Source organism: Lissotriton vulgaris, unplaced genomic scaffold, assembly GCF_964263255.1.
Source record: "Lissotriton vulgaris unplaced genomic scaffold, aLisVul1.2 SCAFFOLD_2983, whole genome shotgun sequence".
NCBI lineage: Eukaryota > Metazoa > Chordata > Amphibia > Caudata > Salamandridae > Lissotriton > Lissotriton vulgaris.
The window spans coordinates 108,251-252,429 of record NW_028242310.1 but is presented as its reverse complement, the minus strand read 5'-3'; the positions used below and the strand labels follow the sequence as shown (position 1 = coordinate 252,429).

General features: G+C 47.7%; 1 protein-coding gene across 1 annotated transcript; it reads right to left on the bottom strand.

Moving 5' to 3' along the window:
• Positions 1-27,324: 27,324 nt before the first annotated feature.
• LOC147669000 (myeloid leukemia factor 2-like) lies at positions 27,325-91,698 on the bottom strand. Its single transcript, XM_086948295.1, has 9 exons — positions 91,314-91,698; positions 60,625-60,727; positions 44,054-44,213; positions 43,913-43,948; positions 43,523-43,576; positions 43,279-43,401; positions 42,641-42,800; positions 28,609-28,831; positions 27,325-27,841 (listed from the first exon to the last, which is right to left on the bottom strand). The coding sequence occupies exons 2-8, from the start codon at positions 60,678-60,680 to the stop codon at positions 28,665-28,667; spliced, it is 756 nt and encodes a 251-aa protein (XP_086804421.1). The 5' UTR covers positions 60,681-60,727; positions 91,314-91,698; the 3' UTR covers positions 27,325-27,841; positions 28,609-28,664.
• Between the last annotated feature and the right edge of the window lie 52,481 nt (positions 91,699-144,179).

The following is a 144,179-nucleotide window of genomic DNA, read 5'->3' as shown; positions in this document are numbered from 1 at the left end:
GGGTGCTTACCAGACTCAGCCCTTTCAATGGCTAAGGCTATAGGCAACTGTAGGACTGTTCACGGGGCCACGGTGTAGGCGAGGGCTACTGGGTCCCAAATCTTGGTAGTTAAGGTCATCTGCCACAGGTGTCCTGGGTCCTGCCCATTATTGCTCTACAATCCTGGCCAAATGCATCCCTTACTGCACTTAATTCTCAGGATTACAAGAGAGAATCAATCAATCAATCAATCACGGCATTTGTAAAGCGCGCTACTCACCCGGGAGGGTCTCAAGGCGCTGGGGGAGGTGTAAGTTACTGCTCGAACAACCAGGTCTTGAGCTGCTTCCTGAAGGAGAGATAGTCTTGGGTTCGCCGAAGGTGGGTGGGGAGGGAGTTCCAAGTCTTGGCTGCCAGGTAGGAGAAGGATCTTCCTCCGGCAGTGGCTCTGCGGATGCGTCGTACGGTGGCGAGTGCATGGCTGGTCGATCGTAGCGGGCGGGTGGGCGTGTAGAAGGTCGTTGAGGTACTTGGGGCCCAGGTCGTGGAGAGCCTTGTGTGAGAACATTCAAAGGCTTTGGATAAAGGTAGCATGGGAAGGAAGAGTTCATAACGAGAATCAACTAAAAGACAATAAGATCATATCAAGACCAGTGTTTAGCTTAATAATTTTCAGCTCACAGCTAAACTAAATATTGTACAATTCAATGGATAGCAGAATACTGTATTCTATCAGTGTGGTACTAAGACCCCCTTCCATTCCTTGTAATCTTTCTCCATCCCACTAAGACCAAGACTCATGTTACCGTGCACACCCTTAAATGGGTTTAGGCAGGTTAGGTTCAAATGCTCTCACTATTTTAACTAAGCAGCTCAGTTCAACAGTCTCTAGCGGGTGCGTCAGATCGTCTCGTCGTTCTTCGTGCCCCTCACCCCTTGGGATAGGCTGAGCCCACAGTTTACTTGCCAAGGTGCTCTCAACTTTCCTGGATGTGTGGTGGATATGGATACGTCCTGTCGCAAATTGCAGTGTGGACTGTTCATTACGCGCCCGCCTTTCCGGATGTTGACGCAGGACCGATTTGGGAGGTGGGGTTTTTGTGGCAGTGCCAAGCTGAGCATCCGGAGTCTACGCGGATCTCCAGCTCTTGAAGGTAGAAAGGCAGCATCAGGAGATCAAAGACAATGCCAGCTGCAAGGTACACATTTCTGGCACAAACTTGGCACAACTAGCTTCATTAACTGCGCAGACACCAGGGGGACCTCTTCACTGTACTGGTTTCTTGACACTGTTCTTGTGTAAAGTGATGTTTTTAACTGCAGACCACACTAGGAGTTACTCTAAGGATAAGGACCCTTAACATTGACACAATGAAGTCTGAGTTTTCTGCGCCCGGCTGTCATTAGCCTTCATGGAGCATTAATCCGAGACAGAAAAAAGGCACGGCCTAGCAACGTACTCCCCTTGAACAACAGAAACTACAATTGCACCCCATCATCCCTTCCATTTATCAAATGGCAGTGCTTCGAAAAATGAATCACCAGTCCTCGGAAGCTTGTTTCCGGTCCAGGGAAGGCATGGTTTGGCAGTTCGGGCTGGACTGTTCCCATGAGGCACAGGGTCAGACTGATTTGCATATAGCCATGTCTGAACTGGGGTGGCAGAGTGGGCTAAAGAACGGTGATGGATTAAACCCAGATCTTTTGACTGGGTGGGAGTGTTTGATTGGTTCAGATGCTCCGTCCATCTCCACCCCCTTTTGTACCGCTTTTGGCCGCCATAAGTGTGGCAGGGTATGCTCAGACGTGAGTCCCTTGCTCACTTTGCCACTGGATTCAAGCAAGCCAGGCTGAAGACAGCTGGAATGCCAGAAACTGGTCCTCGGAAGCTTGTTTCCGGTCCAGGGAAGGCATGGCTTGGCAGTTCAGGCTGGACTGTTCCCATGAGGCACAGGGTCAGACTGATTGCTTATAGCCATGTCTGAACTGGGGTGGCAGAGTGGGCTAAAGAACGGTGATGGATTAAACCCAGATCTACTGACTGGGTGTGAGTGTTTGATTGGTTCAGATGCTCCGTCCATTACCACCCCCTTTTGTACCGTCGAAAAATGAATCCGCTGCCCTTTGCTATCATGGTCCTTATCGAATTTCTAATGGTAGTCCTGTCTTCATCTTCCATCACTTCAGTGCCTGGGTCTCCACCCTCCAGCCACTGGATTGTAGAAAGTACACTTCCACTGTCTGGGGAAACTATGGTCACCTCAATTTTGCACCTCGCTACAGTCAGGGGCATTCAAAATGCATACCACTGGCCTCAGTACTCAAACTCCCAAAAACACAGAGACCTATTACCATGCATGATGTACGTTTGCGCCTACAGAAAGAAGCAGTTGCTACTTTCCTTTGTTTTTCAAATACTGATCCAAGATGGCGGATGCCACTTGGATTGGTAAATAAATTTTTTTTATTACTTCTTATGTGAAACAAATTTTGACCTCCGTGTCACACTGAAAGTACTGAACAGATCACATGCTTAAAGGAGCTAGTACCTCCAATCCGCTGGTGGTCAAGGTGGCACGCCTTAAGCCACACAGTTGGTCTCCATTTTTACAAAAATGTTTCACGGCTCCTCCAACTATGGAGAAGAATCTTCCTGCTGTAGCTGTCCAAAAAGCAATTGCTTCCTGACCTGGCGGTCAACCGGAGGACAGTTGCGCTCATCGGGGCTAAAAATCTCATAATGCCCAGGTCTAAACGCCCCAACTAGGGTGGAAGAAGCTGTGTAACATGTATAGCCAAAGCATGGAACCTCCCTTCCATTCACATTAAATCTATGGCCACTTGCTATCTTTCAGAAAAGCATTGAAAACTTGGCTTTTCTGTAATTAGTAATTTTCCTTCATCCTGTTTAGCAGAGCTAGCGCCAAGACACCTCTGTGTATTCGTGAGCTTTAAAAGTAGCTGTAACATAACAGTTTTGATATGGCTCAGGGGAAACTTTGAATCTGGCTATAAAAATGGGCTTTCACATCGTTATGTTATAGTGATTTGTTTAGCGCACTAATCACCCAAGAGCGTGTCCAGGCGCTTAGTTCACAGGCAAGTTCGATTTCCAATTAAAGAATTTCTAAAAGAGTGTTGCTGCTATTTCAGATTCATGCTGAAACATAGTACTAAGAATGAAATTGATAAGTTTGCAAGTCACTATCCGCTTTTAACTCAAAGTGTTGAGTCTCTGATGGAATAGGTGGGAATAGTTGAAATTTCTGAAGAACAATACTGCTTTATTTCTGGTAGACACCCTACGCCACTTTCAGGTGTAACGGTCATGGACGACCTGCTAGGCGTCGTAGGCAGAAATCATCTGCCTTTGTGTTTAATGATTCTGCCAGGAAGTGTATAACCAAAGAAACATACTGGCGATTTAGCCAGTTCCCGAGTTATCGAGCCTCCTGGCTAAGGACTCAGCACCCAACCGCACTAGTTGCCATATCACATGGCACGGTCTGTGACAACCTACAGTAACCTCCCAGTGTTGTGGACAAGAGGGCCTTTATATATATATATATATATATATATTTATTTATCGCCAGAAAAGAGAGCATGTAGTCCGATACAAAAAAAGTATACTTGAGGACATAGATACATAGCTTGAAGAATAAATATGTTACATTACCCACAAATTCCATATACCATTTTATACTAATTATTATTAGGCATAAAAGGATCGGCGTTGGTACATACATAAATATCTAATAGCCCAATATTTCATTTATAAGATAAAGCTTATAGGAGTGTGTCTTAACGTGACCCAGAGCAGGCCTGTCTCTACATCCAGGGTCGCCGCCCAACCAGTCCTTAAGGGGGACCAGATCTTTTGTCCCGCTTCCTGGCTTGTCTAACCTTGCAGTTATGTAACGCTCTTTCCTGGTTGTCCATACCCATGAAACATCCTATCCAGGCCTGAAACGAGGGAGGTTCTGAGTCCTTCCCTCTGGTAGCTATTAAAAGCCTAACAACAGCAACTGATACAAAAACAAAATTTATTTGGGTTGTGCCTAAGCAGCTGTTATGATCATATCCAAGCAACATCACAGGGCTGAGGCGAATCCTTCTCTCAAATAATGTGTACCAAAATACCTCTAGGTTATTTTTCAAGGATATTAACTCGTCACAACTATAGAACATATGTACCAGCTCAGCTGGGCCTTCCCCACACCTGAGGCATTTATCATCCACCATTTTTCCCCATCCAAAAAACTTAGCTGGGGTATAGATTGAAAATTGTCTTGTAATGGTGAGCCTTCAAATTAGCTGAGAGGAGAGTCTTTGAGGCTAATCCAAGTGACATAGTTAAGTCAGTGTCCGCCTCCTCTAACTTCCTCGCCCAAGCTGGTTCAGTCTTCTCAAGATCGTCTGGCATATTGTCCATTAAGATATTATAAGCATTTCTTATCTTACTGTCGTTACTATTAATTGCTTCTAGGAGAGGGTTAGTCTCTAAAGAGAGATCTACCACATATTTTTTAATGGATTCGTTAACTTGCAAGAACATAAAAGATGTACTGTCAGATATACTGAAATCGTCTGTTGATCCAAGAATGGGTGCAGTTGTCCCAGAGAAAATATGTCCCCCAATCCTAACAAGGCCGCATTGCTCCCATTGCCGTCCGCTATTTCATAAAAGAGCGGCGGGAAAAGCAAGGATCGCCACAGACGTGTACCCATACTAATATAATAAAGAGAGAGCCCAAACCTTTGAGGCGGGTAATCTCAGGAACCACAGCACCAATCACAACACCCAATACAGCGTTGGAAAGGGCAGTTGCAGCAGAAGGACATAGGCTATGCAGATGCCCACCATATACATTTAAAAGGTAAAAGAACCGTGCCAGCAAAGTAGTCCCTTGTGGCCGTGTCTGCGTTGTGCTGTGGGCGTGACAAATGCTGGGGGCGTGTGGTATGTGCCGCCCTTCATGCCATGTCTCATATTGTGTGCTAATCCCACCCTGCTCCCTTTAAATACCCCTTCACCCCATAATCATAACCCACCCTTACTCCTTAAAATACCCCAACACCCTTAAACACTAACCCATCTTAACCCTATAAATATACACTGTACCCCAAAATCCAAACCTATCCCTAAACCCTAAAAATACCCCTGTACCTCTAAACCCAAACCAAGCCCTGAACCCTATAAATACCCCTGTACCTCAAAACCCACACCTATCCCTGAACCCTAAAAATACCTCTGTAGCCCAAAACCCAAACCTACCCCCTGAACCCTAAAATACTCCTGTACCCCAAAACCCAAACCTAGCTCTGAACCCTTAAAATACCCCTGTACCCCAAAAGCCAAACCTACCCCTGAACCCTAATACCCCTGTACCCCAAAACCTAGCCCTGAACCCTAAAAATAACCCTGTACCCCAAAACCCAAACCTAGCCCTGAACCCTAAAAATACTCCTGTACCCCAAAACCCATACCTATCCCTAAACCCTAAAACTACCCCTGTACCCCATAACCCAAAACTATATCTGAACCCTTAAAATACCCAAACAACCCAAAACATATACCTCAGTTCCCCAAAACATATACCCCTATACCCATACTTACCTTTTCCAAACATTTTAAAAAAACATGCTTTTACCATTCATGCATTTACAACGAATTTCGTTGTAAATGTATGCTTGATAAAAGCATATAAAATGTAATGCCATGTGTTATAATGGCATTGCGGAGTCATGGTACTTTCGTAAGGAAAGTATGCGGAGTGATGGTATGCGGAAAGAAAGTTGCGGAATAATGGGCGTTTATCCTCCCCCGGTAAGTACATTGATGGCACGGCGCGCCACATCTCCAGCAACATACTCATATTTTTTCACCACCCATTTGAAAAATGCGCAGGTCTCTCTCATTAATGGCCAGCACCGACATACACTTTTAGACACACCTCTACACCTTCTACAATTGCGAACTTTAGAGCTGGGGAGCTTCGAATCTCGGCATCAGCTCAACATCCCGTGATTCCAGGCAAATCGCTTTGTCTCCCTGTGCCTACCACAAATGAATGTGTTCTTCTGTAATGTAAATTGTGCTCATGCCATGTTGTCGAGTTCGCGCTATATAATATTGCAAGGAAAAATAAAGTAGGGAAACTCGAGTTCACACACTACTGAACGCGCACTCTTAAGTGCATCAGCAGTGCACTGTGAATCGGAGCGTTTCACAGGCCTGTCACAGATAAGAAATGCTATCAAAACAAAATCCTACAAAACAATATACTACTGGCCAGCAGCAATTCATACCCGGACAACGTCGGGACGGGCTGCTAGTTTATTATAATTTGGTATCTTCATTAGTTTCCTAGATTTACTCCAAACTTTCAGAACACATATCATGCACTTGAACCTAACTTTCTTAAAGTAGCTCAGCTCCAATTGTCCAAGCAACGTACCCGGTACTGCTCTCTCAACTGCCAGTTCATGGATAGTAGGAAGAGCAGTGGGGTACCCCTGATCCTCCCCATCCTTATTTTCTACAAAAAAGAATATGCCCATTTGTGGAATGAGAGCCAACCAATAATAGAGCATTAGGCTGGGGGTTGCCTAACCACCACGTTCCTGTGGGAACATAAGAAATTTGAGAGAGAGCCTGACTTTACCATATTGCCAACTAAAGTTAGTAAACATATTGTCTAGTTTATTAAGTATAGTGCTTTCTATCTCTATAGGGAAAGACCTAAACAGATATAAGGACTTTGGTAGCATTAATATTTTAAGAATATTACTCCGACCAATCATGGTCAGGTGTAACACATTCCTCCGCCTTAAGTCAGCAGATACTTTACTGATGAAAGGGTTGCAATGAATTTGGCTGATTGTATCCACTTTGGGGATAATTCTAACCCCAAAGTAAATAGCAGTATCCACTCTGCATGGATCGGAGTAATCTATATTCTCCGTACAAATTATCTGCGTCTTTTCCTTATTTAATTAATATCGTGAAGTTAAGTCATATTCCCCAGCCGTGAGTTCAACCTCCTTCATTGCGCTCTCTGGGTCTGTGGTAAATATGGCAAGGTCATCTGCATATGCCAGCACCTTTGTTTCATAGCCATTTGTGATTAATGGTTTTATTCCAGGGTTGAGTAGAATTTGTTCAATAAAAGGATTAATGTATAGGGCAAATAAAATTGGGGAGCAAGGGCATCCCTTCTCTTGTCCCTCTAGCCACCTCTATTCTTTTTGATTGCTCACCCATTAAATTAAGTTGGGCATACAGATCAGCATAAATAGCTTGATAGCAGTAAACATTCTAGGGCTGAATCCCTTTACCTCTAGAGCATCCCATAGGTACTTCCAAGCCACTCGGTCAAATGCCTTTTCCGTGTTGAGGATCATAGCAGTCTTATTCCTGGTTACTTCAGCAATGACAAACAGGGAGATGGCACACCTTAGATGGTCAATGGTCCCCCTGCCTGGTATGGCAGGGGGACCACTGACCAGATGAGCTGTGACCCTTCCCAGCCGTGTCGCCAGGATCTTAGAACACAATTTGATGTCAGTGTTCATAAGTGATATAGATCAGTGCAAGGTGGGATTATTAATCGGTTTACCCTTTTTTCGGGAGACGGATGTCTGTACCTTTCCAAAATTCGGAGGAGCCTACCGCCTTGTATCCCTAAAACAAATGTGGTTAGTTCAATTTGCAGTACCATATACAACTCTAGAGGTATTTTATCAGGACCTGCCGCATTTCCGGAGGGCAGTTGGTGCAATGCATTTAGTACTTTGGTGAGCGAAATCTCTTCTTCCAATTCTTGTCTAGTAGCCTGGTCTATTTTTCCACCCAAGTCCAGTACCCGGGCTATCCTGTGCCCACCCCCGAACTCTCATTATAACGGTTTCGATAAAATTCCTCAAATACACATACAATATCACCATCTTCTGTTGCACTTGTCTCGTCCTTTCTCTTAATTGACGAGATATTGTTCTTAATAGTTTTCTGTCTAGTACTTAATGCTATTAGTTTGCTGGTTGATTCACCATATTCATACCCATCTTACCTATATGTCTATATGTTTTAAATTAAAGTTGCAGGTTTCGCATTGCTTGCTGCTGAGGTCCTTTTAGATGTTGAACACTGCTGGGGGAATCAAATGGGTTCGGATTACAAGAAGAGGAATATTTATGTCCACCATACCACTATTCTGCAGATCCCGCACACACATTCTCAGTACTTTCCATATGGGTCTGAGCATCAGTAACCGTAAGCATTCCGGCACAATCCTTTAATAAGGTATTTAAAGGGGAATGAGAAATTGAGTCTGGCATACCTCCATCTTGAGGGGCCGACGTCCAGGTGTTGTCTTTAGTCTCATCCTCTGGAGGTGCAGAAGCGGACTCTGGCAGTTGCTGTACTCCATTGTTGGGAGCTTCCTGCGGTATCCATTCACCAGACTTTCCCAAGCAGCTAGAGTATGGTAAAGCCAGCGAATGCTGGCTAGAAACCCCCCCCCCCACACCTTTTCCCTTCCTCTCAGCAGCATGCGTTTCCCGGTCTGCCACAGTGCCAATGCAAGGGGGGGGAGGGGGCTCAGCTCCAGAATCCACTTGTCCAATCAGAGACACCACAGGAGTAAATCTGGGAGCGGTTTTCAGTCCCATCCATTCAGCAGGCGATTACCACACTCGCAGCAATCAACGTGCTCTGACACAGCCACCACCAAGCGGCTGAAAGCAATCCGCGTTCGAAAATCAAAGCCACCCTGGACCAGCCGTGAACCGGCGGCAAAGCAGCGGAGATACCAGTAAGCATAATGGGGTGGTTGGGGCCATTATCCCATTTCTGGTTTAAGCTGCAGATTGAGCGTTCGTTCAATGCCAAGCGAATCACCAACAACTCCAGAAAACTGATGTGGAGGTGGGTCTCTAACGAAGACTAGACTCCTTTGAATGGTACCTCTCTTAGATGACCTCACCAATCCACTAGTGACGTACGTCATCCATGTCAACTATGGGTGCAGTGGGGTAGGGAGATGGGTCTGCCGCTGGTATATCTGCAGTCGAGCAGTCACCACTGCAGATAATCTGAGTCTCCAGCACCTCGATGGAATCTACCAGGTTCCTCTAGTGCTGGGCCCACTGAGACTTCAATATCGCATGAAGACCTCAGTCCTTCTTCAAAACAAGAAAGGAGGAATAACATCCTTCACCCACTTCTGAGGCCAGTACCCTCTCTATTGCTCCCTTGGCAAAAACAGCCTGCATCTCCCAATATAAAACAGACAGATGGTCCTCCGAAAGCTGGTCTGATGTCAATGGCAGGTGCACTGGGCCGAGCGTCAGGGAGTAATCTAGTTAGACAATTTTATCAAGAACTCATGTTGGATGTAATGTTCTCTCACACCTAAAGGAAGTCACTGATCCTGCCTCCTACTGGATAGCAGTGTTCCTCTAAGGGACCACTAAAGGTTTTTTGCGGTCGTTACTAAAGGGGCGGATGACTGGGATTTGTGCTGCCCTTGATGGCCTCGAACTGTCTGTTGTGCCCACAGCAGACTTTGAAAGGGCTGGGAGGACTATTGTGTGGGTGGTAGGGCTAGATGACAATAATGCATCAAGTACGAGGTTTATCATCGAAAACAGTGAAACAGCTGGGAAGGGTGCGGGAAAATCACCAAACTGATGCCAAAAGACTGTGCCTTAGCTCGGCTCTCTTTAAAACACTCCAGAGCCAATTCAGCCTTTTTTTGTTAAAAAGGCAGGAAGCGTTGATGGGCATATCCATCAGGAAGCCAGGACATCCCCGGACAAGCTTGTGGATCTCATCCATTTCTGGTGCCTGTGCACCACACTTGTCCCCAAAAGCCTATCCTAGACAATCAGTGGTGTCAGTGCCTGAGCGGATGATCAATTTGGCCGCATCCTGGACATCCTGAATGGTTTGGCCCAAGGAAACACACAAATCTTCTAGGGGTGCTGGTAAGTTCTGACCAACTATGTCCCAAGGTCCATGGGTGGTACACCCAGGTAACTTAATTTAGATCTATTGCGGTGTGCGATCTGGCGATGGACCGGACGGCCAGACAAGGTTTAGTTCAAGTGCCCAACAGCCTGTCAGGGAGGGCCTTACTGAAGGACAGGAAAGGTTTGGGCAGGGCCTAGCCAGGCTGGAGAACCTCAGTAAGCACATTTGTGCTTACCTCTGTAGTAGGAAGATAGCGGTCAAGGACTTAAGTAGTCCTCCTAATGACAGCTGCAAAAGACATTCTTTCCTCCGTTGCTTGTCAGAGGGGTTTGGGAGGGTGAACCAACCCACTGGCATCGTGTAAACCTATATATCAATGCTCTTCATGAAAAAAATGGGGCAAACTCTTCTACATCACTTCCATTGTAGTCTCCATATGGCTGGCTCTGGTACTATCTGAATCTGAGGGATTACGTATTGGCTGAGGCTCCTCAGGTTCTAGACGTGGCCTCAGTCGAGGGACAGATTAATTCAGCTCCGCGTCAGATAAATGACTCCTCCTCCAGTGCATCGGTGCCAGCATTGACGTCTAAGGGACCGGTGCAGATTTTGATGTAGGACCTGAAGTCAGCACCCACACTTGTACGCAACCCAAGGCAGGTTCAAGGGGCATGGATCTGCTGGAAGCAACTCAACTGGAGGCCTCTGCGAATACCAGAGGCTCCTGGAAGTGTTGCAAAGAAGCGTGCTGTGCCTCTCATATGGCTTGGACCTGCTGTGACATCGCCGAAGGTCCCAGGAACTAGGGGTGCGTCAGGACCAAAGCTGAAATCAGCTCAGTCAGTCAGAAAATCTTTATCCGGCTGTAGCTAGCCATAAAAGAGTACATCTAAAAAAAAAAATTTTTTTGTAATAGAACACAGAAAAATGAATAAAATACAATTAACGAATAGAAGTTCCATAAAATTGAGGAGCAACTGCGAACCTGGCACATATCAGCAACACATTCCGTGTTTAAATTTCAACATTAATCACTGTGGGGAAAATAAATACATAAAAAGGTAATTTTCCAACAATGTTTCGTAGCCAAACTGCGGAAGAAATATATTTATAAACCATTAGGCAAATAAATTAATCATTTAAAAGCTGGAGATAATGCAAGTTGGCCCGACATTTTCTTATGTTTAGGAATTTTAGGAGTGGTGTTATAAAAGCACGTCTTTCATTAATATACAATTTACAAAAAAAAACAAAGTGCAATGTGCTCATAACAGATTCTGAATCACACAGGCATAAATCCAACTTAGCATCAGAATATACGTTTCGAGGATATGAAACCAAGAGAAGAGAGATTCCAAACCTCAACCTAATAAGATAATACAATTTAGCATGGCTAAGGTAAAAGGACAGATAAAGCTCCGTGCCTAGAGAATAGACTAAAAGAAAGTGGTCATCAACCCTTTTTTTCGTTATTTCCTGTATACCTCTCATGGAATAGGAATGAGTTAAGAACTCCTTTTTCATCTTTGCACTTGATGTTTTGACAATATTTCCAGGGTTGTTAAAACAATCCGACAAACCCAGGGTCTCAAATTGAGCCTTAACGTAAGAGATGCATGGGATTTTACTCACCGGTTCCAGTTTTAAACAGTCTGTAATAACAGCACGATTTAAAGCCACTTCTTCCTTCACCCAGATATTACGCCATAATAACAAAGGGGCTAAATGTATACAAAAGGACGGGGGAATCACACCAAGTTCGCTGTGACAAATGGTAGCAGCAGTGCTTTTTGGAACAGCCCGCAAACGTTTCAGAAAGATTCTCAGCTCTCTGCAAGTATTCAACATTACACGAACCCCAGCGCCGGCCTATCTGGGGAGCGTTCACATTCGCATTTTTAATAGGACTCTCTAGGTCGTTTATATACAGACAAAATAAAAATGGGGCAAGGAAACAGCCCTGACGTACCCCGCATTTCATTTCAATTGGGGCAGTGAGTTTCCCACCTGCTCCATAACGTACCCTCCCTGTGACGTCCCGATGCATTGCTGCGAAAAAATGCACAATGGCCGGTTCGATGCTCATTTGCAACATCTTCTCCCACAGCCTCCCTCTCTGCACCCAGTCAAAGGCAGACGTCAAGTGCCTGAACACTAGAAAAGGGGATGGGATCCAGGCTCGACCAAGGTATATTTACCTATGACTAGGTGCAGATTGAGGCACTGTTCGATGGTACAGAGGCCTCTCCTGAAACCATATTGAATATCCGAGAGCTTACCGGTTTCCAATACCCAATCCTCCATCCTTTCTAGGAGAACTCTACCCATAATTTTACAAGTCCAGTCAATTAAGGATATTGGCCGGTAACATTTGGGATCCGCCCTGTCACCCTTTTTAAAGATGGGAACTATTATCATGGATCTCCAAGAGTCAGGGGGTCCCAGAGCCGCATAGCTACTCAAAATATTTGTAAGCAGCAGGAGCATTAGCTAAAAACAGATCCACGGGGATGCCATCAGGGCCTGAGGCCTTATTCCCTACAGCTTTGTGTTAAAGCCCTATCCACCTCATCTAATGTGGGGGTTCCAGGGATGAGACCTCAATTAAAATTGGTACAAAAATCAAGATCACTACCAGTTTTATAAAGATCTGAAAAATGATCGACCCAAGTCCAAGGCATTATTGTGGCATAATCTTACTACTATTGGTCACATTAAAATAATCCTGGTTAACAGTTTACCAAAAGAGTTTGGAATCTTTACTTTGGCAAGCTACTTGGAGTTGTTCTCAAGCCGCGTGTCTAATTTCTATCTTGCATTTCTCAAACGCCTGCTTGTATTCGAGGCGTGACTGCTTTGCCTCGGATATGTTTCTGGGTTTTATTTTCAATACCTTGATTAAATGGTTATGGAAGAAAGTGCAGTCACTATTACACCACCTCTTATTGCTCTGTTTGCTGGACTTGATTCTTTTTGACAATGCAACATTTATGGTCTCTATTATTGACTCAATGATGCTACCATGACTGAATGACTTCTGGTATCTTCCAGACAATCTAGAACTTGGGCCAAATTAGTTGTTCAAATTTGAAATAAGACCAAATCAGGGTTTATAGTAGACCACTTCAGAAGAAACCCCTTGTTCTTAACATAAGTTAATTGACCTGATCTAACTGTAGCAGTTTGTTCATAAGATTGGGTCATAAGCTCTAAGGATAGAGGGTAGTGATCACTATAACACATTTTGTGTATGTTAAAAATCAAGGAGTGAGGTTTAAAATACTCTGAAAGAGCTATAAAATTAATTAGGGTGCCTTGTCCTCATCTCTGTGCATGTAACTAAATCAGTGCCTACAGAATGTATAAGGTCCACATTAAGTAATAGGGAAAGTTTTGACAAAAGTGAATTAAAGCACAAGTTACTTACCTTCGGTAACAATATATCTGTAAGAAACAGTAGTTAGTATTAGATTCCTTACCTTAGAATATCCCCAGGCGTCAGACTGGATCCGGAAAATTTTGCGTAGCAGTACCCCTGCGCATCGGTAGGCGTAGTCTGCGGCTCCGCATCCGTCGTCATTAGCGCCGGGATGATGTTGTCAGAATACTTAAGACGACGCCCTCGTGCGCTGACGTTAGTTCTTATACATAGCTTTTCCGCGCCAGAAACGCAGAGCCATGATAACAACCAACACGGGTGCCATGAAACTAGAGCCCTGAAAGGGGATGACCTTAACCCTAGATAACAGTTCGCAGACAGGGCGGATGGGTGGGGCGGTAAGGACTCTAATACTAACTTCTGTTTCTTACAGATATATCGTTACCGAAGGTAAGTAACTTGTGCATCTGAAAGAAACAGGTTAGTACTAGATTCCTTACCTTAGAATTGATACCCCAGCAATACCAACCCCGGTGGTGGGTCTGCAAACCAATGATCACACCAGAAAGTCCTGGAGAACGGAACAGCCAAAGAAGCCATCTCTCCGGACTTGGCTGTCCAGGCAGTAGTGTCTTGCGAACATGTGCAGTGAGGCCCACGTAGCTGCCTGACAGACGTCCTGCAAGGGGACTCCCCGACCCAGGGCAGTAGTAGCCGCCGTGGCCGAAGTGGAATGGGCCCTCAGCCCAACAGGAGGCTCCTTTTTAGCCAAAGAGTAGCATACCTTGATGCACAACACGACCCACCTAGAGATGGTCCTCTTGTGCACCGCCCGACCTTTCTTAGCGCCCATGTAACCAACAAAGAGTCGGTCATCCATCCGGGACTGGCGTGTGCGATCCAGATAGAATTAGAGCGCACGTTTTGGGTCCAGACGGTAGAGCCTCTCTTCCTCTTTCAAGGGATGCGGAGGCGGAAAGAAGGTGGGCAAGGTGATGGACTGCCCAAAGTGGAAGGCTGTGACTACCTTGGGCAGAAAAGAGGGTCGCGTCTGCAACACAACTTTGTCCGGATGGACAGAAAGTAAAGGAGGTTTAGAGGAAAGAGCCTGGAGCTCACTCACCCTCCTGGCAGAGGTGATGGCAACCAGGAATGCAGTCTTGAGAGTAAGGAGACGAAGAGGACAGTTATGAAGTGGCTCGAAAGGAGCGCACATCAGATAAGTCAGAACAAGGTTCTAGTCCCACTGAGGCATCACGAAAGGAACAGGAGAAAACATTAGTGATGCCCTTAAAAAACCTATTTACAACTGGGGACTTGAACAAAGAGGGCTGATCAGGGAGCCTTAAGAAGGCGGAAATGGCAGAGAGGTAGCCCTTGATAGTGCCTAGAGCAGAGCCCTGCTGGGTAAGAGAAAGAAAGAGGAGAACCTCCAAAAGAGGGGCACAAAGAGGATCCACAGTCTTTGCTGTGCACCATGCCACAAATTTGTTCCACCTGCAGGCGTATACCTATTTTGTGGAGGGACGCCTGGCTACCAGAATCACATTACAGACTTCAGGAGGCAAGTCAAATGGCCTCAACTGCCGCCGCTCAAATTCCACGCAAGGCGCTGGAATGGATCATCTCCTTCCTCGACGGAAGGACACAGAGAGTCCGCCTACCACCGTACAAGTCAGAGGCCTCCGAAGTCATCTGCGGCGTCCCTCAAGGATCATCTCTGAGCCCCACTCTCTTCAACGTCTACATGAGCCCCCTCGCAGCCATCGTACGCAAACACAACCTCAGCATAATCTCCTACGCCGACGACACCCAGCTGATCCTCTCCCTGACCAACGACCCCGCCTCCGCCAGAGCCAACCTGCACGAAGGGATGAGAGAGGTAGCCGAGTGGATGACGACCAGCCGCCTAAAACTGAACTCGGACAAGACGGAGGTCCTCATCCTGGGCTCTTCCCCCTCCGCCTGGGACGACTCCTGGTGGCCCCCCGCCCTGGGCACCGCACCCAAACCGACAGACCATGCACGCAACCTGGGCTTCATCCTGGACTCCTCCCTCTCCATGACCAGACAAGTCAACAACGTCTCCTCGGCGTGCTTCAACATCCTACGCATGCTACGGAAGATTTTCCGGTGGATCCCCACCGAGACCAGGAAGACCGTCACCCAGGCCCTCGTCACCAGCCGACTGGACTACGGCAACGCCCTCTACGCCGGTACCACCGCCAAGCTCCAGAAGAGACTCCAGCGGATCCAGAACGCCTCAGCCAGACTCATCCTCGACATCCCACGAACCAGCCACATCACCGGACATCTGAGAGACCTTCACTGGCTCCCCGTCAACAAAAGAATCACCTTCCGCCTCCTCACCCACGCACACAAAGCCCTACACGACCAAGGCCCGAGCTACCTCAACAGCCGGATCAACTTCTACGCACCCAAACGCCACCTCCGATCAGCCAACCACGCCCTCGCCGCCGTCCCCCGCATCCGAAGAGCGACTACAGGAGGAAGGTCCTTCTCCTACCTGGCCGCCAAGACCTGGAACTCCCTCCCGACCGACCTGCGCCTGACCCAAGACCACCTCTCCTTCAGGAAGAAGCTGAAGACCTGGCTGTTCGAGCAGTAGCGGCACTCCCCCCCCCCTCCCCCCCCCCCCCCCCGGCACCCCCCCCCCAAGCACCTTGAGACCCTACGGGTATGTAGCACGCTCTACAAGTGTCACTGATTGATTGATAAGTGGAGACTGGACAGGTTCGGGTGGAGGACCGTCCCCTGCTGCTGCAACAGAAGGTCCTCCTGAAGAGGCAGACGAATCAGGGGATCGACAGACATGCTGAGTAGCTCGGGATACCAGTATCTTCGTGCCCAGTCCGGAGCCACAAGGATAACTTGGGCCCGATCCATCATGCATCGACGGCTGAGTTTGTCCGCTCCGGCGTTCAGGGAACCTGCCAGGTGTTGAACCAGCAGGGTCACGCCCTGTTCCAGCCACTGCCAGAGGCGTAGAGCCTCCTGGCATAGGGTCCACGACCCCACCCCACCCGGTTTGTTGCAGTACCACATGGCGGTGGTGTTGTCCGTGAACAACTGCACTACACTCTCCTGGACAGAGGGGAGGAATGCCTTCAGTGCAAGCTGGATCGCCCGCAGCTCCAGAAGGTTGATGTGGAGCCGGGATTCCACCAGAGGCCTCTGATCTCCGCCTCTCCCATGTGGCCCCCCCCAGCCCTGGAGGGACGAGTCCGTCACAACTACGTGCTCCGGTTGGAAAGGGGGGGAGGGGGTACGGGGGGGGGGGGGTTCTGCTGCTGACCCAATCGCGGTCCGTGAGCCACCACTGCAACTGTCTTGCAGTGCCCTCCGAGATCAAGACATGGTCGGACAAGTTGCCCTGATACTGGGCCCACTGAAACTTCAGGTCCCACTGCAGAGCCCACATCCGCCACCTGGCGTGATGCACCAGAAGGATGCAGGAGGCCATCAGCCCCAGAAGCCGCAGCGTCAACCTGACCGAGACTCGGGATAACGGCTGAAAGATCGGAATCGGAGCCTGAATATCCTGAACCCGCTGTTCGGGAGGATAAACCCGAAACTGCGCCGAGTCTAGAACCGCTCCGATGAAGAGGAGCTTCTGAGACGGAAATAGGTGTGACTTCGGAACATTGATGGAGAACCCCAGCAGGTGCAGGAGGTCGGCCGTAGTCTGGAGGTGGCTGACGACTGTCTGGGGCAAGCCCGCCTTCAACAACCAGTCAAGGTACGGGGAAGACTGAAACCCCTAACCTGCGCAGATGAGCTGCGACCACCGCCATCACTTTCGTGAACACCCGTGTGGCACTGGTAAGGCCGAAGGGGAGCATGGTAAACTGAAAGTGCTCATGGCCTACCGTGAACCGCAGGTAGTGCCTGTGGGCCGGCAGGACGGGGATGTGAAAATAAGTGTCCTGCAAGTCCAACGCTACCATCCAGTCTCCCGGGTCCAGGGCAGCTAAGACCTGAGCCAAAGTCAGCATCTTGAACTTCTCCTTCCGGAGGAAGCCGTTGACATTCCGCAGGTTCAAGATAGGGCGTAGGCCCCCTTTGCCCTTCTTGGGAACCAGAAAGTAGTGGGAGTAACAACCACACCCTACTTCTGGGCCAGGAATGCGCTCGATGGCCCTCTTGGCCAAGAGGGCCGTAACTTCCTCTCGCAGAAGATTCAAGTGATCCCCCGACACACGGTGGTACTGCAGTGGTATGGCTGGAGGGGTCGCCTTGAAGGGGAGGGAGTAGCCCCTTCAGACGATTTGCAGCACCCACCTGTCCGTAGTGATGTTCCGCCAGTGAAGGAGGTGATGGCGAACCCTGCCCCCCACTGGCGTCGTGGGCCTGAAAGCTCGGACTAGGAAGGCTTTGAGGCGGATGCTGCGGGGGTGGATGTGGACTGGCCTCACCGTTGTCCCGGGGCACCCCCACGGCGGTTACCACGTCCGCCACCGCGCTGGATGTAAGTCTGCTGCCCGTGGCTGGCAGGACGTGTGGGGGCGCCCCTTCCTTGGCCACAAAAGGAGCGAAAGGCAGCAGGTTGCTGGCGCGGGCCCGACAGGCTCAAGGACTTGGACGTAGCCCCGGAGTCCTTAAAGCGCTCAAGCGCATTGTCTGCCTTGTCGCCAAAGAGGCGACGGCCATAAAACGGCATGTCCATAAGGGTGTTTTGGACATCAGCTGAAAAGTTAGCGGACCTCAGCCAGGCATGGCGATGAATCGCCACCGTCGTTGCCATCGCTCTACCTAGAGAGTCCATTGTATCCAGTCCACACCGGATGGAATACCATGCCGCATCTCGACCCTCCACAAGGGCTTGGGTGAGTTTAGTCCGGACCTCCTCCGGACATTTTGCCAGCACGGCCGCGACCGTGTCCCACAGAGAGTGGGTATAACGGCCCAGGAGGCACGCAGTGTTAACGGTCCGCAACCCTAAACTCAGTGAGGAGAACATCTTCTTGCCATACTGTTTGTACCTCTTGGATTCCAGAATCGGGGGGAGCAGTTAGGAATGCGGTCTGGGAGTTAGAGGCCTGTATGTCCAGGCTCTCGGGGGTGGGGTGGGTAGACAAGAAGCAAGGGTCGCCCGGAGCCGGCCGGTGGAGTCTGGCCACGTTCCTATTTACAGGGGGACCTGTAGCGGGCCTGCACCAGGTGCCCAGAATAATGTCAGATAAGGCCTCATTAAACAGCAGCAGAGGCTCAGAAGAGCCAGCCTGCAGTTTAAGGACCTAAGTGAGGACGTTAGTCCTCACGGCTGCGACTGGGAGTTCAAGGGAAAAGGCCTTGGCCACCCGCGTCAACACCACACTATAGGCAGCCCCCTCCTCCATAGCCAAGGTAGGAGGGGAGACAAAACCAGTGTCTGGCGAAGTGTCCAGACCACTGACATCCCCTAGCTCACCTGCCCAGTCCTGATAAGGCTGAAACTCACGTGCCAGAGGGTCCTCAGACCCCTCCCAATCCTCCTCGTCACCCATCTCCTGATACTTCGGGTCAAAGAATGGGGCCGGGTCATAGAAGTAAAAATCTCCCATCGGGGTCGAGAGTGGCGTCGAGCAGCGCAGCTCCGGCGCCGGACCCGAATCGAGGGTAGGACCAGGGACGGCGTCATACGGGGGCGACACCCTGGGGGCCGGCGCCGGCGAGGTCGTAAGGTCGACCAGCAACGACCCGGATCCAGCAGAACCGTGCGGCGTCGGGACTGAAGTCGCCGACGGCGCCGGGGCCGAAGCACCCGGCCCGTTTCGGGACCCAGTCGGGCCGCTTGGCCCGAAGGCGCCGCGGAACCTGACGGAGGAGTGAGCGACCTCATGGCCATGGAAGGCCTCGATCTCCTCCGGCGTCGCGTTCTGCCCAGGGACCAGGGGGTATGGAGCAGGCCACGATGCCTGCAGCTCCGGCGGAGCCGCGTTGGCGGTGTCACCCGAACCCCCGGCCGCATTGCGCGAGCGTCAGGGGGAGTCAGAAGAGTGGTGACGCCTCTTCGACTTATTGTGCCTCTTACCTGAGGACTTGGAGCCCGATGAGTGGTGTCGACTCCCGGAGCTATGATGACTCAGGCCCCGTGACCCGTCCCTCGACCTCCTTCCGGACCGGGACTTTAAGCGGCACGGGCCGACTGCCGGAGCTCGAGGCGCTTGCGGGACCGCTCCAGCCTAGCCTTCGACGTCAATGATCGGCAGTCCGGCCACGACTTGTCATCGTGGTCGGGCCCCAGGTAATGCAGACACCGGCGATGGGGGTCAGTAACCGACAGTCGGATGCAGTCGACGCAGGGTTTGAACCCGGGCCTCCCTACCAGCACCGTCGACTCGAAAAACAGATCAAAAAGATCCAAAAAGTTGTCAAAAATTGACTAAAGGGTACCACTTTCTCTGCACCTGCGCTTGCTGGCGCGGAAAAAAGAAGAACAGACGTCAGCGTGGGAGGGCGGCGTCTAAGTACTCCGACAACGTCATCCCGGCGCCAACGACGCAGACGACGGACACGGAGCCGCAGACGACGCCTACCGATGCGCAGGGGTACTGCTACGCAAAAATTTCCGGATCCAGTCTTATATGTACAATATCTCGCATCCATGTTTCTTGTAGGCATATTATACTATATCATTTGATAAAGACGGCCCACTCATTAATTTTTAACTTGTGCAATAAGCCTGCAATATTCCAAAATAGTCCTCCATAGGCAGTCATATTATTGTGACAAGTAGTCCCCTCAGATAGCAAAGATGGAACCTGCCGTCCAAAGGCGCAATGTTAATAGATGCCACAGGTAATTCCAATTCACCCTGCAACATAACGTTAAGTGACAGCGAATTGCTCGCTGGTAATACATAGGTAGTAAGACCGACTGGGTTAGACATAGCAGGGGAGACCGGATTATGCTGACCACATGCATAAACATTTGACAACTCACCTTCTAAAGAATTCCCTACAACCTCAGGAAAATTAGCAACATCCGTCTTGGTCATAAAAGAGGATCGCGAGTTGTCCATCTCCAATATCCTGTATGCTAGACAATGGATAGGATGCACCATTTTTAACTCCATAAAGATTACAGCCCAAGAAATAAAGTCAATCCACATGATCTAGGGGGGAAAAGCGATGGAATGGCAATGGCAGATGGCATATTAACGACTGCAGGTTAAGACCAGGGACCGCTATTTATTACTGGCCTAAAAAGTAACTCAATGGTACTGCCTCAATGGGGCCCCTTACATTGTTACTCCTAAGGAGCCTATCCATGAGCCAGTATACCAGGGACTGGTCCCTAAAATTTAAAATATTACAATTGCCACTTTCCTTCTTTGGCTGTGAGCCCACCCATGAAACATGTTCAACGTTATTTATCTTACAATACAAGTCGTCGCTACATATCCAATCCGCAGCCTTTGCCAACCAGTATACAGTTTTATTCTTAAGCTGCTTCCGATCCTCTTCCTTGTGAATTGGCAGGGGTGGAACATTTCTAAGAATGATGACATAAGGGGTAGCGTCAGGTGGGAGGTAGTCTTTTCGATAATCACCTAGGCTTGCATTGCACTGACTGACTACAGCATTAGGCCTTCCAGGATCCCCGCACCAAGCTGTTGTGTTTGTCCGACCATCACCCAGTGTATAGGGCTCTTCTATTTGTGGTTTTGCTTGTTGTGATGCATTCGAAGAAGTATTTGTAATACAATTGTTGGTTGCTGATGCCAAATGAGATGACATTGCATTGGGTATGTCCTGATTTAATTTGATGGCAGGATCAGGAACAGAGCCTGAGCCAGGTGTTAACTTCGAAACACTGGCACCAATCAATACTTTTAAAGATGTGTCAAGGCTATTTAGTGGTTCAAGTAATGAATTAATGGTAACCTCCAAAACGTTAGTAAGCTGTGTTAACTAAAAGTCCCCTACATGCTCAATGTTTCTAATGCCCAGGGCAGTGTTTGAGACTAAGCCTTTGCTGCTTTCCTTGTAGAGGGCATCATGGTTTTCTTGAGTGTTGCCGGGGGAGATACATCTTTATTGTCCTTACCACATGCCTTTGTTTTTTTTCGATGGAGGAGAGCACAGTGTATCAACAAAATCTCCTTGTGTAGTGCTAGTATGGACTACAGACCCGGAGATATTAGGCGCTAGGGTCCCGACAACTTGATTAGAGCTCCCTGGTCCATTAACCCCAACATTGCGCTCCAGCTCATCTTTCTGCTCCGACTCGGACACAGTCGCTGTACCACTATGCAAAGCTCTTTGTGTGGCCCCCAGTCTCTCCTCCACGGATTCTATTTTGCTAGTTATCGCCCCCATTGCATTTGTCAAGAAATATGTAACTGATGGACGATCCTTGGCGGAGGGCTTGACTTTTTTTGCGCTTCTCCATCTCCTTACTTTTTAGACAAGTAGAGTGGGTCCAATGCAGGGTCTCTGTGCCTTTCCCGTGGAGCCAAGGGGCCTGACCCAGCCCAGCCTTGTCCTGACGCGGACAGGCGCAGATGAGCCCGCCCTTGGCCCGGGTTTTACCTGGGCACGGCTCAGGTTTTACCTTGGCGTGTCTCGCTCCGCGGGAGCCCGCAAGGTCTTTTAAGCGCGCCTCCAGGCGCGAAAAAGCAACATCAGCGGCAGGGTCTGCAAAGGCTCCTTGGACAGATAGTCCTTGTCCCGTCTCCCTCTGGCAGCAACAACGGTAGTGACAGGCGTCCCGCGCTGCGGGAGCCGGCAAGGTCCTTTAACGGCACCTCCTGGAGCGAAAAAGCAACGTCAGCTGCACGGTCCGCAAAGGCTCCTGGGACAGATAGTCCTGGTTCAGTCAGCTCTTTATTGGAATTGGAGAGAGAGAGACCTGGAAGCATGGTTTTATTCTCTGGTGAATGAGTGATGGGAAGACGCGGAGTCCCACAAAATAATCTTATGCTTGTTCTTGTTTTGTTACAGTGTCATGTCCTTTAGGATAGTCCCATCTTGTACCTACAGATTACATACACTTTCGTCCCATCCACATGACATAACGGTCTTACACAGGTTACCTTTTACCTAGTAGCTTACTTCTATCTCTTCGACAATAGGCTCTCGGTACCCTATCTTAATCCCTGAACCAGACGTACATGAATTTGTCCCCAAGCACGGCAGATTTATTCTGTATAGGGGTCACCACTTTTTTCATCCATGGCCAACAGCCAGCTGTGCATGATCAAGTTTGTTTAGAAAAGGATTAGCAGAGGATTGGCGAATGTTTTAAAAACATAGATTCTAGAAGAAACTCTGGAGTGACCACTTTACTATAAAAGACCCTAACTCCCCCTTACAGAAAGAGAGAATTCCTTCCAGGCTGGACCGAGACTGCAGGCTGATCCTTCAACAGGAAGACCTGACATCCCTTGGGGGGTGTCATCCTCAATGCAGAGACAGGGCCCTCTATTCAGAACCATCAGGGGAGGTGTTAGCACGTCCCGGGGGATTCTTGGCTTCATTAGGATAGATCTTAACACTTACATACACATGCTTCACCTACATATCTAGGCTAGGTACATTTAAGTAGACTACACATCGTAGGAGTACGCCATGGCTATGGTTTTATATAATCTGCTTATATTAATCTTATTAGCACTTTGGTAGAAATGTATCCGTTATTTACACAATATTGGTGCTAGCGATCACATTTGTCTGCTCCTGTCTTTTGATTGTCGCAGTGAATAAGTTTCATACTAGACCGACTATTGATGAATACATAATTTTTTTAAACCGTTCCAATTGTCATCCTGTGTGTATTCTGAGAAAAGTAAGCACGAGTGACTGAGCGAAATACTGTATTGTTTTTCACAATACCAGAGGAATCAGGGTCGTTATGTTCAGTGGTTGCCAGAAACTACATAAACCACTGTAGAATACAGGGTGGTGGCAGTGGGACTGTAGAGCTAGCTGGTCTAGTGGCAGACTCATCTTATGGTGGTGTCCAAAGTCTGTATGCACACCAAGTTAAGGCATCCAAAACGCGCAGGTCCTGGGGGGCCATAGGAACAACAAAATAGAGCTTCATGTTCTCAGATGGCTTTTGGATTCATCTGGGCATAGTAAGTGTAGGCCTTGGATTGTGTGCTGAACTTAAATATAAGAGGCACACTCAAGGGGATCCATCACGGAGATCTGTTTGCGGCAGTTCTTACAATCTTTAACCCCACTAATGTTAAGAGGTGACCTGGTCCCTTGCACACTGGAAGAATGTAGAGAAAAAAATCTCTTTACATAGTGAAGGGGATTGGAGGTCCAGGTCTGCACAGAAAGGAAGGAACTGTAATTACCGAGCATGGGTAGAACTTACATGCAGCCCCGCTCATCACCCCAAGAGCGGAGTGGAGCAAACGCAGAATAATACAACACCACCAATCAATGCGCAGGAGCACTGCTTTTTGAGTTTCTTGATCCAGTCTGGTGTCTGGGGATATTCACAAGGTGTGGAATCTGCAGTTAGAAGTATCTACCAGAAAGTCATGTTTGTAGGTAATAAACGTTTGTGAAATGTAAAATATGTGATTGCTCAATACAACAATGCCAGTGCAACACCAATTACTCTGAAAGCTAAATATGTTTCAGCTAGATACAAGCAATAAGTTTAGCAAAAAAAACAAAAAAAAAAAAATCAGATGTGCAGAAATACCTAGATTCCAGAGTGCCCAGGTTTTAATCACCCCCGATTCATACGTCCTGAAAAAAGTAGTTAATCCCTACTGGAAAAGAATGCAGACACTATGCAGTGGTATCACTATTAAATGGTTTTTGAGACTGTTATAGGTTCATTTGCCCCTTGCAGTTAGACTACTCTACCATCGAGAGGCCACCGTTATGTGGTGGTTGAGCTCTTGTAGAAGAGGGCCAGTTCTGACACCACAATGGAATCTCCAACTAGTAAATACCCAGTCAACTACGTAAACAGCAGAGTTGATTCAACAGTATTTAATGACAGAGCTAGCAGCAATCCCCTGAAAATAATAAAACGTGCTGATTTGACAGTGGTTATTCTTTCTATATCAGCTATGGCATCACAAATTTTTGAAATACAACACATTTAATCCAAAAGGAAATGTTATTTTGAGGAACACTGGTGTGAAATATGTGTTCCGTTAATGGGGACACCTACTAGATTGCTGTCAGATTTTCGTCTTGTAGCATTACTAGTCTGACTGCAGAGCCAGTCAATAATTCTGGTCATCAGCTCTCACCAAGCCTACGGCCTGAGTCGCATGTTGGAGGGAATATAGAGAATACTGCATTATCTGGATAGCTTTGTATTAAAAGTGTCTAATTAGGACCACAAATACTGTTGGCAAACATTTGTTACATTTCTACATCTGGGCCCTTATCGTTGAAAAAAAAAATGAGTGGGTCAACTGAATCTTATGACTAAAGCTCTTCCAGGAGTGACTGAGCCAGCACATTATTACAAAACTGAACTGCCATCCCCGGACAGTGTGCTGCAATAGAGTCTAAACCACTCAAAAAAGTGTCCCAAGTAGTGGAGGGCAAATAGTGTGCACCATGAAGCCTCCTTCCTGACTAACATTACACACTAAAGTCCTCAAAGGTCAAGACTGTACAATTCACTAGGCAGAACCAATCTAAAAAGCACAGGAGCCTGTGTGTCTTAAATGACGGTAAAAGCACTTGGCTTTCAGGACCTCTTCTGGAGGAAAAGTTAGGTAGGTACAATTAGCAGTCAATTTGTAGCGCTTGTTGCACTCTTTAAGGCACCAAGATGCATAAAAACCTACAGAGCAAGCACTTAGCAAAAATGTAGGTTTCCTTATTTACAACTGAAAGAAGCCTAGAAGCGTTGATGGCTCACCTTTTCACATATAATCCAAATCAATAGTATGGACCTGAGAGGCACAAACAGTTTTTTACAACGAAATCAAAAGTAAACAAAAACAAGCATTGGCATAGCCAATAGGTCTTGCTTTTGGGACCTTTAAGTATTTAGTTATGCAGCACAATATCCTTGGTGCAACAATATCAAAAGTTGCATGGCTAAACATTTATAAGGTCCCAAAGGCAAAACCTATTGGCTATGCCAATGCTTGTTTACTTATACATTCCAAGTCCTTTCACTTTTTTGCCCTATCCATTCCAAGTAGATTTAAGTTATATATTATTTCTCACTATCTCAGGACGTACACAGAACGAAACATATTTTAGAGGGCCATACAGCTGTGCTGTCACTCAAGTTCCAGTGATATAGGTTCAAGCAGCAGACAGGTTATATGGCCTTCCAGGCTAGCGTCTCAGACAATAGTTATAAATCGCTCAAATAACTGCATTTAATATATACTTCAAAATGCATTTACGCTGTTCACTAGGATGAGCTTGTCCGTTTGTAAAAAACACCCAAATTTGCTATCAAATGCAAATATTATCAATTCCTCTGAGCAAAAAAAATATAACTTTCTTGAAAAAAACATTTTGCATTTTAAATAAATGCATATTTGATGCTCTAAGATTAGGTTGTCATCTTCATCATGTACGCCCAGTTCTACTGCTGCAGACTCATATAGGATGCCTTAACTTGTAATTATTAACCTAGAAATGCCTATCTTATTCCAAAAATTGCAAATCTTATCACAGGGATACAGGATTATACCAGGGGTAGGTGCCATTGTTATGGACGCCTCCATACTGGGCGTGGACATCATCATTATAGAGATGTCCACACTATTTCAAGCATTACCACCATTACGACAGTAGCAGTAGCATTCCAGTGTTGTGCACCATCACACTACTGATGTCCAAAGTATGAAACATATGCCACTGACATGCCATGAAATCACTCAATATTTCAAAAATTAGCACCACTATACCCCAGTCAGCCTCATGCACCAAGGGTGAAAACCCTCTGCTCTGTTATGAATCGCTTAGGTCAAGAGCACAGCTCATAGCGCTTTGGTCTATGGGGAGATGTGATTTGTACCTAAAAAATTAGGAAAGTCGCACCAGCGTACGGGAATCCTTGTAAATCTGGTAGCAAAAGAGCAGTTATACTCAACAAATCTGGCTATGAGAGCGCTATTTGCAACCTTAAGAGAACAGACCAATCGGTCTCCCAAATTAAATGAGATGACTGCTATGCCATTTACCTCGGCAGAGCAGCCTCTGCTCTGCCTTCAAAAGCAAGGGGACAAAATACTTAATCTCCCAAATTAAGCAAGCAGGCGAAACCTCTTACATTAAGCGAGCAGCCGGATGGAGGTAAGCTTTATATGAGAGGGCGTCTCTCACTGTATCGATTGATTGGTCCCGTCTTCTCTGCCGTCCCTCTAACCCTCGCAGACACCCTGAAGTCATGTGTGATGTAGCGGGCGGCCCCGGTCCCCCTGTTAAGCGAGCACACAGAGTGGCTCGGGGAGAAAATTGGAGTTTGGTTAAGCAGGTGGCGCGGTAGCATGGAAGAGAGATGTGGAAGGCCGTTCCAAGTACCTTCAATGACAAGCGCTGAAACACAAGCGCGGGCCCCGCAGCCGCGAAAGTTAACTGAGTGAAAACTCATCACACACAGCGTTTACCTTGCAGGAGCGAGCAGGGGCACCATCTGTTTGCAAGATAATTACAAACCAATGTCGCCAAAGCTCGCTCCCGCAGGGGAAACGCCAAACGTGCACACGCTGCAATTGATAGCAATGCAAAGCATGCACGTTTTTGGGCAAAAAAAGCTGATCAATTCCAAGAGGCCCCCCCCATGCAGCGCATGCGAGGCCTAAAAAGCACTACCACGTTGTACCCTTCTTTGGGGTCAAAAGCCATCAGAAGAAAAATTAATGCATCTGGGGACTAACCATTAAGCTCAGGTCATACTTCTAGCAGGATGCATTTCACAGCAGTTGCATCAGGATAAACAACCTCAAAATATCCAATTGTGATGAACAGTAAGGATGACACGTTTCTAACGAAGGAAGATATCCAGAATCAGTTGAACAAAGCAACACTACAAGTATTTGTCTCCTCGCATATCTTTTATTCTTTCAACGTTGAACTTTTTTTTGCATTTTCTTTTTGTATTAAATGAACCCTAGATAACTAGATACAAGTTTCACGATGCAAAAGGGCATGAAGCCCAACTTCCCCCTTTATCCTGCCTCCCACATCGGTTCTCCTTGCGTTCCTTGGCTGGGGTCAAGAGTTGGTAGTAACCCAAAAGCATACTCAATTTCATTAAATTATTTGGTATCCAACTTCCCGCAGCACAAACGAGAACTCCCACCCTCCACCCACGCCCCAAGATTGCTAAACAGGGACACTGCCATGCTGGCATAAGGAACTAAAAGCTGCTTTATGGAGAAAAAGAAAACCATATATTTTTAAATAAAGTGAACAGAAGCCAGAGCAATGAGGAAGAGTAATGAAAAAAGATATCAGGCCTTCCTGCAAAAAATAACCTTCCCCTTCCCCACATTGTTTCTTCTGTTGGGCTCTGAACTTCAATAGAGGGTTCTTCATGTTGCAGTCTGTACCTGTGGGGAAAAAAAGAAAAACAGACCACGAAAAGAGATAGTGAGGAAGGGAGAATAGGTGGGACTACAGTCAAAGAAGGCAGTTAGGAGGGGCATAATGATTTCGGTCACTCCACTGGCCGGATTAACTTAGAGGATAGGGCTAAGAATTGAAAGACAGTCACCTCCAGGACTGTAGGGCTGGGGAGGAGTGACACTGGAACACAGAGCTGTTATGTGCTAAGAGGATGGACTCCAGAACTTGTACTAAGATGAGCCTGTGACTTCTAGAAGTCCCTTGTTCTATACAGTTCTAGGACTGTATAGTCTAGGGACTTGCACAGATAGAGAAAGTCAACCGATCACCTATAGAACTGGATAAGCACTAGGGACTAGCACAGGGATAAAGAGCCAGCCAAATCTACGTGTTAACTGCATGAGGTTGGCACAGGTACACAGAACATGCCATCTCCATTTCCTGCAACAAACTTCTGAAAAATCTTTAAGAACAAATAAATGATAAAAATGGAATAAGATAAGAAATGGTAAGTAGAGATTAACCAGGCAATACCTTAAGAGAATAATTTTCAGAAAGAGACGAAAAGCCTCTTCAAAAGGATTATCTATTGGCTGGTTTATGTTTCGATTCTTAATTAATCCAAAGCACAAACCCTAACCATTACCATGAGAGAAAGACTCTCAGATGATGGCCATATTGTATTTTATCTATGGAAGGAGGAATCCAAAATATCCCTAAAATTTCTCTTTGTAACCCACACCTAACTTACAAGAGGTCCAGTTGTATCTTCAGGGGGTGACACTAGCGTCCCCCATCTCTTGGTCTTCACCAGTCATATCGCCGTGTCAGTCTGGAGGGCGAGGCCTCAGGTCCCTGGATGGCCAAGGGGGCCCCCTCCAATGCAGCACGTCGACGGGATGCACCTCCCCGATGCTGGGGCCGGTAACGCGATGTTTCCCTCTGGAACTCTTCATCGAAGGCTTGTGCCTCACCTAGTGAGAGAAAGAGACACAGGGGGTAAATGAGGAAATTATATTTACTTAACAAGCATACACAACTAACAGAATAGTTTCTTGGTGTCTGAATAACAGAATTCTTAGGAGTACTAATGTAACAAGCTTGTAAAAACAGGAAGAGTAAGCCAATCCTGTGATCGTATAGACCATGTAGTACTTGGCAGCAGTTCTATTATCCCCGACCATCTTACTGGGATCTGACTTGGATCTAAATGGTGACATGAAGCAAACAAACAAATCTTTGCAACAAGCACTTTTACACTGTACATCACATATCTAAGACTGGAGCTTTTAGCAAACACTATGTACAGGCACGTCAGTAGCTGGCCCTCAAATCAGAGTTATTTCATGGGCAGAAAGAGCCAACAAGTACAGAAAGAGCTAAATAAGTGTTGAACCTGAGGGTATGGGCTGAAGAGAAAATTGAATCCTATTTAGATACAGGTGGAATGACTAGATGGGCAAATATGGGATGCTCTGCTGGGTTGAGTGCTCCTCTGATCTTTTTAGGTCTCGCGTGCTGTACTGCGCACATGCACAGTCGAGCTCGCAAGATTTTATGTTTTGAGGAGAACTTCACTAGCGAGAGTTCAGCCTCGCCCCTCTGCTCCATTGGCTGGCCTCCTAAACGGTGGCCAGCCATTGGAGAAGAGGTCCTGGAGACGTTTTCCTTTCTCTTTTAGCCCCGCCCTTTTCAGATTGGGTTCCTTGACTTACTGCTGAAGTGAAAGTTTTCTTATCTTCTTTATGGGTCCAGATGGCCCCATAAAGAAGATAAGGAACCTTTTACCCCAGCAGGAAGTCGGGTGCCCAGTTTCAAAGGGACGGGGGTAAAAGATTAAAGGCAGCGCTTTCCCTCTCTCCGCCACCCTCTTCCCTCTCCCCCTCCCGTCTTCTCGCCGTTTCTGCAGTCTTCCCCTTTGCATCAAACACATCCGGTGTGTTTCCTTTGGGCCTGTTTCTGCGCAGTTTTACACACTTCTTTCTCATTGAAGTGAACAACGCCAGTGGCGCTCCCCGTCTGGGGGGGCGGGGGGGGGGGGGGGGGGGGGGGACCATCAGGGCGCCAGGCGGACATGGACCCCCAGGGCAGCCGGGACTCTCCGGATGTCTGCCGCTGCCGCCAGGGCAGACGGAGGCTCCCCCATAAGCACTGCCTGACTCCTGTCGGGGCTAGCCCCGTCACAATCACCGCCCACCTAGAAGAGAGTCTGCGATGCACGCAGGCCACGGAGAACGACTGTTGTCTCCCGCCCCTGATCCAAGCGTGGCTATCAGCTGAGACCTACTATGAGCTGGCTACAGCCCTATACACCGCAACTCGGAGCCTCTGGAACCAGAAACCTACTCACCCACAGCAAAGCCGAGAAGCAGGAAGAGAAGCCCCAGGGCGGGGAGCCCACAGCCTCCCCCCGCAGCCATCAGCGCGCCCTCCACAACGGGCTCCCGTGTTCCGCTGGTATTAAAGACACAATATGAAGAGGTGTGTGATGTACGGCCGCGGGCGTCTCGTGCCGCTGCCCTAGCTCGGCTGCTGCCTGCTTGCTCCATCTTACAGACCTGCAATCATCTCCCTCCCCCCCTTTCCCCTCACTCATTCCCTCCACCTCCCTCCCTCGCTTCACTCACCCCTCCCCCACGCTATTCTCCCATCCCCACTTCCCGATACCTCACCTTATTTTTTCTTTTACCGTTCTTCACCCTTTCCATGGGTATGTCCTCCCATCACCCCTCCGCTATGTCTTTTTACTCCTTGCTTCGATCACCTGCTTCCTAACACCCTGTTAGACTTCCCTCTCCACGTTTTCTCTTTTCCTCACCCTCTTTTCCCCTCTGTTCCCTTCCACCTCTCCCTGCCTGCCCTCCACCTCCCTCCCTCCCAACTCTCTCCGCAGACCTGAAGAGGCCCTTCGGGGAAACGAAAGAGCAGCCCTTTTCATAACTGGACATTTGGAGCAAAGCATGAGGTGCCCCCTTCACTTTGAACTGGAGGAGGGGGGTCCATTTCAAGGGGATTTAATGTTAGCCTTTGATCCCCCCTCCCCCGCCCCATTCCAGGGAGGAGCGCGCGCTGCTCTCGGCCCCATGCCTTGACTTTATGCCTCCAATAAAACACTCAAAGAATCGGCAATAATCCAGAAATAGAGCAGTTTTTGTAGGGTGACAATGTTTTATACCCCACCCGTAATTTACTTACTTACAGATGACAGTATCGTGTGGCTTATGGGATTCTCAGCGTTGTCCCCTCTAGTCACCCCCCCCCGCCCCACCCCACCCCACCCCATCCCACATGTGTTTTGATGGGTGAACCGGAGCATGCTCTTCAACACAAAATACCAATTTTCAAGACCTATGTTGAACATACAGAATGCAACACACAAATCTCCACACGTGTTGGAGTTATGATCCTTCTATTGTTAAGAAGATATAGTCATTTGAGTCTTATAGTGCCAAATATTGTCTTATGAATATAGTGGGCGCTGTATGCAATGTTTATGTTATCCCTGATATTTTCCAGGGATGGTGAGTTAGGCTTCTAAATTGTACTCTTTATGTCTCATGTTGCTGTTGATAGACCACTGTGTGCGATATTTTTTGTGGGAAAGTGCCAGTTGTATTTTTTGTTGTTTCTGGAGAGCATTTGTTGAGTGTAGGGTGCACGGTGTGTACTAGGGCTCCCGCGGCCTTATGTAGCGCGGACCTGGTTGTTGTGGTGGCGCTGTCGTCGTCGGAAGCGCCGGAGGGACTCGGCACTAGGGGCTTGCGATACTCGGAGCCTGAGGTGAACACGTGATCAGTTGACATGGAGTCCGATACATGATTGCCGGTACGTGAAGACGTGGCAATCATAAGGTCCAGTTATTAATAAGGTGTGAAGGCTGAGAATAGAGAACCCCATCTTTGCCCTGATGAAGTTGCTGAAATAGGAGCAACGAAACATGTCGGTTCTAAATAAATAATGATGGTATACAAGTAACCATTTTTTAATTGGGAGGCTTTGCAGCACCGGAATAAAAGATTGATAGCCAGCAAAACCTCACCAGGCTTTTACCTTTCTCTTATGGGGGTCGCAGGTGTATTTATACACACTTTCCACAATAAGTGTTTGTATTTGTTCACTGTCTGTCACTAGTCTCACCTGTGCACATTTGAATGTTAGTGTGTACTTCTTTGGTCTTCACACAGAGAGAGTGACTGAGGATGAGAAGTGGGTATACCAGCAATTGCTAGCCGAGAACCCACTCAGGTGTTGCAACCGTGAGGCACTCTCTCTGCTCACACATTTTTTGTTTGCAGTGAGTGGTTACCTGTGTACATATTTTTGTTTCTAAATTATACATCTTGACCTGTTGAATAGTGTTATTTCACACATTCAGGGGATAGTTACTGATAATGGTATATCAGACTCCGGCCACTGGTCTAGTACACTGATGTTTTATGGATTAGGTAAGGCTCTTGTTGATGGACAGTGGCGCTGTCGCGAACCTGCATCGGCTTTCAGCCCTGCTACGATAAAGGTGAGTGGTTAATCTACAGAGGAGAAGTTCCACCATTCTGTGGTGTTGGGCTTGTACTCGTCCCCCTCCCCTGACCAGTTTTCAATCTTCTCTCAGTGGAGAACTGCCACGATTTACTACTGGGTTCGGGCTTAAGCTGCCTGGTACTCCCTACCCTACGGGGGTCTGCCAGCAGCCAATCACATTGGCATTAAAGGGGCTTTTTCGCCATCATTTTGAAAATTGAGTTGTCATTTAAACGTTTGCTCTCCTTCCAATTCTCGCTCAAACTTCAGCCTTGGAAACCCTAATTAACCGAGCTGCTGTGCACAACTTGATTGTCGCGCTATTTGTGCCCCAGCAATATTATTAGGCATTGTCCCTTACTTCAAACTAAAATGCCCGCCATGGAAAAGTCTAGATGCGGAAGTAATTGTCCACGTAAATCATAGCCGCCGCGGTTCCTTAAGATGAACTTGTAGCTCTGCATTTAGAATTTGACCAATTGGTTAACTGGTATCAAGCCAGCCTCAAACGGCATTCCTTCAGTGCATGCTAGTATTGAACCAGATTATAGACTGTGTCGAAGTGGTATGCATGTCTTACAAGAGCTATTTTATCTCAAAGTGCAGTTATGCGACCTGAAAGGACTCTTCCACTGTGCAATAGAGTGGTATTTCTTCTCCTTAGATGTATGTACATTGGCAGACATTGCCCAACGCAACGCCCAATATCTTATTTTGCTCAAACTGGAGTCTTGTTTTGCTGAAAAAGATCAACATATCATTAACACAGTACATTTAAAATGGCCAGTGTTGGAGTGTAAATTGCTCGAGATTATAAAGGCTTGTGTCTCTTGCCCTTCCCCATAAGTCATTGAACTAGAAAAGAGGAACTGCCTGCACCGCAGCCAATTTTAGTTACATACTTCACCATATCCATTTTACACCCCCTCCCCGACCCATGTTTATCAGGAATAGTACAGGTTTTTGTAGGACGTTTTGGCCATCGTCAGAAAACACCTTCATCTTTACCGCCATCCAATGCGATTTTCAGTCCCAGCCTTTTCAGTTTAGTTACTTGGATTTCTATAGGTGTTCGATACATTAAAATAGTAGTCACGAACAATATAGGTAGTCACAATGTGCGTGTGGCTCTGTGTGTGTGGCTCTCTGTGTGTGTGTGTGTGTGTGTGTGTGTTTGTGCGTGTGTGTAAATGCAATAGGTCTCGCATTTGCAAGAGATTAAGCTATAAAAAGGGCAAAATTGAGAGTAGCTTTGTGTACAGGTCTACTCGATACTGCGGAGGGTCCCATCGCCAATCGTGAGATTAATACCACGAACTTGGCTTTTTTGCGGCTATCATTAAACTTCTGTAATACTGAGTGTTCAGCATTACACTTTCAGATCTCCTGGATTGAAGAAAATAATCGTTCATTGGAGAAACCAGTGGCAATTTGTGCTCAGTTACTTCAAGGGGCTTTCTTTTTTGGAAAAACACTAGTCCTGATGGTCTCATAGACGACAAGGAAGACCGAAACGTCGACCAATAACATTATCTCCACAGCATTTATGCATTGGAAGAAACCTTTTTCATTTATGAACTGGATTTTCCTTACTAATTTACGGAGTTGATGCTATGTTGTGAATTGATCTGTGAAGTTATATGTACAGCCTTTCATGACTTTTGTTCTTTGATTGATTTCGCTATATCCCCATGATTGAGTCAAATATAAGTTTTTTTCCTATATATAAAATCAGTTTGCTGTGTGCTTTTTAATTTCTCCTCTTTTTGCTCTTCATTGAATGTACCTGTCTGAACAACATTGGAATATACTAGTTATCCTATGGATACAGTCAGGTTCAATTGATTTACGAATCCTGAAAGGGATATTTTTCTTAAATTATATGTACTTAGTTTATAAACAAAATCCCTTGTAGACACCTCTTACCTCAATCATTTACCTTGCCCAAGCCTACAAGGGTTATTGGGTTTCCCCATATATACTAAGACTACTCTACATTTCAGCCCAGAATATGGCGTCTGTTAGACAGGAAGCCATAGTCGGGGGCGAACTGGCTTCCAGCGCATTGCAACGCATCGTTTAGCTAGCAGATCTGTAAACCTCGTAGAAACTTTATGCTAGAGAATCTTGGAAATATGCCTATCATGCAGGCCTCAACCGATGTTAACTTTAATCAGCTAATGCCCGTATAGATTGTATTCCCAGTAGTTTCTCAGCGACTGGCATTCACAAAGGACATGTTTGAAGTCTGCGGGAGAGTGGTAGCAACGAAAGCAGTCTGTGCACGCCCCCGGAAACATGTGGCCAATTTTCTGTGGTGTTAAATAAGCCTTATGCATGATATTTAATGGAATGAAGCGGAATCTTGTGCTTCTAGAGAACTTTCAGGGTGATGCCAAGGCCTTCTGCAATTCCTTGTTGTGCAATACTCTCGCTGATAGTTCCTCCCATGCTTCTCTGAGGGGGTTGTAGGGAGATTTTGGTGTGATCTCCGATTGCTCTGTACAACCAGGTTACCAATCTACGGCCATTTCCCGTAGTATGTAGATCCTACAATAAGGCATTGATGGGGCTATTCTTAGTCTCCATTATCGGAGCCTTCTAAAGTATCCTCTAATCTGCCTTTCTCGCAGAAGCTGGCCTTTCAGGAGGTTGAACTGGACGTAAAGATCTCCCAGAGTGTAGAGACCAGCTTCCTCCCACGTCTCCAGTTCTGAGGCCATAGGAGGGCCTGATTCCGATGGGAATCCATACAGTGCAGGGGTTCTGGCTCAAAAGCAACAAATAACTGAAATTTACCAGTCGTGGTTACTACAGCGGCAAACCCATGCCGTAACTCGTGGCATGTTCTGAGCGTACTTTGAAAGGTACACTCAGAACCACCGCTATAAAATGGCAGAAAACAGAATCCCGATAATAAGATGGCTGACAAGTTTAAAATACTTAGCAGCTTGTTTAGGTACCCTGTTTGGGCCTGGTCAACTGAGCATCTAATTTCTTGCAGATGGGTTCCTACAAACCATCTAGTTGGCCACTGAAATTGAGCTGCCAGTTAATACCCATAAAAGTCTGGGGCTCCCCACACTCCCTCATCCTGTGGGAGTCTCCGCTTCACCAGTTGTATTCTAAGCCACCACGATCCCCTAATGAGGGTTATCAGTAGGACGTCTAGCTGCCTGGATTCCTTCTTGGTACCGCAAGGGGAAGATTTCATTAATAATGTTGTAGTCTTGGGACCATCAACATCTGGGCAATTGCTATACGTCCCAGAGTGGAGAGTAACAAAGAGGACCAGACGATCACCTGGGCCCGCTAGGCTCTTGTGGCCCTCCCCAGGTTATCGTTCAATAGGTCAGTATGGGTTGTGCATATTGAAGCAGAGGTAACAAAACATAGTTGTGACTCAGTGTAAGCTGTGGGCTCCTAGTAGAATCGATTTCTCGACCACTTTCGCGTGAAAGGGAAGAAATGCAATTTCTCAGGATGGACTCTTAAACCCAAGACCAGGGCAAAGGCTAAGATATCTTGTGATAGCGGAGTGAGATCGGTCTCAACATCTCGGATGTACACAAGCATATCATCTGCATAGAATAAAACACCATGTATGGTATTAGCCAGGGGGATACTCCAGGTTAGACCAATCCTCTATTGCCACATAACGAAGGGCTCGATGGCCAACGTAAACAGCAAAGGTGACAGGGGGCAACCCTGTCTTGTGCTCCTTGCTATCGAAAACGCTGCAGATATGTGTTGGCCAGTTTTCCCTTGCTGTGTGTACACTGTAAAGGAGCCTACTTTAATAATATAGCGCTTAGCCTCACTTATACATTGCTCGTTTTTTGCATTCCTATCGGTATAGCTCATCTGTGCATTGCTCGCTTGTGAAGCTTAGACCATTATTTATTATTTGTATTGCTTGTTAGTGCAGTTGTAATTGTAGCGCTCACATCACCGATTTAAATACAATTGTTAATACCCGATTGTGCCGGTGACACTGCCCACAGCGTATTCCTACTTTGGGCCCCATCCTGTTTCGGTTTTGCTTTTGCTGCTATCTTGTTGTTGTGCCTCGGAGCCCGTCCTCTCCACCCCGCTCCCGCCTCCCAGCTGCTCCTCCCTCGCTCCGCCCCCTCCACTTATGTCAGATGCATTTGCGCGCAGTGTCCACGCGCAGCGGTCACCCCTATGCGCGCCAAAGGTAAGCCCGTCTACGCCCGTCCGTGCCTGGACCGCGCCCAGCGCCAGAACCCCTGGTCCTCGCAAAACCCACTCCTCCCGCATAACGTACGACGCCGCAACCCTCTCAGCACTTAACCCCGGCCGACTCCCAAACTACAACCAAGCCGCCCCAGGACAAACCCATGGATCCTTCACCTGCCACTCCTGCAAGTTCGACTGCATCAGGATCCACACCAAATCCACAGACTCCAAACAGAACTCCGACACTAACCACCTGAAATGCATCCTGCTCAACACCCGCTCGGTCCACAGACACGCCATTGAAATTTGGAACCTACTCGACACCACTTCGCCGGACGTCGCCTTTCTAACAGAAACCTGGATGAACGCCTCCTCAGCCCCCGACATCGCCATAGCCATCCCGGACGGCTACAAGATCATCCGAAAGGACCGCATGAACTAGACAGGAGGAGGAATCGCCATCGTTCATAAAAACACCATCCGCATCACGACCAGTTCCGATGACAACCTCACAACCGCCGAATACCTTCACTTCCAGATCCACACCGACCCTAAGACCACACTCAAGGGCACCCTCATCTATAGACCACCCGGATCCCGCGCACAATTCAGCGAAGACATCACTGACTTAATCAGCCCCCACGCCCTCCCCTCTGAGGACCACATCCTACTGGGAAACCTCAACTTCCACCTGGAAAAAAAAAAAAAAAAAAAAAAAAAAAACACGACAGCACCACCACCACCACCACCACCCTTTTGGACAACCTCGCCAATCTTGGACTCAAGCAACTTGTTGACACCCCCACCCACTTTGCCGGGCACACGTTCGACCCAATCTTCACCTCCAGCAAGCATATCTCCTTTAATCACACCACAGCTCTCCATTGGACGGACCATAGCTGCGTTCACTTAAACTACAAGAAGACTACGACCTACAACCACCCACAACCAATTCCCTGGAGAAACTAGAATAAAATTACCACCGACCAGCTCTTTACATCGCTCCACCAAAACCCTCCTGCAAAATCATCGGACCCAAACCAAGCAGCCACCAACCTCACACAATGGATCACCCACAGCGTGGACGAATTAGCACCCTTGAAAAACCATCAAATCAAGCAAAGCAGCAAAAAAGCCCCCTGGTTTAATGATGACCTTAAGAAATCCAAGAAGATCTGTCGCACCCTCGAGAAAGCCTGGCGAAATAACCCAACCGCTGACAACATGACTACCTTCAAGAACGCCACCCGCAAACACCACCAACTGATCCGATCCACCAAGAAATCAGCGTTCAAGGATCGACTCGACAACAACGCCCACAGCAGCAAAGAACTATTCAACATCGTCAAAGACTTTACCAACCCCACCGCCGGCACCAACGACATCATTCCATCCCAAAACCTCTGCGACTCTAGCCTCATTCTTCCGCAACAAAATCGCTGACATACATAACAGCTTTGGAGACCAGCCCACCCCACCTACCTCCGAACTAAAACCCCCCTCCAACAACCTTTACGCCTGGAACCCATTCACCACTGAAGACACCATCCGCCTGATGAACTCCATCCACTCAGGCTCGCCAACCGACCCATGTCCCCACCACATTTTCAACAAAGCAGACTCCATTATCGCACCCCATCTCCGAGACGTCATCAACTGCTCCCTCAACTCCGCCACCTTCCCGGAAAACTGGAAACACGCCGAACTCAGCGCCCTCCTGAAGAAACCTACAGCAGACCCCACTGAACTTAAGAACTACCGCCCCATTTCGCTCCTCCCATTCCCTGCCAAAGTAATTGAGAAAGCCGTCAACAGTCAACTCGCCGCCTTCCTCGAATCCAACAAATCCCTCGACCCTTCACAATCCCGCTTCCGAGCCAAACACAGCACCGAAACTGACCTCATCGCAGCAACAGACGACATTCGAACTCTACTGGACAACGGAGAAACTGCTGCCCTCATCCTACTCGACCTCTCCGCAGCCTTCGACACAGTCTGTCATAACACCCTTATACAACGCCTCAGCAACGTCGGAATACAAGGAAAAGCATTGGACTGGATAATCTCGTTCCTCGCCGGAAGAACCCAGAGAGTCCGCCTCCCCCCTTTTAGATCAGAGGCCACCGAAGTCATCTGCGGCGTACCCCAAGGATCTTCACTCAGCCCCACCCTCTTCAACATATACATGAGTCCCCTCGTATCCATTGCGCGCCAACACAACCTCAACATAATCTCCTACGCAGACGACACTCAGCTGATCCTATCCCTCACCAAAGACCCAAACACCGCCAAAACCAACCTACACGAGGGGATGAAAGAAGTAGCCGAGTGGATGAAGAACAGCCGTCTAAAACTAAACTCGGACAAAACGGAAGTCCTCATCTTAGTATCTTCCCCCTCCGCCTGGGACGACTCATGGTGGCCACCGGCCCTGGGAACCGCACCCATACCAACGGACCACGCACGTAACCTGGGCTTCATCCTGGACTCCTCCCTCTCGATGACCAGACAAATCAACGCCGTCTCATCCTCATGCTTCAACATCCTACGTATGCTCAACAAAATCTTCCGTTGGATCCCCACCGAAACAAGAAAGACGGTCACCCATGCACTGGTCAAAAGCCGACTAGACTACGGAAACACCCTTTACGCCGGTACCACTGCCAAACTACAGAAAAAACTCCAACGCATCCAAAACGCCTCAGCCAGACTCATCCTAGACATCCCCCGACAAGCTCACATTTCAGGTCACCTGAAAGACCTCCACTGGCTCCCCGTCAACAAGAGAATAACGTTCCGCCTCCTCACCCACGCACACAAAGCCCTCTACGACCTAGGACCGAATACCTCAACACGCGCCTGTCCTTCTACACCCCCACCCGCCAACTTCGATCATCCAATCAAGCTGTCGCCGCAATTCCACGCATCCAAAGTTTCACCATGGGAGGAAAATCCTTCTCCTACTTAGCGGCCAAGACCTGGAATTCCCTCCCCTCCCACCTCCGCCTCACACAGAACCACCTCTCCTTCAGAAAACAACTAAAAACTTGGATATTTGATAAGTAAAGCTCCCCCCCCCCCCGCCCCCCCCCCTCCCTCAAGGGCCTTGAGACCCTCTGGGTGAGTAGTGCGCTATACAAATTTAAACTTGACTTGACTTAATCCATCTGAGCAGTTGATGAGGTTGTCAAAATCGGTCTGGTGTTTTAAATAAGCATGGCAGTGTTAGTTATCCATATGTTCCTCTAGCAAAGGTGGAGTATGTGGTGTAGTACAATTGACAGTGCCATTTGCATCTCAGTTTGCTGCCCTCTTCGTTTATGAAGTGGGGCTCCAAATAATTTGGGCGCTTTCTCTTCTTAGCTGTGCCTGCACTCCATAGAGCATCCGCAGGGTGCGCAACGCCCTAACATTTCACACGAGAGCTATGTATTTACCCAGGTTCATCATCACGATTTGGGGAAAAATGAACGGTGCGCCATGACTTGAGAGCTTCCTGAGAGTTTTGCATCTTAGGTGTGTGTGGTCTAGGGGCCCAAATAGAAAACTGTCCTGTGCCGGACCAGAATAGTAAACAGAGAAACTGTAAACTCTGCTGAGAGCAGGCTTTTAGTAAGCAATATGGATCAAGTGCGTAATCATGGCTGATTGGGGCGTGAGGCTGAGGCAACGGCTCTGCTGGTGGACGGTCGTCCCTTTGTAGTCTGAAGGTTTCTAGTCAGTGCTTGGGGTTTATATAAGGGGCTCACACAATTTCATCTGCTGTTTTTGAAGTCACATCTGAAAGGATATTGGGTGTTGCTCAGGTCAGAGCCGGAGAGGTCTCCACTGGACCCCGTGGTTTCAGGTGGAAATCGCCTGATCCGGATCACTGCCGCTGGTATCTGGGCATCCCGGATCTGCTAAGGGGGTCTCAGTATGGGTTCCAACTCTCCCGATTCTGGCGTGTCTGGGCCGTGCTCATCGTTGCTCGCACCGGGTACTGTTTTGGGAATTTCTCCAGGTCCCTGGAGCAGCGGGCAGTTGATCAATCTATGACCAGGTTTCTTTCGATGACATGAAAAAGTGGTCTTTTTGGTTCAGAATTACTTTTAACTCTGCCAGGTAGAGTACGGCATATGTTAGGGCCAATTCCCGCAGATGCTTCTTGACTGATAGGAATGAAGTGCTGTACCGTCAATGTAAAGTATGGCAAAATCAGAACTGTAGTATGACCCACTAATTGTGAGCCTTTTTTTGGGCAGCATTAAGGAGATCATCTCGCTTTCTGAAGTGCAGGATTTTTGCTACAATTGATTTTGGGGGATGATCCCGGCAGGAGAGGGTCGGTTCCTCTTTACTGTAAACATGGGATAGAGGCCATGAGGGCACACTTTTTTGGAGCCATTATTCACTAAATAGGGTGGCATTGGGGCCTTCAAAGTTTTAATGTAGGCCCACTTTAGGGAGATTTGTATGCCTCACCCTTCCCTCAGCATCCTCCGTTCGGTTTTCTAGTATCTGCACTCGTTCCGTCAGGGGTTGGAGCTCATTGGTGGGGGCTTTTGACTGTGGTTCTAGTTCCTTAAGAGTCGTTTCTGCTTTGGATCATTTCGTTTTTTATGATCATCCCTCAATATGTTGAGGTTGATAGTCAATGTAGCCACTTTGGCCTCCAGAGGCACTCGAAACTCACAAATTGCTGCTAGGAATAGTGCTGTATCACCGGAGTGTGCTGGTATATCGGAGGGCTGCAGTGCAGGTGTGATTTCATGTAGATCTGCTGCTGCTGAAGTTATTGATGTAGCATCTGAGCCCGCTTGACCCCCCCCCCCCGGGTTCGGCGTGTTGAAACTAGCACCCACCCTATGATGGCATGAGCGACCTTTCTTGCAGAGTGGATGCAGCAGCTCGATCGACAGAAAGAGCCCAAGGGTGGAGTGGGGTACTCTGTTGTGTGAGATTATGGCCCACCTCTCCCCCAGGGCTCAGGGGTGGCACAAGAAGCCAGGGTGAGGCCACCCATCACGCAGCGGGACCTGCGACCATGTCTTGGGCCAGGGTCTGTCGCTCCAGACTCTCTGGGGCAGTCCAGTGCCAGCCCCCTCAGACCTGCACAGCAGCCCCAGGGCTTCTCCTGGGGAGGAGAGGCCTGTCCCCTGCCAGTCTCAGTCCTAATCTTCTTCTGTGGTCGTCTGGGGGGGTCACTGATTCAGGCACCACTGGGGGGGGTCATGGTGTGGGTCGTCCTGGTGTCAGAGCCCTCACCACATGCCAGCGAGGTCTTAACCGGGCCCTGCACTCTTCATGGCGGCTATGCTGCCTAGTGCCTCCTGGTTCATGGGACTCCATGTCCCCAGCGTTCACCCAGCACAAGGCTTTAACACTGCAACTACGTTGGGTGGGAGCTGTGGCAATTACGCAGTTCAGGAACAGTTTAGCAGTGATCGATGGATATTATGACAGAATTAGCGGGCGGACTGTGTACCTTAATCACCTTGCGTCCCCCCCATGTTAGGCGTTTAACCAAGCCTACCCCAATCTATTGAATCAAGATTATCACTCTGTGCACATAATGTAAACCAGTACAATAAGCTTCCCTAAGCAGTGGATGGCTTAAAGTGGAGTGGCTTGAAGTAGAAGCACAGAAAGTAAAGTAAACAATTCCTGCAATACTGTAGGTCGAATTACTGGTTTGCTTCCAGTTTGTCTATCAACAAAGTAGGTCTTAATTAGGTGTAGTGATGCCACATAGCTACTTGGCAAAAGTCAGCATATGGCATTTTCCCTGCATCCAGATTGCATATAAAATGTTGGCAAGCAATTTGGCCATGCCTAATTATGGAACACGAAAGAATAGCCTCCTCCCAACTTATTGAATTCAGCAAGAAGCTGAAGGCATGACATTTCAAGTAGTCCCACAGCTTCTCAGCACCAGGATACCCTCACAGGTAATAGTGAGTTCTACAAATCGGTATAACCTAGCAATTGGAAAATCCCCTCCCTTGATGTGGTTTTGCAAAGGCCACAAATAACTTTTATTGAGCGAAGAGATCTTCCCTCTTCCCCTTCACGTCACTCACTCTCTTCCAGGTTGATGTAGTCCTGCTGTTCCTCCCGGTCTCCAGTACGATGGTTTCGAGATCGCTGAATCACATGCCCTCGTTCACGGATATGATGTCCAACAGACATCTGTTCCAAGCCGCTGCTGGAGTCCCGCACCGTCCGTCGTGTCTCTCGCACCTGCAGATGAATAAAGCACACACCCACATTTAGAAACCATCTAGAATCTACTGTAGAAGTTTCAATCTCCTACTCAGAAACACCTGGCGCCCCACTCAAGACAATAAACAAAGTTATGCTTCGTGCCCCTGCCAACTTGCTCAGAAATCCTCCTGTCCCCGCTATAGAACCTTCTGGTGCTACAACCTAGAACACCACAAAGCATCTCAAGCTCAATATAGTTCCCACAAAATGGGAGGGGCACAGTATCAGAGAACTGAAGTGGGGTAGTGAAAACCAATGAGTGATGGACTGGTAGAGTAAAGAATGAGTGAGAGATAAAAGAAAAGTCATAAATGGCAACAGGAAAAATCGAAATAACCAAGGGGAAAAAAAGAAAAATGAGGCAAAAGCAAAGAGGAAAAAAACATTGGCTATGAGAAAGCCACATCCCTCAATCCATCAAAACATAGATTCCATCCTTAAACATAGAACTCACCCCACCCGGAGTTGCACGCATCTGGGAGGTCTCCTGGTACACCTTGGGGGCGCCATCTGGAGTCATGTTGGAGTAGGAGACAAACGTGGAAGACGAATACGTCTGGCAGGCTGGCATCCCGCTCTGAAAAGAGGGTGAGCGTTTTAAAAAAATATATAAAAACGGTCTAACAAATGTTGTATGAGGAAACATAAGGCTAAGTGGAGGGCAGAGATAATTTTAAGAAACTCAGAGTAGAACTTACCATATTGCCCATCATGTTATTCATCATTCCAAACATATCAGCAATCCCTCCGCCCTAACAAAAATAAGAAAAGGAGTTACTAAGAAGGAAAGTTCCAGTCCATCGTCAGTCAATCTGTACATGGTGAGCGCCTATGGCGCCAAACCCTCAAATAGTTTATAATACCAAGGTATACCTCCTCTTAGAGCCAGACTCCTTGTAGACTTGTACAAGCTGATCAGATGGTGCTTGGTCTAGGTTATCCATTATTTTTGCTTAGGGAGTTTGGACTCCCTCCACCCTTAATGCAAACCCCATATAAGTCCCACATTTGGCAAATTTTCTTCTAACCCAACCCTCCAATCGACTTGAACTCTTGATCGACAGTGTCTTTTCACATCCTTCACTCACCATTGGAAAAGCTCCAAATGGTGCCATGGCTCCAGGCTGGAAGAGAAAAGAGGCAGGAAGAATGAGATTGGTGAAGCTTACAAAACAGGAGCTCCAAATTTCTGCTTGCCACTATCAGCAGCTGGAGCAGCAGAGCCTCACCTGCACTCGTCTCACAGGGGCTGGGGCTGGAGCTGGTCGAGCTGCCCCTGGTGAGAATACACCACCATCAGTGAGAGGAAGGAAAGGACTGAAGCCAAAACCACCCATGCCTCCTGATAACATTCGGTTCATTTGTTGCTGGTGCATGGCAAAGGGGTCCCTGCAGATAAGGAGACAAAAGAGGAAGATGTTAAATGCACGAATGACAAGAGGGGTTAACTCAGAGAAAGAGGTGGAGGTCGTGATGCACAAGTTACTACTTGTGTAACGATATATCTGTAAGAGACATTAGTTAGTGATAGATTCCTTACCTTAGAATATCCCCAGGCATCAGACTGGATCCGGAAATTTTTGCGTAGCAGTACCCTTGCGCGTCAGTAGGCGTCGTCTGCGGCTCCGCGTCCGTCGCCGGCGCCGTGATGACGTCGGAGTACTTAGACACCACCTCCGCGTGCCGACTTCAGTTCCTAGCCACAGCTTTTCCGCCCCAGAAGCGCTGAGCCGTGTTAAAAACCAACACTGGTGCCATTGAAACTAGGGCCCTGAAAGGGGATGACCTTAACCCTAGATATCGGTTCCCAGAACGGGGAGGATGGGTGGATCGGTAAGGAATCTATCACTAACTAATGTCTCTTACAGATATATCGTTACACAAGTAGTAACTTGTGCATCTGAAAGAGACACGTTAGTGATAGATTCCTTACCTTAGAATAGATACCCCAGCAATACCAACCCCAGTGATGGGTCTGCGAACCAATAATCACACCAGAAAGTCCTGGAGGACGGAACGGCCAAAGAAACCATCCCTTCGGACTGGACTGTCCAGGCAATAGTGTCTTACAAACGTGTGCAGCGAGGCCCACGTAGCTGCCTGACAAATGTCCCGCAAGGGCACTCCCCGGCCCAGGGCAGTTGTCGCCATGGCTCGGGTGGAGTGAGCCCTCAATCCAACAGGGGGCTCCTTTCTAGCCAAGGAGTAGCATGCCTGGATACACAAGATGATCCATCGGGAGATGGTACTCTTATGTACCGCCTTCCCCTTCTTAGCGCCCACATAGCCAACTAAGAGTTGGTCATCCACCCCGAACTGGCGTGTGCGATCCAAGTAGAATGAGAGCGCACGTTTTGGGTCCAGACAGTGGAGCCGCTCTTCCTCTTTAGAGGGGTGCGGAGGCATAAAGAAGGTTGGCAAAGTGATGGACTGCCCGATGTGGAAGGCTGTGACAACCTTGGGCAGGAACAATGGCTTAGAACGCAACACAACCTTGTCCGGATGGACAGAAAGGAAAGGAGGAGTATAAGAGCGGGCCTGGAGCTCACTCACTCTCCTGGCAGAGGTGATGGCAACCAGGAAAGCAGTCAGCAGTCTTCAGTGTAAGAAGGCGGAGAGGACAGTTGTGAAGTGGCTCAAAGGGAGCACACATCAGAACAAGGTTCAAGTCCCACTGAGGCATCACAAACTGAACAGGTGGAAATGTGTGTATGATGCCTTTTAGGAATAGTTTTACAATAGGGGACTAAAACAAAGATGGTTGATCAGGCAGCCTTAAGAAGGCTGAAAGGGCAGAAAGATAGCCCTTGATAGTGCCCAGAGCAGAGCCCTGCTGGGCAAGAGAGAAGGAAGAGAAGAACCTCAGAAAGAGTGGCAGAGAGAGGATCCACAGCCTTTGCTGTGCACCATGCCACAAATCTGTTCCACCTGCAGATGTATACCGACTTTGTGGAGGGACGCCTGGCTGCCAGAATGATGTTACAGACTTCAGGAGGCAAGTCAAATGGCCTCAACTGTCGCCGCTCAATCTCCAAGCATGGAGATGGAGACTGGACAGGTTCGGGTGGAGGACCGTCCACTGCTCCTGCGACAGAAGGACCTCCCGAAGAGGCAGACGAACCGGGGGATCAACTGACATACTAAGTAGCTCGGGATACCAGTACCTTCATGCCCAGTCCGGAGCCACAAGGATGACTTGGGCCCGGTCGCGCTTCATCTTCTTCAGCACTCTGGGCAGAAGTGGTATAGGCGGAAAGGCGTACAACAGACCGCAACTCCACTCGCGACGAAAAGCGTCTCAGAGGGAGTGCCGCCTTGGAAATTCCATCGCGCAGAACTGATGACATTGCGCCTTCTCTTCGGTGGCGAATAGATCTAACCAAGGCTCTCCCCACTGCAGAAAGAGACCTTGCGCCACGTCCGAGTTCAGACGCCATTCGTGATCCATCATGCACTGGCGGCTGAGTTCGTCCGCCCTGGCGTTCAGAGAACCTGCCAGGTGTTGAACCACCAGGGTCATGCCCTGATGTTCCAGCCATTGCCAGAGGCGCAGAGGGGCCACGACCCCACCCCGCCCTGTTTGTTGTACTACCACCTTCGTGCTCCGGTTGAGGGAAGGGAGAGGGATCTACCGCTGACCCAATCGCGGTCCGTGAGCCACCACTGCAGCTGTCTTGCAGTGCCCTCCGAGATCAGGACGTGGTCGGACAGGTTTCCCTGATGCTGGGCCCACTGAAACTTCAGGTCCCACTGCAGAGCCCGCATCCGCCACCTGGCGTGACGCACCAGTAGGATGCAGGAGGCCATCAGCCCCAGAAGCCTCAGCGTGAACCTGACCGAGATCCGGGATAACGGCTGAAAGATGGGAATCAGAGCCTGAATATCCCGGACCCGCTGTTTGGGCGGATAAACCCGAAACCGCGCCGAGTCTAGAACCGCTCCGACGAAGAGGAGCTTCTGAGAGGGGCACAGGTGTGACTTCGGCACATTGATGGAGAACCCCAGCTGGTGCAGGAGGTCTGTCATCGTCTGGAGGTGGTTGACGACTGTCTGGGGCGAGCCCGCCTTCAACAACCAGTCGTCGAGGTAGGGGAAGACTGAAACCCCTAACCTACGCAGATGAGGCGCGACCACCGCCATCACCTTTGTGAACACCTGTGGGGCGCTGGTAAGGCCGAAGGGGAGCATGGTGTACTGAAAGTGCTCGTGGCCAACCGTGAACCGCAGGTAGTGCCGGTGGGCCGGCAGGACGGGAATGTGGAAATAAGCGTCCTGCAAGTCCAACGCTACCATCCAGTCTCCTGGGTCCAGGGCAGCTAAAACATGAGCCAGTGTCAGCATCTTGAACTTCTCCTTCCGGAGGAAGCCGTTGACGTTCCATAGGTCCAAGATAGGGCGTAGGCCCCCTTTGCCCTTCTTGGGTACCAGAAAGTAGTGGGAGTAGCAACCACGCCCTACTTCTGGCCCAGGAATGCGCTCGATGGCCCCCTTGGCCAAGAGGGCCGTAACTGCCTCCTGCAGAAGTCGCAAATGATCCCCCGATACACGGTGGTTCTGCGGTGGAATGGCTGGAGGAGTCGCCTCGAAGGGGAGGGAGTAGCCCCTTCGGATGATCTGCAGCACCCACCTGTCCGACGTGACAGTGTGCCAGTGGAGGAGGTGATGGCGAACCCTGCCACCCACTGGCGTCACATGGGCCTGAAAGCACGGACTTTGAGGCGGATACTGCGGGGGAAGGTGTGGACTGACCCCGCCATTGTCCCCTACCGCCGCTACGGCGGTTTCCACGGCCGCCACCGCGTTGGGTATTACCCTGCAGAGCGTGGCTGGCAGCACGCGTGGGTACACCCCTTTCGTGGCCACGAAAGGAGTGAACGGCAGCAGATTGCTGGCGTGGGGCGGAGAGGCCCAAGGACTTTGCCGTAGCCCTGGAGTCCTTAAAACACTCAAGCGCATGGTCTGCCTTGTCGCCAAAAAGGCGACGGCCATCGGACGGCATGTCCATCAGTGTGTTCTGGACATCGGCCGAGAAATTGGCTGACCTCAACCAGGCGTGGCGTCTGACTGCCACCGTCGCTGCCATCGCTCTGCCCAGTGAGTCGGTGGTATCCAGTCCACACCGGATAGAATATCTGGCTGCGTCCCGACCTTCCACAAGGGCTTGGCCGGGTTTGGCCCGTACCTCCAACGGACAGTCTGGCAGCACTTCCGCGACCGTATCCCACAGAGAGTGGGTGTAGCGGCCCAAGAGGCATACGGTGTTGGAAGACCGCAGTCCCAGACTAAGGGAGGAGAAGATCTTTTTGCCATACTGCTCATACCTCTTGGATTCCCTGTCCGGCGGAGCAGACGGGAATGCGGTCTGGGAATTGGAGGCCTGGATGACCAGGCTCTCAGGGGAGGGGTGGGTGGACAGGAAACATGGGTCACCCGGGGCCGGGCAGTGGCGTCTGGCCACGTTCTTATCTACGGGCGAACCCGTAGCGTCCGATAAGGCCTCGATAAACGGCAGCAGAGGCTCGGCTGAGCATGACTGCGGCTTAAGGACCTCGGTGAGGTGGTTAGTCCTCACGGCCACGACGGGGAGCTCAAGGCCCAAGGCCTTGGCTGGCCTCATCAACACCACACTATAGGTTGCCCCCTCCTCCGTAGCCACGCTAGGAGGGGAGACAAAGCCAGTGTCAGGCAAAGTGTCTAAACCACTGGCTTCCCCAAGTTCACCTGGGAGTCGGAAGAGCGATGACGTCTCTTCGACTTCTTGCGCTTACCGGACGACTTCGACCCAGAGGAGTTATGTCGACTCCCGGAGCTAGGACGGCTCCGCTCCCGCGACCGGTCCCTCGACCTCCGTCCGGACCAGGGACCTCTCTTGGCGCGGGGCCGACTGCCGGAGTTCGAGTCGCTTACGGGACCGCTCCCGTCTAGCTTTCAAAGTAAGGGCCCGGCAGTCGAGGCAGGTCTTGTCGTCGTGGTCGACGCCGAGACAGTGGAGACACCGACGGTGAGGATCCGTGACCGACATCAGCCTGTCGCAATCTTCACAGGGCTTGAAACCAGGCATCCCAAAACAAGCGAACAGGTGAATGGGGATAAATTGCGCTGGGAGGAAATATTAGTAATGTGATGCAGTATCTAGTTAGCTCAAAGGATAAGGTCCTGGTCACCCAACCAGAATCAAACAATGTGACAAATGTCACAGCTGTAATGTTATAAAACACACAATTTATCCTGAGCTAAGAGTTCATAAGGATCAAGAAACAAATATCAAATCCAGGGATTCAAAGTGTCTTCATTTCATCTTCATTTATTTTCATTCTCCATTGAGTCCAATCTTCACCAGAAAAGAATTTTACAAACACTGCCAACACGTGTTTCGTCTTGGTCGTGATGACCGATAGACTTAGTCAGGGCTGTGAATATTATAATAAATATAATCATACTACTGTTCCACTTTCGTAGTCCATATAAAAAGCATACAGACAACAGTCCTTATTAATACAAAGTGGCTTCAGAACGATCAAAATTTCACAACTATACTGTATTTTAAGAAAGAGAAAAGTGAAAATTAAAGGACATTCAAAGCAACTAATACATATATTGTGTCCTAGAAGAAGAAAAGACATGAACAATTTTACAGCAATATTACATACTATTGTCCTTCAAACCTATAGGTTATATTCCAGCTTTATATGTTCTGTCATCAGAATAGAAGAAATACAAGGAAAAAGAGAGACAGACACAATGTATAAGAAGACAAGAAGTTGTGAAATTTTGATCGTTCTGAAGCCACTTTGTATTAATAGGGACTGTTGTCTGTATGCTTTTTATATGGACTACGGAAGTGGAACAGTAGTATGATTATATTTATTATAATATTCACAGCCCTGACGAGGTCTATCGGTCATCACGACCAAGACGAAACTCGTGTTGGCAGTGGTTGTAAAAAATTCTTTTCTGGTGAAGATTGGACTCAATGGAGAATGAAAATAAATGATGAAATGAAGACACTTTGAATCCCTGTATTTGATATTTGTTTCTTGATACTTATGAACTCTTAGCTCAGGATACATTGTGTGTTTTATAACCAGGCATCCCTATCGGCACCGATCGGAATCGAAGACTCGAAAAAGGATGATCAAAAGATTATCAAAAAGTGACTAAGGTACCACTTTTTCCGGATCTGCGAGCTGGCGCAGAAAAAAGAAGAACTGACGTCAGCACGCGGAGGCGGCGTCTAAGTACTCAGACGACGTAATCACGGCGCCCACGACGGACGCGGAGCCGCAGACGACGCCTACCGACGCGCAAGGGTACTGCTACGCAAAAATTTCCGGATCCAGTCTGACGCCTGGGGATATTCTAAGGTAAGGAATCTATCACTTACGTGTCTCTTTCAGATACACATTTTTTACCCTTTCTAGCCAACTGAAGCCAAGGCATCTAAAGTGAACAGTGGAACCATTGACAGAAACAGGGCATTGCAAGTAGAAGAAATAAACTACGTACCCAGAAAAAGTTGTGAGAACCCTGATTTTATCAGCATTTACATAAACTTTGGGGCATATGTACAGGGTACATAAGGTAGGGTAAAAAAAAAATATTTACATCTACTCCCCAAAAATATTTTGAGAAGTCGCCCACTCCTTCACTCTAGAAGCATCCACACAGAGACATTCTTATGAATATGTCGGGGTGGTGGAAGCCTACCTTCAAGCCTATCATTTTTCCTTCGTTAACCACTGTCTTTTTTGACCTCCCATCGTACTTTCATTTACACTCTATTCATTTTACTCATTGGCTCTGCCAAGGTTCTCTTCAGTATCCCCCATCTATGTCTCTGGAATCATAGGGTGTCACCCTAAAATTGGTCACCAACAAAACACTTGTTAGTGTAGACTTTTCCAGCACACATCCTATTTTTTTTTTTTGATCGCTTAGAGCAGACCTTTCTTTTGAAACTTTTCTGGATTCTTTCGCAAGGCACATGAAAACTCAAGTTTACACAAGCCCCAAGTAGAAATCTACAGGCCAAAACGCTCAGAGCACAGCTGTGTTATGTATTAAAGTCACTGGGAACATTTGGTGCTCCAAATGGGAACATTTGGTGCTCCAAAAACTAAGATTACAAACAGCACGTGAGACTGTATTCCAAGGAGACGAATACACAATACATGACAAACACTATGCACTAAGAAGTGTGGACTGGCACCTAGTGATGGAGACTCTACTCCAAAATAGAAGACTCCAGTGGTATGGAATTTTATACAATATCTACTTGTCTCTGTCGGTGCCAGATTATGGAAGTGTTTTTACTGTATCGGAGCTCTCAAAAGACTCTATGACTGTTAGGGCTCACATTAATTCATGGTTTTGATTCTAGTAGGACTCTGATTTTGACATCCAAAGATCAACTTCTTGGGGTTGAAAGTAGGCGGGAATAGTTGAAATGCCCTGTTAATCTGTGCAACGGTACAAACGAGTTTAATGGTATTCATAAGCTCTTCTTCAATTTTGTACTTCTGACAATGACGGGAGCCAATATTTTTCCAGAGTTGAAAAAAAATGTAGGGAAAGTGAATTTGCAATTGCTTAGCAGATTTTTTTCCCCACAACTAATTTTTAATAATTTTTGTTTTGACCTTACATGATGGCCTATCTACATTGGTAGTGCAATAACAACCAGCCGTCCACCCCCAATGGTACCCGCATATGTTACCAAGATCAAATCCACCATTTCTCTCATGAAAACCATTCTTAAAGACTCGGTATAGGGGATATGTGAATGTAATAGGGGGACCAGGAGCCTCATAGACCACCGTCAAATTGCCGTATCTCTGTGATTGAGTGCACCCATTCCATAGCAACCAAAGTAAACCAAAGCAAAACATATTATCCTTCATCTAGTGAGAAAAGAGGTCTTATAGGATGGTAACTGCTTTTTCAGTACCTCTCGTGGACTGAAACCTGAAACACGATCCTAGAGTAAATGGTTATTTTCTACATAGTCCTGAAGTTGCTTCAATCCTTCTCTCAAATTTTTGTTTGGGAGTTTTGCTATCGATAACATTTTGGGGTCAGATATTAGTTTCCCTGAAAAATCTGGTCCTAATCACCTGCCATATGAAGACAGGAACTCTTCCCTTAAGACGGATGCATATTAGATACCTCCCATTTGAGTATACAGTAGGCGTAGAGGTTTTTGATGGAAAAAGTTGTGCAGTGCTCTGCGGGTAAAGTTTCAAGCTTTAGCCTGGATGCTAGATTTATCAGGTCTTTTAACTGCACAAACTTTATACTGTTACATATGGCCGTACGGTGGGCTGCCTGAAGTTGGGTACATCCTCACAGATTTTTATTTTAGACTAAAATAATGTGGATTAATCGATACAAGCAACATCTTCTCTTTCTGGGTCTAACACTGGCCAAGAGAGAGATCGCCTGGGCCTGGAAGGATGAATCTTCGCCTGGGTTGTGGAAAAGGGGTCTAGATTTTTGTATGGGCCTGGAGCTCCCAGTCTTTGAGGCAAGGGGATGCCCCCGTAAACATTACTAAATTTGGAAGCGGTGGGCGGACTATTGGGGAATATACCTGGAGCCTCCTCCCCCCCATATTATAGTGAACATATCTAATGACTTTGGATGGGTGTAGTACTCTTAAATCGATTTGGTTGTGGATGGCAGCACCTTTCTCGCTATTCAGGACTTATATATTTATTAAAGAAAAGAAATGTGGCACAGTTGATTATTTCCTCTTTCTTTTGGCCTTTTGTGTTTTCAGTTTATATTGCAATGCACTTTTTGTGGAATCAATCCTTTATTGTTGCTGAAAATGTTGACCCATATTTTTGTTTTCATGTACATTTCTCTTAGGTGCTCACTGAGGCACCTATATTGTCCTGGCTGTGAACAATAAAATTGTTTTTTTGGAGAAAAAAAATGCGGGTTATTCTTTGTAACTTTTTTGAGATTGTGCTAGTTCTTTAAAACTTCCTGGTGAAAGCAATGTGCAGTAGTTTACATGTACATGGGCAACATAACATGAACCGGTTGTCAAATGTGATAAAGGACTGATTCGATCACTGCAACATTGGTGTAATCTAATTCATTACGATATTGTGTGAGAAGACTAATTCAAACGTATGCCTATCTACAGATGTTGAACCTTTCACCAGTTGGTCAACCCTTAGTGCTATATGTGCGATGGTGGCTACAGTCCATTTACTCTATGTGGTGCCCAATTACACGCAGACATCCCTACAAGACGGATTTTCGGGACTAGTGAATGCAGATGAAATGACAACTCTAGAACCTCTGCCAGGACATAGCCATGGCAGTGAAGCAGTCAATATGTTAATGTTACTTTTCAGGCTCCCAGTTTTCCATCTTTACTAGTAAATTCAGGCAGAAATGTTTCCCTGTCTGCATTTATAGTTAATTAGAAAAAGATAAACAAAAAGGTATGTGATCTTGGTTTGTGTGTCTCTCCATGCTGTGAATCCTGACTGGAAGGCCAACAGCAGTGCATATTGACAGCAGAATGGGTCTTAAAAGGACTTCTCACTGAAGCTTTCATATCTGCAGAGGTACTAATAGTATTAATTTATTTGTGTTGCCTTACCAACCACTGTCTGAGCACTAGGTGGTGATGGCAATAGTCAAAAATAACAAAATAGAATAACCCAGTACATCTATGAGGCAGATTTGCCATAATGTTAATGCTTTCAGGCTAGTGTCTTTTTTATTAATTACATGGCTACTTACTGCACTAAATGTTTATTTAAGTAAATGTGAAAATTAGATAACTGTAGCTTAATTACTTTACTGGACAAAAATAAAAGCCGATAGCTACAAATAAAATGAACAAAAAAAATAAACAACGGTAAATGCAAAAGGAAAAGTCAAAAATAACCATTAAATATAATGAAGCTGAGAGACATGGGTTATTTATCAAGTGCATGTACAACCTAATGGGTTTGAATGTGCTAGGGGGCAGGGGGTATTGAAGTCTTTCAAATTTGTCAAATGGAGAAAAAGGAATCACATTTTTTGTGACTTGAAAAAGCGGCTTAAATGAATAATTAGCTGGATATGAACATGCAAGGAATTTCAAAGAGGATGACTAAGGACAGGGAAGCCTTTTCTCCCCAGCAAATAAAATAAAAAATGGGGGACAGTCAAAAAGCAGATAATTGATGAATACAAGGTACCAGCAGGTAAACAATTAAGAAAATGATGGCTAAGAAAACTTGCAAACTATACATGCAAACCGAACATGGAATTTTGAAGTCAAATTTTGCTAGTATAGAGAACCAGCAGTCTCCCGAAGAGTGATTTAGTGCGGCTCAAGATTTTGAATCCTGACCACAATTATGGCTGTATTATTTTACGTAAGCTAGAGACGAGACAGCAAAAGTTTATGATGCCCTAGTTAAGGGAGAATTTCCATGGTCAAAGAGCAATACACTGGCAGCGGAGAGAGCTAACTTTCTTCTCTACCGAGTAAGGAACAGAATTATTTTCAGAGGCCTGCGCCGATAGAATGGCCTGGAAAACAGCAATCCTGAAACTTGTTCAGTCAGATCTTTGGTTGAATGTGAAGTAAAAGTTTCATATTACCCCAACAAAGGCAAGATTCACACTTGTGCATGAGGCCAGTATAACAGACAAGAAGTTCATGGTCCCTCCAACCAACTCCTCCCCACAATCATTACCCGTTTTGCCAGACTTCACTCTGAGCCCTATAATGGTGACCTGATGCCTGACCTCCATTCATTAGAAATCTTCTGCTCACAACCCACACACTGCTATACCTAAAAGGAGGTGTTTGGTGAAAATGTAGAATTTGAAGCCATGGATCAAACTCTTCGGTGGCTCAATATAGATTAGATGCTAAGACAGGAGAAGAGAATAGGCCTGTGAATGGATGGCAAAGTGCATGGTATTTGGTGGTGAAAGCGACACACACACACTACAATTTGACAAGAAACGAGTCAATAACTGAAGGGTCAGTCAGTTTAGCATGGAACATTTTATGGCCAAATGAATCAAATGCTGCAGCTGCAATCAATATCAGGAAACTGACCAGTGACAACTTTGGCCAGATAAACATTATGGGATGCAATCACTGCTATACGTCATTGCTGATACAAAGATACACACTTCAGATGACCACATATCACATCAAATGACTGAGAGTTAAAAGTATCTTGGCCCACAGCATGTCGTCCGCATACCCAACCACAAGCCTTCCTCCACTGAATCCCAACTTTTGTGAATGGCCTTGAAAAACATGTGGAACATCTCTTCAAGTAAAGACATGGATTTGTAAATGATGTTTCTACCTGGCCATTTTTTTCAGCAGCTAGACGGTTGTCCAGTGAATATTGGTATGGTGAAGAAGGGTCTGTATGAACTATCTTAAAGGCGAAGTCTAGGTCATAAGTTTGCATGCTCTCTTTCAACCTGGTTTTATATACCAGTGTTGCTATCACTCCCTCGCCAAGAAACTCAATATATGAGTTAAGCTAGTGTGGGGTGTGATTGTGTATTTTAGTAGAGTTTGTGGATTCTTTCAGATGTGTTTCCTTACTGTGTTGAAATGTGCCCTGTATGGGGTGAAGAAAAAAAAAAAAAAAAGAGAATTGTTTGAAAGTTTTAGATTTCTGACTGCAAAAAAGGTTTTCAATTTCCGTGGATATGGTCAAGTCAAGTCAAAAGATTTATATAGCGCGCTACATACCCAGAGGGTCTCAAGGCGCTTGTAGAAGGGTGGGGAGTTACTTGTCGAATATCCATGTTTTGAGTTGCTTTCTGAATGCTAGGTGGTTCTGAGTAAGGCGAAGGTGAGTGGGAAGTGAGTTCCAAGTTTTAGCTGCTAGGTAGGAGAAGGATCTACCTCCCATGGTGGTTTTGTTGATGCGAGGTACAGTGGCAAGGGCTTGGTTGGAGGATCGTAGTTGGCGGGAGGGGGTGTAGAAGGATAGTCGTGTGTTGAGGCATTCGGGTCCGATTTCGTAGAGTGCTTTGTGTGCGTGGGTTAGGAGCCGGAAAGTGATCCTCTTATTGACGGGGAGCCAGTGGAGGTTTTTCAGGTGATCAGAGATGTGTTCTTTATGCGGGATGTCTAATATGAGCCTGGCTGAGGCGTTCTGGATGCGTTGTAGTTTTTTCTGGAGTTTTGCGGTGGTGCCGGCGTAGAGGGTGTTTCCGTAGTCCAGTCGGCTCGTGACCAGAGCGTGGGTGACTGTTTTTCTAGTTTCGGTAGGGATCCAGCGAAATTTTTTTTGAGCATGCGAAGAATGTTGAAGCAAGATGAAGAAACGGCGTGGACTTGTCTGTTCGAGAGTGAGGAATCCAGGATGACGCCCAGGTTCCGTGCGTGGTCCGTCGGGATGGGTGCTTTTCCAAGGGCCTCTGGCCACCAAGAGTCGTCCCAGGCGGAGGGGGAGGTACCTAAGATGAGGACTTCTGTTTTGTCTGAGTTCAGTTTCAGACGGCTGTGCTTCATCCATTCGGCTACTTCTTTCATTCCTTCGTGTAGGTTGGTTTTGGCCGTGTTAGGGTCTCTGGTGAGTGATAGGATTAGTTGAGTGTCGTCGGCGTAGGAGATGATGTTGAGGTTATGTTGGCGTGCGATGGCCGCGAGGGGGCTCATGTAAACGTTGGAGGGTGGGACTGAGTGAGGACCCTTGAGGTACGCCGCAGATGACTTCAGTGGCCTCTGACTTGAATGGTGGAAGGCGGACTCTCTGCGTTCTTCCGGAGAGGAACGAGGTGATCCATTCCAGTGTGGGGTTTCTCTTGCTCTAATGACTCCTTTTCCTAATCTGTCCGTTAGCCATGTGCAGAGCTTTGCCTATAATCCATGAAAATAGAACCAGGACATGAATTTTAATTCAAAGAAAAGGTGTTTTAATGCTTATAGGTCAGATGAGCAGGAATTCAGTTTTAGAGGTGTCGAGTAGTAAATGATTCTCCGTTATACCAGTTGCGAGTAAACATTAAGGTAGTGTTAAGTGAGATGATGTTTTCAGAGTATGAGATTTTCAAATATAACCGTGTAGTCTGCATACATGTGGAAGAGAATATTCATGGAATTTAGGGAGTGAGCAAGAGGCTCCAAGAAAAGGCTGAAGAGGATAGGAGATAGAGCGGATCCTTGGGGGACTCCCAGGAGTACGGGAGAGGGCTGGAAGAGAGAGTGGTTTGCCTTGACTCTTTGAGTTCTGTGCTGAAGGAAGGATGAGAACCATAGTAACACCTGATCAGAAAAACCCATTCTATTTTGCAGAATGCATAGCAGGTTGTCAGGAATAACGGTGTCAAATACGGAGGAAAGGTCGAGGAGGATCAGGAGGCAGGATTCATTTTGGTCGAGCATAATTAAGATGTCATCAAAAACGTGAGTGAGAGCAGATTCAGTGCTGTGCCACTTCCTAAAGCCTCATTGGTGCTAGTCTAGGAGTTGGTAGTTCTCCGTGTGGGCACAGAGTTGAGATAGCGAAACTACTAGAAAATGTGTGCAAAGGTGGGGATGTTGGAAATGGGGCGGAAGTTATTGAGATCAGATTTGTCAGCGTTAGTTTTTTTTTAGTGTGGGTGTTACCTGAGCTGCTTTTAGGCATTCTGGAATCATGCCTTGTGCTAGGGAAGCATTAACAATCCTAGTCCATGTGGGGAATCAGAGCATTCTTGATTTCTTTGAAAATAGAAGGGGGCAACGGGTTGCTGAAGTGGTTGGAAGGGTTGATATTCTGAAGAATCTTGAAGATATCATATTCGCTAAAGGTGGTAAAGGAGAACCATGATGCATTGTTCTTGGGATTTGTGGAGGTCTACTTAAACCTCACAGGGGTGTCAATGGTTCAGGTAGTAATGGGAGGAGAAAGTAAAGCCTTCTTAGCAGCGAGGTCAATGGCGATGGTTCGAGATTTCTCTGTGAAGAAAGCGGCAAGATCGCAAGAAGGTGGGTTGCCACCAGGATCAGATTGGTTAGACCCAAAGGCTGATTGTTGTTTGACCAATTCGAAGAGTTTCTTGGGGCGGTTTGCCGCTTGATCCAATTGGTGTCTGAAGTAAGTCGCCTTAGCACTCATTTGTTTGTTATATCGGCTCCTGGCATCTCTAAGGACATTTAGTTGGTCCGATGAGGGATTGACTCGCCATGACCGATCAAAGACCCTAAGGTTGCGGCATTCTGAGTTTAGGTTTTCATTATACCAAGGTTTGGATATTTTTGTTGAGGCATTTTTTTGTTGGAGTGGAGCAATATTCTCCATGATGTTGGAGATGGTTGACTTGTAGGCGTCTGTGAGTGATTGTACCTCAAATATATCAGCTTGAGAGGAGAGGGCAGATTTACAGTGGGCAGATAGTTTATAGCTCTTATGTCCCTTTTCCAGATCTTAGATTTTAGAGGTTGAACCTTTCTCATCAATAATTCCCTATTGATATAAGAGAGGATGCAGTGGTGGTCGGACCAGTCACAAGGGGTGATGGACTCAATGTAGATAGACTGCTCTTTAGAAATAATGAGTCTAACGTTTCTCCTTTGTTATGAGTTCGTTGGATACAGTGCTGAGTAAGATCTTGATCAGTTAAGAAAGATTTAATGCAAGATACAGCGGGGTCATTGGTGTTAGACCAATGAAGGTTGAAATCACCAAGGACGATTTGTGATACCACTGAGTCGACATTACCAGAGATAATTTCCATGAGTTCCAAAAAACAAACTGTGTGGCTGACCACGGTTAAGCACCTCAGTTTCAATGTACATCTGTTAACATGTAGTTTGTGCGCAATGCATCCAGAGCTTGCCACACAAATGCTCCACTGTAGAAACAGATACAAACTTTTAGTAACAAGGATGGTGCACCAAAGATAAAAGTCTGGAATGCTTCCAATTTTGTGAAAATTAAATCCTTAATTTTTCAATTTATAAAAAGCCTCAGCCAACGCGTTTCGTTCCTTTCGGAACTTCCTCAGGGCTCAATAATCGGTTAAGGTTCCAACACAGCGATCAGAGGGATAGAATAATCCAAGTGTTTTTCTCAAGGAGAACACACATTCTCCGTGTTTTAGTAGGCACTTAAAAATATTAGAAAGTTCACCTCACAATTCAAACAATTCTCCTCTCAGAAACGTAATAAGCCCAATAATCTATTTGTTCAAAATATTGCGGCATACGTTACCCACTATCAGATAGAGGATGAGTCACAAGTTGGAAGGACGGTCGTTCAGCTCAATAGTTAACCGGGCATATATAACCCCCATACTACGTTTGCCCGCCTACATTCGTCCTCCCTTGTATGTCGGGAACGGCACCAGAATGTCAGCGAGCTCGGAACCATTCCGATTTCCATTAGTTGCTCAGTGAAATTGAGATTGTCGCCCGGGGGGTGATAAAAAGTGTGAAGTTTGCAGACAGGTAGGTTCATACTTAATATAGTGAGACGGAGGTATTCACAAGAGGTAGGCATCAAGGAGTCCGATTGAGAAACCGAAAGTGTGTTTCTGTGAATACATGCTAGTCCCCCACCCAGTTTCAGATCTCTGTCAAGCCTAATTATATCATGAGTGGGGGGTACTAGGAGGTCTAAGATGGGAGTGGAAGCTGGATTTAGCCAAGAATCGGTAAGGATGATAATGTCTAAATCGTTGTGTTGGATGAAGTCGAAGATATCGGTGGCATGTTTACTGCCTGACCTGCAGTTAAGTAGTACACATTTAAGACAGGGTGGATTTGGGGAGGAAGACAACTGGGAGATCTTCTCCCAGGTGAGGTTGTTAGTGTTACTGCAACTAAGATTGTGACAGGGTTCTATACACAGGTTCGACGGAATGTAAGGAATTTGTCTCGGAGGGTCTAGGTTAGGTTCTGACAAAGTTGTGCTGGAGTTGTGAGAGACATCTTGATCAACGGTCGAAAGGTGGGCCTCAAATCCACTGTGACAGACGTTAGCGTTAGGTCGTGGGGTAAGTTTGGAAAAGGACATGTTAGTGTTGTCCGAGTCACGTGTCCTAAGACCAGCAGGATCTAAAATTCAAACATATTTTCCAGTCTTCTATGTGACATGGTGCTCAAGTCAAGTCACACCTAAGGGAATATTCACCTGGCACACTGACTAGGGAGATGCCGAGTAGGCTTCCTGGTAGTGCAGTTCCAATGTAGGTAAATGATGGTGCAAATGACAGAAGCAAAGTTATGCTCATTGAAGCTCCTCAAGGAAAAATCAAGAAGAAAAAAAAAATCAGACCAAGAGAGGGCAAGAATGGCAAAGGAGCTGGTAAATTTCAGAAACAAACACACCCTGTCCTTTGCTTTAGACAGATCTTAAAAGGTGCATAGAAGACAAAAGGCAATGCCATGGAGAGAAAAATAAATAAACTATGATTTGAGATAAACTATGGTTGTACTACAAAAAAGAGGCGCTATAAGAGAGGCCATGAAGAAGTCGCATGGTAGAGAAAAGAGGTATAGGAGAGCAGGAGTAGAAAAGCTTTCATGGACGAGATAAAGAGGTTACCAGACAAATGGAGATTACCTACTAGAAAGAAGGCACAAGTTCACTAAAGAAAAAGTGGTGGTAGGAGGAGGAGGGAGAACATGGGATGTCATATGGGTAAGTCAGAAATGTGTGCGTTTTGTAGTAAATAAGGGGAAAGGGCCATTGATACTTCTTGCCCATTCACTCCCTGGCGGTAAAAATTTAAACCTGCCTAGTGGTTAATGTGCATGAAAGTACAATAAAGTTGTTCTCACATTCTTAAAAATAAAATGTTAATAGAAAGTTGTGCTCACATCATGAACATGGCTGCCGGGTCTTCAGGATCTCCATCCCTCATGAGACGGAACATGCTGGTCCAGCCGAGGCGCACGTCCTAGTCACAGGTCCCCCTTTCGACTGGAAAAAAATAAAAATAATCAGAGGGGGGCTATAGAGTTCCTGTAAATGGATTTGTTACTATATGAGGGAGACATTTTGTGTGGAAATCGGGCAACAACTAAAATCCATGTCAGGGTGAAACACAAAAGTCATTAAATAAACCTGCGCTTAACACTGTAGTAGCTTGGCACAAAGCAGTCAGGTTTAACTTAGAGGCAATGTGTAAAGAATGTATGCAGCACTCCAAAAATAAACAAGTGAAAACAGAACCTAAGAAAAACCCCAAACTGATTTAGAAAGAGTAATTTTTAATAAATAAAATGATACCAGAAAGACAAACAAGCATTTGCAATGCAATAGGTCTCGCATTAGTAAAAGTTTGACTTTTTGTTGTTGCAAATATTACTGCAACATTACTAGCTCGAATTTTGTTAAGGAACACCTATAGAGTGTAGTGTGGTACAGTGAAGTGGTGTAGTATAGAGTAGAGGAAATTATTATAGAGTGTAGTGTAGTGGAGTAGTTTAGCGTGGAGTGGTTTTGAGTAAAGTGTAGGAAAGTGTATAGAGTGGGATTGTGTGTGCTTGTATTACGATAAAATATAGTATTATGTAGGAATGAACGTATGGGAAATATAGGTTGGTGGTACTACCAATTTATTTATAATGCGTTTTGTTGTGCAAGGTGACTTTACTTGTTACTGTGTTAAGCAGTGCATATAAACAAATAGCATGCTAAGGAATTTTCCGTAAGTAGAAATAATAGGGAAACATTTTGTACAGCATGCAAAAAGCTGGTAATTTAGTTGGAAAGATGGCTGTTTATAACATTCGAAGTGTATAAAGGCGCAAAAAGTTAGTAAGCAATGTTGCGCAGGCAAAAACTGTGGTGTAATTATGTGTACAGTTTAAGGTTATTGCCAGCCCCCTGGTAATACGGAGTGTTTGTAGGGTGATGGGGTGCCTTGGGGCAGCCTAGTTAACATATAGTAGAGCTGAAAATATATGGGGAACAATAAAAAAGTTTGAGCTATTGGTATTGTAAATGGCTATGCCTTTTTAGGTCGAGAACTGTGAGGCTGCGCTTGCGCAGTCTCGGTCCGAGATTTAATGTTTCTTAGTATGGGGGCTTAAACCCGACCCTCTTCTCCATTGGCTGGCTTCCTAAACGGAGGCCAGCCATTGGAGGAGAGGGGCATCACTCCGTTTAAGCCCTGGCTTTTACCGATTCGGGGCGTCTTTTTTTCGCTTCTTTCTTGTTTTTTTTCTTTCCTCTTCCCATTGGCTGGAATTTTACCTTCCAGCCAATGGGAAGAGGATAGAAAGAAAACCCCGCCCCCGAATCCGAAAAAGACTGCTTTCTCTGAGGCATTTCTTCTTCGCCTCGGAGAAAGATGGTGGTGTGGATGGCATCCCTCCCGAGTCGGTAAGTTTTCTTGCCTCTGCCTCCTGGCGTGTTCGTCTTTTTCTTGCCTTTTTCCCTAGCTGTGCTCGTCTTTTTCTTGCCTTTTTCCCTAGCTGCGCTCGTCTTTTTCTTGCCTTTTTCCCTAGCTGTGCTCGTCTTTTTCTTGTTTGATTTTTCAGTCTATGTCTATAAATAGTCTTTATCTTGCTCCAAGCAAAAGCAACACAAACGTTTGTGTTTCCTTACCTGCGCAATTCTGTTCATCAAAAGCGCCAGTCAAACCGTATTTGGGGTTGCGTTTTAGGGCATGGGGCGAAAAGGTCACGGAATTCCGTATCCAGCTTTACGGGTGCGCTGTGCTAATATTCCCACAACTCTGCCACGCGATCCATGCACAGCCTCGTCTTTCCACAGTGGTACAAGGCCATGTCAATGGAGGGTTTGAGCTACACAAGAATCGCTTAAGTTATAGCCCAACTACTCGCTTCAAGGTGTGTCTAATGCGACGGAAGGTTCACTTCACTCAAACAGATGCTGAAGTCTAAAACATTCCCCAAGCTCGCCTTTTATTTATAACATTTTCTGTTTCCTTTGTACGCGCTCCAGAGCAGTGTGCGGCCCAGAGTTAGGCGCTTGAACGCCTAGTCAGTGGTAGTAAGCGCTATACCTATCTGTTTTTCATTCCGTTAAGTTATCATTTCTGGTAGTCAAAACTTACCATAATTTAATTTGAATGTTTTTGACAAATCAAAACATTGCTGTATTTTTCGGAACCTACACACTATTTTTTATAAAACAGAATCAGTTATTCGAAATGGCATCTAACCTGTATTCCCTTCTCCTAAAAATTGTTTATCTACCACCACATTAGAGAACATTACATTCTAACATGGCCGCTGCGTTGCAGCAAAGGCTGGGAAAACGCGCCTGCGTCCTGCATGTTAGTGGTGCGCGGCGTCTGTGAATGTTGCTGGTGGGTGACAGAAGTAACTGACGTTGGACTAAAGACGTGGGTTGTTAGAGCTTTCTTTTTGGATGTCTCTGGCTGTACTGTAGCACTCTTCCTGCAGCTTGTTCTATACCTTCTCCCACTGCTTCACAGTTGTCTTCCGTCAGGGCTTAGCTGTTTCCACTGTTCCTATTGTCACACATCGCCTGCTGCTTCTGTGGCTCCTCTATAGGGCTTCTGGTGTACCTCCTTCGTCTATAGGTGCTCCACTTTATCACCTGCTTTTCAGTACAGCGCAATTGTCTGTATAATTTCAAGAACCACTGCAAAGCTTTCCTGCTGTCACTATTGTCTCCCCTTAATACCCACTGTTTCTATCATACACCTTACAGCGCAGTTGTGATTCAGTTGCACCACTGTTTCGAGTGCCACTGTTTCTTGCGTCTTTCAGTTACGTTTCCGGTTTCTATTGTTTGCATATTTATAGCACAGTGTCCCTTCCAACTGTACCTGTATATATCGGTCTCCTTTGTGCCTTACTCCAACTCTCAGCTTTAGCACGTTCTGTAGTCTCGTGCCTCAGTGTAGAACAACTCTCTCCAATGTGAAAAAAAGTGATTTTCTTTCACTGCTTCTCTTCTCCATCCTATGCTTCTCTATATTACTCAACATTGTTTCACATACTCGTTGGAAAGCCCAATGTTTACTTGGTCTCCCCACAGCAAAACTTTCTCTTTCACGGGCCTCTCTAGAACATCTGGTCTCCTTCACGTGAATTGCTGACTCTTGTCCCTTCTGTAGTGTCCTCTGACTCTTCTGTATAACGCCTTACTTTCTCCTTGGTTAGCACCTATGTACTGCTTTACTACCCAATGGCACTGAGCAGCTCAGATATCAGTCTGGTCTCTACGGACAGCAGTACAGCAGGGGATGTTCTAATCCGCTCCACCAGCATTGAACGCAGTTTGGTTGCCAAGAAGCAATGGACCCTCCGTGAGAGGCAGCAAGAGACACCCAGAACATCATACATCCCTCCTGCACTATCAGCCAACAAACCCCGGGAGCGCAGGCTAAATCCTAGGACACTACGAGTAGGTACCAGTAGAGAGGATTCAAAGAAACTGCTTGCTTTTTCTTGCCTCCGTTTCCTGGGGTGTTACTGGGCAGAGATGGGCGTGTGGCTGACCTACACTGTGTGGCTGTCTGCGTGGCGCTGTCTGCGTGGCGCTGTCTGCGTGGCGCTGTCTGCGTGGCGCTGTCTGCGTGGGTAGCTTTTTCTGTAGGTGGCTCTATGTGTGTGTGGCTCTGTGTATTTGTGTGTGGCTCTGTGTGTGTGAGGTTGGCTGTGTGAGTGTGGCTGTGTGTGTGGGTGGGTGGCTCTGTGCGTGGGTGGGTGGCTCTGTGCGTGGGTGGGTGGCTCTGTGCGTGGGTGGGTGGCTCTGTGCGTGGGTGGGTGGGTGGGTGGCTCTGTGTGTGGGTGTGTGGGTGGCTCTGTGTGTGGGTGGGTGGATCTGTGGGTGGGTGGCTCTGTGTGTGTGTGGGTGGCTCTGTATGTGTGTGGGTGGGTGGCTCTGTATGTGTGTGGGTGGGTGGCTCTGTATGTGTGTGGGTGGGTGGCTCTGTATGTGTGTGTGCAAATGCAATAGGTCTCGCATTTGCGAGCGATTAAGTTATTGGCATTGTAAATGACAATGCCATTTATTTATATGTTTTAAAAACAAAAACATAAATAAAAATAATGTCATGAGCAATGCCAATAGCTCTAACTTTACCAATGCCGAGACCATAGCATTGTAAATGCTTGTTCATTTTGGTATTGGTTTTTGAAAAATAAATAAGAGACATTGTCATTTACAATGGCAATAGCTTAAACTCACGTAAATGCGAGACCTATTGCATTGCAAATGCTTGTTCCTTGTTGATTCGCCATTTCTCAGGGCCACCACAATTAGGCCAACCTTGTTGCTCCTTCTGCACCAGGTTCCTTCATCGCACGCAACTGACCTTAGGAAGGGACATTCTCTATTTTGCATCCTCTATACCGCCAATCATGCTTGTGGTGGACGAGAGGAAATCTACAAGCTTTAATATCAGGAAATTACAGATGCTACGGGTGTTTAGTCTCCTGTCTACAGCCATGTTGGGATCTGCATGGAGGGAGCATCAATATTTCAGTATTTGGGAGCAGAATGCTTTAGAGTTCTGTGAAGGATAGGGCTTCAGGCTGCCAGAGTAAGAGGCTGGATGGTGGCTGTAGCTGGAGGCTGTCGAGTTGTACAGATGATGGGGCGTGCTGCTGTGGGAGCAAGATGGGGCCTGGCTACAGGAGAGGGAAAGGCTGCTAGGTTGCAGGAGTGAGCAGCTGTCAGGCTGGCGGATCAAAAAGCTGTGGGTTCCTAAGAGTGATAGGCCGTCAGGTTGCAAGAGTCTGCAAAAGCACAAGAATATCAGGATGAGGATGTCCGCCTGAGGCTATCGACCTGGCAGCAGAGGAAACTGTTGGCCTGGGGGAGCAGGAGACTGTCCCTTTTAGGTTGTCAGGCTGAGGGAATAGAAGGCAGACAGGCTGAGGGAGTCGAAGGCTGTTCAGCCGTAAATCTATGGGAACTGACGACTATTGAGCTGACAGAGCAGAAGCCTGACTGCTTTGAAGAGTAGGAACTTTGAGTTAGTGGGAGACTGTTGATCAAGGGAGCAGTTAGCTGTTGCGCTGAGTGAGCAGGGGACTGTCGGACTGAGGGAACAGAAGGCTATTGAGCTTAGTTTGTGAGTGAGCCAGTGGCTGGTGGGCTGGGGGTTGGGACAGAGGCGCGCCAGGGGGTGGGGTGGGGGGGGGGGGGGGGGAGGGGCAGTAAATTGGACAGCTGGGGAGAAGGTAGCGAGGGGTCTGACTGCAGGACGGATTGGGGGGGGTGGGCGGGGGGCGAGGCCGTAGCCAGAGCGGTCCGTTGCAGCTGTGGCGGGGAGGGAACTGAACGTGGTTAGAAAGCGGCGGCGGTCAGGAGCAAAAGGGGGGGGGGGGGGACAGGAGGGGGCTTGCAGGAGGGGACGTACCCATGAGTTGGGTAGAGGTCATGCCAGTGTCTCCTCCTTCAGAGGCCGGTTGGGTTGGTTACAGTTTCTGCGGGCGCTCGGGAAACATGGCAGGCGCTGTCGGGGAAGGCGGTGAAGGGGGTATTGCAATGGAGGTTGCGGGGAGGAACGAGGGTAAGGAGTGCAGGTGGTACCGAGCAGATTGTCACCTTCAGAGGTGGCATGGAGGGAGTGCAGCCAGGGTGACCTGGGTTAGCCGGGCTGAAGGGTGCGGTTCCACAGGGTGGAGGGTGCGGCAGCACCCAAGGCTGGGCCCATGGCCACCTGACTGACCTTGCAGCGGTGTGCATGGAGGATGGGGTACTGTGTGGTCGCCATGCAGTGTTGGCGGTTTTGCCGGGCTCGATCGGCTAGCGGGGTCTGGTCGTGGAGAGTAGGGAGGGATTGGGGCTCAAATTTGGATGAGTGAGGGAGGCGGGGAGAACGCCTGTAAGGGGGATGGTGTCACAGATGGCAGGAGGTTTAATGGCGGGGAAGGAATGCTGGGGGGGGGGGGTGTTGGGAGCACATATGGGTGGTAGCAGGTAACGGTGGGCTGGGTCTCAGGGGAGAGGACAAGCTAGGCAATCAAAATAAACACATACACGCTGATTAGGGTTGAAGGCGACAAAAGCGCTCCAGGGGCACCAATTTACGCAGCTGAGGTAGAGGTAGCAAAGGGTCTGATTACAGGGTAAAGGAGGTTGGAGACTGGGTTGGGGGCATGAGGTCGTCCAGGAGAAGGAATGTCTGAGATAAGGATATCGGGGCAGGCGGGGATGACAAGTTGGGAGGTCCGGCAACGCTGGGCTGTGTGGAGGCAGGGCAACCAGGACTACAGGGGGCGCCACCCAGAACGAAGGGTTTGGCGCTATTGGAAATAGCCTGATTCCTTGAATATTGAAAGATGGAACACAAGTGTGATAAGGTTCCCCACTCCGCCATCAGAACTTGACGGGTGCGCTGCACACCTCATGGGAGGTGGCGAAGGTTGGCCGCTAGGGTAACCAAACCGAGGTTTTCATGCGATAGGGGATTTTTACTGTCTTGCATTTTACAACTGTGGAGGAACGTGGTGGCTGTTAAAACTTGTAATTTTCGGTATGTTCTCAATGCTACCTTTCATTTCATACGACTGTACGGCTTCAGTAGGAATACATGCAGTTAGGTTTGGGGAGGCACAGTTGTGGGCCCAGAGCAATGCAAGTGGGATGGCCATGTAGGAGAGTTAGGAAGCCGCACCCATCTGCGTCTGGGAAGGTTGGATGCAGCTCGTGAATGGGAACAGAATTGCAATCTCAGTTTAGGAGTAGTAAAGTTCGGACTCCTAAACTGAGAAAAATCCTAGCTTTAAGACTTTCGGTATTCACAGAAGGCATTTAGGAGTCCTAAAGTTAGGACTCCTAACTGCTATGGATAACAAAATGAGTAAGTGCCTTCTGTGAATACCAAAATGGTGGTAAGTTTAGAATTTTGTCTTAAGTTAGTTCTGTGAATCGGGCCCTGGGTTTTTCCAAGATAAGGAGAATTGGGTGGGTGCGGGCATAGTCCAGGGGCAGTCCTGGACGGCGGGTCGGTACAGATAGGGTTGGAGCCGGTGATGTTTAAACTATTTCCTTGCATTATAATTGGGTGAATTTGCAGTGGTCCTTCCTACTTTTCCAGTGTTCTCTTGGTGAAGTGATGTGGAGCAATGGTGGTTGCTGTAATGCAGCAAAGAATCTGTGCCACGAGCCGAGGTAGGAGCAGCTCTGGAGCAGTAGGTCTTTTCCACTAGTGGGGGAGCGTTTCAGTGAAAGCAATATAGTGAGTCCCAATTTGAAAATTAACCAGAGTGGTAGACACTCCTTGAGGTGGTATGAGGTTCCCAGGTTCGGCGGAAGATCAGGGGAGGAGGCAGGGCCCAGCATTAGTAGGAGCAGCATGTCTTATGCTTTCCTGTTCAAGAACAACATCATTGGAGATACCGGTAAGCGATCCTTCCCCTTACTTAGCGGTACACCTAAATCCGCCTGCCGTGTACCTCAATGCGGAAGGGCCACGGCATGCGTGACTGCTTCATCTTCGCTTGTCTCGCTGGCCTATGTTGCTTTGCATGCTGGAGTGGGGCCGGCTCTGCTGCGATTGGATCACATTGCCGGTGCAGCACAGACTGATTTTCCAGTGCTTCCAGCATTGGAAGGTAGGGTTAGCCCATCTCTGTCGGGGCTGGCTTCTTCGGGTACCCAATAGCAAGATCTCGCAGAAGTTCAGCGGCTAAACGTCCACTGGGTCCGCCCCTGCCTTAAAGCCCGCTTTCTGAATTTACTCCTGGGGTCCGAAAAACAAATTGAATTCAGATAAGGTCTTTGGTATAGTTGGGTTGGCATATAGACCTGTTACGGGAAATAATTGGTTTAAATGCGGTTGTAATCTCCTGCGAAACAGGAAAGGGCGTGAAAAGGCTGGTTTGGGGCGCATGCAAACGGTCCTCTACAAGCAGCAGGCTGGTAACCACGGAAACGTATGGATAAAAAGCCCACGAGAGGTGCACGCGCGCCACAGTGAGACATGGGGTTTCAATAATCGCACCAGTGTCACAATAATTGAAATCACATGGCGGCCGGTGCACGTAATAGACACCAACAGGCCATGGGCGGAGCAATGGGCCAGTCTTTGGCCAATTGCGTGCTGTCTTTTATAAAAAGACGCACGCAAAGGCAAATAGCCGGTCCCAAAAGGAAAAGCACACGCACGAGCGTGTGCGATTCCTAGGGCCGTTTTCAAACCCCCTCCAAGAGGTCTCTCGCTGCGCAAGCAATGTTGCGCACTGCAACGCTAGGCGCAAAACCTAAAAAATCCAATCAGTAGAAACAGAGATATTGGACTTTAAAGTGTTTAGTAAAAAATAGTGCCACTGAACTGAGACAAAGCCATAAATTCAGGCTGACTACAATGGAGCGAGGGCTGGATACTAGGACCAGGTTAGTCCCTCTGAGAGTTGTACCTAAGATCGTTGATGCGAGTTTTGTGTCACTCAGCATTGGTTCGAGCCAGGAGCTGTACAGTGATGAAATGCAAAGTCCTGCAATGAGTTGCGTCACACTTTCCCAGTTCTAATGAGGAGCGGTGAGGACTGCGCTGCAAGGTGGTGCGTCGAGTTGTGAAGCACTGCGTCTGTTCTTCTGAGGCCAGCTGCGAGGTTGCTGCAATGAGAGTTCTTGCATCGAGTTGCTCATGCTGCATTAGATTTGATGAAGTTCACAGTTAAGCATGGAGGAGTACACTCGAATACCAGCCAAATATCCAGGACCTGGTGAGGCACCTCTTGGGGATCAGGGAATCATTCCAGCAGAGGGCAGGAGCAGGGCTCAGGCAGGTCCGCTAAGCAGTTGCAGGGAGGCTTCTGAAGATTTGTGTGTCCCTCTAGCTTACACAGGCCAGCCACCTAACCCTTGGAGGGACTCTGGTTAGCCTGGGATGAAGGGAAGCAGATCTAGTCTTCCTTCTCAGACAGTAAGACAGTCATTCAAGCAGCAGGGCAGTCCTCTGGCAGCAGGGCAGTCCTTCTACTGTAGCTTTCCAGGAGTGTTCTGAAAAGTGACCTTGGAGGTCCAATAGTTATACGTGGTGCCACCATCAGTAGCGAGGGGATTCCCATTCCTTCCCCCACATCTGGTTCCAGAAAGTTCCCCCCTATCCCTGTCGAGACTCCAAACTCTCTGGAGTGACAGAAGACAGTGTAGGCCTGGTGTTGAATTCCTTTGTGTGTGCATGAGGCAAACGACTTTGAAATGTAAATGGGGCTGGGTATGGGAGAGAAAGGCATTACAATAGTGAAAAATGACAATTTATGTTTTTCACTGCCAGGACATGTCAAACTATATCCTACTTTTTAAATATAAAGCACCCCGCCCTATAAGCCTTTAGGGAATACTTTAGCTAAAATATATTAAAAGAGAAGGTTTACTTTACCATGTCAAAATGGCAGTTTAACACAGCACTACAAGCTATAGCGGCAGGGCTAGGACAAGTTTTAAAAGGCTACATTAGCGAGTGGCACAGTAAGTGCCAGAGACTCACTAGTACCATTAATTTACAAGCCCTGGGTGCATGTAGTATCATTTACTAAAGACTTGCATGTAAATTAAATGTATCAATTACACCATGTTTGAAGGAGAGAGCACAAGCACGACAGCATTGGTTAGCAGTAGTAAAGTGCCCAAAGCCCTAAAGCCAGCAAAAAGCAAAACAGGAGAAAGGAAGGTAAAACATTTGGGGGAATTATACGCCAAGGATGTCAGGCCTAACATGTGAATTTTCACTTATGATACACCGCTATCATTCAAAGATGGCAGACGCATTGAGTAGCATCTCGATTGAGCTTACAAGTTAATCTATTTTCTATTTTTGGACACTAAGTTATTTGGGCATTCCCATAGTCGACATTACGAGAGAATGCCACTTTTCCATTGGACTGAAAGAAATAGGTTGGTACCACAACTTCCTATATTCAGATCCTGTTTTTAGCCATTTTCGTCACAGGTTATTTTCCCGAGAAATATAATTTTCTTATTCTGTTTAACATTAGAGCTTTGACTTCCCACGACAATCATATGCTATTAATACATTGGGTAACTATACCCTTTTCCATACAATGATCCAGGAGAGGGCTCTAGCAGGGATGAGAGTGGAGAAATCCCCTTAGTTTTTAGGTCTCGGCCTGCGTAAGACTGCGCACATGCCCAGTCGAGCTGGCGAGATGAGGTAGGGTATTTTCTACTAGCGAGGTTAAGCCCTGCCCCTCTACTCCATTGGCTGGCGTCCTAAACGGTGGCCAGCCATTGGAGAAGAGGTCCTAGTGACGTTCTTCTTTCTCGCTAAGCCCCGTCCTTTTCAGACTGGGTTCCTTGACTTCCTGCTGAAGTAAAAGGTTTCTTATCTTCTTTATGGGTCCAGATGGCCCCATAAAGAAGATAAGAAACCTTTTAAGTCAGCAGGAAGTCCGGGAGCCCAGTCTGAAAAGGACAGGGCTAAAAAAAAATTATTTAATGTTAGTATAATCGCGGCACCCGAGCTTTACCTTTAAAATAATACAAGTAAAGCGGGGGTGCCGCGATTATACCAACATGAAAGAAATAGAAAACACATCTATTTCTATAATTTTTGTATAATCGCGGCACCCGCGCTTTACTTGTAACAGTTTAAAAAGTAATGCGCGGGTTCCGCGATTATTCCAACATGAAAAAAATAGATGAGTTTTCCATTTCTTTCATTTTGGTATAATCGCGGCACCCGCGCATTACTTTTAAAACGTTACAAGTAAAGTGTGGGTGCCGCGATTATACCAAAATGAAAGAAATAGAAAACACATCTATCTCTTTGATTTTAGTAATACCGGCAGCGCCTGCGCTTTACTAAATAAAATTTTAAAAGTAATGCGCGGGTGCCGAAATGAAAGAAATAGATGTTTTTCCCGACAGCAGCCCTTCACACGCACGTTTGTAGCACCAAGAGGCCAGTGGCGGAGAGAGCAAGATCACTTCATGTTTGAATTCCCCACATCCTACTCGTCTAAGACAGAAGCGCCTTGAAGCAATTAAATTTACCTTGTGGGACTGCGCTGTGCAAGGTTATGCATCCATCCATCCATTGGTTCATGCGTAGACACATGCAAACACCAATTGAATCCACTGACTATAAGGTGTTGTAATAGCAAGGCCCTGCCTCGTGCTTTTGTTCGTGAAGGACAGAAGTATATTTAATGAAGTGCACAGGGCGCATGGGCTCTTAAAGTGCTGACTGCCTCTTGGCGCCTGCGGAGACCTGCTGCTGCTCCAGCTTCTTTCCAGAAGTTGCTTCTGTTCTGTCCTCGCTGGAAACGGAGGCGGGAGTGGTGGGAAGGGGGGGCTGGTAGTTGTATCAGAGTGGGGTAATTAGGAGGGCGCAGGAGCGGCAGCTGGCAGCGCCTTTAAAGCAGAAGGTGAGAGCAGCGCAAATCAGGGGCAACGGTGCGCCAGCAGGGGAGGTGAGCACGACCCCCGGGACTGAGGGAGTGGCGCGAGCAGTGCAGGCTCGACTCCTTCTAGGAACGGAGGGCGGGAGCGGGCCCCACCAGAACTCTCATACACAGCCAGGACGTACCTTATAAGTCCTGTCTGGAAACACCGATTCTTCCAGGGAGAGTAAGAAGACAAGAGGCGCAGTCTGAGGCTGCCTTGAAGCGCTATCAGGGCAAAAACGTGGAGGACATTTCATCTGCTGCTTGAACTGTCAGTTGCCGACGCTTAATCCGGTCTATCTAACTTCACCGACATAGTGTGACCCTCGACAAATCCCTTCATCTCCAAGCTCTTTGGCTCCTATGTCGATCCAAATTGGAAGGCTACTATTGAGGTCACGTGAAGAACGGTATATTTTTCTCTGTCATGGGTCTTTTTTTCTCTGAGAAAAGTGGGGTAGCTTCTGCAATCTGAGGGTTTCCAAAGGCCCCCATCCGGATCTTATGAATCTCACGATGACACAGTAGAGATTTCCTGGAAGTCCAACAGCTGGACATGTACTTTTTGTGCTGTGTTTGGGGTAGTTTCTGGGAACGAGGGCTTTGGGAAAGAACGCCCTTCATCACTCCTTGTTATTGCTACTTGGTGGCTCTGGGGCTGTCATCGTCTGAGGAGGACCCTTGTGCACAGACCCCGCACCGCGAGGAGCTTGGAAGTGCATGGGCTGAACCAGGCCAGCTGTTGGACTTGTGGCCGGGAGGAGGATGGTCTGCCAGAGGAGGCGAGTGCAGAACTGGGGGGCCGGTTATGCGCCAGGATGATGCAATGAATGTTAATACATGTGATAATAACACGTGCTTGACGTAGCGATATCAAAGCCTCTAAGCGCAGTCAACAATCGGTGTACATAGAGCCCAAGTGAGTGGTGAAGTGGGTACAGTGTGGGAGCGCGCTCGGTTATGCATAGGCATGTCGCATAGAGCCCCCAAGAAAGCGTGGTGCTCCGCCCTGCTGCTTGCACAGGCCATGTGGGGTTGTTGAGCTCTGCCAAGGTACAGTCAATGGAGGAATGTGTCTTCTTGTGTACACACTTTGAGCTATCACAGATTCAGGCACGTATAGCGCGTGGCAGATTGGGAGTCGAGGCACAGGCAGCCCGGTGCCCAGATGAGGTGACATGCGCATGGGACGGTTTGCCTCACACTTCAGAGTTCAGTTAAGTTGTGGGTCTGTGTTTTGCACCCAATACTTATGGTCCGGCAGTCTCCAGTTTAACCACTAGCGATTCTCTTCATAAAGCGCTACACCCAAGTTAAGAGGGTGTTGAGTTATACTTTGCTATGTGATGATACGCTTTATTTATTATATTCTGCCATGTGTATGTTATGTGTGGTCACGCGCTGCGCTGTATGCCATGGTGCACATCGTGCTGGGCTCTGGTATGTTCTATGTTTTGCTTTGATATTGGATGCTATATGCGATCATATGTTTGTTATATATTAGTGTGTGCTATGCTCCGCTGCCCTGTGTTATGTGTTGTTCTGCGCTACACTGTATGTTATAGTGTATATCATGCGGTCATCTGGTATAGTCTATGCCATGATTTGCTATGTTAATCTATATGTTATGAAATGTTTTGGTATAGTGGGAGGATCTTATAGGAGATTTGTCTATAAAGGGACAAAATCATAAGCCAATTGCGTTTACGGGGTATGAGGTCATGAAGAGGGGTCGGGCTTTGGGCTGAGATCTGACCCCCAACATCCCTCCCCCCAAAACAAAAGCTTCTGAAGCTACCACTAATGCCCTGGGTAGTATGTAAAAAAGAAATACCCATGTAACGCAGCAGCGCCCGCCCTCCAGATATGAGCTGGAAACCCACATCCCACAACCCACACCTGCAGTGTGAGAGACAGCAGTGTGTGTGAGAGACAGCATTGTGTGTAAGAAAGACAGCAGTGTGTGAGACACAGCAGTGTGTGTGAGAGAGACAACAGTGTGAGAAACAGCATATGTGTATTCTAGGGAGAGACAGTGCGAGAGACAGCATATGTGTGTTCTAGGGAGAGACAGCAGTGTGAGAGAGTCAGCAGTGTGAGAGAGTCAGCAGTGTGAGAGAGTCAGCAGTGTGAGAGACATGTTATTTATGATTTGAAACAAATAAAAGGTGTTATTTGCAATGTCAAAGTCAAACTCGCGTAATTACGTGACCTATTGCATTGCAAATGCAATAGGTCTCGCATTTGCGAGAGATTAAGCTATTGGCATTGTAAATGACAATGCCATTTATTTATCTGTTTTCAAAACCAACACTTAAATAAAAAGTCTGTCATTTACAATGCCAATAGCTCTAACTTTTGCAAAGGCGAGACTGTTGCATTGTAAATGCTTGTTTAAATAGGAGGTAGAGAGATGCCACCTGGGGAACAGAAAGAAAATACAAAATGATAAGAGGGGGAAGAACCAGGAGGGGAGTCTTGAAACAAAGCCAGGAGTGCAAACAAGGGTACAGGGCATAACCACTCAGGCCAAGAAATAACCCTGGAGTTAACTGCGGTGCCCACGACACAGCAAATTATGGCACAAGTAATGTCAGTTTTCTATTTTCTATCAGCAATTGTATTCCCTAGATCCAGCACAAGACTTAACTGATATGCAGTGCTACTTACAAGGGAGCAATTTGCTGACTGACAAAAGAAGATTCTCTGCTATTAGAGCAGGAGATTGCAGTGGAGGTAGTTTTGGAGGCGATAGGGGGGCTAACATCAGGGAAGGCCACAGAGGATGACTCCCTCCCGGCAGAGCTCTATAAGTGTTGCAAAAGCCTCCTTGCCCCGGTGCTGCAGGTGTAATTTCTCAAGTAGGGATCACAGGACGAGTTCCAGATTCATGGAATATGGCGAATAATCTTTTTTTTTTTTTTTTTTTTCTTTTTTTTAAAGATAAGGGTCCAGAGGAACGGGCTTTGTACCGCCCAATTTCTTTAATCAATGCAGATGCAAATCTCCCCAGCAGCACAGGTTTATTCATGGGAGAGATACTACTGCTCATGTTAACACGGCAATAGCAGCTTTTGATGCAGCGGGGGGGGGGGGGGGGGGGGGAGAGGGAGGAGAGTTCAAAACTGAACTAGGTATGGTCTAATTGGATGCAGAAAAGGCATTCGATAGAATGGCCTGGGAGTATCTCTGGGCAACACTCACTGCATTTGGGGTTAAGGAAAACTTCCGGAAACTGGTTGAGGCTATGTATTATAATCTGATGGCTAGGCTACAGTATTCAAAATGTTCAAACTACCCCCTTTTCTATTCGGTGCAGTACGCAGCAGGGTTGTCCCCATCTGCCCTCTTTTATTTGCACTTTATATAGAGCCATTCATTTGAGTACTGTTGGCTAACAATCTGATTTGCCCGTTGAATATCGACCAGCGCCTCCTCAAACTTACGGCATATGCCGATGATATAGCTATTTTTACGGAGAAGCCTAAGGAAACTATAGAAAATATCAACAAAGGCTAAGATTTTTTTATATCGAATTAATGACCCCAATTATTTTAAACGTGTACGGTTTAAGACTATTAGAGACTGTGTACAGATATGGCAGGGCATTAAAATTAGATTTTCTCCATCTGTCGTACATAGCAGACTCCCTCTTTGGGGCAATCCAATGCTCACTAGGCCACTGGAGCCAAGCTATCCTGGCTGAAGACGGCTGATAGCCAGAAACCGGTCCTAGGATGCTTGATTCCGGTCCAGGAAAGACATGGCTTGGCAGTTCAGGCTGGACTGTTCCCATGAGGCACAGGGTCAAGACTGATTTGCATATGGCTATGTCTGAACTGGCATTGCTTGTTGAGCAAAATAACAATGGATTAAACCCAGATCTGTGACTTAGGGTGAATGTTTTGCCATTGTGCAACATTCTGTCCATCATCTTGTGTGTTTTGCAATCCAATGTTGCCCAGAATTTTTCAGGATGGTACGGCTTGCCAGTGGGCTAGGTATGGGGGTGCATTCCTTGAGACAACCATATGACTGTAATGACTAAGATATTTGAGGATCTGCAGCTGATTTGATATCCCTCAACGTCTGGGGCATTCTAAATGTAGCAGAAACTAACGTACAACTTCCTTTGTTCTCCTTCAAGAGAGCACCCAGTTTATGTGACAGCCTGGTCCATAGGAGACCGAGAGTACACACAATGGACAGCACCACCACACTTTGGAATCTTCCACCAGTCCAGGGTCACTACCCTTATGGTTCTTGTAGTGTTGCTTCACAGAGCTACAAAACAGACAGAGTGGACTTGGGAACGGGAAAACCTTGGCTTCTCAAAAAACATACAAATTGCAACTCAGAGAGTTATTTATATGATAAAATGCCCTTACCCACTTAGATACTTTGGTCACACAACTCGCAAAATCAAACTCAGGATTAGTGAACACAAAAGTACTATCCGATGCCACAAACAATCCACGCGCTTGACCAATCACTTCTTGTCCTTCAAACATACAGATGAATACATGAGGTGGGTGATCCTTGAACACCCTTTCATTCCACCACATATAAGTGATGATTCCAGATTCCTATTTTTGAAGGAGCAGAAATGGATTTTCAAATTGTGGAGCGACAGTAAAGGCTTGAACGACGACATTCCATGGATACCATTATAGCTACATTCATCCATAGGTTGTCCTCAATGTTTCACTCACTTTCATCAGAGGTCATATGCTTGAGGGCTATGTGTAGAGAACTCTCCCTTAAGTATAATTGCATCTACCTGTACTCTATAGGCCTTCACATATAGACTTTTACAGTATCACACTAGCATACAATTAATGCTCACATAATAACCTTCTTTTGAGCTACAATCAGATGAGTGGGTTTAGTTAGTGGTCTCTTTTAATGGTCTTCTGGTGCATGGACATACATCCAGACCATCATCACAACCGTGAGAAGTATTAGTGAATAACTTTGAATGAATTGATTTGCCAGCACTAAATTAAACACCAAGTTGTTTCACCATTTATTTCGCTGCGTGGCAGCAACCAATTCTAGGAATCACTAGCGAGCCACTATACATAAAACATAAATTTTCCCTGGCCTATGATTTGTGCCAGCGCTTGTGCCTTATGTCGTACATTGGTTCCGCAACGGCATAGAAATACACATATCGTGTTTGTTGTGGTTTTGTAGTTTCGAAGAACTGAATGCTGAAACCAGCGCCTTCTGAGCATACACGCGCCGCCTATTAACACTATACGATGATAGCGCGCATGCGCGTATGACCAGTGGCCCATCAAGTGCGCTCCTCACTCTGACGCGCATGCGGTAAGGGTTATTGCGCATGCGCGGCAAGACTAGCGGTTCCATCGTTACGCGGTCGCAACAAGAATCATTTTGCGATCATTGGTCACTAATTAAGAACTAAATTGGGGCTATTATTCAATCCAACACAGTATAAATAGCGTGACTACGTGCCCTACGTCACCTCCACTCCCTCTCGGACGCCAGAGAGGGGTACCGACGGATAGGTAGGTCCGGGGAATTTTCAATGGCAGTTGCTCATGCGAAGAGAACTCAGTCTTTCACCAACTTTTGGAGTAGATCTCTTCTTAGTTTATGATCATAGAGGAGTTGGGGACTTCAATCCTTTTGAGCTTAACTCCTTGCTATCCTATACTCTTACTGTGAACAAGGTTCTAGATAGCAACTTAGGGGTCTTTTGCCAAATTAAATTTTTCATCATCTATGGTGCAGATCATTCTGCGCCATCCGCGACCTCTTTGTAGACATTCAGCCACCATGATCACAGAGGGGGTGTCTTCATTTAACAACCAGGTTTCATTTATAGTAAAGATGATATAGCAACTAGGCTGGACACAACAAATAAGGTATTGACTGTGCCTTTATTTCATTTTTAAATAATAGAGCGGTGCCTCATATTCCCGAGCGGTTGCCGGGCGAGGTGAGGTTATCTCCCACATAATGCTGGGTGAGTAAGACATTAACAATTTAATTAAATCGAAAAGATTTTAAAAAAACAGAAGTATAACATACTTTTGTTTAGCAAAGGGGCGTTCCTCTTAGTTTTATGTGTGTTTTTGTACTGTTTCTTTATGATTTTGGGGATCCATGTATGCAACCTTACTATGTACTTGTGCACGGTCTCTTTTTTTCCCCTTTTAGGAAAGGACAACTAATTCATTTCCACCAGATTACATTGGGGATCCAAGTTCCTGGTAGGATGAAATGAACTTTACTATATGCACAGTAACACCTTTCTCACTTTCACTTTTGCAGTAGCTTTTCATCTTTGGTCCTGAAGAAAGCCGGACAGTATTTTCCGCTCGGCTGAAACATGTTGACCTTCCTGCACAGCGCCATAGCATAGTTATATTTTCAGACTATTGGGCGTTATTTTAATCTTGACACTAGGACAATCCTTATTAAACTTGATTTTTTGCCCTAGTAGCCATTTTTAGACTTTCACTCACATCTTTTCACAGCACTGCACTTCATCAGCACCATTTGAACAACACCGTGGCAAGAGTCTACCTCAGATATCCATCTCCGCACCATCGATTGATGGATTGGGCGAGGTTTGGATCCACTATCTGAATCCCACATGATGATGCTCCGCCATAAGGGTGTGCTGATGGGAGTTTCTCAGCCTTGTGTTACTTCTTGTGGTTGTTGCCCGATCCCACATTCTCTTTAGTTTTCAGTATATTACACACATCCCTTTGACCGGACATCTCTTCTTCTTTTGTTGCTATCAACAGAGGGGCACCATAGGTGCCCCCAGGCAACCATTTGGCGGCCTTGCACCCATGGGGGCCCTGCTGGGGGCCCCCAGAGCCAGTTTCCGACTGCATTCTCGTGCCGGAAACGCCGGCACGAAAAAGCAGTGAAAAAGTGCCATCGTACTCCCTCGTCGTAAAGAGGCGACCGGGGGAGTACTGAAGGATTTCCGGATGGCAGACGGGCTCTCCGAGCCAGTTGTAAGCCATCCGGAAATCCAAGTCGGATTCCATTCCGACCGAGCCCATCAGAATGGCTCGGTCGGAAAGGAATACGGCCAGCACATTCAGATGCGGCCGGAAAGGGAGCCCTTCCGATAGTGTTTAAATACGACAGACTCCTTGAGACAACATAATTTTAGGTATTTACCAGGTCTGTACTGCATCCTGGTTATTGTGCTTTTCTGAAAAATATGCACAGATCTGAAGTACTCATTTTAAAACAATTGTGTCCAAATTTTACACTTTATTCTTTGGGTTCACAGTCTTGCTATCATCTTTTCATTAACTTTTGCACTTTGAGTAAATGTTACACTTTTTTCAATTAACTACGATTGCACCCAATTATTTCTGCACAACTTGGTGTGCAGGCTTTTTATACTTTTTAGTTACTGTGATTTATCACCAATTACAGTATATACGCTTCTTATATTAACACTGTATCCCTTATCTTGTTAGCTGGAATCCCTTTCTAATGCCTACTTATTAGCACTTCCAACTTATCAGTTTCCCTATAAATGGTTTATTAACATCATACAATGCTTTCGGCCCTCCAGCTATACTGGACTGTCCTTCTAGTTAAAATATATGGCAAATGCACTTGAAGTTTTTATTTATTTATAACTTTTGAAACATTTTTAGAAAAAAATCTGTATTGGACTAAACAAGTGTCAGCTGCCTAATCTGTTTATAGTCTTACAATCAAGAGCCATCTGAACTTTAGAGGAACAAACAATAAAATCATGAGGAACACAAATTATTTCGGTCATAAGCAATTGTGATGTATTTCATGGACTGTTTGATGTGTGCTTCGGTTTGACTTTATGTTTAATGGTACGCAACCCTGTTTGACACCTATTCTGCATTGCATTCTTTTTTGAGAGATAATATATTTGATAGACTAAGAGCCTGATTTATATATAGACTGACAGCCGACCGTTCTGCCATGGAGAAGGAGTAAATTACTTAATTTATAAATGACCGCCAAGCTGGCGGCCATTTATAAAACCATTGTCAAGAACTGCTGTCATGTAGGTTCCTGTCAATCCATTTTACACTGTGCTATGGGGCTGAGTCAGCAGGATGCAGCCCTGTAGCACAGATATTCTTTTAGGTTTACACAAAGAAAATCCCACGACAGCATTTTCTTTTGTAATGAAAAAAAGGTAATGTTCCCCTCACCACGGAAGTCTTCTCCCATGACCAGGGAAGCATTAATACTATTTTACTGTCCCTCACCACCAGGTTTTGCCTGGTCGTGAAAGACAATAGAACAAGCATTTACAATGCAATGGTTTCGCCTTTGGAAAAGTTAGAGCTATTGGCATTGCTCATGACATTTCTTTTTTTTTTTTTACTTCTAAATAAATGGCATTGTTGTTTACATTGCAATAGGTCTCACATTTGTTGGAGTTGGAGCTACTGGCATTGTAAATGGCAATGTTTTTTATTCATGCTTTGTTAGCAGTGGAGTGATATTTTTTTTTAAGTGCCCACTATACCATATTATAAGCTTTTATAGCAACTATACAGTAAAGCTATAGCTATTTTAACGTAAAAGGATTAATACAAATACCAAAAAGAATCTTAAACTGTATGGTGGAATGTATAGCAGGTGACAGACTACCGATCACAACATACGTACTTTAAGTAATTGTGGAAACCATATGTAATTAAAAAAAAAAGAAATAAAAAAAAAGAAATCGGTAGTATGGGGTGTCAATGACGCTTATGCAAATGATGCTCAGCTGGTGAAGTGGTCAGCTCTGTTTGCAGATGCAAAGTGGTGAAAGGTGAAGTATTCAGCTCTGTCTGCAGGCACAAAGGGATGAATGGTGAAGTGGTCACTCTTCAGCTGTGAACATGCTCTTTACTGTTGCTCATGGGCATCAAGAGAATCTGCCAGGTCTGAGTCATTTCAGACACCTTATGTGAGGGCTGGGGTTTGTAAATGCACCTACATTAAACACCACTAAGAGATGAAGCGATTTCTGTGACATCACGTGATTTTTCTCCAAAATGTTTTTTTCACTTTCACTTTTTGGGTTTTCCGGGATGCTCTGGCATAAGATTCCCGGTTCCACCATGATTCGTTTTGTACGATAAGAAAACACAATAACTAAAAATACTCTCAAACTACGGTTTAACAGAGACACCTTTTTCTGTGTAAAAAGCACCTCACCATGGACCAAGCAGGGGCACGTGCCCCTAATCCACAGCAGGATTGAGACACTTCTCTGACAGGAGTTGTGCCAACCCACCTGCAGCCAACGCCATGGGTCACAGGAACATGAGATAGAGAGAAGGGGGGATGAGAGAGAGCGAGAGAGAAGGGGGGATGAGAGAGAGCGAGAGAGAAGGGGGGATGAGAGAGAGCGAGAGAGAAGGGGGGATGAGAGAGAGCGAGAGAGAAGGGGGGATGAGAGAGAGCGAGAGAGAAATGGGGGACAGAGAGAGAAATGGGGGACAGAGAGAGAAATGGGGGACAGAGAGAGAAATGGGGGACAGAGAGAGAAATGGGGGACAGAGAGAGAAATGGGGGACAGAGAGAGAAATGGGGGACAGAGAGAGAAATGGGGGACAGAGAGAGAAATGGGGGACAGAGAGAGAAATGGGGGACAGAGAGAGAAATGGGGGACAGAGAGAGAAATGGGGGACAGAGAGAAATGGGGGACAGAGAGAAATGGGGGACAGAGAGAAATGGGGGACAGAGAGAAATGGGGGGCAGAGAGAGAAATGGGGGGCAGAGAGAGAAATGGGGGACAGAGAGAGAAATGGGGGACAGAGAGAGAAATGGGGGACAGAGAGAGAAATGGGGGACAGAGAGAGAAATGGGGGACAGAGAGAGAAATGGGGGACAGAGAGAGAAATGGGGAAGAGTCTGGAAGGGTGAAACGAAAGGGAGAGAAGGCGATAGTTCGGGGGGTACAGGAAAGGGGCAGGAGGTGGACAGGCAATATACATTTTAAAAACAAGCGGTAGATTTGGAAGAGGAAAGCAAAAGAAAGATAGGGCGAGTACAATGTATCAATGGAGGATGTGAGGGAGAAAGGAAAGGAGGGGGCATACTAAGTGGAGAGGGGTGTGTGAGGACAACGGTGAGCGGGCAGGAGGGACGGCGAATGGAGGAGGTTGAGCTGGTCAGGGTGCGAGGAGAAGAACGAGAGGGAAAGGCAGAGCGAGGAACCAACGAGGAAATAGAGGGGAAACGCGAGAGGGGACGGCTGGGGCATAGGGGAGAGTGAGGGCAGAAGAGAGCCCCCCCCACACACACACACACACACACACCCAGAGCAGTCACACACACACACACACTCTGGAGCAGTCACACACACACACACACACTCTGGAGCAGTCACACACACACACACTCTGGAGCAGTCACACACACACTCTGGAGCAGTCACACACACACTCTGGGGCAGTCACATACACACACACCACACACACACCCTGGAGCAGTCTCACACACACACACTGGAGCAGTGACATACACATACTGGAGAAGTCACACACACACACACACACACACACACACACACTGGAGCAGTCACATACACACACACTGGAGCAGTCACATACACACACACACTGGAGCAGTCACATACACACACACACACACTGGAGCAGTCACACACACACACACTGGAGCAGTCACACACACACACACTGGAGCAGTCACACACACACACACACACTCTGGGGCAGTCACATACACACACACTCTGAGGCAGTCACATACACACACACCCTGGGGCAGTCACATACACACACACCCTGGGGCAGTCACACACACACACACACCCTGGAGCAGTCACACACGCACACACCCTGGAGCAGTCACACACACACTGGAGCAGTGACATACACATACTGGAGCAGTCACACACACACACACACACACACACACACTGGAGCAGTCACATACACACACACACACTGGAGCAGTCACATACACACACACCCTGGAGCCCCGGTGTGTCTAAGACGACAACGTACGTTTATCAAGCATCTCAACAAAGCATCAAGGGAACCCTGTTTTGCAAGACTATTTCACCTCAGTTATCATACCACAAATGAGCGGTTTTAAAAAAGAGACCATATTCCATATTTTTAATTGTACACCATGCACCCATAATGACACTTATCCCATATTCAGGTTTAACCATGCTCATTTTTGCGCCTCAAGTTCCTGCTGAATGACTTGTGCAGAGGTGGTCATGGTGCAGTCAATGAGGAGAAAGGTCACAGTTCAAACCCTCTAATCAATACCACTGTCGAGAAGGCTGCACAGATTTACCAGCCCTGGATTTAAAGGTATCCTGGCAACAGCATCACCCCACGCCTGGGCGCTGACAGCAGTGACGGATTCACAGGGAGAGGACCCCCGAGCGGTCACGAACTATCCCCGCGCGTGCCAAGCAAGAGGGCGGCGCACATGTTGACAAAGACAAAAGCCAGAATGTTTGGTTTGCATTTTGAGTGCCGGCTAAAACATTAAGAGCGCCTGATGCACAGGAAAAAACGAACTAACCGATTTTTATATACGATGCATCTACGGAATATGTACTTTAATGTGCCATGATTTCAGAGTTCTTTTGAGATATAAAATATTCCTTCATGCGCTACAATGCAATCATTCCATAGCAGGCTGAATACTATACCACCACACGTCAGTGCTGAACGCTTACATCCCTCAGTCTTCTTGCCTATTAACCGACCTCATCTTAGCTATCCGTTTGTTTTTTGCCACATGTAGCTCCGCATTTATCAAGCGAAAACCAAAACAAAAGGGCAACAACAAACATACACTGGAGATCTTTTAATAGAATATCCCATTTTCGGAGTTTTGGTACAACAGCGCACAGCGCATGTTCTGGACACAGGGGAAGCTATTTTAATCTAAAACTATAAACTACACTCTGCAATTTCCCAAACGTCATATTCATGCTATTAGCGTAGATGGGATGAAAAGTATGACATTAGGACCCCACCAGGATGGAACATAGCAAAAAATAAATGGTCATGTTCCTTTTAAAATAAAATAAAAATCTGATTGAAAAACGACGTGTCTATAGCAGTCCAAGTGTGCACGTGTTCACACAAATAAAGTGAGGTGCCTCCTGGCACGTGGCAAGGACAAAAGGTAATTTCGGTGAAATGCCATCTGCCACTCAGCCGCCCTGTACCTCAGGCAGCCTCCCTAACGTCTAAAGTCAAATCATTTCTTCTTTTTCGGACATCAAAGGGCTGTAATACAAAGTTTCTCTTTTTCTGCCCAGAAACAGTGTTCATTTTCCAAATCCTTCGTGTACATGTTTCACTTATCCCTTGTGCAGCCTCTGATGTGCCTGTCACCTTGCACACTTTATCTGAAAAGAAAAAAGCAGCTGCTACTTCCAAGACAAAACGCCTCGTGGAACACGTACGAAGTGGGAAGTTGCAGCATAGCGCTGGCAGTACACGGACGGATGGGGGGGGGGGGCGCAAACGGACAGCGGGAACGGCGCAAGAAAAATAAAACAGCACTCACTGTGGTGTTTCCCCAAATAAAGTAGACACTCACCTGGAGAGGGAGGCGGGGATCTGCTGTAGGAGGGGAGGGGGAGAGCGGAGGCCGTGTTACAACGGCATCGGGACCGGCTCGGGAGGCGGGGATCTGCTGTGGGAGGGGAGAGGGAGGCAGGGATCTGCAGTGGGAGGGGAGAGCGGATCGGGATCAGCTGCGGCTCGGGAGGCGGGGATCTGCAGTGGGAGGGGAGAGGGAGGCTGGGAGAGCGGATCGACATGGAACGTGTTGTGAGGCAGACGCCGACCAGCAAACATGCGCGAGAGACCAGGAAATGCCGACGTGGGCCCAGAATACAGCGTGAGTGAAAGATCGCTCATTGCAACGGTGACTGTAGCGCCGAAAACAGTAATTTTATTAAATGCACCTCGGCTCACCCTTACAGCAGGAAGGCGGGTGCCGGCAATGCCGGCTGTTCATCATGCAACGGTGACTGTAGCGCCGAAAACAGTAATTTTATTAAATGCACCTCGGCTCACCCTTACAGCAGGAAGGCGGGTGCCGGCAATGCCGGCTGTTCATCAAGAGGGACGGGGGGGGAGGGGGCGGGAGAGGACACGGACAGCGGGAGACACCGGAGCAGGAAGGCGGGTGCCGGCAATGCCAGAACAGATTCGGGGGCGTTCCCGGCTTTTGGCTGACGTCGCATGACGTCGGCAAAAGCCAAAGAATCTCGGGAACGCCCCCGAATCTGGTCCGGCATTGACGGACAGGCCCCTCGTCCAATGGCTAGGCTCCATTTATGGAGCCAGCCAATGAATGACGAGGGCCGACCCAAACCCACACTACAGTTCTCATTAGGTTTTCGCCTGCGCGAAAAAGCTGCGCAGAGCGCAGCTTTCGCCAGGCAAAACCTAAAAATGGCTACATGTCCTCCCATCTAAATTGGAGAGGTGTACATGACCCCACTGATTTCCCTGGCCGAAGAACTGGGTGCCAAGATTATGGCCTACGCCGACGACACCCAGCTTTTGTTTACCTGGGGCGACTCGGAGGTATGCACTGATTCGGCGCAAAGATGCCTAGCCGCCGTGTTTACATGGCTCGCTCAGACAAAATTAAAATGTAACGAGGGGAAATCAGAAATCATACTATATGGCCAATTTCCCCCTAGTTTTACAGAAGCTTTGTGGCCCTCTGATTTCCAAAACCTCTATCTGAGGGTGGCCCGGCCAAGAATCTAGGTATTTGGTTTGGAGCAGACCTTAGGTTCGCTGAGCACAGCAAGAGACTGACGGGCGTCTGCTTCGGGACTCTCAAGTCCTTAGGCAGATTCTTTCCCTTGCTCCCTCAGCCGGCCAAGGATATGGTCACGCGGGCACTCCTTTCCTGCCTGGATTATGCCAATGCGCTCTTTCTTGGCATCCCGGCATATCTGGTAAATAAAATACAACTTATCCAGAATGCTGCAGCCAGACTTCTTCTTGGCATTTCTTAGAGAACCAGTATCAGATCACAAATGTGCACTCTCCATTGGCTGCCGGTGATCCAGAGGGTTCAGTTTAAGGCTCTTGTCCTAGCGCATAGAGCCTTACATGACTCTGGCCCCTCCTATATCAGGAAGAGAGTGGCCTTCTACACTCCTTGTCGATCTCTAAGGTCTGCTGCCCATCGACTGATGGCGATCCCTCATTTCTGTCGGGCTAGGATGGGTGGCCAGTCTCTTTCAGTTAAAGTAGCCATTTTCTAGAATGCCCTCCCTATAGCACTGCGCCATACTCAGGACTTAAGATGCTTTAAGAAGCTCCTCAAAACTCACCTTTAAGCAGGCCTACTAATCCCTTTTTCCTCGCCATCTGTTTGATACCGCATCGCGCCAGGATACTCAAGAGTAGTTGTGCGCGCTACAAATTCCCATATAACATAACATGTAGCCATGTCTCAGGTGGCTCTTAATCCCCAGTGCCATCAGAGACATTTGGCCACCACGGAGACAGAGTAGTCTCTGCGTTGCGAAACTGAAGGTCTGCCAGCATATATATGGGGCGGTCAGAGCACTATGTTGGCAGGGTGGGAACTCTGATGCAGCCGCAACAGAATTCCCTTTCCTTCAACATATAAATAAGGCCCTTAGTTGTCACCAAGTTTAAGTGTACAACTCGGCAATTGTACAAACTCAAGTAAATAGAACACAAAATTATAGCACTTTCAACAACAGGAAAACGATTTATCCTACACAAGCTCTTGTAAAGTTGACCAATGCACAGTGCAGTAACTCTTCACCAATACAAACTGCCTTTCTAGAAGTAAAGTTCTGATGCCATTTATTGACATTCTACTTTGGAATCTGGATACCGTTACATCTGCTCTACCAAAGCTGAGGGTTCAACATGGTGAATAAACAATTCTTTTTTAGACTTTCCCTGCCAGTACAACTGCTTCCAAATTAAAGTAGTAAAGTGGACCATTACTGACTAACTTCTTAAACAGTATTATTTGACCAACAATCCAGACTAAGCATATTAAATCATTTTGATTAAAAGTTTCAATTCCAAATGGCAATAAATCTGAGGGCAGATTATTGCTATACTTCAAAAATTAAGTCCAAGTTTTGACATAAATAACGGTGATGGATCAAGCCCTGATCTTTGGACTGGGTAAGAGTGGTCTGCTTAATTCAGACACTCTGTTCATCACCACCCCCTTTTCTGAATCGTTTTTGGCCACTATAGGTGTGGAAGGGTATACTCAGACATGAGTCCCTTTCTCACTGCACCATCAGGATTCAAGCAAGCCGGGCCGAAGAAGGCTGAAATGCCAGAAACCGGTCCCCAGTAGCTTGTCTCCTTTCTGGTGAAGAATTGGCTTGGTAGTTTAGTCTGCCCTGTTCCCATGATGCACTGGGCCAGGGACGGACTGATTTGCATATAGCCAGGTTCTGAGTTGGGATGGTGCAGTGAGATAAATAACGGTGATGGATCAAGCCCTGATCTTTGGACTGGGTAAGAGTGGTCTGCTTAATTCAGACACTCTGTTCATCACCACCCCCTTTTCTGAATCAAGTTTTGACATAGGCCCAAAAACGACAGTTGTTCCTACTTTAAATAATTTTAAATGTGTTTAACCACAACCAATCGGAAATGGTCTTTCATTTTTTTAATAATCAAGTTCTTTAACCTTTGAAACTCGAATTCCAAATAGGAGATTTTACTTTTTCTGGGTAGGTTCGCATGAGCATTTCATTAAGCCTCCAATATGCTTTCTCACTGGGAGCTTTTATTGTAAGTTTGTCTACTAGGGCCCTGAACTGAGAGCACAATTTAATAGAAAATGGTCCATTTCATGCCTTAATAGAAAATCTAGACAGTGCCTAAAATGTTTGGCAAGAATAAAAGGTGAAATCAATTATGTTGTATTAGATGGTATCCCACCAATATATTGAGCTGAACTGTCCAAAGGGGATTGGAATTCATATGGTCTCAAGTCGAATAACAAAGCACTTCCTATAAATCGTTTTATGTAAAAAGACTGTATTTGGTTTGTCCCATCTATCATTTTTTTCCAGAAAATATTTCATTTTGGATACCGTAATTATGACAATAAATTTGCCAGAATATATAAATGTAGACTTCTTGCAGGGTACAAACATTTCTCTGTGCAGCAACGTGAGTTTTGGATTAACATAGGTATTCTGAAGGCTTCGGGGGGGGGGGGGGGCGGGATAACCGTTTTTATGGGTTACAAACAGAATAATGCACGTCTGATATTGCTGGGTGCACCTTCCAAGCCACAGCTTCAACTGAAGAATACATCATATTTACATTGTGGTGGACACCTGGTTATCAATCTCTATTTATCTCTTTTTGACCGCTGCAATTATTCTTATGGGAGGTCTAATAATTAGTTTATTGCCAGATATGTCACATTTGGAAACAAGCTACCTTTCCGGCAAGGCTTTATCATATGCCATTAGTACAGCACAAAAATCTGATCAATTACTAGGTCTCCCAACCTCTGCAACATTCCAGGAAAAGCATTTGCATACTACATTGTTGTCACTAGAAGTCTACTTCATGTAATGTTATTTTTTGCTAACAACTTTCATCAAAGCAGGTAGTATTGTTCTTTTTTACAATAATACAAAACGTTCTCCTGTTCCCATAGTATTTGAGGAGTAATGCAACCTCAATACCGATGTATTCTCTGAAATGGGGGATTGTTGCACCCATTTTTGGAAAGAGGTTCCTATTTTGCTTACGTTTATGTCCTAGTTGCACCCATTTTTGGAAAGAGACTCCTTGCGGGAATTTTGCATACGTTTATGTCCTAGTTGATATAAATCAAATCCTAAAACCAAAATATTGTTAATACAAGACTAGACGAAGTTATTTGTGTAATATATTTTGGGAAATTGGTCTTATGCAAATGCACAATTAAAGTCAGATAAAATCAACTCTATATACGTTGATGAACTCACTGAATGAGTTATGATGTTCAATGGAAAACTTGAAAACTATGGCTAAATCTGATGGAAATTCAGACCCAGGAGCTTATTTACAAGAGGCCTGCGCTACCAAAGTGTAATCTTTATTTATGCTTCGGTGGCACAGGCTTCTCAATCATATCTATGAGGCGACGCAGAGCCATCCTGCATGGCTTTGAATGACCTCATAGATATGAAGCAAGGCAGCGCAAAGGACTGCCTGCGTTGTCTTACTCGGAGTCAAGGAGGCGTTCATCAATGAGCGTTGCGTGTTCACAAGCAATACCCATGGACTTCAATGCTGGCCCAGATTAATAAAAATCACATAAACCTTTCGGCGGTGCCAAAACCTTGTACCTCCCCAGATCAGGCGCACACATAAATGTTTTCATTTCTCCTCGTTTTTTCCTCTTTCCAGCACACACAGAATGAGGAAAATATCGCTCAGGATTGTTTTTGAGCAGGATAGCACCCCTTCCTCCGCAAAAACAAAATCCTGCCACAATGCAGACACCTATCTACTGTTGTGGACGGGTGCCTGTGTGGGCACTAGGCACCAAGTTGTGCACCTGTGCTAGCTGAAAGGACAAGAAAGCACTGTATCTCGTAAATACGGTCCATTCCTGCCCTTTCAGATTGGCGTAGGACAGCGCATACAAAAGATTTGTGGCGCTGCCCTGTGCCAATTTTTTGTAAATGAGGCCCACAGTTTAGAAGTCCGGGAGCCTCAACCATGAAGGTAACATCTCCAACACCAATGGCAAGCCCTTATCAATTTAAATGACCAGTTACTGCGGGTCCAAAATTAACAGCAATATTCATTGGTTGCACTGTCATTTTAATGAATGGAAATCAAAGAAAGGAAACACTATAGGGGACTATCCTTTTAAAAGACCAAGCTTAATCAACCTACAGAAATAAATAGGTGCTTCCTATTAAACCGGAGGAAGACAAATCCTCATTATCATAGATCTCTGTATAAAGGCAATAAAAGACCCTGGGGCACACAAACTACTCAGAGGAACCATTAAATAGGTACCAAACCTAAAACGTTGGCGCCAAACCTAGCAGCAGGAAGATCAAAGAGCTAGAACTAGAGGGCTGTGCATGAGTAACGGTGAGCAGCACGACAAATGGCCATCAATGAAAAGTGTGCAACAAGGCACATGGCACCAACAGGCCAAATGAGGAACGGGCACCAATGGGTCAATCAAAAAGCTCTCAGCAGTTACCAACATGACGAGTGTGCAGGGCATTTAACTAAATGAGTAGGGCACATTGAGGAATTAAAAAGCTTGGCAGCAGAAAATACAGATGCCACATGGGCAAGTAAAGAGCTGCCGCCCTTGAGCCAACAAAGAAGCAAACACCTGTGTGTCAGGTGAAGCATACTCGCCTTTGGGCACCACAGGGAGACTCAATAAGCGGGCACCATGTGTCCTATGAATAAAATAGACATTAATGGTAGCACGGGTGAGATGTCCATGAGTAGCCATCAACTGTGGGCTCTTGTGAGAAGAAGAGCTCAACATCAGGGGCTAGTGTTTTTTTAGAGCATTATAAGAGCAGGTGGAGAAGCACAATGCAGGCCCCACTGGGCAAAGTAAGGGGCGGGCACTATTTGGCAGTTTTGTTACTAGTGGACAACTTGTGCATCAATAGAAATAATGAGGTGTTCTCAATGTTGGGGACTTGTGGTGAAACAAGCAGCGGGCTCTAGTGAGGCCAAACAGTAGACATGACACTGACAGGCACCGATAGAAAGCATTGGATCCAGTGCTCTGTTAAAGCTCCAGTGAGTGGCAGCATGTATAGTAAAGACCAGTAATAAGCAATGGTGGCCAGCACAAAGGGCAGGCAGTAGAGAGTAGTACAAAGAGCAAACACTATTGGGTCACAGGGAGCAGTACTGCCAGCGAGCCGAATTAGGATCTCTCTAACTTAGGCAGCAGCACAAATGGGCATGGCGAGAGACATTCCCCGAGGTGGTCGTTTCGAAAAAGGGAATTAAGAAGGGCTGATATGTGCAGGTTTGGGGTACCTTCTGAATGGAGAAGGGAAAGGAGAGAGAATGTCGCAGGAGGCGGTGGACGTGAACGGGCAAAGAAGGCTGGGGAGAAAATTAGGGAGGGCGGGGATTTCTGGGGTTTGGGTGGTTATATGGCGGATGTCATTGCCTCCTTACCAGTTATCCTCAGATGGCTCTCTCTCCCTCCCTGCACAGCTCCTCCTTCTCTTTCTCGCTCCGCGGTGTCTGCTTCTTAGGTTTCCCCGGCCTCTCGGTCCGAGGCCTCGGCTGCGTGTCCTGCAGCCTCCGCTTTGCCCTGAAACCGAAAGAAAAGCCCGAAGGCGGTCAGACGACCATAACACAACAACCGGCTCCCGGACCACTAAAGATCCAGTGTCAGGCCTTCCCGTCACCCTGCGGGGCTGGAAGTGACGACGCCAAGGCAGGAAGTGATGTCACGGTGCACCAGACAGGAAGAGATGCGCGACACGGCTGTTGACAGAGAGCGCGTAGCTACATCACTGTGTGGGTTGGTGTCGTAGACGCCTCGGATTTATGCGGTGTCCGCTCGGCGCAAGAAATGACGTTACGGCAGCCATGTGCGCGTCAGGGTCAAAACGTGCTTATGTCACAGTCAAGATTGTCTGCCCTGCAGCAGGTGAACTAATGGGAACTCAAAGGAAGGTTCGAATAGGGGAAAATAGCTGCTTTTTGTAATCTCGAATAACATTTTTATTGCCCTTTCATCATAAACTATAACAATTCAAAATGTGAAAACTTAGTGTTACCTTAAAGCCGAAAAGGCAGAGTGACAAATTGAAAATGTTCCTTTACGTTTAGCCAAGTCCTCCACAATGAAGAGATTCCCTTTTGCCTCTTGTCCAGCCTCAGTGGAGTTACCCTAACTTCGTATCCAATTGCAAAAGGAGCAAGCGCCTATGTTCTGTAGAAAGGGCACAATTCACATTGTCCAGAATGCAAATGGCTCCCTAAGCCCAGGGACATCTTAAGTATTTTGGGGGCCCAGGGCTAAACGTATTTTGGGGGCCCCTGTTCAGGACAGCTTTGAATTTTTGATCCAATTTCAGCTCTTTCATGCCCTCTTTTTCCAGGTCACCGACAGTGCACAGGCACACTCATCCACATTCTAAAAGAGGTTTACAACTAATATTTAAGGATAGTGACGTTTGTTTTCAATGCTGTAACACAGCAGCAGCCAACTAAAATTACTGCAATAATCTCTGTGACATCTATATCTAAGGACCTGTTTTGATCTAAAAGTTAACAAAATTATGGATGCTACATGCAACATAAACACAGCATTTTTCTGTAAAAGGCATGTAAAAGACAACATAAACTAAAGGAAAACGGTTTTCAAAACAATCTGTTTAAGAATTATTCAAGACCATCAGGGCAAGTCTCTGCAGAACAGAGTTGACTCTAACTGGGGGCCCCCTGAAAGGCTAGGGCCCGGGGCCACAGCCCACTTTGTCCATGCCTTAAAACGTGTCTGCCTGGGCCCACCCCAAGAGGATCTCTGGGTCAATTGCAGTGCCAGTCGTTTGCCATCCTCCGCTATCCATAATTTTGGTCAAAGGATCTGTGAGGTCTAACAGTTTGTCTTGACAGGATCACCTAGTTCGATCAGTGCTCCCTTATGTTCCTTAATAAGTTTGCCTAATAAGGTCACCTTCATGGTGTCCAGCTCTGGAGTAGCTGTGACCTTATCCTCAAAGGAGGGCCACGGACATTCCGCCTATAGCATGTTTCTTACCTCCTTGTCTAGTATCTGACATAACCTTAGTTTAATATGGCATGCCACCTTTTCCCAAGGCGCCCACTCTGATGAACGGGAAAGCTTGATGTTGTCGGTATTGAATAGGTCTTTGCACAGATCATAGTGATTCGCTTCTTTGGAGGTTTCCTACTTTAGCTTTTTCTTGGTCCCATCAGATGGGTGCCATTTTCATCGATATTTTAGATTCTCTATCTGAATTATCTAAATAAGGAAAAACATGTTTTTCTTCATCTTGATCAGACCACTGGTTGGGATTCGGGCTAATATCCGGTTGCAAAAGTCCACTACGATCTGCAACGTCCTGAATGAGTTCCATCTTTGAGTTCAGAATGAGTTGGCACAGTTTTCAGCCTCATCATTGGGGTTTTTAATGCCCAGTATCCCAATGAGGGCCCCACCTGCATCAAAGTGATGCATCAGTGACAAATTTCCTGTAGATCTCTTGGGGGTCTTGGCCGATGAATTTTGCCCCTTTTGCAACGCCATTGATATTGCGATCTCAGACGATTTTGAAATAGCAGAATCAATCATAGAGGCCAATTCAGGATCCAAGTTATATGTCTCTGCCACCCCTTCCTGCCTCAGATATCCGTGGTCTTCAGCCGTCACACTGAACTATGTATCAGCTATGTTCTATCAGTTAATGAGCAATGACTGTCTAACTATTCCCCGACTTGTGTATGGGATTAATTATTCTAGTTAAATAAAAAGGAAATCATTTGAGAATGGGGGGAAAAAACAGGCTTTCACCAAAGCAATTAAGCTTGCAGCACCGCCAGGGATTTGAGGAGCACACTGGGTGGGATTCAAAATGGAGGATGCGACTTCTCAGACTTAGTTAACAAGTATCAAACAGTAGTGCTCCGGCCCTCTTGACTTACCCCGCATCTGTTCCCAGGGTCGGATTGGTATCACAATTTGGCCCGGGCACAGTAAAAAAAAAGCGGCCCACAATCACGGGGCGTGTCCTTTCATGAAACACCATTTGGTTACTCTCAGAGGTCTAATTTGTAGAGAAATGTTTGGTAAATTAAGTATTTAAAGCTTATAGAGCCAGTAACATTGGTAAAGACTAGGAGTACTGCAGTTCTGAAAACTGAATACTTACTTGCAGTCTTAATGCTCTTCACAATGCAGTTATAAACTCTACCCAACCAGCGATGTCCTTGACTCTGATCTTCACATAAATCAGAAATCTAGTATAAAGCCAAGGGGAAAGGGTTAGACTTGAATCTTTGGGAATGGAACATGTAATAAAAGTAAGAGAAAGAGCAGCTCCACACCTATGCATAGGAGAAAATTAGGAAAAACACTCAAAAGAAATGAAATCTACCTCAATCAGGAGGATCTTGTTTTTCTTTTGATCCTGTTGGGAAGTGTTTCCTTGCCATGCATGATGGTCACTGAGGTGCGGTTATTGTGTTATGGGACGGAGCACTTTGAAATGTGATTGATGAAGAAGTGTGAGAAACATGCACACAGCTTATGGTTTTTAGTAAGCTGGTAGCTTTTAGCTGCTCTACGGGTTTCTTATTGTATTTCTCTTTACATAGTTCATGCCTCTTTTAGGGGGTGTCTTCAGAAGCTTTTTGTTTATTTTTAGTTTGTCATCTCCCTTGCCACACACTAGCTGTTGCTTCCTCCTTCCTACTCCACTCATCCACCTCTGCTGTAATCCCATGATCTTTTATTCATTTATTAACCAGCGCGTGGTAGCAATTGCCAACAGCTGCTCAAACTTATAAAAAAGTGCTTTTCACTACGTGGAATTTAATTTCTTTTTATTTACTGTTTTATTTATTTACTTTTTTTATTCCATCGGTTCACCTCTCCCGCCTTCTCACTTCGTACGATTGCTCAGTGGGTTAAATGTGCTTTGATTAAGTTTGAACCTTGAGTCTACTAACATTTTCATCCTTACCATGTGGATGAAATGGCACCAGTTCAAAACACTGAGAAACAAAACGGGTGTGTGGAGGGTCAAGGGGAATGTTTAATGACCTGTCTGCTCACTCCCCTACAACAAGTTACAGAACACACAAAAGAGCAGACCAGGTCTAGGGAGGTGTGTACTAGCAGCGGTGACCGTGTGGCACTGTAGTGGATGCGTGAAAACATGCTGTTGAAGACAAAGAGCTGTTGCAACTGAAAGCTGAAAGTGTTTTTAATCTTGACACCCGACTTCTTTATGAAATGTTTTCTGAGGTCAGGGTAGTTCATTTTATCCATTTGTTTATTATTTGGGCACTGCACATTTTTCACATCACTTTAGGATGCACATCGTGATTATACTTTTGATATCCATTCCCACATCGGCACTACATGGTCGGACGTGGGAAGGTAAGACTAGCAAGTCCCACATGACGTAAACTCCACCATATGGGTGGTGTGATGGGAATTGTCTTAGCTTTCAGTTGCAACAGCTCTTTGTCTTCAACAGCATGTTTTCACGCATCCACTACAGTGCCACACGGTCACCGCTGCTAGTACACACCTCCCTAGACCTGGTCTGCTCTTTTGTGTGTTCTGTAACCAGTTCAAAACACTACTGCTTTCCTAGTACATATGCCTTCATGGTATCCGTTTAGACAACACTGCAGCCCAGAATAGTGCCCTTATTGTGAGCACTTGTAAGACGTCCCTGCACACCCACAATACTTGGAGTGTATTGTAGCTCCCAGAAAGAGATTTTGCAGTATGGTACGGCAATGTCTGTGGTCATGGTGTGCATATCTTTGATGTCGCTGGTACAGGTCTGGACGAGAAGACACCAGCGTTGTACAGTACAACAGCAAAGATGTGCAACTAATTATTAATCTACTATTAACCTCTTATCTTGGGTTCCGGGGTAGCTTGCTACTCAAAACAAATCGCTTCAACTCCTCGTCAGGGGTAGTAAAAGCTATATAAATACAATTTACAATATGTTAATTATGCATGGATTTCTGTAGGATGAAAGGCAGCCCTCAGTCTTATTTACATTTTCTAATTTTTACAACTGATTTACTTGTCTCTGAAAGGCAATGTGGCTTTTGAGTTAATTTGATGGTACATCGCAAGAATACACATATATATACTCCACATCATACCACATAATTCTAATCAGCATAATTTCTTTCAGCGAAACACAATTCCACTCCACACAGTATCATTTAAAAAAATTCAGCAGCACACCACATAATTTAACTCAACAACACATTTACACAATACATCGCATACATCCAATCCGCACCACACAATATCACATCATGCCACAAAAATTCAACAACACACCACATAATTTAAACTGCACAACATTCCACTACACAACTCAAAATACCATTCCACATAATTGCACTCCATGACACACAATCCAACTCTACATAATTCCAGTACACTCAAAACCACATAACTACTATCCACATAATTCCACTGTACACAATGCCACATAATTCTGCATCACACAATTCCATAACTAACCATTCCAATCCAAGCAACATAATTCCTCTCCACACCACATACCTCTACTCCATTCCATAACACATGGGTAAAACACATTGGGCCATATGTAGGTAAATGGCATTTACCGAATCGTAAATACAGAATTTTACCGATTCGGTATTTACAATTCGGTAAATGCCATGTAGGTAATTATTCTTTAAATATTACCGAATCGGTAATATTCGGTAATTACCGAATCAGTATTTACCGATTCGGTAATTGCCATTGATTCCTATGGGCCTTGAGGCCCATAGGAATCAATGGCAATTACCGAATCGGTAAATACCGATTCGGTAATTTTACCGATTTGTCAAGGGGGACAGGGTGTCACTTTGACACCCTGTTGCACCCATGATTCTTGCTTGTGTGCAATGTGACACACATACATGCCCTTAGGGCATGTATGTGTGCCACATGACACAAGTGTACATGCACAGATGTACATGTACACAGAAATTCGTTATTTACCATGCCATTGTATTTCATGGTAAATAACGAATTTCTAAGGGCCTGTGGCACTGTTTCCTGTGCCACCTACATCCCAAATTTCCAATTCTGTACATTTACCGATTCGGTAATTTACCGATTCGGTAAAATTACCGATTCGGTAAATATACAGAATCAGTCATTTTCAGGCCCCCTACATCTGGAATTACAAATACCGGTCGGTGACGGCCGAAATAGTCTGTTACCGACCGGTATTTTGCCACCTACATATGGCCCATTGTCATTTACAACATCAACAACTCCAACTCTGGCAAATGCGAGACCTAGTGGCATTGCCAATGCTTGTTTTTTATTGTTTTTCATTTTCACAACTTTTTTATGGTGTGAGCGGCTAATTGAGCGCTATTCATGAGCACCAATTATGAGTGCTATTCATGAGCACCAATTACAGTACACAAGATAAGATTTATTTCATTTAGGGACTAAGAGATGACGTGTGTAGGAAAGTAGGATCTGCTTCTATGGTTACCACCACTTTTTGCCTGGTGATAAGCTGTATTTTACTAATCTTACTGGGACCCTGCTAATCAGGACCCCAGTCTGATTAGCTTCTATTGTTACCGCCACTTTTTGTCTGGTGCCAAGCTGTATTTGACTAGTCTGACTGGGTTGCTGCTAATCAGGACCACAGTCTATCTGCTTTCTCCCTAAATTGTTATGTTCAGTACTTAGGTACCCCCCAGATTGGATACTGGGGTACACTTATAAGTCTCTAGTATATGGCACCCAGGTACCCAGTTCATAGGTACCACAGTGGTCTCCCCATGGGCTGAAGCATGTATTATGCCACCCATGAGAGACCATTCAAAATGGAACTACAGGCCTGCCATTGCAGCCTGTGTAAGTTGGTGCTTGCACCACTTACTAAAGATATAGGTTTCCTATATCTAGAGTAACTGCACTTAAAACCCATAAGTTACCACTCTAGCAGGCCTTTACAATCCTGGAGGCAGGGTGCTTGGTTCTAAGTTAGAGGGTGCCCCTGCATGAGCAGGACATCCCTGCAGCCTACAGAGTCCATTCTCCCGGGTTGTCAGTGAAGCAGCCATATACTATTTAGAGGGGCACCGTGTAGTTACGCGATGACCATCTCAAAACTGGCTGCAACAAATCCTATCATGTTTGGTATCAAACATGTTGGAATCATACCCTCATACCGTAAACAGTGTGGGAGGTATGATTCTAAGCACTGGAAGAGCCCTCCGTTAGGCTCTCAGTGCTCCTGGTACCAGCCTTCTTGACCCGGACAGCACAAAATGGTTGCTGCCGACCAGAGACACAATTCTGCCCTCCTGCTGCTTAACCAAGCTCGAGCAGGGGAAGGCAGAACAATAGGCATCCTGTCACAGCGAGGTGTGCCCACCTTCCAGACAGTATTTAGGGTATTGGGGTGTGGTGGGTGCGCTTGCCAGCACCACTGAGTCTGCTTGAGGGGCACATTTGGTGTCCCTGTACATAGTTCAGCTCAAACCATTCCTGGGAACCGTTGGCTCCCGCTCTGGCGCGTAACTGGACAAACCTCACCTGTCCAGACTCTTGAATCTTCCTAACCTTTTCCCTTGGGTACTTAAGGGCTTACCTGGGTGTAGGTCCCTAGATTCGCTGTGGGATAAGATTCAGATCAGACACCGCTGCTCTTCTACCGTCTGGGCACTCTGGACTTCGTTTGGGCCTGACTTCGTCTCCCTTCCAGTCTACTGCATCATCTGTGCCTCATACAGGAACCTTTCAAGGCCTGTGAAGCATCAAATACACTTGAAGAAATCTCCCTTGGAGTGAAGGAGTCACTCCCCTGCATTTGCAGGTACTGCAACTATGTTAACCGGTCTGCTGATCCTGAGCTCCTCTGGACTCTGAAAGGTTCTGCAACACAGGTGGTGGTTTTCCACCGCTCCAGCTGCCTGCCCTGCCCTCTAACCAAGGTTAAGTCCAGTATCCCTCGTGGGATTTGTAACAACCGAACCACGGTGCACTGCGTCAACTTGCAGTTGCAAAGGCTTGTTAACTTCTTTCCAAGAAGATCTAGGGGCTCCAAGTAGCCCCAACCTCGGGCACCTCCAGTGACCAGAATCTTCAGCCACACCACATCGTGTGCATCGTGGCCTGCATCTTTTGGTGAGCTGCTTCATGTCCTCTCGCGACTCCAGTGCCTCCGGCCTGTGGGTCCATTTGAGGGTCGCATTTGCTTCTCTTGGGCTCCCCCTCTTTTCTCAGGGCCTGCTCTGACTCCCCTGCTTTTGGTGAGTCCCCTGGACCTTGCTGGTCCCTGCGTTGCTCCTGCTTTGATTCCTGCATTGGGTGCATTTGCCAAGGCTTGTTGGTGCTCTCGCCAGACTCTGACACCTCAGCACTCAACATCCTTCGTGGGACAGCTTGTGCACGGATCCTGGTCTTCCTCACCGTCGCCTGGTCCTCACAGGTGCAGAGTTAAGGGTATCATCATCCATCCTGCAACACCCTACATCGGAGAGCATTCGTCTTCCAAGTCTCCTGGTCACTCCTGAGTGACATAGACTCTGCTTGCAGGTACCTCTCATCTTGAATCCAGCTTTGGATTCCACCGGACACTTTTTACTCTTCGAGCAGCGGCACTTTCCTGAAATCCTCCATTGGGCTCGATGGCGATTTCTGACACCACTTCGCACGCATGCACCCGGCTTCCCTGATATAGGTAACGTGGGTACTAGGATATCCACGGGTGGGGTGGCTCTCCAACCTTCTGTCTTCCACATGGTTTCTTCAGGGTCCACTGGAAAGGGTCCTAATCTTTAAAAATACAAACAAGACATACACTTATAGTTGTATGGAGCGTGCAACCGTGTTCCCACACTGCACACGCTCTCCGTGGGGTCACTATCTACTCACCTTGGATGGTTCCTTGGGTCCCCAGCACTTCTACGTCCTCTCGACCTGGTCTTGACCTGAGTCGTGGTTCTTATACCACTTTCTTAGTGTATAGTTTGATCCCCCCCCCCCCCCCTTGGGTCCACTGTGTATTTTGTGTTATTTACTGTGTTTCTTTGCTAAAGTATTGTGTGCATTGTGCGTATATCCAGTTAGGAGATATTTCCATGTGTTAGAGAGTATTATATAATAAATACAGCTTTTTTAATAAATACTTTGTATGGTTCTTTTTCACTTAATCTATACTATAAGATTGCGGTCTGGTAAAATAAGCTGCTTTACACTTCTGGACTAAGCCTGAAGGCTTCTCCCCACAGCTACTACTTAGAGAGTTTCTAAGGTTGTCTAAGACCATTTAAATCACTATAAGAGTTGTCTGGACTGGTGCAAGGTGCCCCCTTACATTAGTGGACATCATATACCAGGCCAGCCTCTCACAAAGTGATATGCCCAGAATCACAGGATGTTGAGAGCAGACGCCAGGACTCACACCTGATCCCCAATCTCTGCAACTCTGACCTTTAGATCACATATGCCTATGCACATGCATGAAAGTGGGTAGATATTGTTCTTGAGAAGGACACTGGGTACACGGTGACAATAGCATACAGCATGAGCAATAGAACAATTGCCAGGCCCCTTCTATTACTAAATTACTCCCCAGCCCAACATTACTGGAGCAACCGAACAACAGCAAAGCCCCTTTTATTACTAAATTACACAGCCACCCTAACCCTTCACTGCCTCAGGGCATAGGAGGGGATTAAGTATTAGACACAACTGCTGGGGACTGAGGTGAAGATGACCCAAGTCCACAACATCCCCAGTTCCCCTCAGCGAGGCCCAGCATAAACCCACCCTCCCCTGCCCATTATACCCTGAGTGAGAAGGAATGTGGGTGAGGTGTCAGATGAAAATACAATTTCTGGGCTGCATTGGCCCCAGGGGGCCGAGGTGAGAATGACTGAATGGCCTGAATAACACCTGGTGGCCAGGGGGGCCGATTACCCCAGTCATCTGATCCCCAGCCCACCATCAGGAATTGTTTGGCAGGGCAGGGGATCAAGGAGAGGCCACCGCTGATCATCGCCCAAGGACCATGTCACACGGGCCCCCAGTGAGGCTGCTTTAATCTCCCGGTCCAGTGTTGGCTGTGATTGGGAAACAAATAACCCACAGAGGGCACTGAGGCACCAGCCCTTCGGCCAATACCTGACTGCCTGTATTGCCAATCCGTCCCTGTCTGTTCCTGAGGCACAGGGAGTGGGCAGGGCACGTGAGGAACAGGGTGCCCCAAGTGGCACTGTTTGCAGTACCCGCTTAACAAAGATCACAGCGGGAGCGGTAGTGTAAAAAGGAAGGGGCTACTGCCGCAATACCTCCACACACACACACCAACTCAGTTGTGCCAGTCAACACAAAGCACAAATGAGATTGTCGACAACTCCGTACTCCATGACTCCAGTAAGGAACCACTATGAGTCCCCAGGGTAATACTGTTCTAAGTACCACAGTCTGCACAGGAAATATAGTCATATGAGAAGAAAAGTTAAGGAGCAGTTATCTCAGGCTGCCTTGAGGCATGGATGTCATGCCTTTTTGTACTGTTTTGGATACTATGATTGGTTAGAAGGGTCATGTGATTGATTACAAGTATTCATGGGAGTTGTTGTGTTATTTTTTGCTGCTGTGAGTTTTTAGTAAAGAAAGACTAGCATAACCAGAGCCTTCAGTCTTGCACTGAACCAAGATTTATTTGTGTGAATAAATTATAACCAATACACACAAAACCTCATCATGAGAGGCCGTTGACGGGGGGCGACGGCCCGCAGGGGCAACATGGTGGATGCGATTTGAGTTCGTGCCGCCATTTATCCCCTTTAGCCGTTAAATTCCTCTGCTTTATTGCAGCATCCATAGTGAGGTGCCATGGTGGATTGCTGGGCGAGCCCCCAGGCATTTGTTGGAGTGAAGACTGCAACATGGCTAATATTGCCCGAGCACCAGGAGCCAGGAGTTGGACCCGACTGGAACTGAGCAGTCTGGGTGGAGCCTGCTGACTCGTCTGTGAAGCGGATACGGTTGCTGTGCGAGTAGGGATCGGCAGCAGAGGGGGGCAAACGTCGCGCCACTTAAAAAAGAAACACAGAGTTGACGAAGGCGCCACAAGCAGTGCCACCTGGTAAGAGGATGGACAAGTGGTGCTGCAACCCCGGGAATTGACTTCTGCCCTTGGAGTGGCCCGAGCCCGCTCCGGCTTACAGTGGAGGCGGCGCAAGCAGGGTCCGCCTACTGCAGGAGTGAAGACTAGAGAGAGCTAGGACCAGTGCTGCCCGGTGAGAGTAGAAACGAGCGGGCTGCGACTCCAGAATCGACCGCAACCTTAAGAGCGGCTCCGGTCTGGGCCTGCCCGGACAGTTGGAGGAGGTGACATGTTCAGAGGAGTGTGCTGGCTGGAGTGCCAGGAAAGACTGCAGCAGCCGCCGGTGGGCCCCATGTCGCGTTCCTTCACTAAGGAGCGAGAAGAGGAAGTAGTCGCCGCATACAGCACTGCCTGATAAGAGGAAGAACGGGTGGAACTGCGACCTGGGTAGTGGACGGCGGCCTTAGGAGCGTCCTGGACCCACTCAAACCAATAGAAGAGGCGGCGCACGCAGGGCCGCCTAATGCAGGAACAAGCAGTGGAAGAAGCCGCACACAGTGGTCAGCGCAGCATAGCGCTAACTGTTCGAGACCTCGGCAGTGCCCGGGGCCAGTCCGATTTGGTTATAGCAAGAGTCTGAGCAGACACGTAAGCTAGCTGGTGAGCCTAGAGAGGAGGCAGAGGCCACCATTGGGTACCATGGAAAAGAGTAGCACTGTTGCAGGGGCCTGGCCTGGAGGAGCAACAAGAGTCTGACCCCCTGTGGGTGCAGGCGCTGAAGATGGGCTTTGGGTGGCACTGAAGTAAGAAGTGGTGTGCGCAGGATAGAGTGATTGGGTGAATTAAAAGGAGAATTAAAAGGAGCGATGATAACGTGATGTCCAGCTGAGAGAAGGTCTGGGGTTGTATTGATACAACGTTCACAATTGTTGGAACGGCCTGGGCCATGAGACAGAGCAGCCTATTGGCTACAACAACACATACAAACACAGACAACTATAAGGGAAAGAGGGCCTTTGCCTGTGGACATCCTTGAACAGAGGACTATTGCAAAATGTGTTTGACCAAGAGGAGGGATTGATAGCCAGGATCACGATGTGCTGGAGGAGGGTGCGACCTGTGACACTCCGATACAGAGGCTGGGCCCTGGGCTCAATACACTGGGCGATAGATGGGTGATATATGGAAGCTACTCGATCAGATCAGAGCACGGCAACTGGCCACACTAGTGGAGGGATTCGGGGGGTGGCCCATCCTGCCGCTTCTGCCTGAAAGTGCAGCACAACGTATTAGGAGGGTTCTCCAATTATACCGTTCTGTTCTGCCGGGAGCACTGCGACTACTGGTGTGCACTGGAGAACCTGGCTAGAAAGATGGGCTGTACTAAAGGAGCCGGGTCGAGGACCTCCTCGCAAGTTGCAGGCCCAGTAGACATAGATCAAACTCAATCACCAACACAGCAGGATCGCCCGAATGCTTGATTAGAGACCATCTTGAATGCCATAGCATTATCCAGGGAGTTGATAGAATCCAAAATAGATAAAGTTGCGCTGGATCGTACGGATCACAGGAAATTGGGAGAATGAGTCACTGCAGTGGAGCAGGATGTTACAGAACTGAAGCCTGCCACTGACTTCCTGGAGAAGCAGCAAAATGTGCATGAGGTCAGAATACAATACCTTGTAGACAGGGTGGAAGATGCGGAGGATCGATCCAGGAGGAACAATGTCCACTTGATTGGGCTGCCGGAGGTAGGGGGGCAGCGGAGGGTCAAGATGCTGTAGCCTTTCTGGAACAATAGCTTAAGGATATACTACCCTCCTCCTTTTTTTCTTCCTTCTTTACCATAGATCGAGCACACTGCCTCCTGGGCAGAAGGCCGGCACCTGGTACTGGGGTGCCCCCACTTATATTATAACTGCTACACTTCAGGGATAGAAACACGATCCTGCAGGAAACAAAGAAGCTATCGGAAGTCAGGTTTGACTGTGTAAAGGTCCTATTCTTCCTGAACTTCACAATCAAGGTCCAGCGCCAACGGGGATCTTTCCAGCAAGTTAAAAAGAAGCTTTGACAATTCAATGTTGCATATTGGTTGCTCTATCCAGCAAGACTTTGAGTGGTCTCTTATGGGGGAACAAGATTCTGTGACACACCACAGGGCACTTGGGAATGGCTCGAAACCACAGCCAGTTTTCGGTTTCCATACCAACAGTCATGCTAGTCACCTGGAGGGGCGAGGCGAGCGGAATGAGGAATCGTCGCTGACGGTCCAAGAAACCAAACCCCAGCGTGTCAACGGCACCTGGCCAGGATCAAATTCGACAGGAGCTAAAGGCGGCTGTTCGAGAAGCCGAGCGGATAGTGGAAGCTGCAGAGGCGATCAGCAAGGAGGGAACTTCGACCGCAGCTAGACTATTGGACGTGCTATAGCTGCGAATGCCTGATATCACATCACAGACTTCTGATAGTATTGTATAAATGCTGGGGTCACGGTGATGGCATCAGGAACTATCTAAAGAACTACACCCCAAGGACATTTGGTATTGTCACTCTTGTATTGTTGATTATGCTTGGGGGATTGCACAACTGATACTGCATCTATGCTTACACACGGAGCTCACAGGCTATTTCAGCTGTCTACATTATTATACGTAAAGACATGAGACACCTGGGGATTTCACAGTGGCATGCCCTGCACAGACTTACACCCCTTCACGTTTTCCCTTATACAGGGAACCAGTTGGTTATACAGACAGTTTCCTTTCCTTCAGGGTTTGGGTAGCGCCTCTTGTTTATGGGGGTCATCCTAGTAATGTTCCCCTACTGCCATGTTGGCTCATTCATTTTCCCTTTAGTTATAATGGCTTCCTTGGGGGGGAAATGGGCAAAGCTACAGCGCTCTGCCAATTCACACACACGGCTGCATGCACAGGTCGGGTTACATTCTACTTTCACATATCGAGGTGTTGTGACAAGCCATACGATACTTACCTGGAATGTGCGGGTCTCCGCACACCATCTCGCATATATGCGGTCTACTCTTACCTCAAGAGACATAATGAGCGCATGCCCTCTTACTAATTTTAAAACAGAATGTACATCGAAGTTTGGATCGTTGGTGCCTAAAAGAAATAAAGGGACGTGAACCCATTCAAAGATGGCGCGACCCGGAAGTGGTGTATATACGCTCCGTAAACCCAGATCTAGCCGCAGGAAGTACCCGCAAGTAAACAGACCCCCAGGGGCCGGAGCGCAGACGAGTCAGGTCCAGAATCACTGTAAATACATTGACTTGAACTTTATTAGTGCGAGTAGACTCTTTCAACGCTATCTCGTAAGGGAAACGAAATGACATGGACACATTGTTTTGTTATTTCAGGACATCACGAAGCAACAAATTCCGTCTCCCCGCAATGACTCCTTTTCTTAAAGGTAATGAGACAACGAACATACAAAGTTCTGACACTAGCAATTATACGGAGCAGTTTATAGTAACAACACTCTTTATTATTTTAGGAGAGAAAACTAAATAATCATTATAACCCCCGCCAACATAAAGAATAATCTAGGTAAGAGTGACTCTAAGCATACAAACGTTCTTGTGATTCTATTACACTAGACAATACTTTTACCCAATATAATATCGTATTGTCCATTTTCAGAGAGGTGGTGTATAAAACAACACACTGGTGAGTAAGAGACTGTGAGTGTGAATCATTACATTAGACATAGAGCACCCATAAACAGCTCGGCTGAGCGTTATGTGTTACTGTTGTTTTAAGTTGTCCCACGCCGTGTGCTAAGATGACTCCGACTAATTGAATTGATTTGGTTGAATTGATACAGAGGTAAGAGGTAGAGAGGCGGCTGTTGAGCCACATAATGACTTCGACATTTGGTCCAGAACTATAATCTAATCAAGGTCTCCCCTCCTTTTCGTTTTTACAGTGTGTGGTCCTGATGAGAACTCGAAAAATATGAAGAGTTCGAAACGCGTAGACCCTGTATTGCATTATGCCATAAGAATGTAAAAGAAATTATAAATCTTTTGTGAAAATTTACCAATAGGCTTAAAGGAATATCTATGACATTATAGATATATGATTTACATTGAATTCTGAATAACTGTTATTATGTACCCTGTATTGTAGAGTGTGCCTGAGAGTGTGTGATTGTGATTCACAACTGAGTGTATGTGTGAGTGTTGGTAGGGGAGTGTTTTAAGTGTATATAATGTGTTTCATATTTTGTATGTTATATGTTTTTTCAAACTGAAAAATGATCTAGAGAAAATCAAAAAAACATAAATGAAGCAATAAATCAATAAAATTGAAGATTGATTCTAGAGACATAGATCCCCTCACTTTTTGTTTAAATCGATTGTGAGTTGTTGATATCTTGAGAAACAATTAATGGCAGCATTGGCGCTTTTTTTGTTGATACTCTTACAAGAGACACATTTAATTAGTGATGAATCTGTCAGGCTGCAGAGAAAGTGGAGGGGTAAGGTGTATGCCACTGATTACTCCGTATTTGCACAAGGGGCCTTAATTTGGATCCGCTCAGGCACACCCTTTAGAGTGGAGGAGGTCCTTGCCGATTAAGACAGCAGTGTTTTTAAAAGTCATGTTGGATGAGCGCTACATTTTGCTCGGCAATGAGTATGCCCCTAATACAGACCAAGGTCAATTTCGTAGATCGCTCTCCCAAATATTATCAAACTGGTGCGACATACCGTGGCTGATCGGAGGGGATTGCAATAGTATCATGGACACTGGGTTAGATAGATCCTTTCCTTCCCTTGGATGTATGGCCGCCGTGCATGGGTGGGACCTGATTGACGTTTGGAGGCATTGTAACCCTGGAGAAAGGATATATTCATTCTACTCCTTGCCCCACAACCTACATATACGATTGATAGATTTCTCAGTTAACCCTCCTTACTCCCATACGTAATGGCTCAGATTACCGGGGTAGTACACATTCGGACCACAACCCGTAATATATTACATTGGCATTGGAATGCGGGACTCCTGACATCCCTATGTGGCAGTTACAGCCGATGATCCTGGAGGACCCACTCTTTAGAGACACAACAGGGGAGGCCATCAGTGAGTACTTCATGCACAGTACTGGGACGTCTTCCTCCAATATGGTGGAGTGGGCTGCCATGAAGGTTAAATACGTGGGAAGTATCTGGGGCTGGGCTGTGGCTTGAAGAGGCAAATAGATTTGGAACTGCTTGCAGTGGAAAAGGACTTACTGGCTTTAGAATCTCAAGCAATAGAAGATGCTCCAGACTCCAATCCTCTATCAGAAAAAACACACAGAACTCCTAGGGCGCCAGAGGTGTTTGAATTTCGCGGCACACTCAACGACGGCACACACTTTTCCTCGTAATGCGGAGCGCTACTGCTGCTTGGCCAGCACCGGGCTGTCTAGTCTTGGATCTAGAGAAAGCCTTTGATACGGTGGTGTGGCCTTTTATGTTTGCGGTGTTGCAACGCTTTGGGTTTGGTCCATATTTCTTAAGCCTGGTCAAACTACTGTTTGGAGCACCTGCCATACGAGTCAGTTGAGGAACTTTATTCTCAAAGTCCGTACCGATTGGGAGAGGAACTAGACAAGGGGGCCCCCTTCCCCACTAATTGTTTTCCTAGCCATAGAACCGTTGGCTGTAGCTCTGCGTCAATCAGCAGATCATTGGGGTGTATATCTAGGAGCAGAAACACATGCCATTTCGCTCTATGCGGATGATATCTTGATTTATATCAGGGACCTACAGGCGATACCCCCGATAATCTCCAACACAAAAACTATTTGCTACAATATCAGGACTGGGTGTGAACTGGGGAAAATCATGCTTATTTCCCTTCACTCCTAACACAGATACCCCTCAACTGATGGCGGATGGTGCATTAGTGGCCTGGCAGCCGGTTGTGTTTCTGTATTTGGGTGTAAGAATTTATCACACGGATCGGGATCTCCTGGATGGTAACCTATCCAGGGCAATTACAGCTTTAATATCTCAAATAGAATTCGGGAAAATTCTCAACCCCTCTGTTGCAGGTAAGGTAGCGCTTATTAAAATGGTGATGCTACCTGACTGCTATATTATTTTGCTAACCTTCCGATATACTTACAAGCGTCATTTTTTCGACCGCTGGAGGGGATAATGAGAGCCCTCATATGGAACAAGATGTGCTGCAGGGTGACGCTTGCTAAATTGTACTTAACCCAGAAACAGGGCGGGTTGGCTCTGCCCAACATGGAACACTATTACTTGGCGTCCCAAATAAAATGGGTGGCGAAGTGGATGGCGGAACTCCACCTCACTGATACGGTGTTATGTCGACCCCCGTACATGTTGTACAGACTCCTTTTTATCTTTCATCCATGTACTAGGACACATATCACTTCCCCCCCCTGGTCCAGATAGCCCAAAAATGCTTCCGTAGAGCTCTACATTTTACCAGACATGTTACAACATATACGCCCACAATACCAATACTAGGAATGCCGAAGGGGAGGGGGGGTAGAGTTAGAACCGCAGAACTTGTAGACTGGCAAGACGTTGATATGCACACACTAGGAGACCTGTACGTGGAGGGCATGCTGCAGCTTACCTTCCTTTGACTGAAGAAGAGGGCGTCCCTCCTGGACTATACCTAAACCATGCCTCCTGAATGGTCCTGCTGAGACTTCATTGGGGCGGTATCTCGCAGGAACCCCCGTCATATCTCCTGATGCAGAATATACACGTGATGGGTACGGGACGACACCTCATAAAATGCTTTGCGGACTCTATCCTCAAACATACTATGACTGACTTGACACCATTGCGTAATAGATGGGAGGCAGATCTGACACGACCCTGTACATCTAAAGAATGGGTTATGTTGCTGGAGAGCCCTAGATAAATTCCCAGAAATGCAAGGTGTAGGCTGATTCAATTCCATACAGCCCACAGAGCCTATCTATCCCTAGATAAAATCAATAGGTATTTTAACGGGGTGGATGATTGTTGCCCACGCTGTAAAATGTTAGATGCCGACCTCCTACACATGTTGTGGTCATAACCCAGATTGCAAGGCTATTGGCACTGAGTGATCCAATTATTGAACACAAGCACAGACAGGGCTTTGCCAAGTACATGGGTGGCCTGCATTACAGGGATATTTCCCAGAAATAAGAAACACAAGGTCTCTTCCAGATTTTTAGACTTGGGTTTAGTGGTGGCCAAAAGATTTGTCACACGTCGATGAAAGGCAGACGGCCCCCCATCACTTAACTCCTTGGACGCTCATGACGAGCTCAGCTCGTCATGATGTACACCTCCATACACTCATGACGAGCTGAGCTCGTCATGAACAATGGGATTTTAAAAAATTCAGCATTGACGATGAATTTCCTAAGCATTGATGTGGTTAAAGCAACTGTATTAGCTTTATAACAACAGAGAAAATTCATTGGTTGCAGTTCACAAATCATTGGAAGGAACATGACAGGATTGATTGATGAAAAAGAGAGGGCCGGTCCATCAGGGTCTAACACAGCATTCCATACAGTAATTATAGTGTTACTTGGATTAAGAGGACGACAGATCATCATGGTGGTAACATATTAAACCATTTACCCCACATTTTGCTGAATAGGTCAGGACATCCCCGGGCTTCAAATAAGGCCTCTTCCTGGATCCCACACCAGTCCACTCCCTTCTTCCATCCCTGCACAGTAGGTGCCTTGGACTGAGACCAGTGCGCTGCTATGTCTCTCTTGGCCACCGCCACAGCCGTCCCCAAAAGGCGCTTGTCCATCCTTGAGCCATCTAGGCCATCGAAGACCCCCAGCAGCATACACATTGGATCATGTGGAATCTCCCACCCCAGGGCCTGCGTAAGCTCAAGCTCCACCCCCCTCCAAAAACGTCGACAGCACCATACCATGTGATAAAAATCGGCAGGGGCAAAGGCACACCGTGCGCATGCTGGAGAGGTCCTCAACCGGGCCCGAAATAGACGTGCCGGGGTGAGGTATGCCGCATGGAGGTAGTACAGTTGGACCAGACGCAACGACTGCCATCAGCCGCTCCTGATGGCGGGCTGTAGGCGGCCAAAAATAACAAACTAGTGGAGGCTGTGATCTGCGTGTCAGCTATGGACCTACCTGCGAGACAAAGCTAGTAAGAAGAACTACAACCAGCGGCCCATAGGCGGCGAAACTAAACAAACTGTTGAGGAATAACGATCCCCTGGCCCTCCCATCCCTCCCAACTCCCCCCACCCTACACTTCTGAAGTGGAAGCATCTGTCACCCCAAAACCCACAACAACTAACTACCCCACAAAGAGGTGATAAGCTATTCTGAAACGATTAGCAACAGTCAACCCGGAGCATGGCTGTGAAGGACCCCCCTCCATGTATACGGATGCATGCACAAAACATGGAATGGATAGCGAAAAGTCACTGAGTAGTACAGATTCAGGATGACATTGTGAAGGTAATCGCTGGCCGGGTCATCCAGAGGAGCAAGGGAGGGGCCCCGTCCGCGGGGCCGAGACAGCCCGTTACCACAGGCCTCAAAGGGGGAAAGGAGGCAGATAACCCGCAAATGAGTCACACCCCCTCCTCCCCGCCAGAGCCACGGATCACAGGGCTTCCAGACAGGTCCGAGTCCGACATGGCCCTCCACCGAGTGCCGTCCGGTGGCGGGGCGCTACCCATGTCGATAAGGGAAGACACCAGGGTCGGGAAGAAGCCCCCCGGCCAGAGGCCCAAGACGGGGCGTGTCGGGGCCGCTCCCCCGGCGACCGGGAGCCCCCCCCCCCACCCAGCGGTTGCCTTGTCTTCTGGATCCAGTTTGGCGTCGCTGCGCCTTGGGTGCCTCTTGGCCTGGTTGGATCGCCATTTTCCGGACAGGAGAGGAGGCTGTACGAGGTAGGAGGGGCCGCTCCTCCGTAAGCCAGGTCCATTCCGCCTGCGGGGTGTCAAAGAAGAAGGTCTTATCCTGGAGAAACACCTTAAGGCGGGCCGGGAAAAGGAGTCCGTAGCGGAGGCCCAAGGCCCCGAGCTTTTGCTTGACCTCATCGTAAGACCGGCGTGGAGTCTGCACCTCTCTGGTTTAATCCAGGAAGATCATAATTTTGAGGTTTTGGAAGTGCAGAGGGACTTGTGCCCTGGCGGCCTCCAGGATTGGGTCCCGATCGCGGAAGTTAAGGATACGGAGGATAATGGGGCGAGCGGGAGCGCCAGGAGGGGGTTTGGGAGCGGTGAGCACGCTCAACTGCAAACCAGGGGGAAAGTTTCTCTTTGGGGATCCAAGACCGGACCCACTCCTCGATAAAGACATCAGTGCGACCCTTCTCCACTCCCTCCGGAAAACCCAGGAGGCACAGGTTGTTTCTCCGGGCCCTATTGTCTGCATCCTCGGCCCTTCGGTGGACCTCCGCGGTTTGCGTCTGCAGGCGGGCCACTTGAGACTTGAGAGTGCCCACGTAGTCCTCCACCGTGGAAAGACGAGATTCCGCCTCTGTAATGCGGGCCGTAGCGTTACGAAGGTCTTGCCGAATCAGCGCCACATCAAGCCGCACCTCCCCGATCTTGGTTTCAACCGAGGCCTGCGAGGCGCTGATCGCCTGCAGAATAGTGGAGAGGTCGCCCCCAGCCGCCCCAGGCGCGGCCCCTGACCCGACCGCCGGGTCGCGATCAGGCCTGGTGTATTGGTCCATTGTTCTTTGGGTGGGGGCCTGTGTAGCATAGTTTCTTCCCATGATCACAAAGGGCAGGTGGGGGGATTCAACGGGGGGGAGGGGGGCCTGTCCAATATATGGCTATAGGTTAAGCTAGGCAATGGCTCCCACCTTTCGAGATGCATATTAACAACTAAAGGTCTTAACAGGGCTGTGTGCTTGCACCAACTCTTTTTAACCTTTATACAGCAGATATGACATCAGCCCTAAGTGCCTGCAACGCACATGCCCCTCAACTAGGGGGAGAAGCCATCTCCAGTATGTCATACGCAGACGACGTGTTAGTAAGCAATACTCAAGTTGGACTGCAACGGCTACTTAGCACACTGCTTGAATATGCAGCTGCCAATTGCCTGGAAGTTAATATTGACAAAACTAAAACCCTGACAATAAATGGGAAAAACCGGTCTCATGCTTGGTCCCTGGGCAAAACTCAAATTGTGAATACCACAAAGTACAAATACATAGGTGTTAAAATCGACAAGAGTGGCCAATTTGTGAAACAGCTTGAGGCCATAAAAAAGTGATGATGATTGCGAGAATGTAAAGGCAACTTAAATCAAAACTGACAGGACCAACCTTCTCACCATTGCTACGTGTTGCGCAAGCAAAAATTCCGCCGTCAATCACCTATGGCAGCATAGCACTGAGAGGCAGGGACGCCTTACTGCTGGACACCACCTTTGCAAAGTTATACAGAGTCATGTTGAATCTCCCGTCATATACCTCTCCAGCACAGATCCGACTCGAGTTTGGACTAACGAAGCAACTTCTAGCAAGGCGAGGCTCGTATATTAAGCGATGGCATAAAATTAAGAATTCGCCCAGGAACATACTGAACCACCGGCTCTGGCAGGAACTGTGTAATATATCCATCTCACCGGCCAGATTATACTTGGAGGAATCATTGGCCACTACAGGACTTGCAGACTTATGAGAGATTCCAACAATGCACTCGCACTTTAAGGCTATTGTAAATAAAGGTATTAATAGACTTTCCTTAATAGAAGACAAGGCCACCTTATCACACAGGAGCCAAGCATGGATGACTCTGAGTAGCTACAAACAATTTGGGCCACAGGCATATTTATAATTGGGGTACTCCAGTAAGTCAAAAGAATCCTTTTTAAAATATAGGTTAGGAATCTTTTCAGCCATACCACATCCTTCACAGTGGCTGAGAGAGGTTTGCTTGAAACTATGCAGGCTATGCGGAGTTGGAAATGAAGACATCGAACATTTAATCTGCTCCTGCCCTAAGTTAAAAGAGGACAGGGCAGTTTTCCTAAAAAGGCACTTTAAAGAATGAGGCATACGTACCGGGAGACAAGCAGTGCTTGCCTGCTTTAACCCAAGCGTCCCGCAACTAAATGGGAAGTTAGACAAGTTCTTGAAATTAGTAGCATCCAAGCAAGGCCCGGTGGCACCCAGTGCGAGCACAAAAACAACATAAAACTTAAACCTTGTCGAACTGTAATCTGTGCACAGACTTGAGAGGCTCGGAGAAAAATTGATTAACTGGGAACTCTGCTCCACTCGAACTTTTTTGCATTTTTATAATATATTAGAATCTTAAAATAGTTATGAGTAAAAAGGCTAAACTAACCAAAAATGTTTTATTAGAGTGTATTTTTGTAATGGTTTTAATTAATCAAAGACAATACATTTATTACTTACTACTTAATTACCTTTATAGAGTGAGAACATTATTGTAATTATAAACATCTAGAAGTGAATCATTGGAAAAACAAATATACACTTCTTTGGCTGACGGCAACCAGGGAATACTAAATGGCTATTAAACAATGATCAAATAGTACTGGCTGGTTCATATAAATGGGGGTTTGGTTCCAAATTACAAGACATTTTATAAAACAGCAGGCGGAGCTATAGGAAAGGAACCCTTTTTGCATGGTTGCCACCAGCTTTTTGCCTGACGTTGATGCTCTTTGAATAAGTGTGCCCTGGGTTCCTGCCAAGCAGGTGCCCAGGGCCTATTTTCTTTCCCTAAAACTGTACTGTTGCAAACCCAATTGGCATCGACTAGGGAGCGGTCCTATCCCAGACCAATGATGATGGCCAAGACCAGCCTGTTGCTTTTATAAGCAGGAGGTTACCCCCCAGGGAGCAGCATTGGGGTGCCATTGAGAGAGAGGCCTTTGCTGTGGTTTGGTGCCTGAAAAGGTGGAGGCCTTAATTGTTTGGTACTCACTTCACATTTCACGCTGACCATAGACCTTTCAAATGGCTAAAGCAAATGAAAGGTGAAAATCCCAAACTTTTGAGGTGACCTATCTCCCTACAGGGAATGGACGTTACAGTGGAACATAGACTTGGGACTGCCATGCCAATGCAGATGGACTTTCCAGGTTCTTCCACTTAGACAATGAAGACTCTCTAGGAAAAGGATAGTCCCATCCTCTTGGGGAGGGGGGGGGGGGTTGTGTAGGAAAGTGCCCCTTTTTGCATAGTTGCCCCCTTCTTTTAGCTTGATGTTGATGCTCTTTTGACTAAGTGTGCTCTGTGTTCCTGCTAACGAGTTACCCAGGACCTATGTTCTTTCCCTAAAACGGTACTGTTGAAAACCCAATTGGCAACTCTCTGGCCACATGTAAGTCCCTTGTAAAAGGTACCATGGGTACCAAGGGCTCTGTGACAAGGGAAGGACTGCAGCACATATTGTGCTACCCTTAGAGGCCATGTACCTCAACACACATACACTGCCATTGCAGGCTGTGTGTTTTGGTACGGAGCAAAGTGAAGAGTCGACATGGCACACATCCCTGTGTGCCATGCCTACAATCCACTGCCGTGACATAAGTAAGCCATCCCTCTAGCTGGGTGCACTATGCCACTTGTGAGGGTACAGGTGCATGAGCCCTGTACTCCTACAGGGCCTAAGTCTATTCTCAAAGAATCAAAAGAGGGCCTTGACTCATTACTCAGTAAGGCTGAGTCCAACTAATACTAATGACCAACAAAAGAGCCAAAACTGGGGTTTCAATAATTAAATGAGCTGGTTTCAATGAAGGTTGTTTTGATTGAATCAAACCACAACCGGTTGACTTGTTAAACCGAGCAATTTTATTTAATTTTTGCAAGCGGTCTTTTTTTCTTTTTTCAACACATTATTCGTTGTGCGTGGAAAATACAAGATGAACAATGAAATACGTTTTATGTACAATATATACAAACATATACATACACATTTCATACATACTTGGCCATACATTCATACACAGATCATACAAAGCAAATAATAATACAAAGAAAACTGTGTCCAGGCATCTGTAAAACAATCAGTGGAAAATGATTCTTTTCATATTTTACAATGTCGTTGTAATTATCATGAGATCCCTCATGAACCCAAATTAATGAAATCACTATTCCGACATAATAATGGTAGCCAGATGCGGGACTGAAAAGCTGGTCGACGCGTTTCAAACCCCTAAGGATTGGTGGGGTTCTCCTCAGGACCGGGGTTGGTTCTGAAATAATAAAGATAACTAGCTTGAGCAAGGTGTCATGGAGCGACTATCAAGTGGGTTTAACAAGGGATCGACTACCGGAGTCCAGCTGACGCTCCCTACCTCAATCCAAAAGTTAGACCGACAATTTGAGAGTTTCCGATCACAATCGTATTTCCCAACAGGTTTGGTTACAGCAGCTGTGCAAGAAAACAAAATACACGCGACAACATTTCAGTGTGGTGCAATGCTATCAGACATCATTCATACCGCTTGCAGAGGGGCGCGTAAACTTACCTGCGAGCGGGCGGTTTCAGTCTCGCTGCTCTGCTACTTTCTTTGGCGGCTGCTCCTATTCTGTAGAACGGGGGCAAAAGCGTTTGTTAGTGATGTGGCGGTTACCCGTGTGCGAGTCAATTCCGTATCAATCGAGTTCACATACCGAAGCGGGAGCAAGGCGATGGTCCTTCTCCCTAGCTGGTGTACATGGTTCAACCGGCTGGAGTCCTCGAATGGGGGTGTAGCCTCAGTACTTCCTGGTTGGTAATGGGAAGGAAGGAGGGCCCGGGAATTCTGGGACTTGTAGTCTACGGACAATGTGCTGACGAAAGGGAGTCAAAAGGGTCAGTTGGCTTAAGCATTCGGCTTGTAAATTTCAGATATTTCATTAAGTCCTCGTGTGGCAGTATTGAACTTCATAATGAGCATTGCTTCACGTTGGGATAATTTTGCATCAATGTCCCCTCCCCTAGGGTCGTTTTCAATTTTAGACAAGACGGTCCAACGTAAATCCGTGATCACATGTTTACACCTAGTCCAATGATTCACTAAGGGGGCATTCTCTACCCCTCTGCGGATGCGCGATTTGTGTTGCGTGATCCTGGTCCTGATTTCCTGTGTTGTTTTGCCAATGTAGACTGAAGGGCAAGGGCAAATGATTGCATATACCACGTTTTTTGTTTTACAATTCGTAAAGGTCTCATGTTTCCAATGGGTATTCTCGAATGTATAAACTGTGTCTTCAATGGTCTCGATGCAACAGGTGCAAGTCCCGCACTTATGATGTCCTTTTGGTGGAGGTAATCCAAAGATACTTTGTATTGTGGGGGCCCTTGTCATTGGTAACGCTGCCCTAACCACGTAGTTGGCAACACTTTTGTCCTTTTTATACGCAAAAAGTGGTGGGGTTGAGAAATCCTCATGCAGATTTTTTAGTAAATGCCAGTTAGACATAATGAGCTTTCTGTGTGCGTTAGCTGCCGAACAGAAAGTGGTAACGCACACCATCCTTTTGACTTCAGGTCTCATTCTTTTTTCTAACAATGTCTCTCGTGGGGTCCACCACGCTCGTTTGAGTGAGTTTTTTAGTAGTTTTTTTGGATAACCTCTCTGAATCAAACGATTCTTTAAACATTCAGCATGAATGAAGTACTCTTCCTTGCTCGAGCAATTTCGATGTATTCTCAAAAACTGCCCATAAGGCAGATTTTGTTTCAAGCTGCGGGGGTGGTTGCTATTAAAATGCAACGCTTTGTTCCTGTCCGAAGGTTTCCGGAAAAGTGTTGTGCTTAGGCCTCCCTCAAAAGGTGCCACTTTCACATCCAAAAAGTTGATGGATTCATTAGATGCTGAGACAGAGAACTGGATGTCTATTGTTCTCGAATTCAGCCAGCTTACAAATTGACCAAGGTCTTCATGTCCGCCAGTCCAGATCATGAATATATCGTCAATATATCGCATATAATGCGAAATGCTCTTGTCAAAAGGATTGGTTTGATAGATGAATTTCTCCTCAAATAACCCCATAAACATTATGGCTAGCTCCGGGGCAAAGGGGCAACCCATCGCCACCCCTTTGATTTGATAAAAAAATTCCGAATCAAATGTAAAAAAGTTCTTCTGTAGCGCAAATCGTGCAAGGTCAAGAATAAACTTGGTGGGGACTCTTACTGGTCTTTCCCTTTTGTCCAAGAACACTGTCAGAGTTTCCAGTGCTTGTTCTTGAGGGATCTGGGTGTATAGGGACACCACATCGAGTGTCACTAGGAGTTGGCTGCTTTGGTCGAATTTAATGGTGGAAATACGACGCATAGGGAAGAATCCTACATCTGAATTACAGAATCAATTATTCGACATTATCCAAAGAGGCTTTGCAGAAGGGTTTATAGGACCCAAGGAGTTCGCATTCCTACAAAACAAAAACCCAAGGACGCCTGTATTTTATGTACTCCCTAAATTACATAAGGACGAGAAAAATCCCCCAGGGCGACCTATCATTTCAGGATGCGAATCGCTGTTTGAACCTGTGGCTAAATATATTGACCATTTTTTGAAACCCTTTATCGAAACCATCCCTGCCCATCTCCAAGACACCACTGCTTTCCTTAATCGTATTTCCACCATTAATACATTTGATTCGGAATTTTTTTATCAAATCAAAGGGGTGGCGATGGGTTGCCCCTTTGCCCCGGAGCTAGCCATAATGTTTATGGGGTTATTTGAGGAGAAATTCATCTATCAAACCAATCCTTTTGACAAGAGCATTTCGCATTATATGCGATATATTGACGATATATTCATGATCTGGACTGGCGGACATGAAGACCTTGGTCAATTTGTAAGCTGGCTGAATTCGAGAACAATAGACATCCAGTTCTCTGTCTCAGCATCTAATGAATCCATCAACTTTTTGGATGTGAAAGTGGCACCTTTTGAGGGAGGCCTAAGCACAACACTTTTCCGGAAACCTTCGGACAGGAACAAAGCGTTGCATTTTAATAGCAACCACCCCCGCAGCTTGAAACAAAATCTGCCTTATGGGCAGTTTTTGAGAATACATCGAAATTGCTCGAGCAAGGAAGAGTACTTCATTCATGCTGAATGTTTAAAGAATCGTTTGATTCAGAGAGGTTATCCAAAAAAACTACTAAAAAACTCACTCAAACGAGCGTGGTGGACCCCACGAGAGACATTGTTAGAAAAAAGAATGAGACCTGAAGTCAAAAGGATGGTGTGCGTTACCACTTTCTGTTCGGCAGCTAACGCACACAGAAAGCTCATTATGTCTAACTGGCATTTACTAAAAAATCTGCATGAGGATTTCTCAACCCCACCACTTTTTGCGTATAAAAAGGACAAAAGTGTTGCCAACTACGTGGTTAGGGCAGCGTTACCAATGACAAGGGCCCCCACAATACAAAGTATCTTTGGATTACCTCCACCAAAAGGACATCATAAGTGCGGGACTTGCACCTGTTGCATCGAGACCATTGAAGACACAGTTTTTACATTCGAGAATACCCATTGGAAACATGAGACCTTTACGAATTGTAAAACAAAAAACGTGGTATATGCAATCATTTGCCCTTGCCCTTCAGTCTACATTGGCAAAACAACACAGGAAATCAGGACCAGGATCACGCAACACAAATCGCGCATCCGCAGAGGGGTAGAGAATGCCCCCTTAGTGAATCATTGGACTAGGTGTAAACATGTGATCACGGATTTACGTTGGACCGTCTTGTCTAAAATTGAAAACGACCCTAGGGGAGGGGACATTGATGCAAAATTATCCCAACGTGAAGCAATGCTCATTATGAAGTTCAATACTGCCACACGAGGACTTAATGAAATATCTGAAATTTACAAGCCGAATGCTTAAGCCAACTGACCCTTTTGACTCCCTTTCGTCAGCACATTGTCCGTAGACTACAAGTCCCAGAATTCCCGGGCCCTCCTTCCTTCCCATTACCAACCAGGAAGTACTGAGGCTACACCCCCATTCGAGGACTCCAGCCGGTTGAACCATGTACACCAGCTAGGGAGAAGGACCATCGCCTTGCTCCCGCTTCGGTATGTGAACTCGATTGATACGGAATTGACTCGCACACGGGTAACCGCCACATCACTAACAAACGCTTTTGCCCCCGTTCTACAGAATAGGAGCAGCCGCCAAAGAAAGTAGCAGAGCAGCGAGACTGAAACCGCCCGCTCGCAGGTAAGTTTACGCGCCCCTCTGCAAGCGGTATGAATGATGTCTGATAGCATTGCACCACACTGAAATGTTGTCGCGTGTATTTTGTTTTCTTGCACAGCTGCTGTAACCAAACCTGTTGGGAAATACGATTGTGATCGGAAACTCTCAAATTGTCGGTCTAACTTTTGGATTGAGGTAGGGAGCGTCAGCTGGACTCCGGTAGTCGATCCCTTGTTAAACCCACTTGATAGTCGCTCCATGACACCTTGCTCAAGCTAGTTATCTTTATTATTTCAGAACCAACCCCGGTCCTGAGGAGAACCCCACCAATCCTTAGGGGTTTGAAACGCGTCGACCAGCTTTTCAGTCCCGCATCTGGCTACCATTATTATGTCGGAATAGTGATTTCATTAATTTGGGTTCATGAGGGATCTCATGATAATTACAACGACATTGTAAAATATGAAAAGAATCATTTTCCACTGATTGTTTTACAGATGCCTGGACACAGTTTTCTTTGTATTATTATTTGCTTTGTATGATCTGTGTATGAATGTATGGCCAAGTATGTATGAAATGTGTATGTATATGTTTGTATATATTGTACATAAAACGTATTTCATTGTTCATCTTGTATTTTCCACGCACAACGAATAATGTGTTGAAAAAAGAAAAAAAGACCGCTTGCAAAAATTAAATAAAATTGCTCGGTTTAACAAGTCAACCGGTTGTGGTTTGATTCAATCAAAACAACCTTCATTGAAACCAGCTCATTTAATTATTAAGTCTATTCTCAGACATTTTAAGTGCAGTAAAGCCATAAAAGATGATATGGTGCTGGGAGTTTGTCATTACGAACTCCACCGCACCATAATGGCTTTACTGAAACCTGGGAAGTTTGTTATCAAACTTCTCAGCACATTAAAGCCACACTGATTCCAGTGTGGGATTTAATGCCACATGCACTCAGAGGGCATCTTAGAGATGCCCCCTGAAAAACGACCTAACACTTGTGTATTGGCTGAGTGGCTACTCATCAGCTACCACCATCAGACATGTTTCTGAACCCCTGGGATGAGAGCCTTCCGCTCTCGGGGTCCTGAAATAAAGCACATCCTGGGCATAGGTGCCAAACCTCCTCCCCCAGGATGGGGAGGGTCCACAAGGGGAAGCTTCAAAGGCTTGCCGCCTTTGTAAGCTGACCCAGCCATTTGCTGCTCCCAGCAACTGGTCTTTAACTAGTTCAGACCCCCAATTTGCGCAGGGGAATCAGCTGGAAAACCAAGATAGGACAAGAGGTGTGCCCACCTTTGCCAACCCCACCTCTCAGGTGGGGAAGGCGAGGCGAAGCACAACTCTCAGTCCCCCCATCTTGAAGATGGGGGACCTATTCAACCAGCTGGAGGCTTATGCCCCTCTCCCACTGGAAGGTGGCATAATAGGTAGTGTACCCACCCCAAGGAAGGGACCCATTGGTCCCGTCCTGTACCTACCTCAAATACCCCTAAATTTAGTATTTAGGGACAACCCTGAACCTTGCCTCCTCAGACAAGCAAGAAGAGGCAAAGGACCGAAGAGCCGCGCTGAAAGAAGGAGAGGTGGACACCAACTGAGTTGGCACCAGCCTTACCGGCCTGTCCTGACCTTGACCTGCTCCAACGAAACACAGGCGTGCACAGCAGCCAGCAGCCCCCAGAACCTGAAGAATTTGCCCTGCCCTCTCTACCAAGACACTGTCTCCCATGAGCACCGGATTTGCTCACCAACAGACTCCAGCTCCAACCAAATCCACGAGTCTGCACCCGATGCCCAAGGCTCAAGTTGGAGTGGCCCAAACCAAAAGGAGGTGTCTCCAGTGATCCTGACCTGGAATCTCTTGATCACTGACCTGCCTCAAGCCTCCCGATGACACGTGCAGGCCCTATCTGGAGGATCCCCCTGACCGCAACTGGAGCCAGTAAGGAAAACACAACGCCTAAACACACTCCTGCACCCAATGCCCCACAGGCTGTGGGTGGCCCAACCGACGGTGTCCAGGCAACCCCCAGCTCCCCAACTTACCTCTCCACCCATTGGTCGCCTCCAGAAGATCTTCGTGTTTGAGCGTGCAGTGTTTGTTGTGACTGGAGAATCCCCATTGACGACGCTGAATGTTACACAATCAAGGGATTGAGCTCACTCCATAGATTACAAAACAACTATGTTTCCTGGAGTGTTTTCTTAAAAATCAGGTTCCCAGATGTGTACCCATATGACAAAGAATACTGTCTGTTTTGCTCTCTCCTAACTTCTTCTCTTACTCCATCTTGCCTTTTTTAAATGTTTCTTTTTTTAAATAGGCAATCCTGTCTTACAAAAGGATTGATTTTAACATAAATGAGTGATATTATAACTGTTTTTGGATGTATTTGATTGTGTCCTGTTTTTAACTTTGTATACAAAAAATTAAAAACTTTTTAAAATAAAAAGATAACAGAAACGCTTGATGTGATCAAATCTATTTCTAATATTTGGGCTATATGTGATGTATATGTTTAAACCTTAGAATACCTAGAGTCTCTCCAAGGGATTCCTTCCTTGTCTACGAATCCCCATTGAAACCAACAGAGCACCCGACGCCCATCAAGCACCCTGCACCCGGCCTTCACTGTGCCGTTGTGGGTGTCTCTTATGTGCTAACTCAGATCCCTGTTTGCCCTGAGCTAAACCCTAGGAGCTTTTCTCCCACATCCAAGTGGCGTGCCTGTGAGCAGCCACCAACCGGAGGCCCCCTATCCCCCTTTGGATAACATTGGGCCTCAGCACTCTGCACCCAGCCGCCCTAGTGCCGCTGACGGTGCTTTTTGAGTGCATCCTTGACCCTGGAGGAACTTTGATTCTAACCCCAGAAACTCAACTCACCAGACCGATTCCTCACCTTTAAACCGATAACCTGATTTTCTTCCATAGGACTGCATTGACTGTTTTTCTGTGGAAAAGTTCTAAGTATGGATTTGAAAACTGTATGAAAACCTAAGCAAGTGTGTTTTGATGACAAATTGAATGACTTAACTTTGTCTATGAAATATGCCCAGTGAGGTATTTAGGCATGCCACACTGAATAGAAAAAGTAATCTTATCAGTAATCTAATCAAAGTAATCACAAAGTAACTGTATAGTAATTTCAACTGTTTCTGAACATTTGACTTAACTGTAACCAAGTTACTGCATTATTCCTGAAAAGTACTATTTCACTTGCCTGTACCAAGTTCTGCTTAGTTCTAAAAAACACAACTAAGAAATATTTTTTATACAAACAATTGGTCTGAGTTCAGTCTTGATTGTGTGACATCATTTCTTGCCTGAGTGTGTACAATAAATACTTAACACTACCCTCTGATAAATCCTTACTGCTCGCCCACACTACCATAGAGAGTAAGGTATTATCTACTTTTACATCTGTAAGCCTTTAGGGTTCCACGGGACTCTGTGCACACTATACCTTACTTTGGTATGGTATATACAGAGCCAGCTTCCTACAGAATCTCACAGTTTAGGCCTCCAATTTAATGTTTGCCTTGCTCAAAATAGCCAATTATATGTGTCCAGTTCGTCAAGTAAGCCTGTGAATGATGTCATAAAGGCAACATGCATGGCTGTTTTAGCTTATGGCTTTGAGGTTTTACCTGCATTTCACATATATGAACAATATCTCCAGCAAACATCCTGTATTTTACATTTCTGCTATTGATACAAGATTTCAGAAGATTTCAAAGCAAAGCACTTTAAACCCCTACTTTTGGGCAAAATTGATGGACAGCACACTGAGCAACTGACAGCATAAAACTGTGATCCTTAATTTGCTAGAGCTTCTGCAAATGTACAAGACCCGGGGACTTTCATTATCCCTTTCAATATAAGCTATGCTCAAAAAAAGCAACTGTAATATGAGCCTTGTAATAAGGAAAACAAAACTTGTAGCACACTAAAGCACCGTGACATTTTATTAGATCCAGATAGCCAGGGCAAATAACAACCTTACTTAACTGAAGCATTACTGCTAAGCTTGAAAAAAGATATTGTCAGGCTCAGATCGGCCTCTTTGACATTGGTGAGATAAACAAGAAAGGAAATGCATTTGTCATACAAACTGCTGTAGGCTCTGTCATTACAAAATTGAATCTCTTGTGCACATCATGTACTGCTGCAAGAATCTCAGATCTGAGCCAGCCATTTACAAAACAAAACATAATTTCGAAGTTTAAGCTCTGGAGATCAAAGAGTGTTTTAGCCTTACAAATATGCCACTAGCAATTGGCTTTGTAAAGTTTTCAAAAATGATTTTAAATAAATGAAAAGCTGCCTCCATAGCTTCAACTAATAGCTATAGACTCCTTCTATAAAATACCTTTGTGATTTTAGAGCTCAATAGTCCAAACATTTACAAGGTTTACTGCTGAAAGCGGGCACAATAGTTTGTTTTTTTTCCTTGGGTTTTACGTTCAGAAATGAATTGCATTCTTTATTATACTGTTTTAGTTTTGGATTTTTTAATACAAATTGCTTAAGCTTTTTTGTGATTTGCAATTAATTTGATTAACTATGCAACAGATAGATTTCATTTCATTTCTCATCTGAGGAAATGCCAGATCTTTAAGACATAGAGCTTTCTGGGTAGGGCTGCCATTTTGAATAGGGCCGCCTCCTAGAAGAAATGGTTTGGTGTGGGGGGATCCGTGGGAGTATCTCTCCAAGGAGGGCCAGTGGCCAAAGGGTATTTTCTTGTCCATACCACCTCCTTCTTGCTGACTACTCAAAACCCCAGGTATTTCTGTTTGTCTGTTTTGTTCCCTGCTCATTTGCCCTACCCTTTGCATCCACGATGGAGTGCCATTTAATTATACGGGCCGTCACCAAGTACATCAAACACACAAAAGGTGATGGGAGGAATGCTTGCAATTTATCTAACCACTGGTAATCACCCGGGGTAGCATTCCATCCAATTGTTCTTTTCCCCACCATACCATCTCAGTTTGGACCCAGCCATATGCAAATTAGTCTTGTTCCTGCTCTAAAGGAATAGTTCAGCCCGAACTGACTAGGAACACAACCAACTCAAGGCTGGTTTCACCCTGGTTTGGGGTTTTCAGTCAGGTGTAGCTTGGTTTCAGTGGCACGGAACCATGTCTGGGACCCTTGCCACGTAGGGTTGTAATTTAGACACCTTGCTTTTTTCAACGTTTCTGGTGGAATCCTTCCTTTTGTCGTTGACTTTTTCGCTGTGCTTTTTTACTTTTCGTGTTTTTCTTTTTCTCCAGATTGTTTCTCACATCCGGTCACGGCAAAGTCCAAAAGGAACATAGTAAAGCAGAGCAGAAAGGTTGTGTATTTAGTTTGTGTACTGTTCTCTGATATGTGTTTACCATTGTACTAAATCAATTTTTAACAATCACCTGCACTCAGCTTACAGGATCTAGAACCGGCAGATGTCTGTGCTGCATTTCATTTGCCGTCTTCGCCCTCCTCACCTGTTTCCACGTGGTCTGGCCTTCTAGTGCTAGCACACCGCTGTAATGATGAACGTCTTACACTTCAGGAGGCATCAGGATTGTGAAGTCTTTCCATCATATTGCCAACTAAATCATGGCCATTTGGTATCTGGTTACTGCATACAGGAGGATGCACTTTTAAATGATTGGTTCTTTGTAAAACTTTGAGGACAACTATGAATCTGAGTGGTCTCTTGGCACTGGACCAATATCAACTGTTTCTGAAAATAAGCTATCCCTTCCAGTTTATTCAGTTAAACTTTCGACTTGTAGGAGCTAAGCATACCTGCATAGAGAAAGATTGATACAAAAGGTAGGAATAAGTAGAGAATACTAAGAATAAGTAACCAGCTTTGCTGCTGCACTCTGAAGAGGAGATACAATGTCTGATGTATCAAGTGACTGGTTCCAGCTATTGGGTGAGTTTTTTATTAGCAGCTTTGTGTGATACAGACTGCCAGAACCAGAGGCCCGAGGCTGTTGTCCAGCTAGTACTTAAATTATGCCAGTAGTTGCTAGTGGCGGCACTGACAACATCCTGGGACCGGTTTTGGATTCATAATCCTCATCAGCCAGGCTATCTTAAATCCAGTGGCAAAGTGAGCAAGGGACCCACGTCTGAGCATACCCTGCCAACTTAGGGCGAACAAAGCGAAACAAAAGGGGATGATAAGTGTGGCAGGGTATGCTCAGACGTGAGTCCCTTGCTCACTTTGCCACTGGATTCAAGCAAGCCGCGCTGAAGACGGCTGGAATGCCAGAAACCGGTCCTCGGTAGCTTGCTTCCGGTCCAGGGAAGACATGGCTTGGCAGTTCGGGCTGGACTGTTCCCATGAGGCACAGGGTCAGACTGATTTGCATATAGCCATGTCTGAACTGGGGTGGCAGAGTGGGCTAAAGAACGGTGATGGATTAAACCCAGATCTTTTGACTGGGTGTGAGTGTTTGATTGATTCAGATGCTCCGTCCATCACCACCCCCTTTTGTACCGCTTAAACTTAGAGAAAGCAAATTGTGGTCACTGTCTACAGTGGGTATTATTATCATATTCTGGACAGAATGCCAAAGCTTTAAGTCAAGGAGAATATAATCAAACCTTGACGTGTGGTTGGCCCTGTTATATGTGTGAGCACCTAGAGGGTCTGAGCATTACTTGCTCTTAGGCCAATGTCAGAGCATTCAGCTGGATTGCCCTTTGTGACCATCTTTTTATTGGTTGAATTGCTAATGTGGGGATAACCCTCCTTGTATCATCCTCAGTAAGGTCAAGAATGTCCTCTGTCGCAAGGGGCTCAAATGTACAATTGAAGTCCCCCGCGATCAGTACTTGCGTGCCATCACGACAATCTCTGAGTGCTTCTTCTAGCAATGCTACAGTAGGAGATATGGAACCACCTTTAGTACCCCTGTGGTCTCAAAATTTTGAAAATGGTCTTGGTTGATCCGATTAAATAGGCTTTCTGTATCCATTTAATTCCTTTTTAACTGTACATACTAAAATAATTTCTTTTTAATTGTATATATTCCAATGTTTTATTGTCTTTTTAGCTCAAGGATGTATACTTACGTATATTTGTTGTATATCTTTTTTAAATTTCCTATTGTATGTGCTGCTTTCAAGATATTTTTATGTATCAAAATAAAGCATATCAACCAACCAACCCTGAGTAGCCTGGGGCGTGGCTTGGACGCCGATCGGGATGGCGGCGTGAGCTCGCAGCTCCGCGCGGAATCCCGCAAATTCTCCTGATTTCGGACCTCTAGGCGACCCGAAGTTGGTGCTCCTGCCCTCTGAAGTGTAAGGGGACAGCCGGGCACAATCGGAGAGTCGCTGGGGGACTGCAGGCCCCGGGAGGACCGAGTTGAAGAGGCGGCCGTGGTGTTGCCGAGGGCGTGAAAAAAATGGCGGCGAGGAGGTCGGACGGCTCCGAACTTTAGCCCTGAGCCAAGTTGTCGCCGATTGACAAGAGATCCTGTAATCGGCTGAGCGGGGCACCAAGAGAGGCGGCGCTGTGTCCTGGGACCTGGGGACGGTGGCCGGATTCACCCAGAAGCTTGGGGACCTTCGTTGACCACCGCCATAGGACCCATCTTACCCCCCTCGGGCTTCCAAGGGGTGCGACGGAACGGAGCTAGTCTGGCTGACCGTTGCTCCAGAGAACGTCGGAAGGGACATTGTACTGCCCGGTGCCCGGAGACTGGCACGGAACTACGGGAGCCAACACAAAACGGGTTCCTGGACCTGTGACGCAGCACCCTGTAATGGCGGCGATCGGAGGGCCGATGGCCGAAGCGCGCCCTGAGGGGGACTTGGCGACATCTACGCAGCTGAGCGAGAGCCCTTCCCCGGAGCTTGATCAGGAACAGCGACTGAACCGGCGTCTGGATGCTATCCTTGAGGCGATTACCTCGACTAAAGAGGCATTGCACCAAGACATTGCCCAGGTGGCCACGGGCCTGGGGCTGCTGCGCGCGGATCACGCGAAGCTGGCGGACAGTGTCAAGGACCATGACCAACTGTTGCTGGACCTGAAGCCATCGGTGGTGACCGCGGAGCACAGAATCACGGACATCTTGGCCCGACTGGACACACTGGAGCGGAGGGCGGAGGATGCCGAAGGCCGCAATAGACGGAACAACGTCCGGGTCGTAGGCCTGCCGGAACGGATTGAGGGGGAGGATGCGGTGGCCTATATGGAGAACTGGTTCCGCACTGTGGTAGCGCCGGAGGGGCTTACTCCCTTTTTCACTCTGGAGCGAGCTCACCGGGTACCTGCGCGCCCGCCGGGACTGGGCCGCCCCCCCCGACCGATGGTGGTCCGGCTCCTCCACTACAAGGACCGGGACCTTCTTATCCAGCGGGCCAGGATGACGGGCCCGTATGAGGTGGAGAACAGTAAGGTTACGATCTTCCCGGACTACACTCAAACGGTCCAGAAGAACAGGGCATCGTTCCTGGCGGTGAAAAAGGAGCTCAGGGAAGAAGGCATCCAGTACTCCTTGCTCTACCCGGCTAAGCTGCGGATCATTATGGACGGCTCCACGCACTTTTTTCAGACTCCGGATGAAGTTTGGCAATGGCTGGAATTGTATAGAGCGGGGACGGACAGGTCGCATAAAAGTAGGCGAGACCAACCCAAGCAACCCCGGGTGAGGCAATCACAACGCATCAGATCCCGCAACAGGCGCCAGCGGGAGAAAAGGGAGGCTCAAATGGCGGCGGAGAAGAGGGATGCGCTCGCAGCGACGGCGGCCATTACAGGGTCGCAACAGAACAGTGAACGGGCAGAGACGGACTCAGGAGGGGAAGGCAGCAGGACGGGAGAGGAACTCTCAGAGGCGGAAAGTTCGAAGGGACCGATAGTGACCCCGCAGACATCGGATGGTATTTTTTGCGGCTGAGGTTGAATTGGGACTATATCTGGACTTCATGGTAGGGTGGTATCCTGATAATGGGGGACGGGATGCCGGGTGGGGGAGTTGCGTGCATCAGAGGGGATGAAGGTGCGGGGCGCGGGCTCCGCTTGCTGGGGTCGGCGGGGACTCACCCCCCTTGGGCCCTTAAGGCCGACTGTGGTGGAGACCACAGGGTAAGTGTGTGAGAAGTTGGTTCACGGTTTGGATGGGGGCGGCCATTGGGTTTGTATGCTCTGTCCTGGGGAGTGGGGTTTGGGAAGTTTTTTCGTTTTGGGTATGTTCGGGGGGGGGGCAACTGCATTGGGGGGGCAATGATCCTTTGTTCTCTGATTTGGACTGTACGAAGTTGGAATGGGGACATTACCTAATTTGAAATGCCTGACGTGGAATGTCCGGGGGCTACGAACTATGGTGAAACGTCACAAAGTCCATGCATATCTAGTACGTAGGGGGGTTCAGATTGCTATGCTCCAGGAGACTCATCTCACCAAAAAAGAGTGCGCTGCCTTGCAGAAAAGATGGCGGGGCCAGGTGTTCGGCACCACTTACTCAGCGTATGCCAGGGGGGTGCTGATCTGGGTGAGGGCGGGGATACCCTTTCAAGTGCTGAATCAAGTTGTGGATCCGGATGGCCGGTATGTGGCGGTGGAGGGGAGGTTGTATGGAAGGGATGTGACTCTCTGCTGTATATATGCACCGAACACAGAACAAGCTCGATACTTTGATAGCCTCTCGGGGTCCTTGGCCTCTTTCCTGGCGGGCCCAATAGTGTTAGGGGGGGACTTTAATTCGATCACGGATGTGGCTCTAGATAGGTCCCATCCCCCCCTGGTGGACTCCCCGGTGCGCAGGCTGGCCGCACACAGGAAAGATTGGCAGGATGGATGGGGGTTGCTGGATGTCTGGAGGGAGCGGCACAGGGGGGCCAGGGATTATTCCTTTTACTCTGCCCTCCATGATCTGCATGTCAGGATTGATTCGGTGCTCTGCGGTGGATCCCTAGCCCCATTGATTTCCCATGCGGAGTATCTGGCTAGGACTATTTCTGATCATAACCCCCTATTGGTACACATTCAGTGGCAGAGAGAGCGCTCAGTGATACCAACATGGCGGCTTCGGCCAGAGACGCTTGAGGATTCTGTGTTCAGTGACGCGGTTCGACAAGGCATTGATGGCTATTTCGGAGTGAATGAGGGCACGGCCACGAGTAGGTCTACTGAATGGGATGCAATGAAAGTGGTGGTGAGAGGGGTGTGTTTGGGTAGGTTCTCGAATGCTCGTGCGACTGTGCTGAACGACCTTATGAAAGCGGAAGAAACTTTGAGGGACTTGGAGCGCCGTAGGCCGGCTAGGCCAGAACTACAGGCCCAGTTATTGGAAGCAAAGGAGGTGGTTGCCACCGAGGTGGAACGCTTAAGGTGTTATGACTACAGGCAGTATATCATCAAGGCACATGCTGAAAGGGATAAGGTGGGTACCCTCTTGGCCAGACTAGCTAACCCGGAACTTAGGGGCAGTCCGATCCTTAGCATTAATAATGCGCAGGGGGACATGGTGTACTCCCAGGCAGCGGTATTGGAACGTTTTAGGGGGTATTACGAGGAATTGTACCGGAGTCAGCTGGGAGTGGGGGAGCAGGACATTGCGGAATATCTGGGGGAGAGGCGGCTTCCGGTCCTGGACGAGGAGGACGCGAAGGAGTTGGGCAGCCCGATCACGCTCACGGAAATACGGGTGGCCATCAAACACATGGCCCGCAACAAGACGCCCGGGGTGGACGGACTGCCGATTGAATTTTATCAACGGTATGTGGACAGCTTGGCTCCCAGGCTGCTAGTGGTGTATACGGAAGCCTTTGAGGCTGGGGCGCTGCCCGGGTCCATGCGGGAGGCCTTGATTGTATCGCTCCTAAAGCCTGGCCGGGATGCCGCGGATGTGAGATCTTATCGCCCGCTATCCATGCTGACAGTAGACTACAAGATTCTGAGCCGAATCCTAGCCTCCAGGCTGGCACCACATATGACGGGCCTGGTACATAGGGACCAGGCCGGGTTTATCCCCACGAGGAGCACGGCGCTGAACATTCGCCGCCTGACGGGAATAATGGACGCCATATTGGACGGAGAGGGAGCTCCGGCGGTCCTGTCCGTGGACATTGAGAAGGCCTTTGATAGTTTGGAATGGTCTTTCCTGGATGGAGTGTTAGAGAGGTTTGGCATGGGCGAAGGGTTCCGCAGGTGGACGAGGGTCTTATATACCTCGGCAACGGCGAGAGTGCGGTTGGGTGGTCTGGTGTCTGCGGCGTACCCGGTGGGTAGGGGCACACGACAGGGATGTTCTCTCTCCCCCCTATTGTTTGCTCTGGCGATGGAACCCTTGGCGGTCCATGCGAGGTCAGGTGACAAGTACGTGGGGGTAGCCAGCGGCGGGCACTGGCATTATATATCGCTATATGCGGATGACTTGCTCCTATACTTAGCTGACACCTCGGGGGCATTGGTTGGAGCGATGGATCTGTTGTCTGAGTTTGGCCGGCTATCGGGCCTTAAGGTTAACTGGGCAAAGACTTGTGTGTTCCCGCTGCGGGCGGGCTCACCACTCCCTGACAGCGATCTGGGCGTGGTATGGGAACCCTCTTGCTTTACCTATCTGGGTGTTCGCATCTACCACGCGACAGCGGATTTACTGGAAGGCAACATTGGTCGCTGTGTCCGGGCACTGCGGGGCAGCATGTCTTTCTGGTCGACCCTCCCGCTGACGGTTCTCGGTAGGATAGCACTTTTGAAAATGGTGGCGCTCCCCCGCTTCCTCTATTATTTCCGGACGCTGCCTGTTTGGATTCCCCAAGGAGTTTTTAGAGACCTGCGGTCAATGATTATTGGCTTCCTATGGGGGCATGGCCGCCGTAGAGTGGCCCTGAGCACGCTACTTCGCCCCAAGCTGGAAGACTTCGAGCTGTACTACCTTGCGGCGCAGCTACAGGTCCTTACTCAGAACGTAGCTAGGGTGTTTCGGGGTCCAGAGGAGGACCGAGATCGGGGGATACAGCGCCACGTGCTGTCCTACATCATCATGCAACAGAGGCTAGAGTTGCGGGCCCTCTCCATGGAGGAGCGGACGCTCCGGCTGTGCTGGCAGAGGAGCCTTCGGAGAGCGAGGGCATCGCGGCCTTATGCACCGGAGATTCCGATCGGAATGCTGACGGCTTTGCCGCACGGGGGTGATTGGTCCCCGTTGTTGGATTGGGAGGAGGCGGGACTGCAGATGGTAGGCGACTTATACGTAGACGGGGCTTTGGCGCCGTTTGAAGCGCTCCGGGACCAGTTTGGGCTGCCTGATGGGGGGTTCCTCCTACACGCGGCGGTGGTGGCTGCCGTACAGAAGCACTGGAAAGGGGGGCTCATGGAACCAACAACGACCATGGCATGCCAATATGTGGTGATGGCGGCAGGTACGCTCAAAGCTGTGACGTGCCTCCATAATAGGATGCTGAATGAGGGACTGGAACCGCTCCAAGGGCTCAAGGCTAAATGGGAGGAGAGCGTGGGCCGGCCTATACCGGATACGGCGTGGGGCCATATCCTGCGGCGCACGTGGAAGGGCACGAGAAACGCGCGCTTTCAGCAAGTGCACTTCTATGTGCTTCATAGGGCCTATTTAACTCCTGAGAAATTGCAGCGGTACTTCCAGGTGCCGGATGCCCGGTGCCCACGGTGTTCATCATTGGGCGCGGACATGGACCATTTGTTCTGGGGGTGCTCACAACTCGGGACCTACTGGGCGGAAGTAGGGGAACTCCTGAACGAAGTAACTGACAGGGAAGTGGAGTTTGATATGGCGGCGTGTTTGCTGCTCTGGTTCCCGCATACTAAACACACCAAGGTGACAAGCAAATTCATTGACCTGGATCTAATACTGGCGCAGAGGGAAATATCGTGGCATTGGAAGTCCAGGGGGGGACCCTCACTTCGTAGATGGAAGAATGAATTGCTGCGGTGGTCTGACTGTGAGAGTGTGCTCCGGATGAGGCAAGCTGCTAAGATGGGGAATGAGACGGCACTGGATGCGGCGCGTGCATGGGAGTTAGTGGTACAAGCGTTGCGTGATTCTTTGGTAGAGGATGAGGATGGTGAAAACTAGGCCGGTGGACACCACGGGGCGGACACAAAAGTATTGCACCACGCACTGTAATGGATCCATCCAATTCGACAGGACGGGGCATACACCTTAGCAGTTGCCAGGGGAGGGGGGCCTGGGAGGGGTTGGTTACTGGGAGTTAGGGGGGGGCCGGAAGCCGATAGATGGTGGTCCGATAGGGCTCCTTGGACCTACTAGGATGATGGGTGTTGTGTGGAGTGCGGAATGGCTGGGGAGAGCGGCCAGGTGAGACGCTCATAGAACCTAGGGCAGGTCCCGACAAGGGCGATACCGTTGGTTTTCACTGGGATGGCTGACGGGAGTATTGTTGTGGGCGGGGGGGTAAAAGCAGATACGCAAAACGATATTTCAACCAGGGTCCCTGTGGGACGTGCACCGTGATGTTTTCCTACTGAACGAAGTAATGCGCCGCCCGGCCTCCGGGATGCGGGCTGAATGGCTGTGTACGATTCGGATTTCTTACTGGATGGGGGGATATCACGAGTGTACTGGCGGATTGATTGTATCCTGTGGTTTATAACTCTGCAATAAAAATATATTTAAAAAAAAAAAAAAACAACCAACCCTGGCGTATATATTAAATATGTCGAGAGTTCTCCCCCTACTTGGGCCTTTTAATGAGATCCTGAGGATATCTAGCAAATTGCATTGCTTTTTTCTAATGCTACAACCCAAACAAATGCTCACCCAAATAAGAAGCCCACCCGAGGGTCGACCCCTCCCTAATGTTGGGAGTACTGCAGGTAAGAAATATGTAGTGTAGCCCACTCTATGATTAGGTTCCAGGCTCCAGGTCTCCTGAAAAATACAAATCTGATATGATTCTACCAGAGTATTCTAATCTGGGAGGTCTAGGTTTCTGGCAATACCTGCTATATTCCAACTAGCGATCTTCATCATCGGACTATCTACCACTACTTGATCCTGAGAACAATTTGGTCGTACACTAGATAGGATCGATTGCTCCTCTGCATTCTCAATTGGCAAACAAGATGGCAAAAGAATATGCAGCAAAGAAACATTACTCTGGTCAGTATGTAGAGCTGCTGGGGTCATGCAGGTGCCATTAGGGACAACATGTGTAACCTGGTCATTGTACAAACCGAACCTAGACTTGGGTTTGTTAAGTAGATCTTCCACATCGATATTCTAACAGTTGACCTCCTCAGCTTGGGATGCCAACCCATGCCTTTCCCCCGGGTATATAACTTCCGGGGGGGTTAAATTAGGGGAGGTAAGAGAAGTACCGAAGAGTATAGTTGGGAGACCTGCACCCATAAGGCCTTTTGTTGTCAACGGGGGCAAGCGAGATATTAGTTAGCAGATGGTCGCCATGTCAATAGCCAATATTAGTTTCATAATAATCGGGGCCTCTGCGAAAAACAAAGTTATGATAAGCATGGCAATAGCCCGCGAACCCTCCCCAAGATTGATTTTCATTGCTCTGTCCCTGGTACCAACATGCTGGCCTTGAGTGAAAATATCCCAGATCATGTATGCTAATTCCAGAATCATCATGCACGTTCTGCTGGTTGTAAATAGTCCTTGCAACTCGCACGCCCCTAAAGTTAACTAGGATGCAGTCACCTGGGATATCCTTAGTCCTGCTTCCCACCCAGCTAAATCTTCTGACAAAGAGGACCTGGCCATCAAGTTGCCTCGGGAGAGGCCTGTTGTTATTTAGCCAGAATGTAGTTTTGTTTTTAAGCTCAGTGTATGATTCTGATTTACCCGGCATTTGCTGTGGAACTCCAGCCAGAACAACTACATAGGGCAAACAAGCTGGAGGCACATAAATATGAGGAAGACTGATTTTAGTACTATCAACCGAATCACCGCATTACTACGAATATGTTCACCTTTCTGGCTCGGTATGGATACACTGTCACAGATTCTCTTATCCCCTTTAGTCGATGTTTTGTTTAATGGTTTACTGGTCTTATTAGTTGGAACAACTGTCACTAAGGGATTAGTTCCACTCGAGGGCCCTAAAGCGCCTTGTTGGTTTGGAGAAGCATGTTTACCCATTTGTAAGGGATCAACCGATGGAATTTGCTTTTGTACAGATGAATCAGGGCTATTTTTAGAGTGCAACTTGATTAAAGCCTTTACAGAGAAGAAGTTGTCAAGGGTCCCTTGTTCAAAGCGGTCGAGTCTTTCTGCTAGGACTTTACCCTCTCAAGTACCGGAAGTACGAGAGACTTCACAATTTGCTCGATGTGAGAAATAAGAGGGGGTTCTTTTACAGGGTTTGGAGGGCACACTATGTTTGGGATGGTATGGAGTGACGGGGCAATATTATCACTGGCTGGTCCACTGCTTGTTGGAATATTATAAGATTTCTCCAAAAGGGTCTCCATCCTTTCCCAAAAGCATGCATCAGGTGAAGGACCTCTGCTATTTGTTTGAGTAGTTACGATATCAACTGCCTCACTATTAGTATTCTTCCCCTTTATTGTATTGTGTTTAGCAGTCAATTTATTTTGCTTAATACCACCTGCATTCCCCTTACAACTTTTTACAGTTGGACATTCCTTAATAGCATATTTAGACTTACGCCTAGCCAACTGCCCTCTGGTTATTACTCGTGGTCCATTACCACTTAAGCTTAGCAGCAAATCAGAGGTCGAGTTTGAGTTTAATGACATATCGCAGCACCCATTATCGTTAGAAGCCGATACCTGAGAATGAAAATCGGCAGTGGCCTCGTTTTGGAAAATGGAGGGGGACAATGATAGCCTTACAGATAAAGGGAGAGTCTCAGGAGATATGTTGTCCACCATAGGAACTATATCCTGAGATATTGGAATATGTCAACCCTTGGGAGAGCAACAAAAGATGGTGCTAAAATTGAGTCCTAGGAATTAATAGTGAACATCAAAATATTAGTAGAGGGCAAGGGGGAAGGAAACCAGCAGGGAGCGAAAGGCGGCGTTCTGTGCTTTCTATAGCATTAGCCACCACCCCAATGGTTTTCTGCAGCATGCGATCTATTGCTGTCAGGCTAGGAAGCTGGAGATTCGCACCCGCCTTCTGTTTTGGGGCAGGAACAAAAATGTAAAATGTAAATTGATACTTGTATAGCGCACTACTCACCCGCAAGGGTCTCAAGGCGCTTGTACGAATACCGCTGTGGAACCCATCCTGGCTTTCCCTGTGAGGCGTCCACTCCTGGGCATCCCCAGGGTGGAGGCCAGGCATCCTTAGCGTTGTGGGGGCAGTTGTGGAGATTAAGCAAGCTATTGCCCAGAGTTGCAGAGTGGGACTCTATGATTGGAATAGGCACCGAGGCAAGAATTATCAGGTCCGTGGAATTTTGAGCCCAAGACCCGCCGAGGCAGGGAATTGAACCCTGGTCCCGGGCTAGACCTCTGCATCAGGGTCTGCCGCTCTAACCATTGAGCCACACTTCTCCACTTTGTGTGGCAGGGTTGTGCTTCACCATTCTTTATCGCTATGGGTGCGGGGAGGAATAGTATGAATACAAATGCTATGCAGTCAGTTGGCACTAACAAATATTACACAAAAAATTCCACAGTGCGAGACACTAGGGAGTAGCGCAATTTGCACAAGAGATGCTATGTGCTTTAAAGCTTAGTAAATAACAGGCTACAATAGCACAAATACACGAGACCAAGAGAGGTGGCCCAGCCCAGCCTCACCCGGCCACTAATGGCCGACGCAGGGATGCTGGGATAGTTATATAGCAGTAACCTTTATGGGCGTTGCTCGATCCCAGCCCAGGTGTGGTCTGTGAGGGAATTCTGGGGCTTGGAGTCCACCTCCGGTGGTCAGGCGTCGCTCGACAAGCCCCCAGAGTCCAGAAGTCAAGTAGAAGCTCCACACCTCTCTCCCAAAGCCAGTGCTCCAAGGGACAACACAAGAGTTCCAAAGCACAATCAGGAAACCTCCATGCTGCGGCACCCGCGGAGCGGGTGCGGTGAGGTTAGTTATAGCAGCCGGGGTAGTGGGCATTGCTCGATCCCAGCCCAGGTGTGGTCTGTGAGGGAATTCTGGGGCTTGGAGTCCACCTCCGGTGGTCAGGCGTCGCTCGACAAGCCACCAGAGTCCAGAAGTCAGGTAGAAGCTCCGCACCTCTCTCCCAAACCCCGTGCTCCAAGGGACAACACAAGAGTTCCAAAGCAAAATCAGGAAACCTCCATGCTCCGGCACCCCAATGTAAAGCTATCTGATACTAATTCTCCCAAAAATAACACATCTTGGACAAAAACATCACCTAAAACGTCTCTTGCCATATAGAAAAATAGCCAGCTAAAACAATCAGGTTTTCTTGACTTGGAGGAGGTCTTTAACAATGACCCAAGAATCATATCTACTGCCAACTCCTCCCAGTGAACTGACTTACACTACATGGATATCATGGAAGGAATGTAGTCCTTGGCACTTATACTGCACTTAAAAAATACTCCCTTGAACACTTTTCAAGATCACCATACACTAATGGTGACCAAAAAACTCTCTTGTCCGTCTCTTGGTGCACCGCACACCTAAATGTCCCTCCCATGGTAAATCAAACACTAAACATTTAGCTTCACGGGGGCGTGGCCAAGGCGTCAAGATGGCTGTCGCACTTTGAGAGTGCTCCTGACCCCCTGTCCGTCATCCGCATTCATCTGGCCCGCAACAGTGCCCCTTGTTGCCTCTCGCCTACCTTCCTGCCTCCCTTTACGGCAGTGCTCCCGGCGCCTGAGTGGCCGGGCGCCGCTGGCCGCTGTTGGACTCCCTGCGGCTTCCCGACCCCGGAAAGCCAGCGCCTTGACAAAATGGCGGCCCCCTGCGTGACGCCCTGAAGGTCGCTGTTAATGTCGCTGGGCATCCTGAGGTGATCCTCCTAGGCACCGGCGCTGCGGCAGACCCTCCCGGTCCGGGCGCCACGCAAGATGGCGGCCCCCTGCACGTCCTGGCTGACTGCCTGCTGCTGCCAGTCCTCCCTCCCTGGACCCGCGGCTGCCGCGCTGAAGTGGATTATGGTTGGGTCACGATTGAGTGAGGAGACACGGTGTGCGGACCCGGGGCTGGCTTTGGGGATCCGGGGACCTTCCCCTCCCCCCTGCGACAACTGGGGCCCTCGAAGTGGCGGCTCTGGTGCTGGTCCTCTGCCCCCGGCTGGGTTATCATAGTGCGCCTGCCTGCACTTGTCCCTGGTCCTGGCCACCCGGTGGGGAGCCCCTGAAGAAGGGGAGACGGACGGGGGCCCACCGCCTGCGCTGGCCACAGCTTTACCTCCTGCTACTCCCCAGCTTCCTTCTTGGTGTCTAGCTGTGCCCCCGACTCGGCCCCTCATGGACATAGCTGACGGGTCTGTCTTGAAGTCCGCCCGACGCTGACCTGCCAGGCAGCCCGGCTTGTGGCCCGGCGACCAGCGCTCGACCGACTGGCCGCTCCAGACGCCCCCTCTCTGGTGGCCCCGAGTAACGAGGGGCGCGTGCGCCTGCCCTGCACCCGCGGGCGAGCCTCCCACGCCTGATGTCCCCTGGAGTCGACTTGAGTGGAACCACTGCGTCGGATCCTCCTTGACCTGGCTCCTGCCTGCCGGAACGGCGAGACTGTGTCCCTACGCCCTGCCTACTGAGGGCGACCCGGTGAGTCGACATTTGGGGACTGGGGGTGCGGTGTGGTGGGGGGTTCGGCCACCGAGTCGGATGGCGGGTGGAGTGGGTGCGGTTTGATAGCTGGCCTCCCCCCCCCTGGCTCCGTCCTCGGGGTCTCCACCTGGCCTCTGCTCCGCCACCACGTCCATCCTGCGTTTGGGGATGCCGGGCAGGGTGTGAGGAGGGGATTTGTGCCCACCTGGACCACGCTACTGTGAGACCGAGTGGCCAGTTTCTGATCTTCTTCCCCCACGCTAAGACCGGGGATCCTCCGCACCATGGGCAAACCTCGTGCGCCTCTGGCCTCGAGCTCTGCGGCCCAGACGACCCTTGACCGGTTCGCTAAGGTGGACCGCGGAACTGATGTGGGCCCGGCGTTTGGCCCCGGCCTGGCTAGGGGAGACCTGGCAACCATCCTACAGGCCATCTCGACTTCCCAGACGTCAGTCGAGACCAAGATAGGGGAGGTGAAGATGGACGTCTCCCTTATACGCCAGGACCTCCGTAAAGCCACGGAATGTCTGACGGAGGCGGAGTCCCGAATCTCCACGGTGGAGGATGATGTGTCCACCATCAAAAAGCACGTGGCCCGCCTCCAGTCGCAGACCGCTGACCTCCACCGCAGGGCTGAGGATGCTGAGAACAGAGCGCGCCGGAATAACCTGTGCCTCCTGGGCTTTCCGGAGGAGGTTGAGAAGGCGGATGTGGCGTCCTTCCTAGAGGATTGGTTCCGCACCTGGAGCCCCAAAGAGAAGCTCTCCCCGTGGTTCGCGATTGAACAAGCCCATCACTCCCTGGCACCCAAGCCGCCATCAGGAGCCCCGGATCGCCCCTTCATCCTCCGGCTTCTTAACTTCCGAGACCAGGATGCCATCTTGAGAGCGGCCAGGGAGCTGGGGCCAATTCACCATCGAGACTCCAAGATACTGGTCTTTCCTGACTACTCGAGGGAGGTTCAGTCCCAGCGCCGCTCTTTCGATGAGGTGAAGCAGAAGCTTAGGGCGATGAATCTCCGCTACGGGCTCCTCTTCCCGCCCCAACTCAAGGTGATCTTCCAGGGGCGGACCATCTTCTTTGATTCCCCACAGGCGGTGTGGACTTGGGTGGGTTATGGAGGAACGTCCTCTTCGAATGCAGGCGGCCCGCTCCCCGCCTCGGAGGACCACGGACCACCAGGCTGGTGCCGCACCCAAGCCTAGGCGGCGCAGAACGGGGTCCTGCTGGGAGGGAGCGCGCGGGGAGGGGGGATCCCGGTCGCCGGACTTACAGACCCGTCGGCCCTCCCCCGCAGCACAGCAATGTGACCTCGACCCGCCATCCTCGACTCCATCCTTGATTGATTTGTGCAGTGCCCCTGGACCCGCGGACACTCCTCGACATGCATTCTCAGACACTGATCTCTCCAGAAGCCCGTTGCTCCGCGGCCCTGATGACGACTCAGACTCATGATAATAATAATAATAATAATAATAATAATAATAATAATAATACAGAGTTTTGTATAGCGCGAACAGCTACCTCGACTAGGAGGTGTCCCGGCGCTGAGAGAGCAGGGCAGAGCGAGAATCGCAGAGAGGAGGATGTTTAGCCTCTCTGGGAGAAGAGCCACGACTTCAGCTGTTTCTTAAAACTGGTTTCCGAGGGTGCTCTCTGGAGGGCAGGAGGCAAGGTGTTCCATAGCCGTGCCGTATTTGCCAAAAAAGGTCCGACCCCCAAATCGAGCCCTTCTGACTCGTGGCACGAGTAATTGGACCCGGCAGTTAGATCGAAGAGAACGGGCCTGGGTGTATCTGGGCAGCCGAGATCTTAGATAGTTCAGGCAATTTCCATGTAGCGCTCTAAAAGCCAGAGTAAGAGCCTTACATTTTATTCTGCTCGCCACCGGCAGCCAGTGTAGTGAGCGAAGATACGGAGAAACATGTTGTTTAAAAGGGATGTGCTTTATCAGCCTTGCGGCCGCGTTTTGCACAGTTTGCAGGCGCTGGGTCAGTTATTTCGGGAGACCCAGGTATAAGCCATTGGCATAATCCAACCTAGATGTGACCCTAGCGTGGATCACCATTTTTCGGCAATTCTCTGGCAACAGCCTAAGAATTTTTCGCAGGTTCCTCAGTTTACTGAGGCAACCTCCAGTCACCTGCTGGATGTGGAAAGAGAAGGATAGGCTATCATCCCATTTAACCCCCACATTTTTTGCCTGATGACTGGGGGGAGGTGCAGGCCCCATCTCTGCAGGCCACCACCGTCCCGCCGGAGGGGGGGTGCCTTTCCCGAAGAAGATCACCTCCGCTTTATTCGCATTCAACTTTAATTTATTCGTGTTCATTCAGTTCGCCAAGTCTCGGAGGCACCCCTTGAAACTAGCGAAAGCTGCCTCCGATACCTCTGAGTAGGGGAAAACCAGCTGGGTGTCATCTGCGTAAGATATTGCAGTGACCCCCCAGTTGGCGATTAATGTAAAGAGCGGGCCAAGTAGATATTAAATAATAGCGGGCTTAGTGCCGACCCCTGCGGGACGCCACAGCTCAGATCCCTCGGTTTGGAGGAGCTGGCACCCAGTGCAACCTTCTGCTTTCTGTTGGATAAGTAAGAGTATAGCCATCCTAGTGCCTGATTTTGGATACCTATCGCTGCCAACCGCTGTAATAGCCTACAATGGTCGACCGTATCAAACGCGGCCGATAGATCCAGGAGCACCAGCATAGCTGAGTCCCCTGAATCCATCGACCACCTGACTGACTCTGCCACCTCGATTAGAGCTGTCTCGGTGCTAAAGCCGGATCTAAAGCCCGATTGGGTCTCATGTAGAATGTTGTTGTCTTCAATAAATATGTTAAGCTGACGCTGAATCAATTTCTCCAACATTTTACCCGGAGCCGCAAGTAAAGAGATTGGACGGAGGTTATTAAGATCCTCCGGATCCCCGTTCGGTTTTTTTTTTCAGGGGAAGAAGCGTGGCCTGCTTCCAGCCCTCCGGGAACACCCCAGTAGAGATGGAGGTATTCCTAATGTCCTGCAGAGTGGGCGCAATTGAGTGCGCCATCAGCCCTCAAAGCTTTGGTGGGCAGGGGTCGTCTGGCAATCCTGATTTGCAGCGCTTTAATTCCTGCCTAACCATATCCAATGGCACTGGCTGAGGGGCACTGGAGAAGAACCGCCTACTGCTGTATCAGCCTTCACTGTAGGCCTTGGTGGAACAAAAGTATCATAGACTTTCTGTATTTTGTTATCAAAAAATTCAGAGATGTTGTCACAGAGTTTACGGGGGGACCTCCCTCTCAATGCAGCGGGGTTTAAAAAAAGACTGAACAATTTTAAAAACCTCTTTGCTCGAATGTTCTTCTTGTTGAATAGAGGCTGCAAAAAACAGTTTTTTTGCCTTTTTAATTGAATTCTGAAGTTTTCTAATGGCTTCTTTGTATTCGACCTTCGCCAAAGGGCAGTAATCCAACCTCCAAATCCGCTCCAACCTCTTACAGGCTGATTTTTCAGTCCTAAGCTCCAAAGAAAACCACGGGGCCGCGGGAGATTCCCACCGAGACATTGCCCGTTTAGCGGGTGCAATCTGCGACACCATGTCCCCTATCCATTGACTGAGTGCCTGAGCATCCTTGCTAGCGTTTAAGGTTAATGGCGGGGGGTTCTGAGCCAGGAATGGGCCCATAGCCTCAGGGGTCAATTTTTTCCAATGCCTCTGCATAAAGGAACGTTTCCCCGTCGCCCGCCCCCCCTTCTAACACCACCACGAAAGGGATTAGCGCATGATCCGACCAGAACAGTGGCTGTGCATCTTCCACTGACAGATCGCTTATATTGGAAAATATGAGGTCAAGCGTATATGCGTAGCACCCATCGTGAATAGTGTCAAATTTGCAGCACTCAGTGAAGCAATTAATTGCTCCGCCTGTGGACTGTCAATCCTATCAACATGTATATTAAAGTCCCCCTCTACAATGAAATGTTGATGCAAGAGGGAGCTTTGGACAATAATGTCCATAAGTGTCGTTGTGCTGCCTTTTGAGCAATCCGGGGGATGGTATATAACTATCCCGGCTAGTGCCAAATGAGAGTCAATTTGAAGGCAAAAATGCAGCCCCTCCACCCCGGGAATCATGACTGGCAGGGCGGATGTAAGTGTATATCGCTCTTTAAAGATAAGGGCCGCCTCTTCTACCATCCTCCCGGTTGGAAAAACTCATTTTGAAACCTAAAGGCACTGCTAGGGCAATAGCGGTCAGGTTGTGGTCATTCAGCCAGGTTTCGGTTAGAAACATGGCGTCCCACTCCTGACCCTCCAATAGCAGCCAGATGTCATCTGCATGCCTTACCATGGACCTGCAGTTCAGAAGGCCAGCTCTAAAGCTGTTACAGTGCTGGCGTGTGTGTGCATTTTGTTTGTCCGTTCGGGTGGTATAAGCATCGCTCCAAGATCTCCCACAATCCAGGGCATCTCAGTCTTCATGTATCTTGCTTCGAGACCCGAGGCCCAGGCCCATGTCTGAAGAACCCTGCACTGGTTCCGCACTGAGCTTGCGACCTCCATCAGCTATGGCTCCCCTGGCCCGGTGGCCTGGGACATCAGCTCTTTCCTGCGGCACCCTGGAGGGGCAGGCCTGTTTCTAGACTTCACATCCGTCTTCCTCCTCATTTACCATTGTGACATTCCTTGTCTGGCACTGTTGTTCGGTGTCCTGCACCATGGAGGGGGGTCCTCCCTATTGGTACCTTGGTCATAGTTCCTGTCCCAAGCTAACCGTTTTAGCTTAGCATCCATCCCCTAAGTGGGATGTTTTCTGTTGTGGGGTTGCATTTAGGGCGACAGATGTTTCTTGTTTCGAAGTGTAGGGTGGGGGGTGTTGGGGGCGTGGGTGGTCCGTTGACTCTTCTACGTTGTTTGCCTCTGTTTTTGTTTTTGTCAGCCTACGGGCTGCCCTTTGTCCTGACTCTGGCTCGCCGTTGTTCGGACAGTGTTACTGCCACTCACGAGTGGCGGGTTGTAGCTCTCCTTCCGAATCCACTGCAGTTGCATGCTCTCTGTCCCTTTGCTCGTCCTCCTTCACACCCGCTTTATTTCCTCCTCCCCCTCCCAACCCCAGGCGTTACTGCTACTATGCTGGTTCTGGCCCGATTCCCCCTGACCCTGCGCGACGGGCCCCCTCTTCCTCTCCTGGAGCCCTCCTCCGGAGGCCTCTGGTTGGTCCTTGCCCCCGTTCCCATCGATGGCCTGATCGCTGACTAGACCCCTCCACGTTCTCTCCTGGACCGTTAATGGTCTCCTAGACCGCATTAAGCGAGCGGCCATCCTCCGGGCAGCCTGCCGCTATGAGGCGGACGCCCTCCTTCTCCAGGAGACCCACCTCTTAGGCACGCAATGCGATTTCCTGGCCCGCTGTTGGTTTGCGACGGTCTGGCATTCGGGCTTCATGCGTGGGTCCCGCGGGGTGGCAATTCTCCTCCGGAAAGGCTTGCCGTTCACCCTAACCCGGGCCATCACTGATCCTCAGGGCCGATTTGTGGTAGTGTCGGTTGTGCTGGAAGGCTGTCCCTTGAACATCCTGAGTCTGTATGTCCCGTGAGCTCTCCATCAACCGACGCTCCGCTGCCTTACGGGTGTTATTTCCGCCCTTCCCCGAGGTTTGACGGTGGTGGGGGGAAACTTCAACGCCGTCTTGAACCCTTCCTGTGATGTGACCGGGACCCCCTCTGTGACCCGGGTGGCCTTAGCTTCGGCCCTATCGGGATGGGCCTCTGCCCTGGGGTTGTGCGACGCGTGGCGAGTCTGGAACCCTCGCAAGGTGCAATTCACCCACACATCGGCCGCCCACCACACTCAGTCCCGGATCGACCTCCTTTTCCTCCCGGCCACTGACTACCACCTCGTCTCTGGAGTAAATATCTTGCCCCGAGGGCTATCTGACCACTCCCCTGTCTCCTTCCACCTTGGCTCGCCCCGCGTGGGCCCGCGAGCGGTGTGGCGTCTCAACGCCTGGTTCCTACAGGACCCGGAGCTGGTGGACTCGCTGGAGCAGGAATTGTCACATTACTTTTCGGCTAACGAGGGATCAGTTCCGTCGCCTGGCACCTTTCTGGATTTTACGTGACCAGGAGTCGACCCCTGACCTGTAGGCTCCTGTGTGAGTGCCAGAGGAGGAAGACCCGGACCAGAATCACCCGACTGCCGCGGACCCGCCATACCCAGCCGAGCAAACACCTTCTCATTACGCTTTGAACCGCGTGGGGTGCGTGAATTACTACTGCACAAACGTCGGTCTAGCTGTGAACTTTGAAAAAGAAGAAAGAAC

Bases quoted from the DNA above. Each gene is read 5' to 3' on its own strand.
- LOC147669000 (XM_086948295.1), bottom strand. From the start codon at position 60,680: ATGTTCCGTCTCATGAGGGATGGAGATCCTGAAGACCCGGCAGCCATG. The intron at 42,801-43,278 runs GTGAGTTCTATG...ATTCATCTGCAG, and splicing joins TGCGTGCAACTCCGGGTGGG to GTGCGAGAGACACGACGGAC. The intron at 28,832-42,640 runs GTGAGTGACGTG...TTCTCTCACTAG, and splicing joins CTACATCAACCTGGAAGAGA to GTGAGGCACAAGCCTTCGAT.